Raw genomic sequence first — 144,179 nt, forward strand, 5'->3', positions numbered from 1 at the left:
CCATGAGTTCCAGGGTGCGCGCGAGCGCGCGTGCCTGCTGCTCGGCGGGTGACCCTGCTCTCGGGTAGCCGGTGGCGATCACGGGCACGAGAGCCAGCACGGGATTTGTGTGTGTAAACACACAAATCCTGTTCTGTCAGGGGAGAGGAGACGTATCATTTGTTCCTACTAAGTAGAAACAGCGATATGTCTCCTCCTCTAGTCAGTCCTATCCCCATACAGTTAGAAACACTAACTAGGGAACACAGTTAACTCCTTGATCGCCCCCTAGTGTACGATCTGTCCACTGCAATGTCGCAGTACCGCTAAAAATCGCAGATCACCGCCATTACTAGTAAAAAATAATAATAATAAAAATGCCATAAAAATGCCATAAATCTTTCCTGTAGTTGTAGACGCTCTAACTTTTGCGCAAACCACTCATGTAGAAGAATATATATCGGCCTAAACTGATGAAGAAATTCGTTTTTTTAAAAACATTTTGGGGATATTTATTGCAGCAAAAAGTAAAAAATATTGTTTGTTTTTTTTTTCAAAATTGTCACTCTTTTTTGTTTATAGCGCAAAAAATAAAAACCACAGAGGTGATCAAATACCACCAAAAGAAAGCTCCATTTGTGGGAAAAAAAGGACGCAAATTTCGTTGGGGTGCAACGTCACACGACCGCGCAATTTTCAGTTAAAACGAGGCAGTGTTCGAATTGTAAAAAGTGCTCTGGTCAGGAAGGGGGTGAAATCTTTCAGGGGCTGAAGCGGTTAAAATGACAAGGCTGGCACAGTGTTTTAAATATGGAATTGTAATAAATTGTTACTTAAACATTCGATTTTATGACAATGGTCAGTCATAGACATTGATCTTGTGCTTGTTCTTATGCAGTTAAACCCCTATAGGGCCACAGCCACAATAAACTGAGAATTTAAAGCCAAACCCAACAAAAATAATTTATATTACAGTTTACCAGTCCATAGATTTGGTGGCTGCATTGGTTTTCTTTTTCTCAGACTTTTTTTTACTTTATTTTCACCTGGTGATCCTACCATTAATACACTTCCTGTTCTAGGGAGACAACATTCACTGTACTGTATTTATGGAGCAGAAGGCCTCCCCTCTTCCCTATAATCGGGGGGGGGGGGGGTTGTTCTGCACTCCAAAGAGAGAACTATAAACAGTGATAAGTGATAACATTCAAAAGTGCACAGGAAGTTGTACCGTCAACCAGACATGTTGTGGAATCGGAGGAGATAACGTGTTATTTATTATTGGCCTTGGAATTATTGCTTTGACCCAAGTCCAGACCAGGAACAGAAGGAGGAGGAGTTCTTGGACCAAAAATTGGTTGCTTTATTAATCGTGACCAATTATGTCATATGCCTTTGCTGCGGGAGCTCCAGGAGAATAATCCAGATGATTTTCGGAATTATCTCTGGATGATGGACCCCTGCTTTCCCCAACTCTTGGCATTGCTGACCCAATATAATAAGAAGCAGGACACATGCATGAGGCTTTTATTTTTTTTTTTGGTTGAATAATAATGATTTGATTTGGTATATTTTCTATATTTTTGGATGCATAGAATGCACTTTTTGGTTAAGTTCTATTGGCAGATAGCGTGTCTAATTTTATTTGTTTTCTTTTTTTAATGCACAATAAAATGATTGTGTAGAATAATACTTGGCTGTGTGTTTTACTTCCAATGACAGTTTGGGAGTCAGCAGTTACATTTAAAAAAATACAATGTAAAATTAACAAGGGACACCAACATAGTTGTATCTTTGATCTTAAAAACTACGGGATAATGGTGTTGTGGTAACTTGCACCAAAAAAAATAAAAATAAATAACAAACATAATAATATTATTCTTGATATCACTAGAAAAAAAAAGCCTTTGAAAATTAGTTTGCAATAACTCCATCAGTATCACCAGCAAAGCAGCTTCATTATTATCTCATTAAAGAAGAAGAGAATTGTGCGCTGCATTTCGAGATTTTTTATAATTTGTTGCGTCACGAATGTTAATTCTCCATTACGAACGCTAGTTTACAAGACCGACCGCTTCTGGCTCATCCTTGCTTCCGAGCATGCGTGTTTGCACTTTGGACTTTTGTCCGACGGACTTGTGTACACACGCTCGGAAAATCCGACAACAGACATTTGTCCGCGGAAAATTTGAAAACCTGCCATCCAACATTTGTCCGCGGAAAATCCGACAACAATTGTCCGATGGAGCGCACACACGGTCGGATTTACCACCAACAGTCTGTCATCACATAATTCCAGTTGGAAAATCAAATCATGTGTACGCAGTTTTAGACTAAAACTAAATCTAAATTTGCTGCCAAAATTAACACTGCACGTAACGCATGTGTGCAGAGGAAAAAGAAAGTGGTATTTCATTATTTAATGTCCACACACATATGCGTCCGTAGGCGGCCGAGGTTTCTGTGCTGAGTACGTACTCACAGCGTGCTCCCACCACATTGACCAAACTGTCGTGGACATTGGTCTCATGATCGGGCAGTCTTTCCCACCCCCCTAGGTGTGCACACCCTGTTAAAGGACATCGGGGTGATAACAGACCAAAAGACCAGTAGGATGCAAAAAAGAGAACTTTTTTTGTGGTGACCAGCTGGAAAGTATATTAGGGGAATTTTATTATTTATTAATATTTATTATTCATATCACACAAAGAACTGCCGTGGGACTTTCCGGGATACTATCTAAACTATCCAACAAAGATATCATAAAATCGAATGTTTTAGTAACAATTCATTACAATTTCATATTTAAAACACTGTGCCAGCCTTGTCATTTAAATATGGAATTATAAAGAATTATTAATCAATTATTTAGATGTTATGACATCTGTGTGGGATAGTCTTGATAGTATCTGGAAAGTCCCATGGTAGTTCTTTGTGTGATTTGTATATTTTTGTGTGCAAGGGATGTAGGGACTCCCCATAAGGCACACTGAGTATTATGTTGGTACATACACATACTGAGGGAAGGTGGGTGGGTGGGGGATTTAGTGGCCTTTAGAAACGTTCAGGGCTTTTTTTCAGTGGTAACATGGGGGGACGCAGTTCTGGCACCTCCAGTACTGAATGTATGTAATGGCAAGGGGTGTGGGGTGTCCTGGAGATTCTGATGATGCTGGGGATCTATTGTCACTGGTAGGGATCTCTTTTTGTGTGAGGTCTATTGTTGCTGGTGGGGGATATATTGTTGCTTGGGGGTCTTATGTTGTTGGTAGGGATCTACTGTTGAGGGAGAGGTTTATTGTTGCTGGCTGCAGGAGGGTCTATTGATGCTGGTGATGCTGGCTGTTGGGAGATCTGTGTTTGCTGCTGGGGGAGTCCAATGTTGCTGGGGACGATCTTTAGTTGCTGGGGTGGTATTTTGTTGTGGGTGGTCCATTGTTGCTGTGTGTGGGGGGGGGGGTCTATTGTTGTGTGGTGGGGGAAACTATTACTGCTGGTGTGGGGTCTTTTGTTGCTGGGGTGGGGTTTATTGTTGCTGCAGGGTATCTATTGTTGCTGGGGGACCTATTGTTGCTGGGGTGGGGTCAATTGTTGCTTGGGATTGGGAATCTATTGTTGTGTGGGGGGATCTAGTGTTGCTGGGGTGGTGGGCTATTGTTGCTGGGGGGATCTAATTTACTGCTTTTCTAGTTATCATCACCAAATTCCATACGAATTAATTAGCACCACAAAACGATACTTGTTCTGCATTCTCCAAAAGGAGGCGGTACTGAGAGGTGGGTAGGGGGTGCAACCAAGGGATGATGCTCAAAGGAGGGTAGGGGGCGGAGACAGGAAGGATCTCAGAAAGGGGGTAGTTCCTGCACCTATTCCCTGAGAAAAAAAGCCCTGGAAATGTTGGGCTTCTGATGTGTTGCTGTAGCTTTAAGGAGGATGGGACTTCCTCCATGTAAGCCTGCTCTCTACTTGTGTCATTGCTTTACATGCCTCATTGTTGGGAACTCAGAAAGTCTTGACTTAGGTGCCTTGACGCGGGAGTGTGACTTTGTCTTTGCAGATATATGCAACTAAAATTTCTATTTCTAAACAGATTGAGTATTTATTATGATGTCTATCTGGAGAGTATAAAAGAGGTTCCCACCCAAAAAACACTTTTAAGCATACCTTCCAACAGTCCCAGATTGTGTGGGACTGTCCCACAATTTGACCCCACTCCTACCATGTACAGAGTACCACAAAGGTTTTGCTCCTGTAAACTATGTCAACAGTCTGCTCATATGCAACTCACTGTAGGATTAGCATATGAATAAAATGGGCACTGAATGACATGACCAGCGGAGGAGAGCAAAAAAATGCCAAGAAATTATTTAAGTATATAAACAGTAAAAAAGAAAGGACAGGCCATATTGGCCCCATAAAGAATGAGGAAGGACATCTGGTTACAAAGGATGGGGAGATGGCGAAGGTATTGAATTTATTCTTCTCCTCAGTCTTCACAAAGGAATCGGGGGGCTTCAGTAACCAAAACTGCAGTGTTTGTCCTCATGACACATCAAAGGAAGCACCTTCATGGTTAACAGAGGACAGAATTAGAAATAGACTTGGGAAACTTAACATTAATAAATCACCAGGACCAGATGGCTTGCACCTGAGGGTACTTAGGGAACTCAGTCAAGTAATTGTTCCTAATTTTTACTGACAGTCTACTCACTGGAATGGTACCAGGTGATTGGAGAAAAGCCAATGTAGCACCAATATTTAAAAAAGGGCCAAAATACATCCCTGGGAATTACAGACCAGTTAGCCTAACATCAATAGTATGCAAACTCTTGGAGGGGATTACAGGGGACTATATACAAGATTTTAGTAATGAGAACGGTATCATTAGCGGTAATCAGCATGGATTCATGAAGAATCGTTCTTGCCAAAGCAATCTATTAACCTTCTATGAGGAGGTGAGCTGCCATCTAGATAAAGGAAGGCCCGTAGACGTGGTGTATCTGGATTTTGCAAAAGCATTTGACACAGTTCCCCATAAACGTTTACTGTACGAACTAAGGCCTGTTGGCATGGACCATAGGGTGAGTACATGGATTGAAAACTGGCTACAAGGGCGTGTTCAGAAGGTGGTGATAAATGGGGAATACTCGGAATGGTCAGAGGTGGGTAGTGGGGTTCCCCAGGGGTCTGTGCTGGGACCAATCCTATTTAATTTGTTTATAAACGACCTGGAGGATGGGATAAACAGTTCAATCTCTGTATTTGCGGACAATACTAAGCTAAGCAGGGCAATAACTTCTCCGCAGGATGTGGAAACCTTGTAAAAAGATCTGAACAAATGAATGGGGTGGGCAACTACATGGCAAATGAGGTTCAATGTAGAAAAATGTAAAATAATGCATTTGGGTGGCAAAAATATGAATGCAATCTATACACTGGGGGGGGACCTCTGGGGGAATCTAGGATGGAAAAGGACCTGGGGGTCCTAGTAGATGATAGGCTCAGCAATGCCAAGCAATGCCAAGCTGCTGCTAACAAAGCAAACAGAATATTTATTAAAAAGGGGATGAACTCCAGAGATAAAACAATAATTCTCCCGCTCTACAAGACTCTGGTCCGGCCGCACCTGGAGTATGCTGTCCAGTTCTGGGCACCAGTCCTCAGGAGGGATGTACTGGAAATGGAACGAGTACAAAGAAGGGCAACAAAGCTAATAAAGGGTCTGGAGGATCTTAGTTATGAGGAAAGGTTGTGAGCTCTGAACTTATTCTCTCTGGAGAAGAGACGCTTGAGAGGGGATATGATTTCAATTTATAAATACCGTACTGGTGACCCCACAATAGAAATAAAACTTTTTCGCAGAAGGGAGTTTAAAAAAGGACACGTAGCCACTCACTAAAATTAGAAGAAAAGAGGTTTAACCTTAAACCGTGTAGAGGGTTCTTTACTGTTATGCCCCGTACACACGATCGGACATTGATCAGACATTCCGACCACAAAATCCGTCTGATTTTTTCCAACAGATTTTGTGCCAAACTTGTCTTGGATACACACGGTTGCACAAAGTTGTCGGAAAATCCGATTGTTCTGAAACACGTATGTCGGGACTATAAACGGGGCAGTAGCCAATAGCTTTTGTCTCTTAATTTATTCTGAGCATGCGTGGCACTTTGTGCGTCGGATTTGTCTACACACGATCTGAATTTAAACGATCGGATTTTGTTGTCGGAAAATTTTATAGCCTGCTCTCAAACTTTTTGTGTCGGAAATTCCGATGAAAAAAGTCAGATGGAGCCCACACACGGTCGGAATTTCCGACAACACAATCCGATCGCACTTTTTCCGTCTGAAAATCCAACCGTGTGTACAGGGCATTAGAACGGCAAAGATGTGCAACTCCCTTCCACAGGCGGTGGTCTCAGCGGGGAGCATCGATAGTTTAAAAATTAGATAAGCACCTGAACAACCACAACGTACAGGGATATACTGTACAATGTAATACTGACACATAATCACACACATAGGTTGGACTTGATGGACTTGTGTCTTTTTTCAACCTCACCTACTATGTAACTATGAACAGCAATTTTTAAGTCTTGCCACATATTTTCAATTGGATTTAGGTCTGGACTTTGGGCCATTCTAACACATGAATATGCTTTGATCTAAACCATTCCATTGTAGCTCTGGCTGTATGTTTAGGGTCGTTGTCCTGCTGGAAGGTGAACCTCCACCCCAGTCTCAAGTCTTTTGCAGACTTTAACAGGTTTTCTTCTAAGATTGCCCTGTATTTGCCTCCATCCATCTTCCCTTGCTTTCAGGCCAAAAAGTTAAAGTTTGGTCTCATTTGACCAGAGCACCTTCCACATGTTTGCTGTGTCCCCCTCATGACTTCTCACAAACTGCAAATGGGACTTCTTAGGACTTTCTTTCACCAATGTCTTTCTTCTTGTCACTCTTCCATAAAGGGCAGATTTGTGGAGAACACGACTAATAGTTGTCCTGTGGACAGATTCTCCCATCTGAGCTGTGGATCTCTGCAGCTCCTCCAGAGTTACCATGGACCTCTTGGCTCTTCTCTGATGAATGCTCTCCTTGCCCGGCCTGTCAGTTTAGGTGGACGGCCATGTCTTGGTAGGTCTGCAGTTGTGCCATACTCTTTCCATTTTCGGATGATGGATTGAACAGAGCTCCGTGAGATGTTCTAAAGCTTGGGATATTTTTTCATAACCAAACCCTGCTTTATACTTCTCCACAACTTTATCCCTGACCTCTCTGGTGTGTTCCTTGGCCTTCATGTTGCTGTTTGTTCACTAAGGTTCTCTAACAAACCTCGGAGGGCTTCACAGAACAGCTGTATTTATACTTAGATTAACTTACACACAGTTGGACTCTATTTACTAATTAGGTAACTTCTGAAGGCAGTTGGTTCCACTAGATTTTAGTTAGGGGTATCGGAGTAAAGGGGGGCTGACTACAAATGTACGCCACACTTTTCACATATTTATTTGTAAACAAAATTGAAAAACATTTATCATTTTCCTTCCACTTCACAACTATGTGCCACTTTGTGTTGGTCTATCACATACTATCCCAATAAAATACATTTACATTTTTGGTTGTAACATGACAAAATGTGGAAAATTTCAATGGGTATAAATACTTTTTCAAGGCACTGTATATATAGCAATTCACAACTAGAGAGTAGGCCTACCCGGAAGGCATCCCTATCCTTCCTAAATAGGAACTTCACTCCCACCCCACCTCATTCCCCTTTTTTCGAGTAATCCAAAAAAATTACATATTTGTGTTCCCAGTGATCCCTTGGGTCCTGCTCCAACATCTGTGGTGTCATCAGGGGGCCAACTGTGTCTTCAAAGATCTTTCGGCCAATCTCTTGATGTCAGGCATGCGCTGTGGTGCACCATAAGGGAGCAAGCTAATACCAGGGCAAGAAAGCTGGTCCCTCCCTGATGATGGGCAGAGTGCATGCATAGTAAAATAATCCGTGGCCTCCTGGGATGCATGATGTGGGTATCCCTGGAAACTGCGGGCAAGAGAAACTTCATTCACGCCCAGAAAACAATCAAGGAAGTTGGGGAAAGAATTCCCTCCAAAAATTTTGTGGTGGGAGGGGAGTAGTGGGTTGAGTTGTTAAAAGAAGCTCAGATGTCACGCTTCAAGGCAGCTGAAGACCAATGCAAAAAAGTAAATAGAGTGAGTATCATATTTGCTTTGTTGGAAGGTGTGCTGAGGAATTTTTGGGAATCATCCATAATATTATAAATACCGTACTAATATTGAGTAGGCCCACCCTTTTCCCGCCAAAACAGCCCTGATCCATCAAGGCATGGACACCATTAGACTTTAAGGTTAACCAGATTCCCAGCACTAGAAGAACCAGTGAGGACCTTTGCTCATATTTCCAAGCGAAGGGGAAATGTTAGATATACTGTTGCAGTTCGGCATGCGCAAGTGCATGCAAGATCCTGCATGTGCATACATGCATGTGTGCATACCGACTGGTCTGTTATCAGGGACGATGCTTGACTATTTCGCAACCTTTGCAAGACTAACACAACCCCCACCCCATACTACTCCTCCCGCCCGGCCCAGTCCAGCAGGGGGGTAGCGATAGTCTTGCCTAGGGCGCAAATGACTACAACTACCAGCTTACCCACTTGAAGAGTGGACATCACCAGCCAGGCACTTCAGCACTCGTGCCACTCTTTGCCTTCACATTCTCTGTCTCCATTTCCAGGAGTGTTGGGCGGGAGGTTCAAGGGAGACCTCCACAACATTCCAGTCCACCAGGTATGTGATATAGAGAAAACATCACACTGCCTCCGCTGGCCTTTCTTCTTCCCATCCTGGGGCCATCTCTTCTCCAAGTTAAGTTATGCACACGCACCCAGCCATCCACATGGCAACTAGATTCATCAGAACAGGCCACCTTTTTCCATAGCTCTGTGGTCCAGTTCTGAAGCTCATGCGCCCAATGTAGGCACTTTTGGCTGTGGACATGTGTCAACATGGGCACCCTTACCAGTTCACAGGTATGCAGCCCCATACACAAAAAAAAATGCAAGGCACTGTGTGTTCTGACACCTTTCTATCAGAACCAGCATTAACTTTGAGTTATAATAGCTCTTCTATTGGATCAGAATTTTCCTTATGTGCATCAGTGAGCCTTGGCCGCCCATCACCCTGTCACCAGTTCTCCTTCCTCGGACCACTTTTGGACGGTCCTGACCACTGCAGACTAAGAACATCCCACAAGAGCTGCAGTTTTGGAGTTGTTCTGACCCAGTCGTCTGGCCATTACAATTTGGCCCTGGTCAAAGTCGCTCGAATCCTTACGCTTGCCCATTTTTTCCTGCTTTGAACACATCAACTTAAGGGGCAACATGTTCACTTGCTGCCTAATATATTCCACCCACTTTCAGGCAGTGCCAGGACAATATCATCCAGTGCCCAGGTCAAAGATGCCAAATTGTGTCCCCCCCCCCTTCATTATAGCAAATTGTGTCCCCCCTTCATTATGGCAAATTGTGCCCCCCCCTTCATTATGTGCAAGCTTCTGATGAGGAGGGGGAGAGAGAGCACAGCCTGCACCTCCTCCCAGGTCTCTCCTCCTCTCCTTGTCACTTCCAGCGCTTGGCTGACAGAAGTAGTGATGCTGCTGGCACTACTCAGCCTTATAGTAGAAGAAAATTGCGGGACCCTCAGCCCTACAATACACGCTGCGCCCAGGGCACCCATCCCCTCTGCCCACCCCTTGTCCCTGCCCTGGTCTCAGCTGCCTTTGTAACAGGATAAGCAAAGTTTTTCACTTTACCTGTCAGTGGTCATAATATATAAATAGATAGATAGATAGATAGATAGATAGATAGATAGATAGATAGATAGATAGATAGATAGATAGATAGATAGATATTTTATTGTTTTATTGATAGGCAGGTAGATCAATAGATGATTGAATGATCAATAGATATCTATTAATAATAGATAGATAGATTGATAAATAGATATTTTATTCATTAGATGATTGAAAGATCGATATATATATAGATAGATAGATAGATAGATAGATAGATAGATATGTTATTGTTTTATAGATAGATAGATAGATAGATAGATAGACAGAAAAAAACACACACACATACAAAATAAATATTATAAATATAAAAATAAATTTATATAAAAATATATTAATTAACACACATACACACATTATAAAATTACAGTTATAATTATATACATACAGTATATATATATATATATATATATATATATATATATATATATATATATATATATATATGATGTATATACTGTATGTATATAATTATAATTGTAATTTTAGAATGTGTGTTAATTAATATATTTATACTATTTATTTTAATTATATAAATTTAATTAGCTAAATTAGATAATTGGTCTTAATGTCATAGTTGATCAGTGTATGTGTGTATGAAATTATAATTTTATGTTTGTGTGTGTTTATTATTATAATTATACTATTTATTTTAATAATTTGATGTTGCTATATATTACATAATAAAATGTATAATGATTATAATTCATTATAATTAAAACAATAAATAATTATATTAATATTGTGTGCGTGTATTGATAAAAATAATGTGGTTTTCCTAATTAATTGTTCTTTTTTTTTTTTTTTTTTTTTTGCAATTGAGCTTGATTTGCCATAAAACCTCAACAAAGTAACTCTCATCAAATTGCAATAAAAAAGAAAAAAAAAAAGAATTGCATGAAAAAAAATGCATTAGTACCTCTAGAGGGAGCCCAAAAGCTGCGGCTGGAGCAGCACCATTGTATTTGTACATGTAAATGGAATATCGGGCACTATTGTCTCCGACGCGCTGTACTACTCAGAGTAGTTTAAATGCATCGAGTCACGCTGTTACGGAATTGAAGTTTCAGTTAAATGAATAACCACCAGCAGGCTCATAGGGGGAGATTTTTTTTTTTTTTTTTTTTGTAAAATTTGCCAGTCTTTGAAAAATATTTACCAGCCCCAAAAAAAATTTTTTTTTTTTGTTTTCAATTAAAGGGCGAGTTCATCCAGTTCTTTAAACTTAGTATTTGGTATTACTGAGTTGCTTTAAAAAAACATTATTAAACCCAAAACCAAAAATGTAATATATTGTAGCTTACCAATCATTAGATGTGGTGGCTGCATTAGTTTTACATTTTTAGGCTCCCCCCCCCCTCTGTTTTCACCTGGTTGATCTGGCCAGTAACACCCCTCCTGTATTAAAGTGCCTTTACTCTGTATGAAAGAGCACAGGGGGCACCTTTGGGCAGCAGCATTGTCAGTCTGGGGGGGGGGGAGTGTAAAGTGGGATATACACTATAAGAAAATGAGGAGATCGATCGACCGGTTTTCCTCGATGTTTCACAGCAAGTTGTAACCGAGGATAGAAATAATATACGAAAATTCTCGTACAACAAAGGCTTTCTTTTGCTATTTGTTGTTTCTGATCATGTTCGCTCTTTCCTATCTGATATTTCTTTTACGAAAACCGTACGAAAGCGGTACACCTTAAACAAAAATCGTTTGTTCTGTTCACATACAAGAAAAATTTTGGAGTTTGTCCCTTCGGAAATTTTCGTTTGGAAAGTCGGAATCGGATGTCGAAAGTTGTCTACACGCTATACAAAAATCGAACGATCGGGCCTCGTACGGAATCTATCGTTTGATTTTCTCATAGTGTGTACGAGGCTTTAGATGTATTAGCAGATTGAAATACATACTTTATAATGAGTGACAGCAACCTTGGAATAAAGGCTTTACATAAAATAAATTAAAGCTGATCATTGTAAGCACCCCTGCCAGTGGTAAATTGTTTGTCTCATCTCTGCAACTGCAACATCTGCAAGATAGCTTGTTCTTTTAAAAAACAACAGACTTGGCCAGATCACCAGGTGAAAATAAAGGAAAGAAAGTCTGAAAAAAGAAAACAAATTCAGCCATCACATCTAAGAATTGGTAAGCCGCTTTAAGATCAGTAGTACATTATTGTATTTAGCATTGTACTCTTATCCTATGTGTAATATTATACCATTATGCTGTATTTTTATACTATAATTTATATTATTATTACTATTATATTCCTATTTTTTATACCATTATTTATATTATTATTACTATTATATTACTATTGTTTACACTAATATTTTTATACTATTATTTATATTTTTATTACTATTATGTCACTATTATTTATACTATTATTTTTATAATATTATTTATATTATTATTACTATTATATTACTATTATTTATATTATTATTACTATTATATTACTATTATTTATACTATTATTTTTGTACTATTATTTATATTATTATTACTATTATTATACAGTTATTTATACTATATATATACTATTTTTTTATACTATTATTTATATTATAATTACTATTATATTACTATTATTTATATTATTATTACTATTATATTACTATCAATTTGATACTATTATTTATATTATTATTACTATTATATTACCATTATTTACGCAATTATTTTAATACTATTATTTATATTATTATTACTATTATATTACTATTATTTATACTATTTTTTGTACTATTATTTATATTATTATTAATATTATATACTATTATTAATATAATTATTTTTATAATATTATTTATATTAATATTACTATTATATTACTATCATTTATACTATTATTTATATTATTATTACTATTATATAACTATTATTTATACTATTATTTTTGTACTATTATTTATATTATTATTACTATTATATTACTGTTATTTATACTATTATTTTTGTCCTGTTATTTATAATATTATTACTATTATATTACTATTAATTTGATACTATTATTTGTGTACTGTTATTTATATTATTATTACTATTATATTACTATTATTTATATTAATATTACTATTATATTACTATTATTTTTATACTATTATTTATATTATAATTACTATTATATTACTATTATTTATATTATTATTACTATTGTATTACTATCAATTTGATACTATTATTTATATTATTATTACTATTATATTACCATTATTTACACAATTATTTTTATACTATTATTTATATTATTATTACTATTATATCACTATTATTTATACTATTTTTTGTACTGTTATGTATATTATTCTTACATTACTATTATTTATATTATTATTACTATTATATTACTATTATTTTTATTCTATTATTTATATTATTATTGCTACTATATTACAGTTATTTATACTATTATTTTGTACTGTTATTTATATTATTATTACTATTATGTTACTATTATTTCTAAACTATTATTCTGTGCAGATCGGTCACACTAGTGGTGTAAGGGTTGGCAGATCCACTAAGCAGAGCAAATCAGGAAATGGGCAGAACTCTGGGAGTGTCCCAGGAGGCTCCACCCACTACAGACTGCCTGCAGAAAACAACAGGAAGGGGGCGGAGACAAGACCAGTCCTCCTGCACAAGCAGAGAGAGCAGCAGTGTCCGGTCTTTATTACAGGAAGTCTCACACTGGATTACGGCACAGATCTAGAAGAAATACACAAAGCTCGCCAGGGGGGTCTATATATATTTAAAAAATTGCTGCAAGAATGTCTCAAGCATTTGCACAGCTGTCAAGAATAATTCCTGTAATTTGCCTAAAATGTTCCTATGATGGTCAGCTCCATCTAGTGGCCATAATGTGGTAATATTCTGAAATATCTTAAGCTAATACTGCATTATGGCCACTAGAGGGTGCCAAAAGTCATAGGAAAAAAATGTATTGGGCATTATGTGTGACAGCTGTGCGAACGCTTGAGACAATCGCGCAGCAATTTTTTTAATTTTCATATTCAGTATTTTTTTTTCATATTTATATACAGGGTTGGTACACCCAGCTATTTAGTCCTTGCTATAGGACGGGAACCCCATATTTTGTCTTTAAGCAATTTTTTAAAAAAAATTGAACGAGAATTTAGCTTTGATGAAAACTGCCGGTTTAGAAACATTGAAGAAAATAAAATGACACAATAAATCTTATAATGAGATTTTATCAGTTGGATTTGGATTTACCTTCATTTTAGCAATCATATTTCATCCTGCCAGAGTTCCCCTTTAAATCAGTTGGAACGAGGCGGACTACATTGAACAAACATGACATGTGAACGGCAGCTGCCGCTTAACTTTCATTTCATTCTGCCAATCTCCCACTTCCCCGACGCCCGTGTCACTCCGTCACGGCAACAAGTACAAATGTACCAAGCCTGGAAAGCGCTTATGTAAATCAGGGGAGCCGGCAAACAAAGCGCGCTTTAAACTTTAAAGAGAACCTAATGGATAGACAATGGAGGTGAAATGCAAAAATCCCGGGAAATGTCTTATAATAGACGGGAGGGGCGGTAAATAATACATGAGGCGCGTATGTTTTGCGGCGGGTCGTGTTTGCATGCTTGAATATTTATAAATAGGAAAATGCAGAATAGTCACTTGTTGGGGACAATGGAGAACAGGGATCTCGCTGTGTGGAAATCAAGGTGTTCCCGCAGTAAAAAAAACAGATAGGAAATGTATTTTTAATGATTACACGAGTACCGCGTTCCCGCGCTTATCATTACATGGAGCTGACAAGTTGGTGGTTTAGTACGGGGTCATTTAAAATTGATTTTAGCAGAGACAAAATTTTGTAGATCAAATAAAAGTTTAACCAGAAATTCTCTTCATGGGGTCTGATTCTGGTTTTCTTCTGCGCCTATACTATAGTGTATTATATTATACTTTACTACCTATACTATGCTATACTAGACTGACTATACTTATTACACTATACTATTTCATACTAAACTATACTATACTAACTATACTATACTATATTGTAATATACTATATTATACTATATATATATACTATACTAACTATACTATATTGTAGTATGTATGTATACTATACTATTCTATATTGTAATATACTATATTATACTATATTATGCTATATATACTATACTATACTAACTACCGTATACTATATTGTAGTATGTATGTATACTATACTATATTGTAATATACTTTGTAATATACTATATATACTATACTATACTATACTAACTATACTATATTGAACTATACTGTATTGCAATATGCTATTTCATACTAAACTATACTACACTTACTATACTATATTGTACTATGCTATGTATACTATACTCTTCTATTTTGTAATATACTGCCTATATTATACTATATTACACCATACTGTTCCATACTAAACTATACTATGCTATACTATACTGTACTAACTATGCTATATTATACTACACTATATTGTACTATGCTATGTATACTATACTATACTATTCTATATTGTAATATACTAACTATACTATACTATACTATACTATACTATATTACACTATAGTATTCCATACTAAACTATATTATGCTATAATATACTATACCGTATTATACTATATTACACTATATTATACTGTACTATACTATACTATCATTCATTATACGCTACTGTTTTCTATACTGTACTATACAATATTATACTGTTCTATATTATACTACATTATACAGTACTATACTGTATAATACTATACTATTCTATACTGTACTATACATTATTATACTATTATATACTATACTATATTACAGTATAGTATACTATTTGATTCCATACTATACTTTGTATTATACTATCCTATACTGTAATATACTAAACTACACTACACTATACCATACTATACTATTCTATTCTATACTATACCATACTATTCTATTCTATAATATATTATTCTATACTATAGTATTCTATGCTATACTTTATTATTATCTTAGAGGAAGTTAATCCAGTTTATTGCGACAACAGAAACATTAATCAGAAGTGGGATGCACGCACCAGGCTTTTTTTTCTCAGAGAATAGGTGCAGGAACTCACCCCCCCTTCCCCCCACCCCACTCACCAATATGTGTGCTGTGTCATAGGGTGGGTGTGGCCAAATTTTAATAACAGTGGGTGGGTGGGTCTTAAAGGGGCATTGTAACCACTGAATCCCACTGTCCACAAGTCACCTCTGCCCCCCCCCTCCCCCATCCTAAGCTCACCTATGTACACCTGTCCAAAGCTCACTTCTGCACCCCACTATACACAACTTACCACTGCCCCCCTGCCCACAACTCACTGCTGCACCCCATTCATAACTTACCCCTGCACCTCTGTTAACAACTGTCCACAGCTCACCTCTGTGCCCCCTTCCCAACTTATATCTGCACCACACCTTTTCGCAACTAACCTCTGTACCCCTGTCCACATCTCACCTCTGCATCGCCCCCATTCACAACTCACCTCTGCTTCCCCCATTCACAACTCACCTCTGCATTCCCCATCCACAACTCACCTCTGCACCCCCCATTCACAACTCACCTCTGTATCCCCCCAACCACAACTCACCTCTGCATCCCCCCCATACACAACTCACCTCTGCATCGCCCCCATCCACAACTCACCTTTGCATCCCTCCCATCCACAACTCACCTCTGCATCCCCCCCATACACAACTCACCTTTGCATCCCCCACCATCCACAACTCACCTCTGCATCCCTCCCATCCACAACTCACCTCTGCATCCCCCCCATACACAACTCACCTTTGCATCCCTCCCATCCACAACTCACCTCTGCATCCCCCCCATACACAACTCACCTTTGCATCCCCCACCATCCACAACTCACCTCTGCATCCCCCCCATACACAACTCACCTCTGCACCCCCCTATCCACAACTCACCTCTGTATCCCCCCCATCCAAAACTCACCTCTGCACCCCCCATTCACAACTCACCTCTGCATCCCCCCATCCACAACTCACCTCTGTACCCCCCCATCCACAACTCACCTCTGTATCCCCCCCATACACAACTCACCTTTGCATCCCCCCCATACACAACTCACCTTTGCATCCCCCACCATCCACAACTCACCTCTGCATCCCCCCATCCACAACTCACCTCTGCATCCCCCCATTTACAACTCACCTCTGCATCCCCCCATCCACAACTCACCTCTGTACCCCCCCATCCACAACTCACCTCTGCACCCCCCCATTTACAACTCACCTCTGCATCCCCCCATCCACAACTCACCTCTGTACCCCCCCATCCACAACTCACCTCTGTATCCCCCCAACCACAACTCACCTCTGCACCCCCCATCCACAACTCACCTCTGCATCCCCCCATCCACAACTCACCTCTGCACCCCCCATCCACAACTCACCTCTGCATCCCCCCATCCACAACTCACCTCTGCACCCCCCATCCACAACTCACCTCTGCATCCCCCCAATTTACAACTCACCTCTGTATCCCCCATCCACAACTCACCTCTGCATCCCCCACCATCCACAACTCACCTCTGCACCCCCCCATCCACAACTCACCTCTGTATCCCCCCCATCCAAAACTCACCTCTGCACCCCCCATTCACAACTCACCTCTGCATCCCCCCATCCACAACTCACCTCTGCATCCCCCCATCCACAACTCACCTCTGCACCCCCCCACCCACAACTCGCCTCTGTACCCCTGTCCACAACTCACCTCTGTATCCCCCCATCCAAAACTCACCTCTGCACCCCCCATTCACAACTCACCTCTGCATCCCCCCATCCACAACTCACCTCTGCACCCCCCCATCCACAACTCACCTCTGCACCCCCCCCATCCACAACTCACCTCTGCATCCCCCCATCCACAACTCACCTCTGCACCCCCCCACCCACAACTCGCCTCTGTACCCCTGTCCACAACTCACCTCTGCATCCCCCCCATCCAAAACTCATCTCTGCACCCCCTGTCTGCAACTCACTTCTGCACCCCCCACCCATTTGCAACTTACCTCTTTAACTCAATATCTGTAGTTCACCCCTGCACCCCCCACCCATATGCAACTCACTTCTGCACCCCCTCATTAACCTGTTCAGAGCTCACCTCTGCACTCCCTAACCGCAGCTCACTTCCACGCACCTTCCACCCTGTCCACAGCTCACCTCTGCAACACCACAGCCCCCCAACAACTAAGCTCTGCAGCCCTCTTGCACAGCCCCCTACTTCTGCACCCCTCCTCAACTCTGACCTTTGCACCCCCACAGACCTTTGCACACAACCCATCCCCCTTTCCCACCCTCCCTCCACTGCCTTGCTTACCTCAGCAAAAAATACAAAGGCTTGTTTTACTCACACAGTGCACTCTCACTTGCGGCTTTGTCTCTCCCCATTTGCTAGAAGTAGGATCATCAGGAGAGGTGATCAGCATCAAGCAGCTCAGCACACAATGCCCCTCTCTCGCCCACTTTTGCTGACCAGGCCTTTTCTGGCACTTTTTGTTTACAAGTTTAAATCAGTATTTTTTTTGCCATAAAATGACTTATAACCCCCAAACATTATACATTTTTTTAGCAGAAACCCTAGGGAATAAAATGGTGATTGTTACAATTTTTTATGTCACACAGTATTTGCACAACAATTTTTTCAAACGCAATTTTTTTGGGAAAAAATACACTTTAATGAATTAAAGATAAACAAAACACAATCTATAGCCCATTTTTTTTGTAAGATATGAAAGATGACGTTACGCCGAGTAATTATATACCTAATATGTAATGCTTTAAAATTGCGCACGCTCGTGGAATGGCGAAAAACTACGATACTTAAAAATCCCCATACATTTGTTACAGGTTACCTCTTTAGAGTTACAGAGGAGGTCTAGAATTATTGCTCTCGCTCTACTGATCGCAGCAATACCTCACATGTGTGGTGCAAACACAGTTTACATATGCGTGAGTGAACTACGTATGCGTTTGCTTCTGCGAGGGAGTACGGAGGGATGGGGGCACTTTAAAAAAAAAGAGAAAAATTCTTATTTATTTAATTTTAAGACTATCCCTTTATTTATTTATTTATTGTATTGCTTTTATTTCTATCATAAGGAATGTAAACATCCCTTGTAATGGAAAGAAGAGATGGCAGGTCCTCTTTATGGAGAGATCTGGGGTCAAAAAGACCTCAGATCTCTCCTTATCTTACCTTTACCTTTAAAAGCAAAAGAACAAAAAAAAATGTTTTTAAATATTGTGCTCAGTTTGAAGCTGTGGAGCTTGGTGTAAATGGAGCTGGATTAAGTGGGAGTTAAAAACAAGTGTTAGAGTATACAAGTCTTGCTGTCTGTTGGTGTGTGTTGCTGTCTGTTGGTGTGTGTTGCTGTCTGTTGGTGTGTGTTTGCTGTCTGTTGGTGTTTGCTGGGTTGCATTTTGGGGACTTTTCCTTTTAGTTTTTAATTTGCCTTTTGCTGTCACTTTTTAAATAGCTTTTTTTTTTTTTTTTTTTTTTTTTTTCTTGTTTCATCAGTCTATCAATTAAGGGGTGTGGTTAATTGCTCACAGGTGCCTATTTAACTTGTTGTAGGACTCAGTCTGAGCGTGCTCAGTTTGAAGCTGTGGAGCTTGGTGTAAGTGGAGCTGGATTAAGTGGGAGTTAAAAACAAGTGTTAGAGTATACAAGTCTTGCTGTCTGTTGGTGTGTGTTGCTGTCTGTTGGTGTGTGTTGCTGTCTGTTGGTGTGTGTTTGCTGTCTGTTGGTGTTTGCTGGGTTGCATTTTGGGGACTTTTCCTTTTAGTTTTTAATTTGCCTTTTGCTGTCACTTTTTAAATAGTTTTTTTTTTTTGGTTTTTTTTTTTGTTTTTTTTTCTTGTTTCATCAGTCTATCAATTAAGGGGTGTGGTTAATTGCTCACAGGTGCCTATTTAACTTGTTGTAGGACTCAGTCTGAGCGTGCTCAGTTTGAAGCTGTGGAGCTTGGTGTAAGTGGAGCTGGATTAAGTGGGAGTTAAAAACAAGTGTTAGAGTATACAAGTCTTGCTGTCTGTTGGTGTGTGTTGCTGTCTGTTGGTGTGTGTTGCTGTCTCTTGGTGTGTGTTTGCTGTCTGTTGGTGTTTGCTGGGTTGCATTTTGGGGACTTTTCCTTTTAGTTTTTAATTTGCCTTTTGCTGTCACTTTTTAAATAGTTTTTTTTTGTTTTTTTTTGTTTTTTTTTCTTGTTTCATCAGTCTATCAATTAAGGGGTGTGGTTAATTGCTCACAGGTGCCTATTTAACTTGTTGTAGGACTCAGTCTGAGCGTGCTCAGTTTGAAGCTGTGGAGCTTGGTGTAAGTGGAGCTGGATTAAGTGGGAGTTAAAAACAAGAGTTTAAAACAGGAGGTTATAACAGGGGTCATAGTACCTGTGTAGTGTGAGTATCTGAGTGTTGTCTGAGTAGTGTGTGTGGATCGTTAATACTTGTGTATTGTGTACCTGTGTATTGTCTTGTCGTGTACCTGTGTATTGTCTTGAGTATTAGTGCCAGGAAGCTAGTTGTTAGGTAATTTGGACAGGGTAAAATCCCCAAATCCTCACCAAATTTAATAGGTACGATGCCCGGCGGGTGTGGAGAGGCGACTCTTTGTACATCTTGCCGCATGTATGCGTTCCTTGATCATCCGATCGAGGGCGAATACTGCTGTGCAAAATGTAAGCACATTGTTTCCCTGGAAGCCCAGGTTCTGAATCTGGGGAAGCAACTGTCAGCACTGAGAAGTCCCTCCATACTAAAGGTGAGCCAGGAACGTACACGGCAGGTGCCGGCAGGGGCCAGCACAGAGGCGGGTGGAGACAAAGAGGTGCAGGCACTAGCAAAGAGTAGATGGGTGACAGTCAGGAGGGGTAGAGGGGGAAGTGCCAGGGAGGCCGATCCAGGACTGGAGCATCCCAATAAGTACGCTCCATTGAGTGACACTGGTGTAACCAGTCAGGGACCAGCACTGCTGGAGATGAGGGACTCTCCTAGCTGCCAGGGGAAGAACTCCTCCAGTGAGAGTGGGGGGGCAGCAAAGGTAAAGGAAAGACAGATTCTGGTGGTAGGGGACTCAATTCTTAGAAGGACAGAGAGGGCAATCTGTAACCAAGACCTGAAGCGCCGAACAGTATGTTGTCTACCGGGCGCTCGGGTTCGGCACATCACGGATCTTGTGGACAGATTACTGGGAGGGGCTGGGGAAGACCCGGCTGTCATGGTGCACGTTGGCACCAATGACAAAGTCAGAGGCAGATGGAGTGTCCTAAAGAACGATTTTAGGGACTTAGGAGCTAAATTGAGGAAAAGGACCTCCAAGGTAGTGTTCTCAGGAATACTACCGGTACATCGAGCCACACCAGAGAGGCAGAGGGAGATTAGGGAAGTAAACAAGTGGCTGAAGAGCTGGTGTAGTAAGGAGGGGTTTGGGTTCCTGGAGGACTGGGCCGACTTCTCAGTCGGTAACCCGTACTATAGAAGGGACGGACTGCACCTAAATGAGGAGGGTGCAGATCTGCTGGGAATGAAGATGGCCAAAAAGTTAGAGGGGTTTTTAAACTAGGCGATGGGGGGGAGGGTCCAGAGACAGTGATAGCCAGCGCGGAAGATATTCCAGAGGGTAGTATTGGGGGCATTAGTGGTAGGTTAACCAAAGCACAAAAACACAAGGTGAGTATAGTAGCAAGTCCAAGTTGCAATCTTGAAACACCCAATACGAGGACAATATGCGACCGGTCTAAACTATGTGGCATGTTCACCAATGCCAGGAGCATGGCGGACAAGATGGGTGAACTAGAGATACTATTGTACAAGGAGGATTTGGATTTTGTGGGAATTTCAGAGACCTGGTTCAACAGCTCTCATGATTGGCTGGCAAACATTCAAGGGTATACCCTATACCGCAAGGACAGAGAGGGTAAAAAAGGGGGAGGGGTATGCCTATATATCAAGAATAATGTACAAGTGAATGTGAGAGATGACATCACTGAGGGGGCTAGGGAGGAGGTGGAATCTTTATGGGTAGAGCTCCAAAGGGATGAAGCTAAGGGGAAAATAATACTGGGAGTATGCTATAGGCCCCCTAACCTGAGGGAGGAAGTGGAGACGGATCTCCTATCACAAATTGGATTAGCAGCAAGGATGGGAAGTGTTATCATAATGGGGGATTTTAATTATCCAGACATAGACTGGGCGGAGGTAACCACGCATTCATTTAAGGCTCGCCCGTTCCTTAGTGTCTTGCAGGACAATTTTATGGGTCAGATGGTAGACGCACCAACTAGAAATAAAACATTACTAGATCTACTGATTACCAACAATACAGACCTGATAACAGATGTGGAAATACGGGGCAATTTAGGTAATAGCGATCACAGGTCAATTAGTTTCAGTATAAATCACACAAATAGGAGACATGAAGGGAACACAAAGACACTGAATTTCAAAAGAGCCAACTTCCCTAAACTACAAACCTTGCTAAAAGGCATAAATTGGGATAAAATATTAGGAACAAAGAATACGGAGGAGAGATGGGTTTGCTTTAAGAGCATATTAAATAAGGGCATTAGCCAATGTATCCCATTGGGTAATAAATTTAAAAGAGCGAACAAACATCCTGGATGGCTTAACTCCAATGTAAAAATGCATATAAAAGCAAAGGAGAAGGCCTTCAAAAAATACAGGGTTGAGGGATCATCCACAGCATTCAGAATTTATAAAGAATGCAATAAGAAATGTAAGGGTGCAATTAGGATGGCTAAGATAGAACATGAAAGACACATAGCGGAGGAGAGCAAAAAAAATCCCAAGAAATTCTTTAAGTATGTAAACAGTAAAAAAGGGAGGACAGACCATAATGGCCCCATAAAGAATGAGGAAGGACATCTGGTTACAAAGGATGGGGAGATGGCAAAGGTATTGAATTTATTCTTCTCCTCAGTCTTCACGAGTGAATCGGGGGGCTTCAGTAACCAAAACTGCAGTGTTTATCCTCATGACACAACACAGGAAGCACCTACATGGTTAACAGAGGACGGAATTAAAATTAGACTTGAGAAACTTAACATTAATAAATCACTGGGACCAGATGGCTTGCATCCGAGGGTACTTAGGGAACTCAGTCAGGTGATTGCCAGACCGTTGTTCCTAATTTTTACAGACAGTCTATTGACTGGAATGGTACCAGCTGATTGGAGAAAAGCCAATGTAGCACCAATATTTTAAAAGGGCCCAAAAAACATCCCTGGGAATTACAGACCAGTTAGCCTAACATCAATAGTATGTAAACTCTTGGAGGGGATGATAAGGGACTATATACAAGATTTTAGTAATAAGAATGATATCATTAGCAGTAATCAGCATGGATTCATGAAGAATCGTTCTTGCCAAACCAATCTATTAACCTTCTATGAGGAGGTGAGTTGCCATCTAGATAAAGGAAGGCCCGTAGACGTGGTGTATCTGGATTTTGCAAAAGCATTTGACACAGTTCCCCATAAACGTTTACTGTACAAAATAAGGTGCGTTGGCATGGACCATAGGGTGAGTACATGGATTGAAAACTGGCTACAAGGGCGTGTTCAGAGGGTGGTGATAAATGGGGAGTACTCAGAATGGTCAGGGGTGGGTAGTGGGGTTCCCCAGGGTTCTGTGCTGGGACCAATCCTATTTAATTTGTTCATAAACGATCTGGAGGATGGGATAAACAGTTCAATCTCTGTATTTGCAGACGATACTAAGCTAAGCAGGGCAATAACTTCTCCGCAGGATGTGGAAATCTTGCAAAAAGACCTGAACAAATTAATGGGGTGGGCGACTACATGGCAAATGAGGTTCAATGTAGAAAAATGTAAAATAATGCATTTGGGTGGCAAAAATATGAATGCAATCTATACACTGGGGGGAGAACCTCTGGGGGAATCTAGGATGGAAAAGGACCTGGGGGTCCTAGTGGATGATAGGCTCAGCAATGGCATGCAATGCCAAGCTGCTGCTAATAAAGCAAACAGAATATTGGCATGCATTAAAAGGGGGATCAACTGCAGAGATAAAACGATAATTCTCCCGCTCTACAAGACTCTGGTCCGCCCGCACCTGGAGTATGCTGTCCAGTTCTGGGCACCAGTCCTCAGGAGGGACGTACTGGAAATGGAGCGAGTACAAAGAAGGGCAACAAAGCTAATAAAGGGTCTGGAGGATCTTAGTTATGAGGAAAGGTTGCGAGCACTGAACTTATTCTCTCTGGAGAAGAGACGCTTGAAAGGGGATATGATTTCAATTTACAAATACTGTACTGGTGACCCCACAATAGGGATAAAACTTTTTCGCAGAAGAGAGTTTAATAAGACTCGTGGCCACTCATTACAATTAGAAGAAAAGAGGTTTAACCTTAAACTACGTAGAGGGTTCTTTACTGTAAGAGCGGCAAGGATGTGGAATTCCCTTCCACAGGCGGTGGTCTCAGCGGGGAGCATTAATAGCTTCAAGAAACTATTAGATAATCACCTGAATGACCGCAATATACAGGGATATGTAATGTAATACTGACACATAATCACACACATAGGTTGGACTTGATGGACTTGTGTCTTTTTTCAACCTCACCTACTATGTGCTTTAAAAGAAAAAAAAAATGTTTACTTCTGACCTAGACTGCCCTAGAATTCACGTCGCTCTGGTTCTCCAAGGCCATAGAGGCGACCAAAGACGACCTGGTCTCTGTTCGCCTCTGTGACCAGCCTGCCCCACCACTGGATCGTTTCTCGGGTGCCAGGAGTTTTAACTCATCCTTCAACAATCCAAAAAAATCCCCAAAAATTTTGGTTTGAGATGGCCTTTAGCCCTCACAGATGATATGCCCCATGGAACTCATCACGTGTAAAGGCTTCATAGAGGCTCCACCCTCCTGTAATGACATACTGATCCATTCTATAGGTAAGTAGTCATTACATTACGTCTTTATTTGTACAGTTCATTCCATGCAGTCTGCTGCCACAATGCAATAATAAAAGCAACAGCAGCACAAATAGAACAATACAAATGAAGTCAGACGCGCAGTAATTAAGCTAATCTTGATTTATTGCGGTGTCATTGCTTCATAGCACGGTTTTAATCAGCCGGGGCCGGGGAGACTTAAAGCATAATTTGTGAAATTGCCAAAAAATGTCACGGCTGCTTAATTACACACATTTATTAACAATGTTTATATGTATAATGTAATTTTCGGCTTCCATTTTTTTTTTAACATAACTGTATGATGTAATTGTTTCTGTTTATTTTGTTCGGATAAAACAAGCCATGGTAAAATAATTAAAATCATGGCATAGTTGAAAAGAGAATGCAATATACGTAGGTATAGGTAATGTAAAGAGTGCATTGGGGAGCACAGTGGCTTAGTGGTTAGCTGTACCACTGAGGTCCTCAGTTCAAATCCTAGTCGGGATACTATCTGCATGGGGTTTGCATGTTGCCCTCAGTTTAAGTTCCAGTCAGGACACTATTGGCATGGAGATGCATTTCTCCTTTTGCATGCATGGATTTCCTTAGTGTATTCCAGTTTCCTTCTATACTTCAAAGACATGCTGGTAGGAAGATTGGCCCAGCTATAGTTGAATAAGATAGGGACCTCAGATTGTAAGCTTCTTTAGGGCAGGGGCTGATGTGAATTTACAATGTGAAGAGTGCTGTGCAAATTGTTGGCGCTATATAAATACCTATAATCAATATTCTGTTGAGGTAGGCAAACTGTTCTTCTCCATTTGCCAATTATTGTCCCTGCTATATGTACTGTATATGAGATAGGGAGCTTAGAATATAAGCTCCTTCATGGTAGGGACTGATTTTAATGTACAATATGTAGAGTGCTGCGTAAATTGTTGGCACCATATAAATACCGGTACTTATAATCATTATTCTGCTGAAGTAGGCAAACTGCCCACATTCTCCTCGATTTGCCAACCTTTGGCCCTACTATATATATATCAATATCTATATAGATATTGATATAGATATAGATATATATATCTATAGATATAGATATTTATGTGATAGGGACCTTAGATTATAAGTTCCATCAGAGCAGGGATTGATGTAAATGTACAGTATGTAAATACGTCGAGTGCTGCATCAATTGTTGGTGCTATATAAAGACCTATAATCAATATTTGGCTTAAGTATCCAAACTGCGTGCCCGCATTCTCCACCATTTTCTGACTATTGGCCCTGCTGTACGTATATGAGTTAGAGACATAAGGTTGTAAGCTTCTTCATGGCAGGGACTGATGTGAATGTACAATATGTAGAGTGCTGCATCAATTGTTGGTGCCATATAAATACTTATAATAATTATTCTGCTGAAGTAGGCAAACTGTTTGCCCGCATTCTCCTCCATTTGCCAACCTATGGCCCTACTATAAGTATATGAGATAGGGATCTTAGATCGTAAGCTCCTTCAGGCCAGGGGCTGATGTGAATGCACAATATATAGAGTACTACACAAATTGTTGATGATATATCAATACCTTTAAACAATATTATGCTGAAGTAGGCAAATTGTGTGCCCTCATTCTCCTCCATTTGCCGACTATTGGTCCTGCTATATGTATATGAGCTAGAGACCTTAGGTGGTAAACTCCTTAGGGCATGGACTGATGTAAATTTACAATATGTAGAGTGCTGCGTAAATTGTTGGCACTTTATAAATACCTATTATCGATATTCTGCTGAAGTAGGAAAACTGTGTGCCCGCATTCTCCTCCATTTGCTGACTATTGACCCTGCTATAACTATATAAGTTGACCTTAGATTGTAAACTCCTTCAGGGCAGGCACTGATGTGAATGTACAATATATATAGTGCGCTGCATTATTTGTTGGCACCATATAAATACTTATAACCATTGTTCTGCTGAAGTAGGCAAACTGTTTGCCTGCATTTTCCTCCATTTGCCAACCAATGGCCCTACTATATGTATATAACTTAGGGATCTTAGACCATAAGTGCCTTCAGGGAAGGGACTGATGTAAATTTACAATATGTAGAATGCTGCTTTGATTGTTGGCACCATATAAATACCGGTAAACAATATTATGCTGAAAAAGGCAAGTTGTGTGCTTGCATGCTCCTCCATTTGCCAACTATTTTTTTTGCTATATGTATACGAGCTAAAAAACCCTAGATGATAAGCTCCTTCTGAGCATGGACTGCTGTGAATTTACAATATGTAGAGTGCTGTGTAAATTGTTGGCACTATATAAATACCTACAATCGATATTCTGCTGAAGTAGGAAAACTGTAGGCCTGCATTCTCCTCCATTTGCTGACTATTGTCCCTGCTATATGTATATAAGTTAGGGACCTTAGATTGTAAGCTCCTTCAGGGCAGGGACTGAGGTGAATGCACAATATATAGAGTGTTGTAATTCCCTCAAAAACCACTAGCTGTCCTCATAGCCAGGAGTCAGAGAAGACTCAGGAGTCAGTAGGGTTAGGTGCCAGTCCTGCCCCCGCTAGAAGAAGGGACACCCCGGGTAAGCGTATATTAGGAAGGCTATCAGGGAAATAGGCGCATTCCCAGGCGCAATCGTGCAGGGATCGCAAACCGGTGTAGGCAGAGGCAAACTGGAGCAAATCAACACACAAGTACGCGCAGCGCCGTGAACAGGCAAATGCACATGCACGGCGGCACACGCACAGTGTGATAGTGGCACCACTGCCTATTTAAACACACTGCTGACAATGGTGCACTGCTGGTTTATCATCAGCTTCCCTTTGTGTACTTGTGCCTTGTATATCCTGCTGATCAGATTTCCTGTGTACCGACACGGCTTGCCTTGACCAGGGCCGGTGTCTTATCGAATTCAGTCCCCTATCATATAGTGTCCTCCCTGTACTGCGCAGGCGCAGTACGGAGGACAAAAGAGACGCCGAAAGTCTCCGAAGTTCAACAGCTGATCGTCAGCTGTACACGGCGCCTGCGCATTTATTCTTACCCTATGTCCAGGATCATTCCCTACTATCCAAGTGGACATAGAGTTAGAATAAATATTTGCCGAGCGCAGCGAGGCCGTGCCCGAAGCGTGGCGAGCGAAGCGAGCCCGCGAGGGGCCCTCTTACACTGCCATCGTGTACAGCTGATGGTCAGCTGATCAACTTCGGGCATTTTCGGCATCTCCTGCTCCTCCGTACTGCGCAGGCGCTGCGCCTGCGCAGTACGAGGCGGACACTATTTGATACGAGGACACTATATGGCAGAACACCGGTCCTGGCCAGGGTGCACGGGGTGCAGTGCACCCGGGCACCACAGAGGTGGGGGCGCTGAAGCGCCAGAGTGCTCCCCTCCCTCCTCCTCCTCTCCATGTCTGTAGGTGGCTCTTTTTGCCAGTCACCGCAGCCGCCGTCGCTGTGTCTCTTGCCGAAGCCCAGCCATCCCCCCCTCCCTCCTCCTGTCAGAGGAGGAGAGCAGAACCAGCCACAGATCGTAGCGGCTGTGTCTCTGTGTGCAGAGAGACCAGCCGCGCAGTGACATCACAGGGGGGGCGGTCCGTTCCCGACGTGTTCCAGCTCTCCTCCTCCTGTGTAACTCCTGCCTGCTGCCCAAGCCTGACACGCTCTGCTCTCCACCCGGGCGGCGCAGCTGCACATCGTCCTCTCCTCTCCAGCTGCCGCCCGGGTGTTTTTTAATTAGCTCAATGGAGGGGGGGCTGCTTTGTCAGGGGTCTATACTAATGGAGGGGGGGTCTATTCTAATGAAGGGGAGGGTTGTCCTGGGGGGTCTATTCTAATGAAGGGGAGGGTTGTCCTGGGGGGGTCTATTCTAATGAAGGGGGGTTTGTCCTGGGGGGGTCTATACTAATGAAGGGGGGGTTGTCCTGGGGGGTCTATACTAATGGAGGGGGGTGGTTTGTTCTGGGGGGTCTGTACTAATGTAGGGGGGTGGTTTGTCCCGGGGGGTCTGTACTAATGGAGGGGGGGTGGTTTGTTCTGGGGGGGTCTGTACTAATGTAGGGGGGTGGTTTGTCCTGGGGGGTTCTGTACTAATGGAGAGGGGGTGGTTTGTTCTGGGGGGTCTGTACTAATGGAGGGGGGGTGGTTTGTTTTAGAGGGGTCTGTACTAATGGAGGGGGGTGGTTTGTTTTGGGGGGTCTGTACTAATGGAGTCGGATGGTTCTGTACTAATGGAGGGGGGTGGTTTGTCCTGAGGGGGGTCTGCACTAATGGAGGGGGGTGGTTTGTTCAGGAGGGGTCTGTACTAATGGAGGAGGGGTGGTTCTGTACTAATGTAGGGGGGTGGTTTGTTCTGGGGGGTCTGTACTTATGGAGGGGGGGTGGGTTGTCCTGAGGGGGGTCTGTACTAATGGAGGGGTGGTTGGTTTGTCCTGAGGGGGGTCTGTACTAATGGAGGGGTGGTTGGTTTGTCCTGAGGGGGGTCTATAATGATGGGGGTCTGCACTGACGGAGGGGGGTCTATACTTAGTGGAGGGGGATCTGTACTGAGGGGCGACTATAGTTGGTGGAGGGGCGGTGATACCATGTTTTACCACACTGGGTGACACCCCTCTCCCTCTCCTTTTCGCGCGCGCTGCTGTACTAGTGAGAGGCGCACTATGTTTCTTCCCCCGCCTTCATATCGGCCAGGGAAGAAAAAAAAAAAGGAGCAAAGAGGAGGATTGTGGGACATGTAGTCCCGAGGACTGGCAGCCCCACTGTAACACGGAAACTGCAGCCCACACAGCATGCTCAGCTGAATGGGAGAGAGAGCCAGGAGTCCGGGAAAGCTTTCAGGGAAGTACACCCAGGACTCCAGAGGGAGAGGACAGTGCTGAGGGAACACCATCAGAGAGAGAACCCTGCTGACCTGTGCCACCAGAGGGAAAGCCACACAGCCTGGCGCCATCCCTGGCGGAGAAAGGAATGGAGTCATTGTCAGAATACAGATGTGGGTGCTACTCAGCGGACTCGCCACGGGCAATTCAGTGTGAGCTGACTCCTGATCAGAGGAACCATTGTTGCTGTATCGCTGGTTCAGGTGAGAGGGACGATCACCCATTATCTACTAATGTTCATAGGAACTGCAGTCTCTTATCATCTCCTGTACTATGTCTGCAGTCTCTGATCATCTCCTGTATCATGTCTGCAGTCTCTGACCATCTCTTGTATCATGTCGGCATTCTCTGACTGTCTCCTATACTATGTCTGCAGTCTCTGACCATCTCCTGTATTATATCTCCAGTCTCTGACCATCTCCTGTAGTATGTCTGCAGTCTCTGACCATCTCCTGTACTATGATTGCAGTCTCTGACCGTCTCTTGTATCATGTCTACAGTCTCTGACCGTCTCCTGTACTATGTCTGGGGGCTCTTTCTAACAGACAGCCCTCTGTGTGTGCATCAGAGAGACTCCCCTCCAGGTCTCATTAGTGTACTCTCTTCCTGTATTTTCTTTATTGTTAAAAGATCATGGGAAGATCCTAGGGTAATGAAGACTTCTTAGGGGAGCATCTCTGTGTTTGAGTCGTTGCCATAGTAACATTTGTAAAGGGGAGGAGTTGGTAAGATGACCACACCCACGTGGGGGCGCCAGAAATATTTCTGCACCCAGGCGTCTGTGACCCTAGGATCGGCCCTGGCCTTGACCTGCTCTTCTTGATCTCCCAGCTTGACCTTTTGGCTTGTATCCTGACCTTGTTCCTGCTTGATCCCAGCCTGGCTTACGGATTCTGCCTTTAACTGTCTCCTGTGCAAAGACCCGGCTGACTCCTGTTACACTTATCTTGGACTGTCTTACTATGAATGACTCCTGGCTCCCGACTCAGCTATCTGGTCTGCTCCACTGGTCCGCATCATCTGAATTTTCCAAGCACGCCTGCCTTGCAGTATACCTTGCCTGTTCCAGCAAGTTCCTGGCAACCAGCTCCCGCAATCAGGCAACCTGCTTCTGTGGGCACCACACCCCCTGTGTCACCTTCAGGGGTGTGCTGCACTCGGCCGCAAAGGGAGCCCTCCTAGCATCTCGGCCTCCTACCAAGTTCCTGACAGTGTAAACCAGTCATGTCAGAGGCCAACGGAGGTGTCTCCCCGCTAGAAGCCTTATGTCAACAAGTCATGGCCCTCACCTCGCCATCCAAAGACTCCAGAAAGGATACTTCCAATTAGAGGGCCGTCTGCAACACCTGTCAGTGACACCTGCTTCCACAGACCAAGGCCCATCCTCAGTCATCTCTCCTGCTGTCGCTCCTGCCCAAGAACGCTTCATGGCCACTCCTAAGGTTGGTGGTACCCCCAGCAGAACCACAAGTGCCAACACCGGAACGATTTTCTGGAGATCGAAAGAAATTTAGATCCTTTAAAAATGCCTGTCTCTTGTACCTGGCTCTGCAACCACTGACTTTTTCTATTGAAACAGTGAAAGTAGGGTTCATCATTTCCTTACTAACAGATGAACCTCAAGCATGGGCCCATGGCTTATTGGAGCAGAAGAGTCCTATCATTAACCCTGTGTACCTGTTTTTGGAAACCTTGGCACATTAATATGACGACCCCAGAGGGTGGTCACTGCTGAAGCTACTCTGCATACTCTAGAGCAGTGTTGGCGCCCTGTGGAAGATTACACATTTAAATTCTGCAAGTGGTCCGCAGACACAGGGTGGAATGAGGCAGCCTTGAGATATCAGTATTGGCTGGGGTTGTCTGAACCCCTCAATGATGAGTTGACCAGAGTGAAAACCCCCTCATATCTAGAAGGCCTCATCCAACTGGCCATTCAGCTAGACAGACGCTTACGGGACTGCCGGTCTGAATGTGCTCAAACCTTTTGTCCCACCTGGATGCTGCCTAAAGCTCCACCTACATCGGCACCCATGCATACTATCTTACCTGTACATGAAGCAGAACCCATGCAGATTGGCTTAGTCCTTCCAGCATTGACTCCAGATGAGAGACTTCGTCGTCGCCAGGCAAACCTTTGCCTGTATTGCGGGGGAACTGGACATTTCATACGCAGCAGCACCATAAAGCCTAGTAAGTCAACCCCTGCACTCCAGTCTACTTTCAGGTTTCCAGATCTTCCCTGACTCATATTGTTCTCCCTGTCTCATTACGGGTAGGGGGAAAGGAAGTTCAGCTTCAGGCGATACTTCACTCTGGGACATGTAGCTGTTTCTTGGATCTGACCTTGGCAAAAAGTCTCGCTATTCCTCTCCATCGCAAAAGACTGACAGTCCATCTGGCTGATGGCTTAATGCCTAGTTCCAGGCCTGTCACACAAGAAAAAGCACTTACCTTTACCTCCACCGACTCAGGTCACCAGGAATTTATACGTTTTGATGTCCTGAGCTCCCCTATATTCCCTGTCACCCTGGGAATCCCATGGCTACAGGAGCACAACCCTCAGATTGATTGGTCCAAAAAGGAAGTACTCTTCTCTTCTTTCTACTGCTGGCAGCATTGCCTTGTTCTTGAATCCAAAGACTTTACTAGCTGCCTGAAAGTACTACCAACACCCAGTGTGGACCACAATATATCCGCAGCCTACTGAGAATTCCTAGACGTCTTCAACAAAAAGAAGGCAGATGCCCTTCCTCCACACTGTCCCTATGACTGTCCCATTGAGCTACTCCCAAGGGCTGAGATACCTTTCGGCTGCATATTTCCCCTTTCCGAAACTGAACTTGAGACACTGTGGCAGTATATTGATAAAAACATAGAAAAAGGATTTATCCACCCTTCCTCCTCTCCTGACGGTGCCGGCATTTTCTTTGTTGAAAAGAAGGATAAGATATTAAGACCATGTGTGGTCTACAGGGAACTAAATAAAATCACCCTTAAGAACCACTATCCACTCCCCCTGGTCCCTGAACTCTTCCAGAGGTTCCGTACGGCTCATATCTTCACTAAACTAGATCTACACTGAGCCTACAATCTTGTCCACATTCGGAAGGGGAAAAACAGCGTTTAGAACAAGGTTCGGACATTTTGAATACCTAGTAATGTTATTTGGATTGTGCAACGCTCCAGCCACATTCTAACACTTTATAAATTACATTTTTCGGGAGTATCTAGACCCCTTTGTCATCATCTATCTTGACGATATTCTCATATTCTCAGCTACCCTGGAGCTTCACAGAACGCATGTAAAAAAGGTGCTGTGCATCCTCAGAACGCACGGATTGTATGTTAAGGCCAAAAAATGGGTGTGCTGCACTCTGCGGGGGTGTGCTGCACTTGGCCGCAAGGGGAGCCCTCCCAGCATCTCGGCCTTCTACCAAGTTCCTGACAAAGGCAGAGGGTTTCCTGAATAGGTGGCCATGAGGTGAGTGATTACAGGTTTCTCAGTGAGTGGACCAGAGAAGAACAACATGTAGGCAGTTGGGTCTTAATTGTTTAGCTTCCCCTTTGAGGACAGTGGAAGAACAGAGGGGAGATCCAACATTTTTGAGTTGCCAACAGAACTGGAAAAGAGGGGAAATTGTCCATTGGGAAACACGTGCTTCTATGACCACTGTTTAACAGGGTTTACACCATCCTCATACGCTATCCAAAAAATAATTTTTCAGATGTTTGGATTTAGATACTTTAAAGCTGATCTCAAGCCTTCCCTTCAGTCTTGAACAGGTGTAAGGGCTCCTCTCCTGTACTGGAATAGCTTATTCTGATTTCATTGAACATTGTGAGCTTCTCACCAGGGGGGGCAAACATTTGTGCTGGGGCTGAGAGGATTTGAAGGGGGCAAAGGAACAGAATTTGTACTAGGAGAGGTGATTTAGCCAGGGGAGAGAAGAATTTGTGTGGGGGGGGGCAATTTGGGGCTAAGAGGGGGGATTTTGGGGGGGGGGATTTCCGCTTGTCAAGTTGCCAAGAGAAGAGCTTTGTGCTAGGAGGAGCATGGGGTGGGATTTGTGCTAGAAGGAGAGATTTTGGGGAGCAATTTTTGCTACTTTTGGGGCACAGAATTTATGCTAGGCTGGAGGATTTTGGGGCAGACTTGTGCTGGGAGGTAGGAGTTGGATGGGGGAGGAGTTGTGATAGGAGAGGGGGGGTTTGGCAGTGGGGGAGGGAATGTGTGCTAGGAAGGGGGATTGGGGGGGATGTGTGCTAGAAGGGGGGATTTGTGCTAATAGAGGCATTTAGGGAGAGGGCAGCAATTTGGTGCTGGCGGGATTTTTGGGGAGAGGATTTCTGCTAGTAGAGGGGATGGAGGGGGGAGATTTTTGCTAGGAGGGGAGATTGGGGGCGATTTGTGCTAGAAGGGGGATTTTGGGGAGGAATTTGTGCTAAGCAGGGGGAATTGTGCTAAGAGAGGGATTTGGGGAGAGGGCAGCAATTTGGTGCCGGGGGGATTTTGGGGGAGAGGATTTGTGCTAGTAGAGGAGGGGATGGGGGGGGGGATTTGTGCTAGGAGGGGAGATTGAGGGTGATTTGTGCTAGAAGGGGAGATTTTGGGGAGGAATTTGTGCTAAGAAGGGGTATTTAGGGGGCACAGGATTTAAGCTAGGCAGTGGGATTTGTGCTGATAGGGAGGAATTGGGTGGGGAAAGGATTTGTGCTGGGGGGGGGGGATTTGGGGGAGAGAATTTGCGTTAGGTGGGGTGATTATTTTGGGGGGGAATTTGTGATAAGAAGGGGGAATTAGGGGTGGGGGGATGTTGAGCTGGAAGAGGAGATTGGGAGGGCAAAGATTTGTGCTGGAAAGGGGAATTTTGTGCATTTTTCTTTGGGGAGAATTTTGGCTTGCAGGGGGACGTTATGATTGGGGGGAGTGACTATGCAGGTTAGTGCTGGATTTTTTTTTTGAGGGGGGGGGGGGACATTTTTGTTGAGGCATGATGCTCCCACATTGCAGTGGGGGAATGGAGTTTCTCATCTTCACCCTGGACACTAGATGACCTTGTCCCGACACTGTATCTAAGGACTGGTAAGCTCAAATATATTACATTTTTTGGGGGGTTTTATACATTGTGGGGTTGATTTACGAAAACTGGACAGTGAAAAATCGTGTGCAGCTGTGCATAGAAACCAATCAGCTTCCAATTTTTTTTTTTTTTTTTTTTGTCAAAGCTGAAGCTAGAAGCTGATTGGCTACCTATCCAGTTTTAGTAAATCAACCCCAGTAGGTTACTTGACCCCCTGGTCCAACTTTTACTGGAAGGGGTTGAACCCTATGGGTAAAGGTTGTCTCTATTTACGTCTAGACACCCACTCCTTCTGGACACCAGTTTTCGAAAATAAAAGTAGCCACAAAAACTCTTTAAAATACCGCGCCGTTGTTCTTACGGTAACACGCGGTTAAGGGTTCGCTTTGCATTCTGCAGTCCACGAATTTATATTAAAACAAGGCGGTTCATTAATTCTTAGTATGAGGGCTGTTCACAGGATGAGTTTATGAAACCATTAAATTTCATCGTGCTCATACCCCGTCTTACAATCCATAAGAATACACGGCATGGTGGACGTTTGCCAAACCATCTGTGCCAGAGCCCGAGATCTCAATCCAATTTATTAAACCTGATTCATAATCAAACGCTGAAGCTAAATTCGACATTCCTTGTAAAATCTGACCTATAAAAACTTTATTGGCCCTTTTTTATTTTTAGGAGTGCATTCCTGTACAGAACGCTTAAAAAAAAAAAAAAAAAAATTGCAGAATTGTATTACAATAGCTCGAAAACGCGTACTTTGCACATGATTCTTGAATCCATCTCGGCATGCAAATAGACCACACAGCTCGAGCGGTTTCAGCGGCATTGGAGAGTAAGTAAAGACGCAACGGTGATAGAATGGAAAACGGAATGATGAACGGCTTCATGTGAAAGCAATCAGTTAACCAATAAAGCAAACCAACTACCAAATGAGCTCAAACATTAAAGTCAACTCCAACCAACATTTACTCTCATATACAATTGCTAGACAAGCCGTGTTGTAATTTAACCACTTCAATACCGGGCACTGTCACCCCCCCCTTGCTGCCCAGGCCAATTTTCAGCTTTCACCGCTGTCACATTTTGAATGACAATTGCGTGGTCATGCAACGCTGTATCCAAATGAAATTTCAATCATTATTTTGAGACAGCGCGAGCTTTCTTTTAGTGGTTTGTAATCACCACTGGGTTTTTATTTTTTCCTAAACAAACGAAAAAAGCCAGAAAATGTTGAAAAAAAAAGTTTTTCCTTGTTTCTGTTATAAATTTGGCAAATAAGTAATTTTTCTTTTTCACTTAAGTGTGCTAATGAGACTGCACTGATGAGGCTGCACTGATTAAGTTGAACTGATGTGCACCGATGAGGCTGCACTGTTGGGCACTGATGAGGCTGCACTGATGGGCACTGATAGGCTGCACTGATGGGCACTGATGACACTGCACTGATGGTCACTGATGCTAAGTGCACTTATGGATACTAATGAGGTGGCACTTATGGGCCCTGATAAGCTGCACTAATGGGCACTGATGAGGCAGGACTGATGGGCACTGATAGGTGGCACTGATGGGAACTGTTAGGTTGCACTGATGGGCACTGATTGACACTTATAGGGCTGCGCTGATCATCAGGGCACCGTCCTGATTATCAATGTAAATGTGCCCTGTCAGACTTGCCAGTTACCAACTCTCCTTTCCTCACGCTGTGACAGCGCGTGAGGAAAGGAATGCCGATAACCAGCAAGTTTGTTTACATGGGATCAGTCCGCTGTGATTGGCCCTTTTCCTTAATCTGTGATCAGCTGTGCTCATTGGTACCGATCACTGACTCTATCCATTCATAATTGAAACATAGTAAACATGGTACTATGCTTCAGTTTGTGAATGAACGGGAAGCGTCTGTACAGAGCTATTCCTGCCCATTCATTCTGTGCAGCTGAGTTTGCAGGGAAGGAGATTGCGGGCCGTGTCCTCAATCTCCTTTTCTCTGACTCAAAGTTGGAACATCAGAGGTCTGTTTAGACCCCTGATATCTTATCAAAGCCCCCCCAACGGGGCTCCTAAACAAATTGTAAAAAATAATTGAAAAAATAATATTGTATAAAAAATTTGAGAAAAGGGGTAAAAAAATAAAATAAAATAACAAAAAAAAATCTGACACCAGTGGTGGAACTACCAGGGTCATAAAGGTTGCATTTGCCACTGGACCCTGGCATTCCACCACTGGGCTCAGAGGAAAGGGCCCCGGCCAGGAATCAGGGGGGGCCCTTCATAGTTTCTTGGACCGGAGCCCTGAAGGTTCTAGTTAAGCCACTGGTCTGTTTTTTTTTTCCACTTTCCAGCTTCTGCAGCAGGATCTTTTTACCCCAGAAACCCTTTTATCTAACCATCCCAGATTCGAGGTGTCAAGGTATATGCCTTCAACCAACTTTATCTTTTCCAGAAAAAAAAATGACGTTGCTTTTGGAGGCTCAATGTCACTTTTCTTTCTAATGGATTCCATGTTGTTCTATGGCCAACTGGGAGATATAATCCCTCCATCATGTTTTGGATTTTTCCCCAGAGCCCTCTTCTAGCTGAACGTACCCTTAACTCCCAAGAGGTTCCCAAAATGTGGGCAATTGTAGGAGATGCCCAAACCACCAACTCCTCTAAATTCAAAAATGAAATGGCCTTGTGGGTTGTAGTATAAACTTTTCAAGCTTAACCTTTTATATAAATTTACATTTATGGTATGATTTCTGTTAGTGCACACTCTTGATGGTACAATATTTTTTAAGATGTGGCTACGTTGTTGGTGGCAATAACCATTTTTTATGAAATCAGTGATGATTTAATCTTAAAAGTCATCTTACCCGCAAACCCAAATTTAAACAAGTTTTTGTCTAAGTTCCATTTTATATTGGCATGGTTTGGCATGAAATCTTCTGAAGAAGCAATAAATGCTGATATATGGGAGAATTTTCTCTCGAGGTGCCATATCCTGTGTTATTCAACCCAATTTCATTTTTATGACTGGAAGTCTTTTACTCACTTTAGTATTTGGGCTTCAAGGAATAATATTTGAGCTGGGTATTATTATATTTTATAAAGTATTGGGAGAGTGCTAGCTGATATCCAACAGTTGAATGAAAGCGTTTAAAGATATGGGAGGCTAACTACGGGTCACTGATCATTTTATTGATAACTAGGTAACACTCTCTCTCTCTCTCTCTCTCTCTCTCTCTCTCTCTATATATATATATATATATATATATATATATATATATATATATAGTGCCTTGCAAAAGTATTCACCCCCTTGGCATTTTTTGTGTTTTGTTGCCTCACAACCTGGAATTAACACGGATTTTTTTGCCCATTCCTCCTTGAAAAACTGCTCCAGCTCCTTCAAGTTGGATGGTTTGCGCTTGTGAACAGCAATCTTTAAGTCTGAGTACAGATTTTCTATTGGATTGAGGTCTTTGCTTTGACTAGGCCATTCCAACACATTTACATGTTTCCCCTTAAACCACTCAAGTGTTGCTTTAGCAGTGTGTTTGGGGTCATTGTCCTGCTGGAAGGTGAACCTCCGTCCTACCCTCAATTACACACAGAGTGGTAAAGGTTTTGCTCAAGAATATCCCTGTATTTAGCACCATCCATCTTTCCCTCAACCCTGACCAGTTTCCCAGTCCGGACTGCTGAAAAACATCCCCACATAATGCTGCCACCACCATGTTTCACAGTGGGGATGGTGTTCTTTGGGTGATGTGATGTGTTGGGTTGGCGCCAGACATAGCTTTTTCTTTGATGGCCAAAAAGTTCAATTTTAGTCTCATCAGACCAGAGCACCTTCCTCCATACATTTTGGGAGTCTCCCACATGTCTTTTTTGCAAACTCAAAATGTGCCATTTTGTTTTTTTGCTGAAAGTAATGGCTTTCTTCTGGCCACTCTGCCATAAAGCCCAACTCTATGGAGCGTACGGCTTATTGTCGTCCTATGTACAAATACTCCAGTCTCTGCTGTGGAACTCTGCAGCTCCTCCAGGGTTACCTTAGGTCTCTGTGCTGCCTCTCTGATTAATGCCCTCCTTGCCCGGTCCGTGAGTTTTGGTGTGCGGCCGTCTCTTGGCAGGTTTGCAGTTGTGCCATGTTCTTTCCATTTGGTTATGATAGATTTGATGGTGCTCCTAGGGATCAGCTAAGATTTGGATATTTTTTTATAACCTAACCCTGACTTGTACTTCTCAACAACATTGTCCCTTACTTGTTTGGAGAGTTCCTTGGTCTTCATGGCAGTGTTTGGTTAGTGGTGCCTCTTGCTTAGGTGTTGCAGCCTCTGGGGCCTTTCACAAAGGTGTGTCTATGTAATGACAGATCATGTGACACTTAGATTGCACACAGGTGGACATCATTTCACTAATTATGTGACTTCTGAAGGTAATTGGTTGCACCAGAGCTTTTTATGGGTTTCATAACAAAGGTGGTGAATACATACACACATGACAATTATCATTTTTTTATTTCTGAATAGTATGTATATATTTTTCTATTTTTACTTCACCAACTTAGACTATTGTGTTCTGATCCATCACATATAATTCAGATTAAAAAAAACATTGAACTAAGGGCTGTAATGTAACAAAATAGGTAAAAAGCCAAGGGGGGTGAATACCTTTGCAAGGCACTGTATATATATATATATATATATATATATATATATATATATATATATATATATATATATATTTAGGTAACTGCTTTATATTTTTAACCACTTGGCTTCTGGAAGATTCCCCCTCCCCCCTCAGGACCAGGCCATTTTCTTGCGATACGGCACTGCGTTACTTTAACTGACAATTGCGTGCTCATGCAACGCTGTACCCAAATAAAATATATGACTTTTTTTCCCCACAAATAGAGATTTCTTTTGGTGGTATTTGATCACCTCTGCGGTTTTTATTTTTTTGCGCTATAAACAAAAAAAAAGAGACCGGGAACTTGAAAAAAATATGTATATATTTTTGACTTTGTTCTATAAAACATATCCAATAAAAAAATGTAAAAAAATCTAGTTTCTTCATAAATGTATACCAATATGTATTCTGCTACACATTTTTGGTAAAAAAAATCTCAATAAGCGTATATTGATTGGTTTGCGCAAAAGTTATAGCGTCTACAAACTATGGTATATATACTGGCGTTTTTATTTATTTATTTATTTATACTAGTAATGGCGACAATCAACGACTTATAGCGGGACTGCGATATTGAGGTGGACAATCGGACACTAACTGCCACTTTTGACTCTTTGTGGGAACCAGTGACACTAATAGTGATCAGTGCTAAAAATATGCACTGTCACTGTACTAATGACACTGGCTGAGAAGGGGTTAAACATCTAGGGCGATCAAAGGGTTAAATGCGTGCCTGGCCAGTGTTTTTGTGTACACTGTGTGGAGCTTTCACTAAGGGGCGTGAGGGATTTTCTTTCCCTGCTTAGCAGGGAAAGAAAATCCATCACTTTCCCCCAGTCAGGAAGGAGCTCTATCTTGTTTACATATTAGAAAGGAAATTGCCCCAACGTGGACTTTATAGGCAGGTTGGGGGAGTGTGAAAGAGTATTGCAAAGGTATAAAATATAACAAAGTTTATTCGTCACATAAAGTAAAAACAATTCCCAAAGGAGGGACAGTAAAATACATAGAAGCATAGCATGATGATATAAATAAATGCAAAAATACACAACAAGCACCCAATTCGTGAGGTGGGCTGTGGCACCGAGCCGGCCAAGATGGAGTAATGGCCCAACAGGCTTCAAGGTATAGCAAAAATGAAGTTGTGACCTGTCCACACTAATAAATGCACTGATATGTCTCCATCCCAATAATTGAAAACTCAAAAGAAAGAGGGGATAGTAGCGGGACTTTGCGTGAGACATGTCAATGAGTATAAAGATTAATTTATTCAGGATCAAATCAAGTTGACCTGAAACATGTATTGCACCTATGGTTCGTAAAATGATGTAATTTATATATAAAGCCTGGGATACCATAAACTCAAAGGATTTTCAAGGTGTAAATGGTACAAAGAGGTTTATTGAAATTCACGTAAGACATACAAAAAATATATATCATACATATTGATATATTGATTAAATTCAGTGCAACAATCCCTACAATCCCTACCCCCGCTGCATATTGATTAAATTCAGTGCAATTTCCCTCCCTAAATTCTATCCCCCTTTTTCTATGAGAAATATGATTTTTCTATTGTGCTATTCGTACTTATTAAATTCTAGCTGGGAGGTGATACCGGCGTCCTTCTTGTCCCAGTTTCCGGGGTTTGCAATGCGCCCAGTTTACAACCTGTGACCCATCCTATACCTTGATGGGGACAGGCCGCGACCTTGGCGCATCGGCGTCACGCTTCCACGCTCCCGCATGCGGCGCCTTTGGACGCCGCAGTGCGGGAGCCAGTGGTGTTCTCCATCTCGGGCATTGGCGGCATGGGGAGGTCACCGTAATTAGTTGTATCACGGAGGGAGCCCCCCCTCCCCCTTTCCTAAGCCGTCATCACGCCCCTACATGACGTTGGCGTGAGCACGCCCCCGACCCGCGGCATATAGCTGCTACCTCGGACCGGCTCACTCCATGCATCGCCATGGCGGGGAAACGACCAGTACGCTCTGCACTTGCACTATTATGTAACCATTTCCTTCCTTTACATTCCTATTTCAGTCCCACATTATCCTGATTCATTCTCTCATGCATGCACATCTTCCTTCCCTCACACTCATCATTAGTTTCTATTTCCATAATACCACCCATGACCCATTATACTCCCAACTGTTCTTGATTAATTCACAAATGAACACTCATCCCTTCTTTGATGTGCAGTCTTCGCTGAGACATCCATTCCCACACACACACACATTCACTCTTATCCCCCTTCCTTTCCACTTTTACACAGTTTCCTTCTTTCTTACAGCTTTTCCCCTGCTCGGCGACCTGGTTGGTCTACTCCCGCCTGGTGGTGTTGTTTTTGGGGTGCTCCAATCTTTTTGGCAGCTGTGGCCCGGGGGCTGGGGGTTTGGTGCTCTGCCTCAACCCCGGGTGAGACTTTGATGACCCAGACCACTTACATATCGTAGCACATTGGTTGTCACTGACCAATGAACTATTTGTGAGTATTATTGAAACTTACGTTTCCTCTGTACTTACCTTCTACCTATCCATAACTGATTGTACACTAATAGATGTTTTATTGTTTCAACTTGTAGTTAATTGGCACCTGACTCCTGATGATTGGTTGAAAGCCAAGAAACGCGTTGAGTTACGAACTTATGGATGCACATACTGTCTTAGTATATAATTACAATAGTTATTTTTTCTGTACATGCACTTACTACATGAATTATGTCTATTGTTTGCTTGCCTGTATATGCCTAACTATGTTGTATGATATATATTTTTTGTATGTCTTACGTGAATTTCAATAAACCTCTTTGTACCATTTACACCTGGAAAATCCTTTGAGATTATGGTATCCCAAGCTTTATATATAAATTACATCATTTTACGAACCATAGGTGCAATACATGTTTCAGGTCAACTTGATTTGATCCTGATAATAGTGTGGCCTCTATGGTAAAATAATGAGGTAAGCAAAATTACATGTACCGTCATCCAGGAATGAATAAATAAGCAAAATTGGGAGCCTGATCCCCAGTCAGGCGACCAAGAAGATGGGGGCGTATTGGACTATTGTGGTACAATACACAAAACAATATAGAGAATATACCAATAATATAAAAAGTGTAGTCAATTTTATTGATGCAAAGGACAAATCATAGGTAATACATTACAGCGAAATAAAAAATGAATAAAGTTTACAAAACAATGGGGTCATGAGTTTGCAGTGGGACATTATTATCTGTATACATTGGGTGGATAACACACCCGGCATCTATGACGAGTGGGAGCGATTGGTGAGCTATTGGAGTGGATATGGCTAATGGCTTGCCCTCCACTTCTCTGGCCCCAATTACCCCACCCTTCATTTTTAATTTACCCCCATCGGCCTCTTTCATTATATATTATTACCTACGTTATATCATTACCTTCTCTACAATTATCCCTGATGCAACCCTCCATGACAGACGCCCATTAGGTCGGCTAGACACGAATTATTGGCTACCCGCCTTATTTTCCACATGGTTTACCCAATCTTGTGGTTGTTGTCCCTGGCCCTCCGTTACTTATACACATATTTATTATGTAGTTGGGTTAAAATGGGTCTATGCCATGTTGGTGACCAGCATCAGTGTCCTAGGGTATTATTAATCCCTAATTTACCTTCTTTATGTCCTATTATGTCATTTATAATCATTTTTATAATTCCATTATGCTCTTCTACTGTCTGTATTATCAATTGTTTACAAGTGCTTTTTACTGGGACCTTCTGCTTACCCCCTCTATGTTCCTGACCTGAAGCCGGTGCGTGGCCCTCCCCCTATGCTTCTCTGCGGCGACTCGGTGAGTTCCCTGGCGGAGGGGTCGGTCTCTGACTTAGGGCCGCCCCCCCTCTTGCACTTGTCCTGGTAGGGACTTTGTCCCTGTCTGCCTAAGGGTAAGTGCGCATGTGCGTGTGCGCGATCCCCTCGCGCGCGCGCTGTGTGGGACCTCTGACCTTGTGACGTCATGCGCCGGCGCCGTCCGGCGTGTGGTTAGCGTCACTTGGTTGGGAGCTACATATAGCAGGCTTTCCCTTTTTGTTGACGGTCGGCTCTTGGTCCCGGGGATCGTGCATCTTGGCCACAATTTTGTAAGTCAGAGAGGATTTTTTATCCCAATTTCTACTCCAGTCCTGTACCCCTGGGCATCAGCAGTGGTTATATCCTAACCTTGCCTTCCCCTCCAGATACTCCAGGCACGGGCGAATACGCTGTAATATGCCTCCGCCTGTTACCCGTTTTGCATACTACCTCTCTTTTGGCCTGGCACGATACCGGCTCCGTTCAGAGTGCCTCGTCTGGCACCCCCATATGTTTACACCAGCACCAGGTATTATTGCCCTTATTTTAAACCCCACATTTGCCTCCCTTCCCACTCACCGTTACCCCCCTTGGTTTTCCCTTCTTCCCTTCCCTTTAAAAACGGCCGTTTTTTCAGGAGCAGCGATTTTAATAATGATTAAAGTGAAACAATAAAAGTGTAATATTCCTTTAAATTTTGTACCTGGGGGGTGTCTATAGTATGCCTGTAAAGGGGCGCATGTTTCCGGTGTTTAGAACAGTCTGACAGCAGGGGGGAGGGTCGGGATCTGGGGGTCCCCTTGTTAAAGGGGGCTTCCAGGTTCCGATAAGCCCCCCGCCCGCAGACCCCCACAACCACCGGGCAAGGGTTGTGGGGATGAGGCCCTTGTCCCCATCAACATGGGGACAAGGTGTTTTGGGGGGCTACCCCAAAGCACCCTCCTAATGGTGAGGGCATGTGGCCTGGTACGGTTCAGGGGGGGCACTCTCTCGTCCCTCCTCTTTTCCTGCAGCTTGCCAGGTTGCGTGCTCGGATAAAGGTCTGGTATGGATTTTTGGGGGGACCCCACGCCATTTTTTTTATTTTGGCGCGGGGTTCCCCTTAAAATCCATACCAGACCTGAAGGGTCTGGTATAGATTTTGAGGGGGACCCCACGCCATTTTTTTTTTTTTATTTTGGCCGGGGTTCCCCTTAATATCCATACCAGACCTGAGGGGCCTGGTATGGAATTTAGGAGGACCCCCCACGTCATTTTTTTTTTAAATTTTGGTTCGGGGTTCCCCTGTGGGGAATTCCCATGCCGTTTTTATCAATGAACTTTTATGTGTATTGTCGGACCGGCAATTCATTAATAGCCGCGAGTAGTTTTAAATGACTTTTTTTCCTTTGAAATGTCATTTTGCTGTCAGACTGTTCTAAACACGGGAAACATGCGCCTATTTACAGGCATACTATAGACACCCCCCAGGTACGAAATTTAAAGAAATATTACACTTTTATTGTTTCACTTTAAGCATTATTAAAATCTCCCGATCTGCTCCCGAAAAAACGGCCATTTTTTAAACTTTTTCTGCATTGATCCATGTCCCCTGGGGCAGGACCCGGGTCCCCAAACCCTTTTTATGACAATAACTTGCATATAAACCTTTAAAATTAGCACTTTTGATTTCTCCCATAGACTTTTAAAGGGTGTTCTGCCGCTTTCAAATTTGCTGCGAACACCCCAAATTGTTCGCTGTTCGGCGAACTGGCAAACAGCCGATGTTCCAGTCGAACATGAGTTTGACTCAAACTCGAAGCTCATCCCTAGTCTCCAGTACGGTATTTGTACATCACTATCATATCTCCTCTCAAGCGTCTCTTCTCCAGAGAGAATAAGTTCAACATTTGTAATCTTTCCCCATAGCTGAGATCCTCCAGTCCTTTAATTAGCTTTGTGCCCTTCTCTGAACTCTTTCCAGCTCCAGTACATCCTTCTTGAGGACTGGTGCCCAGAACTGGACAGCATACTCCAGGTGCGGCCAGACCAGAGTCTTTTAGAGCGGGAGAATTATCGTTTTATCTCTGGAGTGAATCCCCTTTTTAATGCATGCGGATAATCTGTTGGCTTTGTTAGCAGCAGCTTGGCATTGCATGCCCTTGTTGAGCCTATCATCTACTAGGACCCCCAGGTCCTTTTCCATCCTGGATTCCCCTAGAGCTTTTCCCCCTAGCGGGTAACTTGCGTTCATATTTTTAGCACCCAAATGCATTACTTTATATTTTTCAACAATAAACCTCATTTGCCATGTAGTTGCCCACCCCATTATTTTATTTAGGTCTTCTTGTAAGACTTCTACATCCTGCGCAGAAGTTATGGCCCTGCTTAGCTTTGTATCATCCGCAAATACTGAGGTTGAGCTATTTATCCCATCCTCTATATCATTTATGAATAAATTAAACAGAATTGGTCTCAGGACAGATCCTTGGGTGACCCCGCTTGCCACACCGGACCATTCTGAGTATTCGCTATTTATCACCACCCATTGGACCCGCCTCTGTAGCCAGTTTTCAATCCAGGTACTTACCCTATGGTCCAGACCTCAGTTTGTACAGTAAACGTTTATGGGGAACTGTAGTAAATGCCTTCACAAAATCGAGATACGCCACGTCTACAGGCCTTTATCCAGATGGCAACTCACTTCCTGGTAGAACGATAGTAGATTGGTCTGGCAAGAAGGATCCTTCATGAATCCATTCTGATTACTGCTAATAATACTATTTTCATTAGCAAATTCTTGAATATAATCCCTTATTATCCCCTCCAATAGCTTACAGACTATTGATGTTAGGCTGACTGGCCTGTGGTTTCCAGGCATATATCGCCGCCCTTTTTTAAATATTGGTACCATGTTGGCTTTTCTCCAATCAGCTGGTATCATTCCCGTCGGTAAACTGTCCATAAAAATTAGGAACAACAGTCTAGCTATCACCTGACTGAGTATCTTAAGGACCCTCAGGTGTAAAAGCCATCTGGTCCTGGTGACTTATTTGTGTTAAGTTTTTCAAGTCTATTTCTGATACTGGCTTCTGTTAGCCACGAGGGTGCTTTCTGTGACGTGTTAATAAAGTGGTTGTAAAGCCAGAAGGTTTTTTTATCTTAATGCATTCTATGCATTATGATAAAAAGCCTTCTGTGTGCAGCATCCCCCCTCAGCACCCCGAATACTTACCTGAGCCCCATCTCAATCCAGCAATGTTGTACGAGAGACTCGGCTGTCCAGGACTCCCCATCCTCATGGGCTGAAACAGCAGCGAAGCGCCATTGGCTCGTCCTGCTGTCAGTCAAAGTCAGTGAGCTAATGAGGAGAGAGAGGGGGGCCAGGTCGCAGCTCCGCGTCCGAATGGACACAGGGAGCTGCGGCTTGCTGTGGGGGCACTCAACAGGAGTAAGGGACCAGGAGCACCGAAGAGGGACCCCAGAAGACGAGGATCTGGACTGCACAGAGCATGTAAGCATAACATATTTGTTATTTTAGTATCACATTACAGTCTAGGTTACTACAGTATTTTTCTTTTTTTTTTCCTTTTTCCTTCGTGAAAACTGAGGAGAAGAATGCATTTAAAACTTTTGCTTTCGCTTTGTCTTTAGTGACCAAATTCCCTTCACCATCCTTTATGGGGCCAATATGCTCTGGCCTCACTCTTTCTTACTGTTAATATATTTTTAAAAATTCTTGGAATTTTTTTTACTCTCCTCCGCTATGTGCCTTTCGAACAGAACAGAATAAAACAGAATAGAAAATAAAGAAATAGAATAGAAAATAACAGATTAGAATAGTTTAAAATAGAATAAAATAGAACAAATCCATCCATCTTCCGAAATTCGAATTTTGAAAACGAATCATTCTAACATAACAAATATGACGAAACAAGATTATTAGCCTAACAAACTAATCCGAAACGAAACACATTTTTCCATCGTGCAGATCTCTAGTTGCTACCGGTTTAGCCCACAAAGGGAATAGATTGCATTCAGGTGGGGCTCATGAGTAAACTATGGCTACTTAGGCTTGGACTCGAGGAGGACACACTGATGGTTTGGGCTCAGGCTTGTGTGTGGAGTAACAGACAGGTGGCCGGATAAAGAATGGGGCATGAGAGGGTACCAAATCACACTGATAACACAACTAAAAGTCTAAAAAGTCCAGGAAGTATACGTATGCGGCATTAGTGGCAGCTCCCTTGAGTCTCTGCCCTTGCAAGGATTATTTCCATAAGAAATTATAGAAATAAAGACTTACTAGCATCCTGGCTATGCATTACACAGCTCTATCTGCTACAGTCCCAACCTCCCTTTTGGACTGGTTGGTTGAGCCTCTAGTCTACAGTTTGTTCACACAGTCTCGATCCGGCCACCTGGAAGAAAAACAAGGTGGGCCCAAAACTAAGTGCAGCAGAAGATGCAATGAATGGTATATTTTTAATTAAAATCAGCGAAATGGCTACTCACACTAATATAAAGATCAATAGGCATATCACAGTATAATACTGTGGTCACTCAGAAGGTCCCCGGTGGATGGTGGTGTGTAGATGTTAACTCGAGAGGAGAGGAACAACCGTCCGGACATCCGTCTTGTCGTCTCTGAACCAGCATGGAACAAACTCGGAGTTGCATCGGAAGTGACGTCAGAACATGGAGATAACGTTTCAAAGCATCCGCTTCTTCATCAGACCTAAATGGCTATTGATCTTGAAATCCTGGTTCAGAGATGACAAGATGGATGTCCGGCCAATTGTTCCTCTCGTGTTAACATCTACACACCACCATCCACCGGGGACCCGCTGAGTTACCACAGTATCATACTTTTATATGCCTATTGATCTTTATATTGGTGTGAGTAGCCATTTGGCTGATTTTAATTAGATATACCATTCGTTGCATCTTCTGCTGCACTTCGTTTTTTGCCCACCTTGTTTTTCCTCCAGGTGGCCGGATCGAGACTGTGTGAACAGACTCTGGGCTAGAGGCTCAACCAACCAGTCCAAAAGGGAGGCCGGGACTGTAGCAGTAGAGCTGTGTTAATGCATAGCCAGGAGACTCATAAGTCTTTTTTTCTATAATTTCTATGATAAAAATCCTTGCAAGGGTAGGATTTTGCATCCTTCTTCTTTTTGTAATGAATACAAATAGGCAGGAAGCCCTACAATGCACCTTTGCAAGTTGATTGAGTCCTCTCTGTTTGAAGCTGACCCATTACAACATACAAGCAGGCGGTTTCCAACAGCATCATGACAGTTAAAACCTCCTGTGAATAACTAACAAGACATTTAGTTTGTTCAACTTTCAACACAGCCAAAATATTTTTGAGGCACCAGGGCGGCTTTCCTTCCAGCATATGCTCTAGGAAAAACTCACGGAAAGCGTACCAGCGCAAACGCCAAACACATTGTGCCCTAAATGTCCCATGACCGAGAACACTTTCAGGGGAACATTAACACAACACATTTTGGTAAAACAATCCGCTATATTTAATCTCTTTAAGGCATTTTATATGTCCCATGACCAATTGTTGCCAGCACTCCAAAGACACATCAGAATGCTTTGGTTCATTCTATACTTCTTCAGCTTTTATAGTAGGTAGCGTTCCGGTGGCTGTGAAAATCGCGATTCAATGCCGTGGAGTAAACCGGCAGACACCGTAACACATTATGATCCATATTGAGATATGCATGCAGTTATAAAAATTATGGTTCATTTGGTGGCTGGCAAATTGTCCCAGGATAGCTCATCTTAAATATGTTGCCTTATGTACTATAAACAGATAAATTGCTTACCAATTTTTTTCTTTCTTAAAAACCGATGAGGGCACTGTAGTTCCGTTAAGCAAGTTTGGTATTCTATAGATATCAGCAGCTCTTTGGCTGACTATGGCAACCTACTGCAAATTTTTGCCTCAATTTTGTTATTTAGATACGTGCCTCAGTGATGGTTGATTAGAATAGGAGCCCAAAATTGCAAAGACACCTTGTTGATGTGTAAATACGCCATATATTTGCATGAATAGACAACCAAGTCCTTTGTTTCTTGTGTTATTTTTGCAGTAGTAGAGTTTTGTAACATGTTAGCCACAAGTTGAAAGTGATACCCCATACTAGAGAACTTAAGCTTTTAAAGATGCAAGCTTGTAGGACCCATTAGGACCCTTCTTCGGACCCTTCTTCAGCCCTGAAGAAGGTACCTGAAGAGTCCAGAAAGCATGCATCTTTAATAGCTCAAGCTATGCTGACATGGGTATTGCTCAAAAGTGCTAGAAAAAATCCAAACTTTTTGCATCTGTGTTATTTTAAAATGGTCTTAAAAACTATGCACCCCCATTCTCTTACTGTAGCTAGTTGGCCAATTTGTTGGAGAGTTTGTTGAATAAATCCGATAGCAAACACTCTTTGGATTCCACAAGAACCCTTTACAGAAAGATGCCCTGCATTGAATTTTCACAAGAGATGTAACTAAGAATGGCTGGTAATATCTTAGATGGTTGAGAGTGATAATAAGTACATTGATGGTTACAATAGTTTCTACTAGACGAGACAATATTTCTGAATATACTCTACTACTGATCAGTATTTGTCTTCTACTCAGAGCCCCCATAGAAATCTATACTCCAGGTCTACTGGTGCTATGCACTTCCTATATTTGCCCACCTGTTGAAATTCAATAGTGGTGTCATGGAAGCCTAGTTGGAAGCAATGGACTTCTGAGAGCACCAGAGAATGTCACTCAAGTGAGCTTGGAGCTACACAGCATGATGGGTAAAACAACTGGTCGGATGTTTGTTGATGGCACCATTCTGGAGATTTTGTGGAGAAGTTCTCAGGTGATGCATGTCATGCTTTCCTGTGAAGTGAAGGATGTTTGCAGAGTGGCACCCTCTAAAGCCGACCTGGACAAGGTAACCAATAAAATGAGAAGAATGAAGGCTGCCCATGTGACCTTCTGGCTTTAATACTATGAAACGTAAACATGGAATAAGCATGCAGATCGAGACTAATGATGTTTCTGTAACATTCCTCACCCATGTACTTGCTGAAATCAGTAGGTCAATAAAATAACCAGGCAAATCCAGAATTGTTAAGCTGAAATTTATGTATGGCAATCTTTACAATCTTTTTGTAAATATTTTATTCTATCTTTTCATGTGACAACACTGAAGAAATGACACTTTGCTACAATGTAAAGTAGTGAGTGTACAGCTTGTATAACAGTGTAAATTTGCTGTCCCCTCAAAATAACTCAACCCACATACATTAATGTCTAAACCGCTGGCAACAAAAGTGAGTACACCCCTAAGTGAAAATGTCCAAATTGGGCCCAAAGTGTCAATATCACAGAGCTGGTGGATGTAAGAGACCTTGTGCTCCTCCACCTTCTGTTTGAGAATGCCCCACAGATGCTCAATAGGGTTTAGGTCTGGAGACATGCTTGGCCAGTCCATCACCTTTTCCCCTTAGCTTCTTTAGCAAGGCAGTGGTCGTCTTGGAGGTGTGTTTGGAGTCGTTATCATGTTGGAATACTGCCCTGCGGCCCAGACTCCGAAGGGAGGGGATTATGCTCTGCTTCAGTATGTCACAGTACATGTTGGCATTCATGGTTCCCTCAATGAACTGTAGCTCCCCAGTGCCAGCAGCACTCATGCAGCCCCAGACCATGACACTCCCAACACCATGCTTGACTGTAGACAAGACACACTTGTCTTTGTACTCCTCACCTGGTTGCCGCCACACACGCTTAACACCATCTGAACCAAATAAGTTTATCTTGGTCTCGTCAGATCACAGGACATGGTTCCAGTAATCCATGTCCTTAGTCTGCTTGTCTTCAGCAAACTGTTTACAGGCTATCTTGTGCATCATCTTTAGAAGAGGCTTCCTTCTGGGACGACAGCCATGCAGATAAATTTGATGCAGTGTGCGGCGTATGGTCTGAGCACTGACAGGCTGACCCACCCACCCCTTCAAACTCTGCAGCAATGCTGGCAGCACTCATACGTCTATTTCCCATAGACAACCTCTGGATATGACGCTGAGCACGTGCACTCAACTTCTTTGGTCACGGTGAGGCCTGTTCTGAGTGGAACCTGTCCTGTTAAACCGCTGTATGGTCTTGGCCACCATGCTGGAGCTCAGTTTCAGGGTCTTGGCAATTTTCTTATAGCCTATGCCATCTTTATGTAGAGCAACAATAATTTTTTTCAGATCCTCAGAGTTCTTTGCCATGAAATGCCATGTTGAACTTCCAGTGGCCAGTATGAGAGAGTGAGAGCAATAACGCCTAATTTAACACACCTGCTCCCCATTCACACCTGAGACCTTGTAACACTAATGAGTCAAATGACACCAAGGAAATGGCTAATTGGGCACAATTTGGACATTTTCACTTAGGGGTGTACTCACTTTTGTTGCTAGCGGTTTCGACATTAATGACTGTGTGTTGAGTTATTTTGAAGGCACAGCAAATTGTCATTTCTTCAGGGCTGTCACATGAAAAGATATAATAAAATATTTACAAAAATGTCAGGGGTGTACTCACTTTTGTGAGATATTGTACATTGGTCCAGCTTGGACCAATGTATGTATGTACATGCTATATAACTATGGGACCCTTGTGGAAGCTGGAAATCACTGTAGTAGGCACCACTACTACAGTGATCTCCACTATCATCAGGGCCCCATGCTGGCTGGCTGCCCTGCTGGATTGTGAAAACATTAGGTGGCTTGCTTGGAATGGGCACCATTCAGGGAACGCTCCACCTCCACAAGTTGGAGAGGCAGGACAGTGATGTCACAATTTCCACATCGTTCACTTAGAGAACGCTTTGCATTCATTGAGAGGATGCAAAGTGTTCCCTGAATGGCACCTGTGCAGAGTGAGAAACCTCTTGTATTCAATAAGCACCAGGTCAGCCACTCGGTACAGGACCATGGAAACTAGCGCTGCCCACTACAGTGATTTCCAGCTTCCACTGGGATGACACATGCATGCTTACATTGGTCCAAGCTGGACCAATGTAGCTTTGCCAGCATTGCCATACCTTCAGCTTTAAAGATGTCACCAGAGGAAGAGGTAGTGATAAATCACCCAAGGGAAACCAAATGACTGGGAATGGGAATTCCACCTTACATTATTTTTTTAATTATTATTATTATTATTATTATAATACACGATTTATATAGCTCGAACGGTTTGCACAGTGCTTTACAATCTAAAGGGAGACAGTACAGTTACAATACAACAAAATATAAAAGTGTTAAGAGGGTCCTGCTCATAAGTGCTTACATTCTAATAGGGTGGGGCAAGTGGTACAAAATATGAGGGATGAGCTGATAGGAACAGATAAAAGTTCAGTTAGTCGGAGGCATAATAGGCTTCCCTGAAAAGATGGGTTTTCAGAGATTGCCTAAAGGTGGACAGAGTAGGAAATAGCTGGACAGATTGAGGTAGAGAGTTCCAGAGGATGGGAGAGGCTCTGGAGAAGTCCTGGAGACGAGCATGGGATGAGGTGCTGAGGAAGCTAGAGAGCAGGAGGTCTTGGGAGGACCAGAGAGGACTGTTTGGGTGATATTTGGAGACAAGATTGGTGACGTAGTTTGGGGCAGTGAATGGCTTTGATCATTGTTAGCATTTAGTGCTGGGCAATTGGAAGCCAGTGGAGGACTTGACAGAGAGGGGTGGCAGACACTGTGTGGCTGGTAAGGTAGATGAGTCTGGCAGCAGCATTCATGATAAACTGAAGAGAGGATAGCCTATGGAGATGTAAGCCTATGAGAAGGGATTTGCAATAGTCAAGGAAAGATTGGGGAGATTTCCTCTGGTTGTTGTGTCTTAAAGATGGGAGTGAATTCTCCACAGGGGGGTCAGAAGCAACCTTATAGGGATTTTGATCCTTCCAAAACTTAAAAAAAAGGTTGACTCTCTTGTACAAACTTTGAGAACTAATTTGAAAGCATTTTTTCAGGTTTTTTGGGGTAAAATCAGTTTGTCCAAAATACAAAGAGGTAGTGACCATGGTTTTGTGAATGCTCTGTGACGTCAGATATAATTGAGCAACTCTCTCTTTATTGGTGCACTTGGTTTGGCTTTGGGATGTTTACTTGCTCTGGGTTGGCTTGATGGGTCAAATACTGCAACAAATGAACCAATCCACTCATCGCTGGTGTAGCCAGTTTAGATATCAGTGGAGCTTAGAAAAATTCTTCTAACTCTGGTTATAGTCGGGGAATGTCAAACCTAATTTCACATAACCTACGCCTGAGCCAATACAAATTTATGTTTGCATTTTACGTTATACGATGATGTCTAGAATATTGCTTTTCTTTGACTACTTTCCATAACTTTTCCACTACACTTAATGGAACTTTAACAATTTTTTTGCTCTTGAATGTCATGCTTAAGCATTTTATTTCTTGACTTCTAGCAGATTGCCCTTGACATTACCGAAGTTCTCCATATATTGAACTGACATAGCGGCATGGGTAGAGTCTGATCTGATCTGAAAATATTGAGGCCTGGTTTACATTACCGGGGAAAAAAAATATCTCCATTTAATTCTTTTTACAGTCGTCTTCTCTACTGATACTGAAAGGCGAGCTTAGCTACAGATATCTACAGTTCTATTCAGAAGCGCATTAAGGTTATCCACCAAGCCAGAGCTTCTGTCTCCCCATTACCGCCATGTAAAAAGCTGTTTATTTTTGTTTTATTGTGCTATAAAAGACCCAGTAAACATACATTGCATTATTGTATCCTTCGGATTCCACCATGTACAGGAATAAAGGTCTGCTCTCTTTGTTGGTCTGTTAATAGTGTCTTCCTTTGTTCTTCTTGCACTTCATCTGCGGGTTATGGCCTTCATAAGGTCTGCAGATGTCGGAGAAGGAATATGACGCACCTAATAAATGAAAACAGACTGCAGAGAGAATGCAGCCATTCCGAGTGGTGCTGAGGCACCTGGATCCCTGGGCTGAATTGTTCAAGTTGTCTTCTCTACCTATTGGTCTATCTAATTACCCCATGAACCTCCAATGGTGGCCATATATTTCACAATCTGCTTGTACTATCTACTTTAGAACAACCATTTAGTGTAAGGGCCTGCCTGATTGGATACAAATTAAATGGACTGTTAAAGTAGAACTAAAGGCAACCCTTCTAAGGTTTTTTGTAAACAATGAGTCAAGAAACTTAATTATATACTTTAAAGAGAAAAAATTACGTATAAGCACAGAGGTACGCCTCAAAAGTTTGATAAAATATGGTCATGGTGGATAGAACCTAGTAACGAACTTTATGACGGTTTATCTAGTAGAGATGAGTAAAGGCAATGGAGATAGCTGGGAGTAAGGAGATGATGGTCCCAGGGGGCTAGGCGCTGAGGTAGAAGGAAGTGGAATAGATGAGAAGAAGAAGAAGATATTAATATACAAAAGAAAGATAAACTGAAGTTGCAGGGAGGATGCTTCCATAGTTTGACGACTGATATTAAGGGAGCTTAATTTAATTTGATTAGCAGACTGTATTTATGCTCCCATTATGCTTTGGTTATTATATGATAAGTGAATTTGATACGAGAGGTGCAAGGTTTGTTTGGTTTATGTTTTTGTTTTGTTATTTTCATTTCCTTTTTTTCTTTTTGTGTTTTTTTGTTTTCATTTTTTTATATCATTTAACTTCAGATATTTAATGAATTTATTTGATATGTTATCTGTTTGTATGTATGATTATAAAGATAAAAAAAATGATATGATAAAAAAAAAAAGTTTTTTTATTATCTGTGTTCCATTTAGACATGGGCAATTCATTTCAGTCTGAGTGTCCCCCTTCTGAACTATACCAGGCCACATGCCCTCAACATGTACCTCTGCCCCAAAGTACCCACTCCATGTTGAGGGCATGTGGTGTGGTATGGTTCAGGATGAAAGGGGGGGAGGTGGGCCCTCGCTCGTGCCCCCCTTTCCTGGCCTGCTGGACAGTGTGCTTTGATAAGGGTCTGGTATTGATTTTGGGGGGGACCCCACGCCGTTGTAGAGTTCCCATTAAAATCCAGAACCGAAGAGCCTGGCATGGATTTTCTATTGTTGTCATTCTTTTGTTTACATTTCAGCTCTCAGCGGGGAAGCCCGCTGACAGCTGATGAGTCATCGGTTGTTAAGGACGTGGCGGCCCGCTTCCTGGCCTGCTCCTTAACAATCAGCTATTCCCAGAAACTTTGTACTTGGGAATTTTAATCGAAAGGTTTATGTCTTTCAGTTTACGGTATATTGATGTCGCATGTATCCTCCTTGGTTATTTGTCTACAAACATTTTCTGTAAATGCTGCTTTTGCATATGAATAAAAGAAATTATTTGAAAAAAAAAAAATTGAATTAAAAAAAAATAAAAACATTCTTCTATTCTTCACACAGAATTCTAATTGGTCAATCATTTTTCGACCGATCCAAATTCGAATTGTTCTGAAAATTTCAAATTCGTTGGAAAATTAATAAATGAAACAAAACGAAATGAAACTAAACTAAACGAATTCTGAAACGAATCAACGAAATGAAATTAGTAACATAACAAATCTATCCGAAACAAAATGAGTCTTTCCGTTCTGCACATGTCTAGTTCCATTTGGGAGATTTCCATTGACGTCCTGTGCTATAGACAAACCCAGAATTGAGAGGAGATCCCTCCAAAGTGAGGGAATCCCTGGTTGTCACCAGAACTAGTGTTCCCATTGGAAGATTTCCCCTCTACTCCTGCCCATAACTAAAAGTAAATTTTTTTTTTTTTCAATTTTGGACACAACAAGGAAGGGTTATAGCCCTTCTAAGACTTTTTTTTTGTTATCTGTGTCCTGTTTGGGAGATTTCCCTTCCTGTCCTGTGCTGTAGTCAAAACAGGAAGTGGTGAGAAAATCCCTCCAAAGTGAGGAAATCCCGGGTTGTCACCAGAACCAGTGTTCCCATGGTAAGATTCCCCCTCTATTTCTTTTCAGAACTAAACTTTTAGTTTCAGATAGATTGGAAAGGGATTAGACCACCCCAGTCAGGTTTTTATTGCTGTCTGTGCCCCGTTAGGGAAATTCACCGTTTCTGTTTGTCCTGATGACCATTATTACTTGAGAGAATTCCCAAGTTTTGTGTTGTCACCAGAACTTCCAAAGGGGAAGTTACTAGTTCTGGTGATACCCTGGGATTTCCCTCACTTTGAAGGGATTTTCTCACGTCCTGTTTAGGCTATGGGACAGTAAGTGAAGGGAAATCTACCCAATGGCAGACAGAAAGGAAAACAACTGACAGGGGTTAGAAACCCTCCCTTAAAAAAAAAAGTTTATTTCTACTTGAAGTTTACCAACAATTTTTCGTTCTTCTGGAATTCCTCTTTAAATAGAATGGGCCACCTTGAAATAGGTAGGCTACACTAAACAAACTAGGCAGCCAAAAAAGTAGTTGCCGCCTAACCCCTTACTGCCCAGCCCCAGCATCCCTTTACCTGGGTCTTCACACCGAGGGGCGGGAAGGACTACCCTATCACATGATCACTGTAATTGGTTGTCACAGCGTCACATGACTGGGAGCCAGTCCCGCTGGTTCCCGCTTTTTACTAGAGAATGGAAGCTGTCTTTGACAGCTTGGTCTCTGTGCTGGGAGCAGGGTCGTCTTTAATAAAGGGCAAAAGGGGCAGTTGCCCCTCGAGCCCACACTGCCCGCAAATAGTTGACAAGTGAATTTGGGAGGGCCCAAGAAAAATTTTGCCCAGGGTCCAATTAATAATAAAGACAGCCCTGGCTGGGAGCGTGCAATGAGTGCACTCTGAGCATGGCTGTCCATGGATGCATATGTGCATCATGTGGGTGTTAAAGCCCACACTATTTCCCGGTTAGGAAGCCTGTGCTCTGTAGTTGACCATTGGCGACCGTCCGCTCTAAAAAGGCTAACTCATTCTGTCATACTAAGCACCTAGTTACAATATCTGCACACTGTCCCAGCTTTGATGCAGCCAGTGGAACCAGAACTTTTGACCTGCTTGTATCTTCTAATTCAGGGGCCTACAAGCCAAGCAGCTAGCATTTTCAAAACATGAGCCATTCCCCTAAAGTACAGGTATTTTAAGAATGGCCTCAGCCATTTCATCCGCACTGATTTATTGATTACATGTATTTGTATAGCACTGCTCCAAGCACCCATCCAACCCGCTCCGGCGACCTACTACTCTCAGGTGCCGAAGTGCCCATCCTAGCCTACTGTGCAAAGTGTGACTCAGAGATCCTAAGCTGCCTATGTACTAAATCATTAGATGGAAAGCGGCCTTTGCCTAGGTTCCATATGATCTCTATGGCTAAGACCTTTGGGCATGGCAAAATGCGTCAGTGGGCAAGGCTTAGGAGGAGCCTGGGCTGAGGTCGCTTTCCATCTACGACCTTAGTACATAGGCTGCTTAGGTGTGCGGCAGCTCCGTGTCAAACATACAAATTACGCGACGTTTTAAATTTCGTACATTTAGAGCAAGGGAGCTTACAATTTAAGGTCCATGTCTCACATACATACAGATACTAGGGCCAGTTTAGGCAGCAGCCATTAACCTACCAGAATGTTATTAAACCCCTGCAAACACAGGGAGAACATGCAAACTCCATGCAGGTAGTGTCCTGGTTGGAACTTGAGTAAATCATAAGTGCTAATAAATCTTAAAGAATCCGCACTAGGTCAAAAAAGTGATATACAAACAAGCAGCCAATTCAGGGAGGGCCCGTCCATTAAGGGCGCATTGGACGTCACCCCCCCCTGTCCATCGCCGCCTCCCCTATTCATGCGTCCGGCCCCTTTCAGGACACCAGCACATGAATTCCAATGTAGAGGGGCTGCCAGAGGCTCTAATAGGCTTCAATATAGGGGGGCTCGGGTCGCAGAGAGTGCGCTCCGAGCCCACCCAGGTGTGTTACAACAGTGAATCAATATTCGCTGTTGTAACACTGATCCTCCTCCCCGCCAATCAGAAAGCTGGTTTTGACACTGGTCACCTGATTGGCTGAAAAAACAGGCGATCCTATTGGACGCTTAGGAGGAGGAGCCGCACGGCGCAAGCTGCCGTGATGCAGAGAGGACACAGAGGCCGCTGCATGCTTCCCATAGGAGCCCACAATACGCTGACCATAGGAGCCCACAACCCACCTATAGGACCCCGCAACCCGGCCGCTGCCCGTAGGAGCCCGCCTGCAATCAATGAGGTAGAGCACGGTGCCACCGACAGACCGTCCAACTGGAGGGGTGGTAGTTTGCCCCCCCCCCCAAAAAAAAAAAAAACACCAGCTGCCACTGAGCTACTTATCCAACTGTGATACCATCTATGAACAGTAATATAAAAAGTAAAAAGCAGCACTTAAACATCAAAAGGCATATAAAGTGCAAAAAATCTAAAAGTTATGCAAATACATATATTAACACATAAATTCATGTATCCACAATACATTTTCAAGTGAAAAATATTTTTTTGAGACTACACTTATATAGGAAAGTCCACACAATATATATAAGGAATGTGAAAAAGTGCCAATTGGAATGAATGATGAGATCCACCACCAAACACCAACAATCAGCATACGCCTCTTACCAGATTTAGGATAACCCATGGAAAACCAGCATCAGAGGCAGACAATGGCTGCACGGAAGATGTTCCAGATTCAGCAAAGGATAAAAGAACAAACAAACATAGTGAAGCCTGTTTAAACCTTCCTTCTTTTATTTAAAAGTATTAAAAGCACCTTGAGATAACTTGTATACATGCAAAACAGAAGCAAATCCCAGCATAAAGTCAGCTCGTAAGCATGCAAAGCTGCGAGTGTCGGCACAGTGTGCGTGATGTTGTCAGTAGCAGCCAAATCCGATGCGTTTTGTCAACCGTGACGTCCTCTTAGGGGCAGGCTGAACGTCATAAGTGCTACCACTATGCCATCATGCTGCATTGATAAATATCTACATATAGGATAACGTGGCAAAGTCGCAAACCTTGACCAAAGAAAATCATAAAAGTTTTAATCAGCAACAACACACCATGATAATCCTGATTTGAAGTTTCGGCTAGTGTGTATGAGTTGGTGAGAATAAATTATACAGGACGACAAAGAATTGTTTTAGGCTTGGTTCACACCTACAGGTACGACCGAGCGTGCATGTCCAGTGCATTCCTGCCTGTTATGTATAGGGCAGCCCATTCTTTTCAATTGGCTGCCCTAGGTGCAAGAACCCCATAAGGAAGTATTTGACTCTTTTCCAAAAATAAGCTGCATAGGCATGTGCATTTCGTTTCGTTCCGAATCGAAATTCGGACAAATTTTTCATTATTCGGAAATTCGGATGCATCCGAATTTCCGAATGACAAAAGTAAAGAATTTAAACGAATCCGAAAAAAAACGAACGAATTCGAATCGAATTCGAAAACATATTCGAATTGAATTCGAAAACATATTCGAATCGAATTCGAAAACATATTCGAAAACATAATCAAATTAAAAAAAAATAGAAAACGTTTTTCTAAAAAAAACAATAAGGTAGAATATAAAATAATAAAGCAATAGAATATGTATATATATATATATATATATATATATATATATATATATATATATATATATATATGTTTTTTTATGCTTTTCTTTTCTATTATTTTCTATTCTATAATAGTATTTTCAATTCAAATTCAAATTCATTCTATACGAAATTCGAATTTCAGAACATGGCTTCTGAAGTTTGAATTTCGTATAGAATGAATTCAAATTTGAATAGAAAAGATTAGAACAGAAAATAATAGAAAAGTATAGACTATAAAAACAATAGAACAGAATAGAAGAAAATATAATATATATATTATATTTTCTTCTATTCTGTTCTATTGTTTTTCTAATCTATTCTTTTCTATTCTTTTCTATTCTATTCTAATCTTTTACATTCAAATTTGATTTCGGTCTATATGACATTCGAATTTTGGAAGATGTATATATATATATATATATCATTTTCTATTCTGTTTCATTGTTTTTCTATGCTATTCTTTTCTATTCTATTCTAAACTTTTCTATTCGAATTTGAATTCATTCTATACGAAATTCGAATTTCGGAAGATGGCTTCTGAAAGTGGAATTTCGTATAGAATGAATTCGAATTTGAATAGAAAAGATTAGAATAGAAAATAATAGACTAGACAAACAATAGAACAGAACAGAATAAAATATAATATATATAATTTATTCTATTCTGTTCTATATGTGTGTGTGTGTGTATATGTATAATATATATATATGTATATGTATAATATATATATATATATATATATATATATATATATATATATAAAACCATCTTCCGAAATTTGAATTTCTTATAAAATGAATTCGAATTTGAATAGAAAAGATTAGAACAGAGTAGAAGAGAAAAGACTAGAAAAACAATAGAACAGAATACAAAAAATTATATATATTATATTTTATTCTGTTCTATTGTTTGTCTAGTCTATTATTTTCTATTCTAATCTTTTCTATTCAAATTCGAATTCATTCTATACGAAATTCCACTTTCAGAAGCCATCTTCCGAAATTCGAATTTCGTATAGAATGAATTCAAATTCGAATAGAAAAGTTTAGAATAGAATAGAAAAGAATAGCATAGAAAAACAATGAAACAGAATAGAAAATTTTATATATATATATATATATATATATATATATATATATATATATATATATATATATATATATATATATAAAACATCTTCCAAAATTCGAATTTCATATAGACCGAAATCAAATTTGAATATAAAAGATTAGAATAGAATAGAAAATAATAGAAAAGAATAGACTAGAAAAACAATAGAACAGAATAGAAGAAAATATAATATATAATATATATATATATATATATTATATTTTCTTCTATTCTGTTCTATTGTTTTTCTAGTCTATTCTTTTCTATTATTTTCTGTTCTAATTCGAATTCATTCTATAAGAAATTCAAACTTCAGAAGCCATGTTCCGAAATTCGAATTTCGTATAGAATGAATTTGAATTGAAAAGACTATTATAGAATATAAAATAATAGAAAAGAAAAGCATAAAAAAAAATAGAAGAGAATAATACAAAAAAATGACCGTATTTATCGGCGTATAACACGCACTGGTGTATAACACGCACCCCAAGTTTAGGAGGGAATTTTAAGGAAAAAAAAACTTTTAGGAGGGAAGTGTAAGGGAAAAAAACTTACATTTAAATGCCCATCATTGCAGCCTTCTCAGTGCAGCCTTGCCCCAGTGCAGCCATGTCAGTGCAGCCTTGTCAGTGCAGCCTTGTCAGTGCAGCCTTGTCAGTGCAGCCTTCCCAGTGTCCATTGCAGCCTTATCCCAGTGCAGCCTTGCCCCAGTGCAGCCTTGCAGCTCGCAGTTTGAAAATCCTGTGATCCCCTGCGATCCTGAGCTTCAAAATCGCCGACCACGATTTGAAAATGGTGCCGCCGGCGCCAAAATACACAGAGCCGGTCCTCTCGTTCACTTTCGGCTCCACTCGTAGTCCCGCCCAGGATGGGCGTGACTGTGAGCGGAGCTATCCGAACCTAGCCGAGTACACTCGGCTAGGTTCGGGCGGCACTCGAGTGAAGCCGAAAGTGGCCGAGAAGAGCCGAGGACCGGCTCTGTGTATTTCGGCACCATTTTCAAATCGCGGTCGGCGATTTTGAAGATCTGTCAGCTCAGGATCGCAAGCGATCGGCGTATAACACGCACCCATGATTTTCCCCTGATTTTAAGGGGAAAAAAGTGCGTGTTATATGCCGATAAATACGGTATATATATTTATATATTTATTTATTTATTTATTTTTTTTTCTATGCTGGTCTATTGTTTTTCTATTCTTTTCTATTCTTTTCTATTTTATTCTAATCTTTTCTATTTGAATGCAAAATCATTCTATACGAAATTTGAATTTCCGAAAATGGTTATACAGAAACAGAATGAAATAGAATGAAATCGAATTCTAATAGAAAAGACTAGAACAGAAAAACAATAGAACAGAATAGAAAAAAAAAAATATATATATATATATATATATATATATATATATATATATATATATATATACACACACATCTTCCGAAATTGGAATTTGGTACAGAATGAATTCAAATAGAAAAGATTAGAATAGAACAGAAAATAATATAAAAGAATAGCATAGAAAAACAATAGAACAGAATAGAAAAAAATATAAAATATTCTATTCTAATCTTTTCTATTCGAATTCATTCTGTACCAAATTCCAATTTCGGAAGATGGTTTTATTTATTTTTATATATATATAAAATATTTCTTTCTATTCTGTTCTATTGTTTTTCTATTCTATTCTTTTCTATTAGAATTTGATTTCATTCTATTTCTATATAACTATTTTCTGAAATTCGAATTTTGTATAGAATGAATTTGAATTCAAATAGAAAAGATCAGAATATAATAGAAAATAATAGAAAAACAATAGAACAGAATAGAAAAAATATTTTATATATATATATATATATATATATATATATATATATATATATATATATATATATATATATATATATATAACCATCTCCAAAATTTGAATTTCGTATAAAATTAATTTGAATAGAAAAGATTAAAATAGAGTAGAAAGAATAGACTAGAAAAACAATAGAACAGAATAGAATAAGATATAATATATATATTATATTTTATTCTGTTCTGTTCTATTGTTTTTCTAGTCTATTCTTTTCTATTCAAATTCAAATTCATTCTATACGAAATTCTAATTTTAGAAGCCATCTTCCGAAATTCGAATTTCGCATAGAATTAATTCAAATTCGAATAGAAAAGTTTAGAATAGAATAGAAAAGAATAGCATAGAAAAACAATGGAACAGAATAGAAAAAAAATATAATATATATATTTAACCATCTTCCAAAATTGGAATTTGGTACAGAATGAATTCGAATTCAAATAGAAAAGCTTAGAATACAATATATTATATTTTTTTCTATTCTGATCTATTGTTTTTCTATGCTATTCTTTTATACTTTCTATTCTATCCTAATCTTTTCTATTGGAATTCGATTTCATTCTATACGAATTTCAAATTTCGCAAAATGGTTATATATAGTTTACTTTTTCAAATTCAGTTATTGTTTTTTTCGAATTTTATAGTTTTTTTCGAATGTGGTAGAAATTTTTCGAATTTGACAGTTTTTTTCGAATGTGGTAGAATTTTTTCGAATTTAATATTTTTTTCAAATGTAGTAACATTTTTTTTTGAATTTGATAGTTTTTTTCGAATGTGGTAGAATTTTTTCGAATTTGACAGTTTTTTTCGAATGTGGTAGAATTTTTTCAAATTTGACAGTTTTTTTCGAATGTGGTAGAATTTTTTCGAATTTGATAGTTTTTTTCGAATGTGGTAGAATTTTTTCGAATTTGATAGTTTTTTTCGAATGTGGTAGAATTTTTTCGAATTTGATAGTTTTTTTCGAATGTGTTAGAATTTTTTCGAATTTGATAGTTTTTTTCGAATGTGGTAGAATTTTTTCGAATTTGATAGTTTTTTTCTAATGTGGTAGAATTTTTTCGAATTTGATATTTTTTTTCGAATGTGGTAGAATTTTTTCGAATTTGATAGTTTTTTTCGAATATGGTCGAATTTTTTCGAATGCGGTCGAATTTTTTCGAATGCGGTCGAATTTTTTCGAATTCGAATACGAAACGAAACGAATTCCGAAAACGAATGTAATGAATGCAACGAATTTAACTAAACGAATTAAGTTAAATAACGAATCGAAACGAAACTAAACTAAACGAATTTTTTCATCCTGCACATGTCTAGCATGGGGTTTGGTGTGCACAATAATGCACATTTGTGCAGATACCCGGGGGGGGAGATGCCATTAAAAATTTTTTCTGGCACCGTCACATCTGCTACATGCAGGGCCCCTGATAAGGAAGTACAGTCAGCCCTCCTGTACCCATCTGGTCCCATCAGTTGAAAAGAGGGGCCCGGTCACCTGCTAAGCAGGAGGGCCAGCTATACTGCCTTACTGCAGACATGACCCTCTTCTGCCTCCCCCTGCAGCACTGCCAGCTTCTCCTCCACTCCCTCCCTCCAGTTGTGCTGCAGGGGGTATCAGTTCTCGCACCTACGCCCCCATCCCCCTGCTTTCCAGGCCCCCCCCTGCGCCCCTTTTCCCCGCAGCATTTCTGGCTTCCCTCCTCTCCTCTCCCACTGGCAGCTGCTGGGGGCACACAAGGGGATGTTTCAGAATAGAGAGAGGGGGAAGGGGCCAGTAAATATGTTATATAATAATGGTTTTAGTGTATTTTTAGCGAAAATATAATTTGATATTTTTCTGGGGGTGGGAGCGGGGTACTGTCAGATAGGCAGTATGGGGCGTGTTTCTGTGCGTGTCCAACAAGCAGTAGTGTGAAGCTACCCTAACATCTATAAGCAAATTATCAGAAAATGTATGGTGTAATGGAGCTTTAAATAATAAAAACAAAAACATTAAAATAAATAAAATAAAGTCCACCTAGTAAATCATGCCGGGGAAATAAAAGGTGTTGGGGAGGCGGAGATGTGTAGAATTTCCCCCTCAATCACAGAACACATTAACGTCTATAATGAGTATGTTGGAGACTCCTTGGCTGGACAGGTGGTAATTGTTGTTTCCTTTTTATGTCACATTGTTTCTATTTAATATTTCTTTTTCTCCTGAAACAAAAAAACAAATACTAAGAGCGAGGGATCGTGACAAATTACAGAGAAGTCCGACCGCATGTCCCGCAGTGTGGAAGTCTTGAAGTGATTCTGATGGACATCCAGCCTGGTTCTGGTAAAGCGATAAGTAATTTATGTTATTGGGAGTTCAGCACAGAAGTTCCCCTGGGGTGCCAAAAATAGCTAAAAATCCCGAAGTCCTCCTATATGTCACTAAAGCTCAAAGTATCCCTTATGCCGCGTACACACGGGCGGACTTTTCGACCGGACTGGTCCAACGGACTTCCGACGGACTTTTGAACGAACGGACTTGCCTACACACGATCACACCAAAGTCCGACGGATACGTACGTGGTGACGTACACCGGACTAAAATAAGGAAGTTGATAGCCAGTAGCCAATAGCTGCCCTAGCGTGGGTTTTCATCCGTCGGACTAGCATACAGACGAGCAGATTTTTCGACCGGAATCGAGTCCGTCGGACAGATTTGAAACATGATCCAAATCTAAAGTCCGTCAGATTTTTGACCGAAAAAGTCCGCTGCAGGTCCGATGGAGCCCACACACGGTCGGATTGTCCGCCGGATTCGGTCCGTCGGACCAGTCCGGTCGAAAAGGCCGCCCGTGTGTACGTGGCATTAGGCTCACTATACATGATTGTACAACCTCCGTCAGATCTACCAAAAGTTATGTAAGGGCCATTTTGATTAGATAAAAATGGATTGGATAGAATAGGTAGGTCCTTAGGTTACATAGAATTGGTAAATCTAAAGTTGGATAAAAAAAATGTTTATGGTCAGATTGTAACATGTATAGTGATCCTTACACTAAATTACCCCCTAACACCTAATGCACCTGTGCTGTCCTGAAGTCAAACACTTACCCCTCCTGTAACCGAAAACCTAATGCTCAAACCTCCCATACCTGACCACCTAACATTTAACCCTCTACTACCTTAACCCTAAGGTACCTGAATATCTAACACTTAACCCTCCCATACCTGAACCCCTAACACTTAACACTCCCATACCTGGACCCCTAACACTTAACCCTCCCATACCTGGACCCCTAACACATAACCCTCCCATACCTGGACCCCTAATACTTAACCCTCCCATACCTGGACCCCTAACACATAACCCTCCCATACCTGGACCCCTAACACATAACCCTCCCATACCTGGACCCCTAAAACATAACCCTCCCATACCTGGACCCCTAACACTTAACACTCCCATACCTGGACCCCTAACACTTAACCCTCCCATACCTGGACCCCTAACACATAACCCTCCCATACCTGGACCCCTAACACTTAACCCTCCCATACCTGGACCCCTAACACTTAACCCTCCCATACCTGGACCCCTAACACATAACCCTCCCATACCTGGACCCCTAACACTTAACCCTCCCATACCTGGACCCCTAACACTTAACCCTCCCATACCTGGACCCCTAACACTTAACCCTCCCATACCTGGACCCCTAACACTTAACCCTCCCATACCTGGACCCCTAACACATAACCCTCCCATACCTGGACCCCTAACACTTAACCCTCCTATACCTGGACCCCTAACACTCAACCCTCCCATACCTGGACTCCTAACACTTAACCCTCCCATACCTGGACCCCTAACACATAACCCTCCCATACCTGGACCCCTAACACATAACCCTCCCATACCTGGACCCCTAAAACATAACCCTCCCATACCTGGACCCCTAACACTTAACACTCCCATACCTGGACCCCTAACACTTAACCCTCCCATACCTGGACCCCTAACACATAACCCTCCCATACCTGGACCCCTAACACTTAACCCTCCCATACCTGGACCCCTAACACATAACCCTCCCATACCTGGACCCCTAACACTTAACCCTCCCATACCTGGACCCCTAACACTTAACCCTCCCATACCTGGACCCCTAACACTTAACCCTCCCATACCTGGACCCCTAACACATAACCCTCCCATACCTGGACCCCTAACACTTAACCCTCCTATACCTGGACCCCTAACACTCAACCCTCCCATACCTGGACTCCTAACACTTAACCCTTTCATACCTGGACCCCTAACACTTAACCCTCCCATACCTGGACCCCTAACACATAACTCTCCCATACCTGGACCCCAGACACTTAACCCTCCCATATCTGGACCCAAGGTCATCCAGCAACCAGGGCAAAGATGCCAAACTGCCCCCCCCCCCATTCATGATGTGCAAGCTTAGGGGATCCTACGCCCAGCAGTCTCTCACTTGTCAAAATCACTGTGCAGCTCAGTTTTAACAATGGGCACATGCTTGTGTTGATAGCTTTCTCCCCCATTCCTGGCTCTCCTGGATACTTCTCCACTCGTAGGTGCGGGCTGTGCTCTCTCCCCCCCTACTCCTTCCTGTGTGTCTGTGAACACCGCCGCCTGCTTGTTAATACAGGAGTGCTGCACTGTCAGGTAGGAGGAGGGGTAGTGAACACAGCCAGCAGCCCTGCACTATGTCCCGGCTTTCTCCTCTCCTTTCTACTCCTAGTGCTAGGGCTGACAGGAGTAGTGATACCATTGTCACTACTCCTGCAGCCTTGTAACAGAAGGAAAGTGACGCCATGCCTACAGTAAGCCATTGCACCCAGGGCAGCCGTCTCTCCTGCCTACCCCTTATCCTGGCCCTGCCTGGACCCCTAATGCTTAACATTCCCATACTTTGACCACTAACACGATACCCCTGTACCCCCTGACACTTCACCCTCCATTACCTCTACCCCATAACACTAAACCTTCATGCACCTACACCCCAAACACTTTACCTTTCCCTTGCCTGTACCCTCCCATACCTACACCCCTTAATACCTCAACCTTCCATACTTGCACCCCTTAATACTTAACCCTCCCATACCTGTACATCTTAATACTTAACCCTCCCATACCTGTACCCCTTAATACGTCACCCTCCCTTACCTGTACCCCTTAACACTTCACTCTACCAACCTTGTACCCCTTAACACTTCATCCTCCCATACCTCTACCCCATAACACTAAACTTTTACTGCACCTAAACCCCAAACACTTTACCTTTCCCTTGCACATACCCTTAATGCTTTACCTAAACCTAAAAAAGAGCACTTAACCTCATCCAAAACCTGTCTTTTAAAGTGACCCTGTCACTACAATGCTGAAATGAAACTAAAGGCAACCCATAAAACAAGATACTTTACACTAAACTTTTTCAGATGCCCATGTTGTTAAGTCTCTCTGATCCCCAGCTGATGCAGGTGCCTGACGCTTCTGGGTGTGTTGAATGCCTGCTTCCCCCTGCCTCATGCTGTGGTTGTTCCTGCCAGGAGCGGAGCTGGGAGGGGGAACCCCAGCTCATGGTGGTCACTTTGAAATTAACTATAACACTTAACCTGACCCTAACACTTAAGGGAAATGCAAGATGTTTTTTTCCTTTCCTTGCTTCATTATAATTAGGGAATTAAAAATGAAGAAGTAACTTTTTTGTTTAATTCAAACTTTATTTAAAGAGTTTTCTTTTACAAATACAATTAGATACCTGGAAATGACAAACGGATAAATTAAACATTTCATCTCTAAAGGAATTTTTACTGCACGATAATACACAAAACTGCATCGAAGCATCCCCATGATTACGCTCCAAGAGGGCAGGGCGAAACACATCGGGGGCGTGGCCTGGCTGGAGCCCAGGCTGAAGCTGCCATTCATCTCACTTCATGCACATGGGTCTGCTTCATGATGTGCGGCTTATGGATCTTTTCCTTTGACATTGCATCCAAGAACACTTATGGCAAAGAACAGCACAGTTAGGTTAAATGATGAGTAGCTAACTTTTTGCTCAGTGCATATTAATATTAATCAGTCTTACATGCAAGCAGGAGGTAGAAATCTAGCTTGTTTTTTCACATAATGGCATAATTACTTTTCATTTATGCAGACAGAAGCTCATGATCTACAGAACTAGGACGTCCATCAGAACAATGACCCCTCCTGTCTTCAACTCAGTCTGAGGTTTCAATTGGTCAAAGGGAGTTGCAAAGCATACTGGTGTGCTGTCTCTTTAGATAACCAATAGTGCTCTGGAAATCCTTTGTCACGTAGTGAAGGTTTATGTGCAAGATAGCATATAAATAGTGACCAAAAATCGGATTTAAAACAGTTCAAAAACAGCTAAAATAAAATTGTCTGAAACCCATTATACGTTCTCTTTAACTCCAATCACCAAGCACTAGTGTTGTCAGAGAGTTGGGAGCGTAGGGAGGTTAGTCACTTGGTTCAGAAGTTCCAGGGATTCCTCCTGACTGCAGGTGGCAAACTGTGTTTTTGGGGCAATGAAGGAAGGGTGAGTCTGTGATGGGGAGAGGCTGGTGATAGAGTGAGCCTGTTGCTTTGGTCTGCATGGTGAAAGCATAGGTCCACTTTAAGAGATATATACGCACTTTAACATGGTCCCCCTTCCCCATTATCAATAGTCTTTCTTCTTGACTAGATTTCATGTGCTGATACTATGATGGGTAACTGGCATAACAGACTGGACATGGGTGCATGCACTGAGTTGTAAATGGAGACTGTCCTTATTCTCTATCATGACTGGGCTGGAGGCCATGCTGAAATGACTGAATCGGTATCTAGTCATCGGTAGGTGGCCACATGGGCAGTGGGGAAGAAGTCACTTCCAATGATTTGAGCCCAATAATGGTTAGTGATGGTGAAACCCCTTTAGGGGTTGGGCTGCTAAATTTCGGATATCAACTGTGTGGTCGTTTCAGCGAGAAGACTTGAGTGAGAGGAAAGGAGCACCCGGAGTCCAGAAAAATGCAACTCTTGGTGTAGGGTTTTATAAAACATTTGTATTGAGAGGGTAAAACATGTACGTACATCAGGCCAACGTGTTTCGGGGTAATGGGCTCCATCTTCTTCAGGGCTGTTAGTGCATACTTATGGGTTGGGGTATGTTCTGGAGTGATCTTTCGTTTCTAGCTTTCAATAGGCAGAGTGCCGGCTCCTGATTCTCTATCGGGACTTTATTGCTGTCTGTATCCCACTGACAGCCGTCACATCCTGACTCACTGGGAGTCACCAGGACAGGAAGTGAGGGATAATCTCCCCAAAACCCAAAGAGATTTAAGTTTCTAAGGCCCAACAGAGATTCTCACCTTTTCTATTCCAATGTTCTGGCTGGAGTTCCACTTCAATGAATTCAAGGGTCACAAAAAATTCAACAAATATCTTGCGGTTCATCATACGGCGCAAAGAATACCCTGCCACAAAGTATTTTCCTCATGTTGCATCTCAGAAAAATGATCTGGAAAAACTTCTGATAAAATCTGACCTTTGGGTCCTGGTGAAATGGTTTAATTTCAAACAGAAGTGTATCAGCTACACATCTCCAGCGACAGTCCGCTGACAAACAAACCTCTCTGCACTACATTCACCCCATCCTGTTTAAAGAGAAATCCCAGCCTACAGCTTGCTACATTCAAATCATATATGATATTCACTTATTATGTTCAGGATATAATATATATATACTGTATATATATTATATATACAGTATCTAACAAAAGTGAGTACACCCCTCACATTTTTGTAAATATTTTCTTCTATCTTTTCATGTGACAACACTGAAGAAATGACACTTTGCTACAATGTAAAGTAGTGAGTGTACAGCTTGTATAACAGTGTAAATTTGTTGTCCCCTCAAAATAACTCAACACACAGCCATTAATGTCTAAACCGCTGGCAGCAAAAGTGAGTACACCCCTAAGTGAAAATGTCCAAATTGGGCCCAATTAGCCATTTTCCCTTCCCGGTGTCATGTGACTCGTTAGTGTTACAAGGTCTCAGGTGTGAATGGGGAGCAGGTGTGTTAAATTTGGTATTATCGCTCTCACTCTCTCATACTGGTCACTGGAAGTTCAACATGGCACCTCATGGCAAAGAACTCTCTGAGAATCTGAAAAAAAGAATTGCTTATCTACATTATTATTATTATACAAGATTTATATAGCGCCAACAGTTTACGCAGCGCTTTACAATGTATAAGGGGGACAACACAATTACAGTACAGTTCAATACAAAAAAGTACAGGAGGGCCCTGCTCGTAGAGCTTACATTCTAAAGGGAGGGGGTGGTGGTACAAAAGGTAATAGCTGCAAAGAATGATTTGATGGGGGTGGCTCGGGGACAGTTATGTGGGTGTGGGATAGGCTTCCCTGAATAAATGAGTTTTCAGGGATCTCCTAAAGGTGGACAGGGTAGGGGCTGATCGGATATACTGGGGTAGGGAATTCCAGAGGATGGGAGAGGCTCTGGAGAAATCCTGAAGGCAAGCATGGGAGGAGGTAACAAGGGAGCTAGAGAGCAGGAGGTCCTGGGAGGAGCGGAGGGGACGACTTGGGAGATATCTGCAGATGAGGTTGGTGATGTAGATGGGGGCGATGTTGTGAATGGCCTTGTATGTTATGGTTAGCATTTTGAATTTTATACGGTGGGGTAGGGGAAGCCAGTGAAGGGATTGGCAGAGAGGAGCAGCAGTCACGGATCGATTAGTGAGGTGTATTAGTCTAGCAGCAGCATTCATAATAGACTGAAGGGGGGATAGCCTGCTTAAGGGTAGGCCATTAAGGAGAGAGTTATAGTAGTCAAGGCGGGAAATAATCAAGGAGTGAATAAGTTGCTTTGTGGTGTCGTTAGTCAGGAAGGGTCGAATTCTGGAGATGTTGCGGAGGTTAAGGCGGCAGGATTTAGCCAGTGATTGGATATGGGGGCTGAAGGAGAGGTCAGAGTCAAGGATTACACCCAGGACCCTGGCATGTGTGGAGGGACCAATGGTTGTGTTGTTGATATTAATGGTGAAGTCACAGGAGGGGGACCGTGAAGGAGGAAATATAACAAGCTCAGTTTTAGAAAGATTAAGTTTGAGGAAGTGGTGTGACATCCATACCGATATGTAATTCAGCAAGTTTGAGATCCGTGAGGAGATAGTGGGGGTGAGTTGAGGAGTGGAGAGATAGATCTGAGTGTCATCGGCATAGAGGTGGTATTGGAAGCCATGGGAGGTTATCAACTGGCCCAGGGAAGAGGTATAGAGTGAGAATAGGAGAGGCCCAAGGACGGAGCCTTGGGGTACCCCAACAGAAAGAGGAAGGGGAGCGGAGGAGATGGAGTTGTAAGTGACACTGAAAGTGCGCTGAGATAGGTAGGAGGAGAACCAGGATAATGCAGAATCACGGAGGCCAAGGGAGTGTAATTTGCTGAGGAGCAGCAGGTGGTCAATTAAACTAATTGCATATGTCTAGTTGGGGTATAAAGACATCAGCATGGAGTTAAGTGGTGTGAAGACATACAGTAAATTGTAGATGTGTCTTGCCATTCTGAAAACTGTTTAGTGCGGGTCTCACCGCTCACAGACCTCAGCAGTTGGTTGTTTTAACAACCCTGCGCAAGAAGTGAGGAGTAGAAACTTTTAGCTCCCTCTTTACTGCCAGCCTTCTTGCGTACCAGCCAGATATCATTTTACGGTAAAGGCCAGAAGCGGTATTGGGGAGGTGAATGGAAAAACGCGATTAGTGGTGCAATATTGCGGAATATCAAAGCACTTTCTAAGGCTCGATGATCCTGGTGGGGCTGCTCTTGACAGATAAGCTCACCTAACCTTGACACCCAAAATCAAAGTCAAGAAAGGAAAAGATGCCAAGAAGAACATAAGATGAAAAAAGTCCAAGCAACTTTTAAATGCTCATCAAGTAATTGAATAAAACAGCTGTTTTATTAAACTCTTTGACAAACCAATAACATTTCTTTGAACTTTTGGTTTGAAGCTCCTCATGGCATCTTTTCTTGCTGGATCATTTTATTGTTGGCAGATACGGAATAAAACCCAATTGGCTTTTATAGGCTTTTGCTGTCTTCACAGTCACTGCTCTTGGTAATATAGAATTAGCTGGGCTATGCTCTTTTAGGTCTTTAAATAAACAGGTTGGACGTTAGCGGTCGCTGGGGTATTCTGAACAATGTGTGTGTGGGAACACGGGCTAAAATAAACATATTTAATTCTTGATTTGCAGTGATCCCTGACTCCTCGATGGCTCTTGGGATGGATTGCTTGGAGATCCTAAATTACTTAGCGTTGCCCTTTCACCTCCCCTAGGAGCATTGCTGAAAGAAACAACGTCAAAAGCAAAGCGGCACCTTAGGATCAATGATTCTGTAGCCCCGCTCCATTCCGTCATCACCAGCATGACTTTTGTCAGGCCCAGCGCAAAAAAAAAACGCATGTCATGTGAAAGCATTTGGTTCCTGGAGATTAGAAAATTTAAATATATGCATTATTATTACAGTTATTTGTTGCTTATGTTATAAAAAAAGGAAACCTGTCATGGGAGGAACATGGAGTATGCTATGACCTGTCCTTCAGAAAAAATTATATTTGTCTGGTAAGTCCCCTTGAGTTAGAGACCCAGAACAAGGGTGCCCCTAAGGACATACAACTTATCATGTCATCTTCCAGGTCAGTTATTATTGCAGGTAGTGACTGGGCATTATCATTCTAAGTTATTAAAGGTTTTCATTTGTGTACTTACAGTACATGGTTTTATTTAATGTGAACATAGCATCAGGTATATTTTTTATGTTGAGTACTAGGGATGAGCTCGGGTTTGGTCTGAACCTGGAAGGCAACTGTCATTGCTGAGCCAATGAGCTGGCATTGACCATGGGTCCATATTAGGTCAAAGATATCATGAGCACCCTTGCCCCTTTGTGTACGCCCAGCTGCAGGGTGGAGAATCCACCGGCCGCAGTTCATAGGTCCGGAACTGACAATTACCCCCCCCCAGTTCGGCCAAACAAACCCAAGGTCATCCCTGTTAAAGCGATTGAAAAGGCTGTTATATGGTTCCTATTTTTTCGTGCATAGTTGAGTCGCTTAGCCTTGTTTCCACATCCTATGCACAAAATCATAGGAACTGGAGTGCAGAAAAATGGCAGCAGGTGCTCTGGACTGATGAGTCAAAAATTAAAATCTTTGGCTTGGCAGGAGGCAGTTTGTTCGTGAAAGGCTTGAGAGCGATACAATGATGAGTGTTTACAGGAAACATGGAAGCATGGTGGAGGTTCCTTGCAAGTTTTGGGCTGCATTTGTGCAAGAGGAGTTGGAGATTTGGTCAGGATCAATGGCGTCCTCAATGCTGAGAAATACAGGCAGATACTTACCCATCGTGTCATACCATCTGGGAGCTGTGTGATTGGCCCCAAATGTATTCTGCATCAGGACAATGGCCCCAAACATAGAGCCAATGTCCTTAAGAACTATCTTTAGTGTAAAAAAAGAGTCCTGGAAGTGTTGGGTTGGCCCCCACAGAGCCCTGATCTCAACATCATGGAGTCTGTTTGGGAATACATAAACGGACAGAAGGATTTGAGGCTGCCTACATTCACAGAAGATCTGTGGTTAGCTCTCCAAGATGTTTGGAACAACCTACATGCCGAGTCCCCTCAAAAACTGTGTTCAAGTGTACCTGCCTAAAACTTTTGCATAGTACTGGTACTGTGTGTATATATATATATATATATATATATATATATATATATATATATATATATATATATATATATATATATATATATATATATATATATATATTATTGTTTGATATTTTGGAAGGATGAAAAAAAAAATGTGGCCATTGAAAGCCATTTTACTAAACACCTACCTAGATGCTAAGAAAAGTTTTGCTAACTGTACGTTTCTGTACAATCCCCCCTTACATTATTAGGCTGCAAACCTTAAATACAAATAAGGCCGTGTTTAAGCCACAGCATATTTCAAGCGCGGCATTTGTTGACACATTCACATGCACTCCACAGTTCAATCATTATTTTTGCAGTTTTTTAGGAATCAAGTGTAACCTGAATAGTTTGGCTGTTCTGTTTATATAATATCGGTTTTTCAGCTTGCTGACCCCGTAGAGTAGGGTTAAGTTTGAGATAGAGGTATTTGCAGACATTTCCAGGTAAGAGTCACGGGATAAGCCCAGGCTGAGCTCCGTGTAAAATAAATGACACTAGCACAGCACATCTGTGTCTGGCCTCCCTTCAGGTTCAACTCCTTTTTTTTTTTTTTTTCCTTTTTAACGCCCCGGTTTGTGGTTGCTCATGTCATCGGGTTTCAGGAAACCAAATCCGTAGACTAGGGATCGGATGAGTTGCTAATGTTTGAAAAAACGCAAAAAAACATGTCTCAGACTCTGATTTTATAGCCCCCATTGAAGTAGGGACTTGTGATTGCAACCTGATCTGCCTCCCTATAAGATGTTTCCAAGAATTGGCAGCCTGATAGAAAATCCAGGCGAGATTCGGAAAGATACAACCAGGACGGGCCTTTATTAGGCCAGTAAATAGAGTTTAGGTTTATGGGAGGTTTCAAGCCATAGGCCTGTGATTCATCGTTGGAAGAGTGATTCACAATCTCATCATCCTCTACGGAGTTGAGAAGAAGATGAATGGTATATTTGTAAGAGTCGATGACCGGAGAATGGTCGGAAGTAAAAATGAGGTGTAACCTTTTTTCATGGAAGAAGTTGCCGGATAAGAACTAGACTTCCTTCCTCACTCACAAAGATTTTTTTTGGTTGGAAACTCTTGGACTTCTTTAAAGCTCTAACTCTAGCTTAAGTGGGCACCACCACCTTTGCAGTACCCCCTCCCCCCTCCCACTGTCAGGAATGGGTTCACCTGCTGGTAGCACTGTGGCTCCCATACTTGTAGGTTGTAGTTCCGTGGTCCACCAGCAAGTGTCTCCCAGCAGCCATCAGCTATTAGTAATTACCGTATTTATCGGCGTATAACACTCACCCCAATTTAGGAGGGAATTTTAAGGAAAAAAAACTTTTAGGAGGGAAGTTGAAGGGAAAAAAACTTACATTTAAATGCCCATCATTGCAGCCTTCTCAGTGCAGCCTTCTCAGTGCAGCCATGTCAGTGCAGCCTTGTCAGTGCAGCCTTCCCCAGTGCAGCCTTCCCCAGTGCAGCCTTGTCAGTGCAGCCTTCCCCAGTGCAGCCATGTCAGTGCAGCCATGTCAGTGCAGCCTTGTCAGTGCAGCCTTCCCCAGTGCAGCCTTCCCCAGTGCAGCCTTGTCAGTGCAGCCTTCCCCAGTGCAGCATTGTCAGTGCAGCCTTGTCAGTGCAGCCTTGTCAGTGCAGCCTTCCCCAGTGCAGCCTTCCCCAGTGCAGCATTGTCAGTGCAGCCTTGTCAGTGCAGACTTGTCAGTGCAGCCTTCCCCAGTGCAGCCTCCCCCAGTGCAGCATTGTCAGTGCAGCCTTCCCCAGTGCAGCCTTGCCCCAGTGCAGCCTTGTTAGTGCAGCCTTGTCAGTGCAGCCTTCCCCAGTGATCCCCCGCCATCCTGGGCTTCAAAATCGCCGACCGCGATTTGAAAATGGCGCCGCCAGTGCCGAAATACACAGAGCCGGTCCTCGACTCTTCTCAGCGGCTCTCGTTCACTTTCGGCTCCACTCGTAGTCCCGCCCGGGATAGGAGTGACTGTGAGCGGAGCTATCCGAACCTAGCCGAGTACACTCGGCTAGGTTCGGGCACCGTCGAGTGAAGCCGAAAGTGGCCGAGAAGAGGCGAGGACCGGCTCTGTGTATTTCGGCGCCGGCGGCGCCATTTTCAAATCGCGGTCAGCGATTTTTTAGATCTGTCAGCGGGGGATCGCAGGGGATCGGCGTATAACACGCACCCGCGATTTTCCCCTGATTTTAAGGGGAAAAAAGTGCGTGTTATACGCCGATAAATACGGTAGTCATCACCTGAGGCTGGTTGCTGGGAGGATATTTAGACCTTCCTGTGCTACTCCCCCTTGCCTTGCTGTTCTGCCCATATGCCCTTGACCTGTGAAATTTGTAACTGTAGTTTTACTCCTGCTCCTTGTCCTGTTCCTGTTCCTCGCCTGCCTGCTTGTTCCTGCTCCCGTCTACTCTCTCCCCATCCTGGCTTGCTTCCTGCTCCCTCTGCCTGATCTCCCATGTATAACCCTGGATCTGACATTCCTACTGTCTGTATATAAGTATTTAGTCGGTTTAGGTAGTTTGTTCATTGCTAGCCATGTCTCTCATTAGATTCTCCGTTTTTGGTTCATGGGGTATTGGTATATTGCTGGTGCGTTTATATTATTACCTATTTATTGTATCTTAATAAATCACATTATTTTATACTATACTTGCGCCTGGTGTTCTCTGTGTAAATCCACAAATTTCTGGTCATGCCTGTTTCATAGGATACCAGCATTCGGTATCCGCAACACCCAGTTTTTTTCAAAATATTTTGTATACATACCTCTTTTCCAAGGGTCTTCTGGCTGGTCAAGTGACTCACAGGGTCCACCCTCTCTTGTTGTCCAGTGATGGGCAGAACTCAATAATGGTGAGAGTAACCCCACCGTAATGATCTCCGAGCTGTTCTATGAAGCATTGTGCAGGGCTCTATGACGTTGCACCCCCAGGAGGCAGGTGCATGACATCCAGGAGTCAACAAAAATTGGTTGGCGTCTTTTGGCTTGGAAGAGGACTGGACTGAACCACAGAACTGTGAATCTACGGGTGACGGCATTAGGGGAAAAGTGAGCATTGTGGCAAAAGTTGCTTTTGTTGTTTTACACAATAATGGGTAATAAACTTTGTTGTGTACTTATAGATAAATTATGGAACAGTTAGAATAAATGTGTTTTTGGTGTGTGGGTCTCCATTGGGAAGATTGATCATCTCTATTTGGTCCAGAGACCATTGGTATGTGGACAGAGATTAATGGAAGATTGGTGGAAAATTTGACAACTGCCGCCAGAGCAGAAGGTGAGAAGAAATCTTCATGTGTTCAAGTGACAGCTGTCCAAATGGGCCTGATATGGACTGCTGCTCATTTTTTACTGGGCATTATCCTGAAGGTCACACATACTACAGTATGTAGGTAAAGTGCCCCTCCCTACAGCACCTGGCAATATACTTTAGTTGACACTGTTGAGTTAAATGATCTCCTTCCCCACTGTGCCTTTGTAGTTTTGGCTGCAACATCATCCAGCCAGGAAGAGCAGGGCGGGACCAAGAACATATACAAAGGTAAGTAGTGTGCACTGACACCCAGTGCTGTTGGAGCTTTCACAGTCCCACCAACAACAATGATGGAACATTATTCCTCCCACTGACACCAATGATAGGGCACTATTTCTCCTACTGACACCAATGAGAGGGCACTATTTCTCTTACTGACACCAATGATGGGGCACTGTTCCTCCCACTGATGACAATGATGGGGCACTATTCCTCCCACTGACACCAACAATGAAGCACTGTTCCTCCCACTGATGCCAATGATTGGAGCACTATTACTCCACCTGATGTCAGCAATGGGGCACTATCCTTCCCACTGATACCAATGATGGGACACTATTCCTCCCACTGATACCAATGATGGTGCACATATACTTCCACTAATGCCAACAATAGCACACTTTTCCTCCCACTGACACCAACAATAGAGCACTATTCCTCCTACTGATACCAATAATAGGGAACTATGTCTCCCACTGACACCAATGCAATGGGACACCATTCCTTCCACTGATACCAACAATAGGACACTATGGGGTGGATTTACTGCAAAGCTTCATTTTGTAACGAATACCCAACCACATGCAAGGAAAATACAAGAACAGAATTTTTGCTTGCACATGATTGGATGATGAAAGTCAGCGAAGCTTCATCTCATTTACTAAGCTCTGGAGCAACTGCACTTGAAAAGTGCAGTGCACAGTCTATTTGACTTTAGCAAATCAACCCATCTCCCACTGACACCAACAATGGAGCATCATTACTCCCACCAGTACCAACAATGGGGTATTATTTACTTCCACTGGCCACTGGTCATAGCCTGGCCTCCCAACAGTCTGAAGAACAGGGAACTTGACCTTTGTTTAAAACATTAGAGGACCCCTAAAAACAGAGGGCCAGTGACACCGGGAATATGATCAGCTCAGCCCACTAGAAGACTCTCTATGTAAATTTATAAAGAATGCTCTCAAGATTGGGTTTCAGGGAAGTTTAGTTCCCAACAATGCCCTGGCTGTCCCAATGGACTGGTGGTGGACAGGGAACCTGCCCTCGGGGTGAAGGACAGTAGCAAAGACCCGGTGTGGCAGCAAATCCTTATTCCACCTAAGGCTATAAACTTTTTTTTGGATAGCGCTCCATTTCATCTTGTTAGGTACAACTGGGATTAATTAGTGGAAGCCACTGAACAAATTATTTGTTTTCACTTAACCCTCTTGACCTTGAAAAGACATTTGTATATAGTGAGTTATTTTTACCCATAATCCCAGAGCACATGCTGAATATTTGGGTTCTTCTGATTGCACTTTCATACTTTTCATCTCATTCGTACATGCGTCGAGGTTAAGAGTATTTTTGTTATGAATTGCTGAGCACTTAAGTGTTTTCGTTTGCGTCTAATATGTCGCTTTCTGAGTTCTTTCATCGCCTTGCCGAATGTGAAGATGTGTAGGAATTCGGTGCGGTTAAAACACCCGGGCCAGAACCTCTTCTTAAAATAATAATAGCGCACAATATTCTGAAAGCAAGACCTTTTGTTTCAAAGCCATAAAGTTGAGTCTTTGTGGCTTTTTTTAAAAAAGAAATATTTTTGTTAGTTTCAAGTAACAGTTTCAGGTATAGAACAATTAATAACTGTACAAACAAAGTAGAAACAGCAAAGGCATACATGTTTACTAAATTTAAAAATAAATACCTAATGCCAGAGAAAAAAAAAAACCTAAAGAGTTTTTATTCGCAGCTCTTCGCCATAGTGAAATTCTCCAAAAATGCAAGTTAAGTCAAGGAATTGAATTTTAATGAATTTTTAAAAATTATTTTATACATCATTGTCAAAGTTCACTTAGTGAGGCTCGTGTTGACATTTGGCTATATGGATACACATTTGAAAAAAAAAAATTGGAGGGTGTGTAAGGAGACGAAAAATCAACATTTTCAGTAAAATATGTAGAAAATTATTAGAGAATCCAATTTGGGCTTTGTATTCCAAATACATTTACAGTTACGTGTCCTTGAAAAGATTTTGGGTTAAATTAGTAAAGCAAAGAACATGAGCAAAGGCATATAACCTATGGTACGCTGTCACTGCAGGCTGCATGGATGTCCATGCACATAGCAATTGTAATTCCTGAGCCCAGTGTGGGGACAAGGTCATCTACAGCCCAGAGCAAACATAACTAACTACACACCCCCAGATTTATGACCATTATGTTATCCCACTGCCCCCACCCAAGAAAATAAAGCTCTAATCTGCATGCTTGCCCCCTTAGCAAATATCCCCCCAACTCCTAGTACAGATCCACCCCCTCCTGAAATCTTTGCCCCCCCCCCCAATTCCTCCCAAGGATTGGAAGCCAACCTCACCAATGCTTTGTTGGTTGAATAGGCATAAGTTCCCACAGACACACTCCAAAAGCTTTTACAAAACCTTCTCAGAAGAGTGGAGGTTGTTATGGTCGCAAGAGTAATAAGGTGGCAACTGCATTTAATTTCAGAACATTGTTCTCTTCCAACCTTATGGTAACATTTTGGGGAAGGCCCTTTTCTGTTCCTGAATGTGGACCCATTCATAAAGTCAGCTCCATGAAGACACGGTTTGACAAATTTGATGTGGAGGAACATGAGTGGCCTGCACGGAGCCCTAACCTCAACCCTATTGAACACCTTTGAGATAAATTGGAAAATGACCTCAACAATGCCGTTTTGGCTGAATGGGCACAAAGTACCACAGACACAGGCCAAAATCTTGTGTAAAGCATTTTCATAGGAGTGAAGGCCGTTATGATCACAAAAATGTTGGGTGGTGGGGTGGCAATTTTAGACAATTATGCTCTTCCAACCTTGTAGTAACAGATTGGTGAAGGCCCTTTTTCGTTCCAGCGTTAATGTGCCCCCTGTGCACAAAGCCAGCTCCATGAAGACATGGTATAAAGAGTTTGTTGTTAAGGAACCTGAGTGTCCTGCACAGAGCCCTGGCCTCAACCCTACTGAACACCTTTTTGGATAAATTGGAAGCCAACCTCACCAAAGATTTTTAGGCGGAATAAGCACAAATTCCCACAGACACACTCCAAAAGGTTTTTCAAAACCTTCTCAGGAGAGTGGAGGTTGTTATGGTCGCAAAGGTGGTGGGGTGGCAACTGCATTTAATTTGAGAAAATTATTCCCTTCCAACCTTTTGGTAATAGTTTGGGGAAGGTTCTTTTTTGTTCCTGCATGACTGTGCAGGAAGTGAAGTTTGGTGTAGAGGAACACAGAGCCCTGACCTCAACCCTATTGAACACAGACACACTCCAAAAGTTTTTAAAAAACCTTCTCAGAAGACTGGAGGTTGTCATGGTCGCAAAAGTGGAGGGGTGGAAACTGCATTTTTTTAGACAATTTTTCTCTTGCAACCTTATGGTAACAGTTTGGGGAAGATAAATCATTCATAAAGTCAGCTCCATAAAGACTTGTTTTGTTAAGTTTGGTGCTGAGGAACATGAGTGGCATGTGCAGAGCCCGGACCTCCATCTTTAAAGAGGATGGTCAGGGGTTGGTAGTGGGGTTCCCCAGGGTTCTGTGCTGAGACCAATCCTATTTATTTTTGTTCATAAACGACCTGGAGGATGGGATAAACAGTTCAATCTCTGTATTTGCGGACAATACTAAGCTAAGCAGGGCAATAACTTCTCCGCAGGATGTGGAAACCTTGCAAAAAGATCTGAACAAATTAATGGGGTGGCCAACTACATGGCAAATGAGGTTCAATGTAGAAAATGTAAAATAATGCATTTGGGTGGCAAAAATATGAATGCAATCTATACACTGGGGGGAGAACCTCTGGGGAAATCTAGGATGGAAAAGGACCTGGGGGTCCTAGTAGATGATAGGCTCAGCAATGGCATGCAATGCCAAGCTGCTGCTAACAAAGCAGACAGAATATTGGCATTAAAAAGGTGATCAACTCCAGAGATAAAACGATAATTCTCCCGCTCTACAAGACTCTGGTCCGGCCGCACCTGGAGTATGCTGTCAAGTTCTGGGCACCAGTCCTCATGAAAGATGTACTGGAAATGGAGCGAGTACAAAGAAGGGCAACAAAGCTAATAAAGGGTCTGGAGGATATTAGTTATGAGGAAAGGTTGCGAGCTCTGAACTTATTCTCTCTGGAGAAGAGACGCTTGAGAGGGGATATGATTTCAAATTATAAATACTCTACAGGTGACCCCACAATAGGGATAAAACTTTTTCGCGGAAGGGAGTTTAATAAGACTCATGGCCACTCATTAAAATTAGAAGAAAAGAGGTTTAACCTTAAACTACGTAGAGGGTTCTTTACTGTAAGAGCATCAAGGATGTGGAATTCCCTTCCACAGTGGGTGGTCTCAGCGGGGGGGCACAGATAGTTTCAAAAAAATATTATATAAGCACCTAAACGACCGCAACATACAGGGATATACAATGTAATACTGACATATAATCACACACATAGGTTGGACTTGATGGACTTGTGTCTTTTTTCAACCTCACCTACTATGTAACTAGGTAACCCTACTGAACACCTTTGGGTTAAATTAAAAGCTGACCTCAAGAATGCTCTTTTGGCTGAATGGGCACAAATTCCCATAGGCACACTCCAAAACCCTTCTCAGAAGTGTGGGGGGCTGTTGTGATCACAAAGGTGGTGGGAGTTGGGGTGGCAACTGTATAGGTTTTGAATAAGATGTCCAACAAGCTTATATAGGTGAGATGGTCAGGTGACCACAGCTTTCGGCTTTCAGTGTTTGGGAGGCATTCAAAGCATAGAACAGTTTCCTACTCAGACCGGCGAGACCCCTGCGCTTGAGTTTCTAGGTCTGCACCACTTCCATTGCAGCAATGTGAGGGTCCTACTTTTTTGCCTTAAACTTCTCTTTCAATCGATATGTGGTTAAAACAGATTTCTTGCATTGAAAATCTTCCAGGCAAACTCAGGGTTTATAAACTATGAAATTCTCCTTCCTCCTGTACATTACATCAGCACAGTGTTTTTCATTGGCAGCTCTAATAATTTGTTGAAATAAAAAGTGCACTTTCAATAACAGGACAAGTATGCCGGCATTTCAATAAAAAAGAAAAACGATACAGAGTGAAACAAATGTACAAGCCGTGGCTCATTTTCCAGCTTGTTGAGCAGATGCCAAAAAAATGAAATGGAAACATTTGTAAAGTCGGAGAGAGCCTTTAAGTGTTGCATGTAGGCAGTTCAGTGTCATCTTAAAAGGGGAACTCCAACCTTAATATACCTTTGACAGAAGTGTCATTTAAAGAGAATGCATTATATATATATATAGATATATATCTACAGTATATATAGATAGATATCTATCTATCTATATCTATATATATATATCTATATCTATATACTGAATATATATCTATATATATAGATATAAACTGTATCTCTCTCTCTCTCTCCCTCTCTCTCCCTCTCTCTCTCTCTCTCTCTCTCTCTCTCTCTCTCTCTCTCTCTGTATATATATATATATATATATATATTTTATTTTTTTTTCATAAAAATATTGATTAAAGATATATAACCTTATAAATGAATTGTAATTTTTTTTTTTTTTTTTTTGTTTTTTTTTTTTTTTAAAGACATAAAGTTTCTAAATCTCTATGCACAGGGAAGCAGACCTTTCCATTACATATGCAGGCTTTGTTTATTGCTTAGTAGTGAACGCGTCTTGCTCATTCTCTTATCTCACCTTAATGCCCCGTACACACGGTCGGACTTTCCGACGGAATATGTGCGATCGGAGCTTGTTGCCGGAAATTCCGACCGTGTGTGGGCTCCATCGGACTTTTTCCATCGGAATTTCCGACACACAAAGTTTGAGAGCAGGCTATCAAATTTTCTGACAACAAAATCCGATCCTTTAAATTCTGATCGTGTGTAGACAAATCCGACGGACAAAGTGCCACGCATGCTCAGAATAAATTAAGAGGCGAAAGCTATTGGCTACTGCTCCGTCTATAGTCCCGATGTACGTGTTTTACGTCACCGTGTTCAGAACGATCGGATTTTCCGACAACTTTGTGTGACCGTGTGTATGCAAGACAAGTTTGTTGTCGGAATGTCCGATCGATGTCCGATCGTGTGTACGGGGCATAAGTCTACCAGACAGGGTCTGTCTAAAAAAAAAAAAAAAAAAAATTAAAATGAAATTGAATTATTGAAAATAAAATAATAATACTAATAAAAAAAAAGTAAAATATAAACTCTCTGCCATCTTTAATGATGTAAAACAGCCACAACATTCTTGATAGGCACAGTACATGGGCTTTTCATGTAGGATCTCAGAAGAAGCACATTTTTAATTTGTGGCAACCGAGATGGACTTTTTTTTTTTTGCTTAAAATAATAATGTGATATTATATTTCTAACATATCACCCCATTGTGCCTTTAAATGGCAAAGCTCTTTAAAGTTAGGCTGGACTACTGTTAGGTAATCTGATGTAAGGGGGGCTTTAATGGTGACCCCCCGATGTAAGGGGGGGGGGTCTGATGGGGACTCTAATGTAAAGGAGGCTCTGATGAGGACCCTGTTGTAAGGGGGTGTTGATGTGGACCCTGATTTAAGGGGTGGACTTTAAGGGGGAGGGGCTCTGAAGTAAGGGGGTTTTGACGTTGGCCCTGATATAAGGGGAGCTTTCATGAAAGGACGGCTCTGATGGTGACCCCTGAAGTAAGGGGGGGCTTAATGGGGACTCTGATGTACGGGGGGGGGTGCTAATATGGACCCTATTTTAAGGGGGACTTTAACGGTGACCCTGATGTAAGGGGAACTCTGAAGGAAGGTTGCTCTGATGAGGATCCTGATGTAAGGGGAGCTCCCATGTAAAGAGGGCTCTAATGGTGACCCTGATGTAATGGGGGGGGGGGGGGGGGGGGCTTGGTGGGGACTCTGAAGAAAGAGGTGTGTGGACCCTAATTTAATTTTAAAGGGGACCCTGATTTAAGGGGGGGGGATTTGAAGGGGGGACTCTAAAGTTAGGGGGTTTTGGTGGGGACCCTGATGTAAGGGGACCTTTCATGAAAGGAGAGCTCTGATGGTGACCCCTGATGTAAGGGGGGGGACTTGTTGAGAACTGTGACACTATTTTAAGGGGGACTTTAGAGGTGACCCTGATTTTAGGGAGACTCTGAAGGAATGTTGCTCTAATAAGGACCCTGATGTAAGGGGAGCTCTGATGGGGACCCTGATGTAAGGGGAGCTCCCATGTAAAGAGGGCTCTAATGTTGACCCCGATGTAAGAAGGGTTTTTTGATAGGGACTCTGATGTAATGGGTCTTTAAAGGGAGGGTGAGGGAGACTCTGATGGTGAACCTGATGTAGGGGGGGGGGGGCGCTTTTATGGGGACTCCGATAAAAGGGGAGCTCTGATGGGGACTCTGATGTAAGGGGGACTCTGATGGGGACCCTGATCTAAGGGTTAATTCTGAGGTGTGTGTGTGTGTGTGGGGGGGGGGTCTCTAAAGGGGGCCCTGATGTGAGGGGGACTCTGATGGTGAACCTGATGTAGGGGGGGCTTTTTTGGGGAGTCCGAGAAAAGTGGAGCTCTGATAGGGCCTCTGATGTAAGGGGGGCTCTGATGGGGACCCTGATCTAAGGGTGGACTCTGAGGTGTATGTGTGTGTGTGGGGGGGGGCTCTAAGGGGGACCCTGATGTAAAAGGGGGGCTCTGATTTAAGGAGAGCGCTGATGGGGACCCTGATGTAAGGAAATCTGTGATTGACTCTGGTGGGGACACTGATGAAGCAAGACTTTGTTTTGTTCTACTGAAGTTCTTTACATATTCATTCAAATATTTTTCAATGATAAAATATATAATGTAGCCCTTGCACTAAAAAGTTTGAAGACCTCTGAGCTAGACTAAATATATATATATATATATATATATAGTCTGTATACTGAGTTTGAGACATTTAGAAAGACCAACCAGTCTTAGATATCCTTCTTCTAAATCATGACAAGTAAAACACGGGTTTATTTGCTGTTGCCAAGCCATATGTTCAATAAAAGCTTCTGAATTCCGTCCCTTCGCTCATTTAAAATATCTCCAGTCCATAATTTCATCATGCACAAGCTGAGATGTCATCAGATATTTGAAATTGTGAGTGATTATGTGAAATATATAAAGAATTTTACATATTAAGCCAACCACATGTCATAATAACCAAACTGTTCACGTCACTTCTAATGTGATGCCAAATTTGTACTCCCAGCCCTGCCCCCCCCCCACGCCTCTTCTAACTTTCTGCGGCTATTGCGAAGATGGAAGGAGCTCAGATACTGGCGAAATTCTCCAAAATTCATGCTGTATACCAACCTAGAAAGGTTTTTTTTCTTTTTAAGTACAAATTGTATTTTAATGGCATGCACTAAAATCTTAAGAGATAAGAAGTGAAAGTCAGAAAATGAATACATCTTTCACCATTTCCCAAAGGCTAGTTGGCTGAAATAAGAAATACGTAAGTCGCAGACATCTATCTGACAAACATTTGACCGGAACATGTAAAAGCTTAGACATCAAAAATCGTCAGATGTGGAAGCAGATTCCAGCTGTCCCAGAAAATCCTTTGGCCCAGCTTCAGCTTTTGAAGGAAACCAGTAAAGAGAGAAACATATAGGCTTCTATTGCTGACCCCTCTCTCTCTCTGAAAACGCTGGTTGTCTCAATCCAGCCAATGTAATAAATGGATATTTATTCAATACATTATCTGTGTATCAAATGCATTTTCGTCTTAAATTTAAATACATATCCAGTTATTGCATCTGCTGGACCAAGGGTCTTGGGCCCAAACACGCAATAAACTGTCACCGTCACATGAAAGCGAGTTAGACCTGCAGGGGGACCAGCCTTTTTAAATAACCACTTCGGTCCCGGAAGGATTTACCCCCTTCCTGACCAGAGCACTTTTTGTGATTCGGCACTGCGTCGCTTTGACTGACAATTGCGCGGTCGTGCGGCGTTGCACCCAAACAAAATTGAGGTCCTTTTTTTCCCCCCACAAATAGAGCTTTCTTTTGGTGGTATTTGATCACCTCTGCGGTTTTTATTTTTTTGCGCTATAAACATAAAAAGAGCGACAATTTTGAAAAAAAAAAAGCAATATTTTTTACATTTTGCTATAATAAATATCCCCAAGAAATATATTAAAAAAAAGGGATTTCGTTCTCAGTTTAAGCAGATATGTATTCTTCTACATATTTTTGGTTAAAAAAAAAACGCAATAAGCGTATATTGATTGCTTTGCGCAAAAGTTATAGCGTCTACAAAATAGGGGATAGATTCATGGCATTTTTATTATTAATTTTATTTTTATTAATAATGGCGGCGATCTGTGATTTTTATCATGAATGCGACATTATAGCAGACACATCGGACACTTTTGACACCACTGTGGGACCATTGTCATGTATACAGCGATCAGAGCTATAAAAATGCACTGATTACTGTGTAAATGTCACTGGCATGGAAGGGGTTAAACACTAGGGGGGCGATCAAGGGGTTAAGTGTGTCCTAGGGAGTGATTCTAACTGTGGGGGGGGGGGATGGGCTTCCACTGACATGACAGCAATCACTTCCCCTGATCACAGGGAGCAGTGGATCCCTGTCATGTCACAAGGCAAAACAGGAAAATGCCTTGTTTACATAGGCATCTCCCTGTTCTTCCGCTCCGTGACACGATCGCGGACATTGAGTCAGCGGGACCGGCGGGCACGATCACAGAGCATGCGGCGGGCGCACAATGCCCCGTCTTAAAGGGGATGTACCCATTTGCCCAGCCGTTCCATTGTGCCAACGTACATCGTCGTGCGCTGGTCGGCTAGTGGTTAAGGGGTATGACTTTACTACTGCTTTAATTTTTTTTTTAAACAATACATTTTTATTCATGTATAATAGGTAATGATACAATTTGTCATATACAATATCCAAAAATGTTAGAGATAACTATAATGTAATGAAAGATTGGTATGGGGGTTAATCAGTTCCTGGTGTCCCGGGCAAGCCTACCCCTAATGGGTTCAAACTGTAGGCTTGATATGGACCTCAAGTTAAACCAAACCTATAGTTATAGTTAAGTCCATTAAGACTTAAAATAGGGAAGGAAAAATCGAAGAGAGGAAAACAACAACTATAATGATAGGCTACTCCAAAAATATACTCAAATGATTGATCAGAGTATTTCAAACTGACGATCAAGGTTACAAGTTACATTCCTTTAAAGTGGAGTTCCACCCAAAAGTGGAACTTCCCCTTTAAGCACTCCTCGCCCCCTTACATGCCACATTTGGCATGTCATTTTTTTTTTGGGGGGGGGGGGTGGGTGCCTAGTTTTGAGTGGGACTTCCTGTCCCACTTCCTGCTTCTGACTACGGGCCACCTAGGCGACTCCTCCTCTCCCCCTAGGCGGCCCCTCCCTCTCGGCAATCTTCTGGGACACGTCACAGGTCCCAGGAGATTGCCTGTCCACTCGGAGAGCGCAGCGTGACTCGCGCATGCGCAGTGCATGCCTGGCCGTGAAGCCGCAAGCTGTCACGGCCGGGTGCCCACAGTTTCAATGGAATAAGTACAAGTAATGGAAATAAATATAAAGAAGAAGAGAGAAAGAATAAAGAGTAAGTACAAGTAATAATGAAAGGAAGTTAAAAAGAGAGAGAATGAGAATGAGTAGCAAGTACTAGTAATATAGAGATAGATAAAGAAGAATGAGGAGAGAAAGAGAATGAAGAGTAAGTACAAGTGGTAGAGAAATAGATGAAAAAGAGAGAAAAGGAACGAGGAGTATGTACAAATAAGAGAGAGATAGAATCAGAGAGACAGAGAAAGAACAGGGATTAAATACAAGTATTGCAGAGAGGGAGAAGGAGATAGTGATAGATGAAGTATGAGAAGCAGGGCCGGACTGGAAAGAAAAACCAGCCCTGGAAATAATTGTTATACCAGCCCCATAGCATTATTATACCAGCCCAACAGCATAACGTCATAGAGGCTGTGCGGACATGGTACAGGAGATGTCAGAGGTTGTGCGGACATGGTATATAAGGCAGTCATAGGCTGTGCGGACATGTCAGAGGCTGTGCGGACATGGTACAGGAGGTGGTCATAGGCTGTGCGGACATGTTATAGGAGGTGGTCATAGCCTGTGCGGACATGGTACAGGAGGTGGTCATAGGCTGTGCGGACATGTTATAGGAGGTGGTCATAGCCTGTGCGGACATGGTACAGGAGGTGGTCATAGGCTGTGCAGACATGTTATAGGAGGTGGTCATAGCCTGTGCGGACATGGTACAGGAGGTGGTCATGGGCTGTGCGGACATGTTATAGGAGGTGGTCATAGCCTGTGCGGACATGGTATAGGAGGTGGTCATAGGCTGTGTGGACATGGTACAGGAGGTGGTCATAGGCTGTGCAGACATGGTATAGAATGTGGTCATGGGCGTGTTTGGACATGGTACAGGAGATGTCAGAGGCTGTGTGGACATGGTACAGGAGGTGGTCATAGGCTGTGCAGACATGGTACAGGAGATGTCAGAGGATGTGCGGACATGGTACAGGAGATATCAGAGGATGTGCGGACATGGTACAGGAGATGTCAGAGGATGTGCAGACATGGCACAGGAGGTGGTCATAGGCTGTGTGGACATGGTACAGGAGGTGGTCATAGGCTGTGTGGACATGGTACAGGAGATGTCAGTGGCTGTGAGGACGAGGTACAGGAGATGTCAGAGGCTGTGTGGACATGGTACAGGAGGTGGTCATAGGCTGTGTGGACATGGTACAGGAGGTGGTCATAGGCTGTGCGGACATGGTACATGAGATGTCAGAGGCTGTGTGGACATGGTACAGGAGGTGGTCATAGGCTGTGCAGACATGGTACAGGAGATGTCAGAGGATGTGCGGACATGGTACAGGAGATATCAGAGGATGTGCGGACATTGTACAGGAGATGTCAGAGGATGTGCAGACATGGCACAGGAGGTGGTCATAGGCTGTGTGGACATGGTACAGGAGGTGGTCATAGGCTGTGTGGACATGGTACAGGAGATGTCAGTGGCTGTGAGGACGAGGTACAGGAGATGTCAGAGGCTGTGTGGACATGGTACAGGAGGTGGTCATAGGCTGTGTGGACATGGTACAGGAGGTGGTCATAGGCTGTGTGGACATGGTACAGGAGGTGGTCATAGGCTGTGCGGACATGGTACAGGAGATGTCAGAGGATGTGCAGACATGGTACAGGAGATGTCAGAAGCTGTGTGAACATGGTACATGAGATGTCAGAGGCTGTGTGGACATGGTACATGAGATGTCATGGGCTGTGTGGACATGGTACAGGAGATGGTCACAGGCTGTGCAAACATGGTACAAGAGAGTAACAGAAGATGGTCAGAGGCTGTTCTGGTCTTGCCCGGCCGGGATGTGAAGAGGGGCACACCACCTCCGACACAGAGACAAGAGCCTTACATAAAAGAATGGCGGTGCCCGGCGCCATTATGTCACTGCCCTTGTGGCCGCCTGCCCAAAAATGGCCAAGCGTGTACGGGCTTTCCCGAGCTCGGCTAGCTTTGAAGCGGCACAAGTGCAGTTGACATGTCGGCCCGCAGCCATATTTTTTATGAGCACCGCTGCCCATGATGGGCATTTACGGGCAGCCCTAAAATAGTCTGAAATTTACAGGCTGCCCGAAAAATTAACCGGCGGTTGGCAAAACTGGGCCGACAGCTGGCGGTCACAGACACAGCACAAAGTGGCCCCAAGGAAGGCGGCCTACCGGGGGAAAGAAAAAGAAAAAGAAAAAAGAAACACACATGAAAAGAGAGAGTGAGAAGTAAATATAAGAAGTAGAGAGAGAGAGAAGTGAGGAGTGAGTACAAGTGAATGAAAGAGAAGAAGGGGATAAAGAAAAAGAGACAAAAGTGGTAAGAATGAAGAGTAAGTACCATTGGCGTGCGCAGCCTATTGCATTAGGGTGTGCACACCAAAGCTTAAACACACACACACTATCTATATATATATATATATGGCAGTAGAGCAGTAGATAGTGTCAGTAGGGGGGCAGGGATTTTTTTTTATTTTTTTATTATTATAACTTTTTTACAATTGTATTATTTTTTCCAATAATTTATTATTATTATTATTATTATTATATATTTTTTTTACAATTTATTAGGAGCCCCATTGAGGGACTTTGGTGAAATATCAAGGGTCTGAACAGCCACACTTTTGAGACAGAGAAAGGGACTGAGGACAGAGATTTCCCAGTCCCTTTCTTTCTCTGCAGCCAAGCAGTAGGGGGAATCTGCGCAGCACAGTGTGATTAGGGGGTGCCCAGGCACACCTGGCACACCCTGTGCGCACGCCTATGGTAAGTACAAGTAATGGAGAGATAGATAAGGAAGGAGAGAAAGAGAGTTAGATGATGATGATGAAAGTACAAGAAATGCAAAGAAAGATAAAGAAGGAGAGAGAATTGTGTGAATTTTTCTCCTCAAATGAAAATCATAAACATTTACTTGCATTACAGAAATAACATCCTCAGTTTCTCTGGGATTCTAAATTTGAATCACTTCTGTAATTTACCCTAAACAGTTAAGGTTTAAATTTGTCCTTTTTCCAGAATGTGTAACTACGCTGTCATATCCCATTCCTCCATTCCATTTCCTCTTACACATCATATAAAATGACTAAGTTCAGGTTAGAAAATAAAAGGCATCTGATGTGATGGGTTGATAGAGACAACAGAAACTGGCACGTGGTTAATTGTTATTATTTTTTTTATTATTAGCACATGAATCCTACAGAGCCTAAAATAACTCATAAAATGACAGAGTAATTATTGACAATTTGTAGAATTCAATGTTTCAAAAAAGATAAATGAACTATAATTTAAGCATAAACATGCTTTTAGTGTAAAAAAACAAACAAAAAAAAAAACAGAAAAACATTTCCATACCAAATTTTACTCTTCATGTCTTATGCCGCGTACACACGAGCGGACTTTCTATCCTACTTGGTCCGGCACACTTTCCGACGGACTTTGTCCGCCAGGTGCGCCGGACTTTAAAACGGACGGACTTGCCCACACACGCCGGGACTTTCCGGCGGGCTAAGTCCGCCCGTCTTTCCGACGGACTTTCGCCGGAGTTCCGGCGGACTTTCAGAATGAACGGACTTGCCCACACACGGACAAGTCCGTTCATTTTGAACGTGACTCAGGTGCGACGGGACTAGAAAAGGATGTCAATCTTGCCGCTTTTATCGGCGAGATTGACACCTTGCTAGCCCCGTCGCGGGGCATACCAGGCCCTTAGGTCTGGTATGGATTATAAAGGGGAACCCCGCTACGCCGAAAAAACGGCGTGGGGTCCCCCTAAAATCCATACCAGACCCCGATCCGAGCACGCAGCCTGGCCGGTCAGGAAAGGGGGTGGGGACGAGCGAGCGCCCCCCCCCTCCTGAACCGTACCAGGCCGCATGCCCTCAACATGGGGGGTGGGTGCTTTGGGGGAGGGGGGCGCCCTGCGCCCCCCCCCCCAAAGCACCTTGTCCCCATGTTGATGAGGACAAGGGCCTCTTCCCGACAACCCTGGCCGTTGGTTGTCGGGGTCTGCGGGCGGGGGCTTATCGGAATCTGGGAGCCCCCTTTAATAAGGGGGGCCCCCAGATCCCGGCCCCCCACCCTATGTAAATGAGTATGGGGTACATGGTACCCCTACCCATTTACCTAGGAAAAAAGTGTAAGTAATAAAACACACTACACAGGTTTTTAAAATATTTTATTAAACAGCTCCGGGGGGGATCTTCCTCCGGCTTCGGGGGTCTTCTTCCGGCTTCGGGGGTCCCTCCGCTTCATCTTCTCCCGGCGTCCGGTTGGTTCTTCTCCGCTCTCCGGCCTCTTCTCCCGGTGTCGCAGGTCTTCGGCCGGCCCCTCCGCTCTCTTCATGTAGCTCTATTGCGAGCGGAGGTCCGGACTTCTGGGCTTCTTGGCTTCTTGGCTTCTTGGCTTCTCTTCTCTTCTCTTCTCTTCCCCCAGATGTTGACACGACGCTCTCTCCGGCTGGACTGGTCTCTGAGGGCTGCGTTGTGACTTATATAGGCGGAGACCCCGCCCCCATATGATGTCACAGTCCCTGGGCATGCTGGGACTGTGACGTTTTAGGGGGCGTGGTCGACCACGCCCCCTAAAACGTCACAGTCCCAGCATGCCCAGGGACTGTGACATCATATGGGGGCGGGGTCTCCGCCTATATAAGTCACAACGCAGCCCTCAGAGACCAGTCCAGCCGGAGAGAGCGTCGTGTCAACATCTGGGGGAAGAGAAGAGAAGAGAAGCCAAGAAGCCAAGAAGCCAAGAAGCCCAGAAGTCCGGACCTCCGCTCGCAATAGAGCTACATGAAGAGAGCGGAGGGGCCGGCCGAAGACCTGCGACACCGGGAGAAGAGGCCGGAGAGCGGAGAAGAACCAACCGGACGCCGGGAGAAGATGAAGCGGAGGGACCCCCGAAGCCGGAAGAAGACCCCCGAAGCCGGAGGAAGATCCCCCCCGGAGCTGTTTAATAAAATATTTTAAAAACCTGTGTAGTGTGTTTTATTACTTACACTTTTTTCCTAGGTAAATGGGTAGGGGTACCATGTACCCCATACTCATTTACATAGGGTGGGGGGCCGGGATCTGGGGGCCCCCTTATTAAAGGGGGCTCCCAGATTCCGATAAGCCCCCGCCCGCAGACCCCGACAACCAACGGCCAGGGTTGTCGGGAAGAGGCCCTTGTCCTCATCAACATGGGGACAAGGTGCTTTGGGGGGGGGGGGGGCGCAGGGCGCCCCCCTCCCCCAAAGCACCCACCCCCCATGTTGAGGGCATGCGGCCTGGTACGGTTCAGGAGGGGGGGGGCGCTCGCTCGTCCCCACCCCCTTTCCTGACCGGCCAGGCTGCGTGCTCGGATCGGGGTCTGGTATGGATTTTAGGGGGACCCCACGCCGTTTTTTCGGCGTAGCGGGGTTCCCCTTTATAATCCATACCAGACCTAAGGGCCTGGTATGCCCCGCGCTCGCCGCAATAGGAAGATTTGTTTTTCCTATTGCAGCGAGCGCGAGATGCAATACCATCCCCTCGTGTCGTATTTGGTCTGTCGGACCAGCCTACACACGAGCGGGCTTTCCGTCGGACCAGCACACACACGAGCGGACTTTCCGCCCGAAACTGAGTCCGACGGAAAGATTTCAAACATGTTTAAAATCTAGGTCCGGCGGGCTTTTGGGAAGAAGTCCGCCGGAAAAGTCCGCCGCCGCCCACACACGGGCGGATTGTCCGGCACACTCTGGTCCGCCGGACCAAGTATGCCGGAAAGTCCGACCGTGTGTACGCGGCATTAGTGTTTGTTGTGGCTGAATGTCACAATGGTGGCAGGAAGATTGGCCCTTGACTGATGTCTTAATAATTTGTTAAAATAAAAAGTGCATTTCAAAAACAGGGGACAAACGCAGGTTTTTCGGTAACAAAAAAAAAATATATATAAAAAAAAAAAAAAAAACACTACTTGCTCAGAATTTTATACCTCACATTTTCCTAAAACAAACAAACTGAACCCAGGTACATTTGGCTCATCCCTAGTCGCACTCGCAACTTTATTGTTGGGGCACCTATTCATGAAACCCTCATTTTTTACATTCTTTTTAAGTAGCGGCAGCATTTCCTGTTGAGGAAACTTGTCACGTGATCTGGCCAGCGACAAAAAAGGTATTTCACCGACGCCGTGACAGACTAGTGTATTGTTGTCACATCCCTTATGTAATTAGAGAAGAAGAACCCCCTTCGTTGGGACTTTTTAGGCAGCAGCCACACGTAAATGGATTAGAAAATATATTTATTATATGTACATAAAATCGTTCGATCATAAATGATTATTAGTTAAAAAGACATATCCAAACATATTACAAAAAACCACAAGAAAGACAAAAAACACACAACAGGTTACATGGTTTGCATGACATAAAAAAATGTGTTATGCCCTGTACACACAGTCGGATTTTCCGACGGAAAATGTGTGATAGGACCTTGTTGTCGGAAATTCCGACCGTGTGTAGGCTCCATCACACATTTTCCATCGGATTTTCCGACACACAAGGTTTGAGAGCAGGATATAAAATTTTCCGACAACAAAATCCGTTGTCGGAAATTCCGATCGTGTGTACACAAATCCGACGGACAAAGTGCCACGCATGCTCATAATAAATAAAGAGATGAAAGCTATTGGCCACTGCCCCGTTTATAGTCCCGATGTACGTGTTTTACGTCACCGCGTTCAGAACGATCGGATTTTCTGACAACTTTGTGTGACCGTGTGTGTGCAAGACAAGTTTGAGCCAACATCCGTCGGAAAAAATCCTAGGATTTTGTTGTCGGAATGTCCGATCAATGCAGTAAGAAGGGTCGCTGGTTCGAATCCCAACCACGACACTACCTGCCTGGAGTTTGCATGTTCTCCCTGTGCCTGCGTGGGTTTCCTCAGGGCACTCCGGTTTCCTCCCACACTCCAAAGACATGCTGGTAGGTTAATTGGATCCTGTCTAAATTGTCCCTAGTATGTATGAATGTGAGTTAGGGACCTTAGATTGTAAGCTCCTTGAGGGTAGGGACTGATGTGAATGTACAATGTATATGTAAAGCACTGCGTAAATTGACAGCGCTATATAAGTACCTGAAATAATAATAATAATAATGTCCGACCATGTGTACGGGGCATTACTCTCTGGTACAAAGTGGTCTCCAGTACCCAGCACGTTTCTGGTTCAAGCACCTTCGTCAGGGTTATTTGATAAGAGTATATACAGTCATAGTTTTGTCTTACTAAAAAAAGAAAAGAAAACATATCATAGCAAAAGTACATGGATATTCACAGCCGTGGGAAACGAGTGGACAACAGTTACTGTAAGCGACACCTACCATGCAAAATGTTCCATCATGCAACTTAAACAGATAAACAAGGCACTATCAGCGGGGGTGCCGATAGGCGCCCACCAGGAGCACCAGTATCACACGGAAGTGTCAGAAAGAAAAGCTCGCCTATTTTCGTTTGCCAACTGCTGTATGAACAGAAACAAAAAACAAAAACATAAAACAAACAGCAGAAGGGGAAAAGAGAGAAAAATTAGATATAGGTGGAAACCATCATGAGGAAACCATGAAAAAATATATGATACGCAACAAGATCTGGCCAGCGTGTGTTGGGGGACCGGTCTCCTCAACAACCTCCACTGCCAGCTATGAGGGACTGTCATGCCTTCAGCCTATAAAGAAAAAAATAATATCTTCTGGACTTGCAATATCAACATTGCCCACTAGATGCCACTCTTAACAAAAGACTATTGATGGGTAGCGTTTTATGGTTAATAAACATTTCCTGTCATATCACTAGGAACTAGCCCACTTCCTATTACAACTCTTTCATCTTTTCCTTGAGGACAGACTGCATGGAGCTAAGCCTGCACTACATGTTTAGAGGAAATCCCAACCCTTCTAAGGCAGCATCGCTGGTATGCTAAAGACTGTTTATTTGTATACCTAGTAGACATTTGTTATGCTCATGTAATTCTTATATATGTTCATTTGTCTGTTTATTCCTAGTTTCACCATATCATACACACGTGTGTACATCCTATTCTGATATGGCCACCACCTGTTCATTGTAATAAAGATCCAAAGTTACAGACAGTCTGGTTATTGTAGGATTCAAGGTTTAAACTGTATGTTGAGCTACATACACGCCAGGGGCAAACGTGCAGTGAGAACAGAACAGGGACACATCTACGTCATGTGTCCTGCAGTCAACTCCTCCCAGTGCCGCTGGAAGCCAAGAAATGGAGTGCGGGCAGATGATGTCACCTGGACTTCAGCGAGGATTTTTTATGAACAGAAGAGAGATAAGTAAGGGCAACACAGTGTACTAGTGGTTAGCACTTCTACCTTGCACCACTGGGGTCCTTGGTTTTTATTCTGGAACAATGAATTTTCTTAGAGGATTGGCAACCAAGTGCCAACTTTCCTTCTATGGTTTCTACATTGTGCTGATTGACATGAGCCTTCGCTGTGCACCAGTGTCCTGACTTAGACTAATTGGGTGGAGGAGGTACAGTGCTTCTCAGTGTCCTTGGTATGAATCCCAATCAGTACATAAAAGCAAAACACCTTGTGATAGTGTGTAAAATAGTCAATAAACTCATACAATAATATGGTACTAAATCAATCTAATACAAATGTGAAATAAGGGATAGTGCAAACTAAAAAGTGTCAGGATAACGAAACACCAAAAAAATACAATAAAACTGTATTTTTATTGCATGAACCCCAATCAGGGAACTACCTTCATGGAGTTTCCATGTTCTCCCTGTGCTTGTGTGAATTTCCTCCCACATTCTCCCATATAGCCATCCTAAACCAGGGTTCTGTGGTATCCTAGGGTTCCTCCAGATGTTGCTAAGGCTTTCTTGAGCCGTAGCCAATAGACACCCCCCCCCCCCCCCCCATCAGATGGTAGCAGCATAGTTCTAGGTCCAACACCACTTTGGCGGAGTCAGTGGCATGACACCAATAATTTAAGCTGCCTGCAAAGGTGGCATTCTGACCACCACTACAAGAGGGACATTCTTCCCACGGACCTCCAATGAATTAATTTTAGCAGGGGTTCCCTGAGACCTTAAAATTATTTTAAGGGTTCCCATGATGTTAAAAGGTTGAGAAAAGCTGCTAGGTTTGTTTGCTCCTGTCTGAATTGGCGCTAGTATATGAGACAGGGACCTCAGATTGTAAGCTCCTCGAGAACAGGACTTCTGTCAAATATGTGTTTTATAAGTTGTTAGTGTTTAAAAAATATCTTTAATAAGAACATAAGAGGGATAAATAAGGTCAGCACAGTGGCCTAGTGGTTAGCACTCCTACATTGCAGCATTTGGGTCCTTGGTTTGAATGCCAATCAGGATACTACCTGCATGGAAATTGAATGTTCTGCCTGTGCTTGCATGGATGCTCCAAATCAGTAATTTCCAAATTACCATAGGGTCCCTCTAGGGGTCCCTTGAACTGTGGCTAATTGACCTCCCATATGATGGTGCCAGCATAGTTCTTGGTCCAGCACCACTTTGGCAGGGGAAAATGTTCTAACGCCTTTTCCAACCAGAGTTCTTTGTTACCCTACGGTTACTTTAGGGGTTCCATGGGCTGTGGCTAATAGACTTCCCATATGATGATGCCAGCATAGTTCTGGGTCCAACACCACTTTGGCAGGGGTAAATGTTCTAAATGCCTCTTCCTACTAGAGTTATGCAGTACCCTAGGGTTCATTTAAGGGGGGTCCAGGGGCTGTGGCTAATTGACTTCCTATTTGATAATGCCAGCATAGTTCTGGGTCCAACACCACTTTGGCAGGGGTTAAAGTTCTTAAACCATTCTCAACCTTTGGTACCCTAATCTTTGGTACCCTAGGGTACCTCTAGGGAATCCTTGAGTTGTGGCTAATTGACCTCCCATATGATGGTGGCAGAATAATCCTGGGTCCAACACCATTTTGGCAGGGGTAAATGGTCTAAAGCTATTCTTAACCAGAGTTCGGTGGCACCTCTAGGGCAGTGATGGCAAACCTTGGCACCCCAGATGTTTCGGAACTACATTTTCCATGATGCTCATGCACTCTGCATTGCAGTTGAGCATCATGTGAAATGTAGTTCCGAAACATCTGTGGTGCAAAGGTTTACCATCACTGCTCTACGGGATCCTTGAGTTGTGGCTAATTGACCTCCCATATGATGGTGGCAGCATAGTTCTGGGACCAACACCATTTTAGCAGGGGTAAATAATCTAAAGCCATTCTCAACCAGAGTTCTGTAGTACCCTAGGGTTCCTCTAGGGGCTCCTTAACCTGTGGCTAGTTGACCTCCCATATGATGGCGTCAGCATAGTTCTGGGTCCAACACCACTTTGGCAGGGGTTCCCTGAGACCTAAAAAACTATTTTAAGGTTTCCTTTTATGTAAAAAGGATGAGAAAGACTGCTCTAAACACATACTGCTAGGTTAGTTAGTCTCAATCAGCGCTAGTATGATGTGTGCAGGGGCGGACTGACGGGGCCCCTGGGCAATAGGAGATGATGGGGTCCCCAGGCAATCAGAGATTATGGGGCCACACAGTATACAATCACACAGTATACACATACATATACACACAGTATACGCAGACATGTTTCTATTGGCTGAGAAGGTACTGGAGAGGTGGGGCAGCTATAATCTCGGGATTTTTAGACCAAAAGGATGTCGGTAAGGGACATTTCAGAGACAGATGTAAAAAAAAAACACAGATGTTTACATACTGTCCCTGGTTTTACTGAGGCTGACAACCCTGATGGGGCCCCCTAGTGGCCCAGGGCCCTCAGGCAGTGCCCGAGTGGCTCAATGGTCAGTCCGCCCCTGGATGTGTGTTATCAACCTTAGATTGTAAGCTCCTGGAGGGCAGCAACTGATGCCAAATATGTAAAGCGCTGTGGTGCTTATTAAATGCCTATAATAAGTAAAAGAATCATTTAAAAAAACAGGGAACGGCTGGGGGATGGAGGAACCAATTACATCTCTAGAATCAAACTTTGCTGGAGTTGGACTTTTAGCTTTAAAGGTGTTGTTTGCATATTTCTCAGCATTTCTCAATTTTGCATATTTTTTTTCCTGCAGGCTGAATGATGAAGGAGCTTCTGTTTCAGATGTCCCACTTTGCAGCGAGATTTAATGGATTAGCTAAGATGATGTGAAAAATGGGGCACCTGATTTATTACCTGCAATGTCTCATTTTTGCCGACTGCAGCAATTCTCATCAAACACATGGGCTTCCACTGCTGTCTAAAGCCTGCTTGGAATAAGTGCTGTTTTGTGTTCTTAGTTATGCCCCGAAGGCACAAGCAGTGCACCCTTCTCAGCTGTTTCTGTCCAGGCATTTTAAAGAGGAAGTTTAATTTTATACTATAAAAAAATAAAAAATAAAAAAAAGGGAGAGAGAGAGAGAAAACGGTACTTAATTATCTGGCTGTGAAACAGCAGTGCCCTTTCTTAATTTTAGTAGCTAATAAAATTGTGTTCCTGCATTTAATGTCTTGTGCTTCGAAGGCAATCCAAGTTTGGCTATTTGAATAGAATATTTTATGAACTGTTATACACTGCACTATGGTTTTTAGAGTGCGGCTAGGACATATTTTACGGAAGATTTACGGGTGTTTTTTATTTAAAACAATATATTAAAGGGAGAGGAGGACGTAATTCTCGGCAAATTTTTAGTATTAAAACAAAACTGATGTGGAGCAAGAACGCCTAATTTAGCATTTTTTCCACTCCCGAGATCCTATAAAGAATAGTTTTTTTTTCCTTTTTCTTCAACAGCTTCTCACACCTGGATCGTTAATTTAATGTGTCTTCTGCCAAGACGCAAATTATGGTTTCGGATTGAGGACTATTTGGTTTTTAATGGCTGTGTGAAAAGTAACCAGTTCTTTTTTCAGTAAGCAGACAGGAAGTGCCTTGTATTGTGTATACATGAGATATATATATATATATATATATATATATATATATATATAAAATATATATATATATATATATATATATATATATATATATATATATATATATATATATATATATACATCAAAGTTCGAATCCAAGCAAAACTTTTGTTGTACAAAAGTAACCCCAGATGGTGTTAACAAAAAAAAAAGCTACGTAATCTGCAAAACTCACCTCCTCTCTGGTGCTTCCCCCCAGTAACTCTTCCCCAGTGGTGGCTGGTGGGTCTTTTTTTTTCGGGGGGGGTAAACAACCAACCCCCCCGGTTGGCTGGTGGCGGCACTGCACTTGCTGTCTGCCGGTCAAGCCAGCACTTACCCCATCTAGGTGGTGGGTGGCGGGCTGCAGTTAGCAGCTCCGGTGTCCTCCAGCACGGTGGACCCCATCTAAGTGGCGGTTGGCGGACAGCGGCTCCGGTGTCCTCTCCTCCAGCAGGGCGTTTTCCGATGTGCGTCTCCTCCTCTTAGGCGCGAAAATCGCCTGATGTTTTGGCCAATCGGGAAAAATGGTCTTACAACCAGCTTCCTGATTGGCGGGGAGGAGATTTAGCATTAAAATATTGAATATTCATTCGCTATCGTCACACAACTGGGTGAGGTCATGGCGCAGTGCTCTGCTACCCCGAGCCCACCCTTTTTTTAAGCCTATAAGAGCCTCTGGCTCTAATCACGTTCTTTAAAAAAAAAAACATATTCCCCCCATTGGAATCCATAGTCCGGCTTCCTGTATGTAGATCAGGGGGCAGGATGCATGGATGGAGGGGCGGCGCCCCCTTATGGACAGGCCACCACTGCTCTTCCCCCAGCTTTATTTAACCTGGAAGACTGAGGACATACTGTGAGTGCAGGGCACCATGGGTGTAGGGCATCCCTATGGGCCCTACGCTCACTGTGTAATGTTGTGTAATGTCATCACATGCTGTTTTTTATCCTTGCATGTGATTGGGTATTATTTGCAAAAGTGAAGCTTTACCTCATTGGCTAAGCTCTGGAGCAACTGTGCACTTGCAAAGCTCACAGTCCATTTTCCTTTAATAAATCAACCCCAAAGTCTGAACTGCCTTCTGGGAAAGTCCCATGGCCTTTGACTTGAAGATGCCTCATTCTATTTGGTGGACATTTGACCGTAAACTGCCCCTGAGAAAGTTTAAATTTCCAGCTGGAATTATTTTGCTGTCAGCCAGTCAATCTTCACTCTGTCCTCAACCATGGCCACCAGGCATTAGAAATACCAGTCAAATTGGTCATGAATTGAGTAATATAGAGTTGCTTTGCTTTCGTTAAGCCTATGCTTTGCTTGCAAAAGGGCCTATGATGACTTCAAAACATGGTCTTGAGGTACCTGAAAGTTTTTACAGAAAGGCATAGTTTTCCATGAAGCTGAAAGTAATACCCCACTGCCTTCTGAGAAAGTCCCATGGTCTTTGACTTGGAGATGCCTCATTCTGTTTGATGGACATTTGGTCATAAACTGCCTCAGAGAAAGTTAGAATCTCCAGTTGGAAGCATTTTGCTGTCAGTCAGTCAATCTTCATTTTGTCCTTAACCATGGCCACAAGGCATTATAAATACCTGTCAAACTGGTAACGAATTGAGTAATGTAGAGTTGCGTTACCTTCGTCAAGTTATGTTTTGCTTGCAAAAGGGCCTATGATGACTTCAAAACATGACCTGGAGATACCTGAAAGTTTTTACAGAAAGGCATAGTCTTCCACGAAGCTGAAAGAAATACCCCAGTGCCTTCTGGGAAAGTCCCATGGCCTTTGACTTGGAGATGCCTCATTCTATTTGGTGGACATTTGGCCATAACCTGCCCCTGAGAAAGTTGGAAACTCCAGTTGGAATTATTTTGCTGCCAGACAGTCAATCTTCATTATGTCCTCAATCATGGCCACCAGGCATTAGAAATACACAATCCCTCTCGCCTTCTTATCAGTAACAGCAGTAACTTATACATTGTAACCTTCTCAAAATACCTTGAAGTCTGTCCAATGGTATACACCAGTCAATCCATACATTGAAAAAACCTCAGAGGAAGTAAAAAAAATGTCTCCTTAATCATGAATATGAATATTTACTTCCCAACCACAAAAGTAATATAATTATACTGCATATCAACCTTAATATTTAGGATTTGTCAGAAAAACGGTACGCCGGAGCTGTCATGATCTTGGAAATTAAAACATTATGAGCTGTACATCTCCGCATACAAAGAAACCGCAGAGGCACGCTGTGCTTTTATATCTTTAAAATGAAATTAACTTAAATATATTATTTCAATGCATAGATGATTCATTGTGATAGAAAAGGGGGGGAAATGCTAACAGTTCACCGCAAGAGTTTGGTGAAATTCCAAAACTTTTCTCTCTTTTTCTTTATTTTCCCCGGTGATTGTCATTATTGTTCTAAAGAGTTGTTTTGAAGTACAGATCGAATACATTTGCAGAGTTCAAGCGCAATTACCCCATTGGACGTGACAGAAATTGTACAACCAGTCAGAAAAAATGAAATCTTACATAAAGTTGGACTGGTAGGAATGTTAGAAGAGAATGGAGAGGAAACCCTTATGCCGCGTACACACGAGCGGACTTTACGGCGGACTTTGCCCGGCGGACTGGATTTCGTCGGACAATTCGATGTGTGTGGGCTCCAGCGGACTTTGTTTTCTCAAAAGTTGGACGGACTTAGATTTTAAACTTGTTTAAAATGTATCCGTTGAAATCGAGTCCGGTCGAAAAGTCCGCTCGTCTGTATGCTAGTTCGACGGACAAAAAGGCACGCTAGGGCAGCTATTGGCTACTGGCTATGAACTTCCTTGTTTTAGTCCGGTCGTACGTCATCACGTACGAATTCGACGGACTTTGGTGGATTGTGTGTAGGCAAGTCCGTTCATTCACAAAGTCCGTCGGAAAGTACGTCGAAAAATCCGCCGGGCAAAGTCCGCCGTAAAGTCCGACCGTGTGTACGCGGCATTAGATACAAGCTTGATAAGCTTTAGTAGAAGTCAACTGAACAGACTTAAGCCCAGTACACACGTTGAGATTATCGGACGAATAATGCATGCTAGTCTCCAGATCGAAAATGATGAGGTTACTAAAGTATGAAAGTTCTCAGTGATGTAACGTGTTGTATTGTATTTGTGTTGTATTTTCGGACGAAAACTATACTGATTGTATGATAATCGTAAGATCTGGTATCGTACGAAAAACATTTTTGTGTTTGTCCCTTTGGAAAATTTCGGATGAAAGCTGTACTAATGATCAGATTATCATACGATCGCTTCAAACGCAATATGTTTTGTACAATTTTCTGAACCATCTTGAAGTCTATAATCTCACTTTGTGAAGATTTGCACACTTTTACTTTCTTGACTTCATTGACACGTAGGTCACTATGCACTGTGGCAAGGCACTGCTGTGTCACACATTTCACAGAGACCGCCTTCTGAACTACAGAGGTGCTGAGAGGAGGAGCTTCAAGAGGCGGAGTCAGTGCAGGAATCACAGCTTGCAGGCAGCAAGGTACCATGGGATATGTAGTCCTTAGAAATGGAGGAGAAGCTGCAAAGCATGCTGGGAATCCAGGAAGTTGTGGAAAGACGGCCAGCGGACAGGCAGCACTCACAACATGAAAGGAGATTTCAAGTAAGCTTATATTACATTGTCAAATACTGTATAACTATTGTTTGTACTGGTATTACAGTGCTGATGTTATAAAATGAAAGTGTATTCTGTGACCATAGAACTCCTTTAATGATTTATTAATGATTAATATGGAGCTTCATTCATCTGTGTCTTTTGTATCTGCCTGGAGCTCATCTTTAAAGCTAGTTTATGTTCTAAAAATCAAAGATATAAAAAGTGTGATGTCCCACTGAACATTTACAGGACAATCTAAGCAAAAAAGACCTACCTTTCCTTGCCAGGCTGCCCCTGGTGGCTGATCACATGACCAGTGCAGAGACATTGGCCACCTGTTCTCTGCTGAAAAGGAGGATCATTGCTATGATAGAGCTGCTGAATGGTAGCTTTGTCTTAATATTTGTTCCCTTGATTTATATCGACCCTCCTCCAATAAACATTAGCTATCCTGCCTCTGAGGTAGCTTCTTCTCAAAATTCTTCTATCTGGGCTCTGCTTCTTCAATGCATGCACACCTCATTCAACATCCCTACGGAAAGGCCATCTAACGATGGAATGAAAGATAGGCAGCCTGTAGATTGGGGGATGTCAATAAAATGATGGAGCAGATTTTTTGACATCCCTCATTTCACTATTTTGACCATTTCAAAGTTTCAAAAGCACTACCAGATTTTGGCCTTGCCCAGAATATTTAGCATGATCTCCAAATGTCACGGTTTAGTCTGCAGTTTTCTGCTTGTGAAATTCTTACCTCCTTGCTGCAGTGGTTCTGCTGACCTGTGGTTCTATTCACAAGTGCTGCTAGCTTCTGTGTTCACCTATGGGCATCGCCAGCTACAGTATCTCACAAAAGTGAGAACAGACCTCACATTTTTGTAATATTTTCTTCTATCTTTTCATGTGGCAACACTGAAGAAATGACACTTTGCTACAATGTAAAGTAGTGAGTGTACAGCTTGTATAACAGTGTAAACTTGCTGTCCCCTCAAAATAACTCAACACAAAGCCATTAATATTTAAACCACTAGAAACAAAAGTGAGTACACCCCTAAGTGAAAATGTCCAAATTGGGCCCAAAGTGTCAATATTTTGTGTGGCCACCATTATTTTCCAGCACTGTCTTAACCCTCTTGGGCATGGAGTTCACCAGAGCTTCACAGGTTACCACTGGAGTCCTCTTCCACTCCTCCATGACGACATCACAGAGCTGGTGGATGTTAGAGATCTTGTACTCCTCCACCTTCCATTTGAGGATGTCCCACAGATGCTCAGGGTTTAGGTCTGGAGACATGCTTAGCCAGTCCATCACCCTTACCCCCTGCTTCTTTAGCAAGGCAGTGGTTGTCTTGGAGGTGTGTTTGGGGTCGTTATCATGTTGGAACACTGTCCTATGGGCCAGTCTTAGAGGGGAGGGGATAATGCTCTGCTTCAGTATGTCACAGTACATGTTCCCTCAATGAACTGTAGCTCCCCAGTGCTGGCAGCACTCATGCAGCCCCAGACCATGACACTCCCACCACCATGCTTGACTGTAGGCAAGACCCACATGTCTTTGTACTCCTCACCTGGTTGCCGCCACACACACTTGACACAATCTGAACCAAATAAGTTTATCTTGGTCTCATCAGACCACAGGACATGGTTCCAGTAATCCATGTCCTTAGTCTGCTTGTTGTCAGCAAACTGTTTGCAGGCTTTCTTGTGCATCATCTTTAGAAGAGGCTTCCTTCTGGGACGACAGCCATGCAGACCAATTTGATGCAGTGTGCGGCGTATGGTCTGAGCACTGACAGGCTGACCCCCCACCCCTTCAACCTCTGCATGCTGGCAGCACTCATACATCTAATTCCCAAAGACAACCTCTGGATATGACGCTGAGCACGTGTACTCAACTTCTTTAGTCGACCATGGCGAGGCCTGTTCTGAGTGGAACCTGTCCTCTTAAACCGCTGCATGGTCTTGGCCACCATGCTGCAACTCAGTTTCAGGGTCTTGGCAATCTTCTTATAGCCTAGGCCATCTTTATGTAGAGCAACAATTCTTTTTTTCAGATCCTTAGAGAGTTCCTTGCCATGAGGTGCCATGTTGAACTTCCAGTGACCAGTATGAGAGAGTGAGAGCGATAGCACCAAATTTAAGGAAGAAAAAATTACAGCGCACACATGCAAAAAAGACATTTACCGCCAGCAAGGCTAGTTTAAAACACCTAAACATTTTCAAAAAACATTATCAAAAATATGGGGATTTGGTCACACCATATTGCTATATGCTGCTAAGCCCACTTACTGCGTCAAAGTACCCCATGATCAGTGGGTCCTACACTGTCCATAGACTGGGAGATATCTTGTTTGTTAGCACCAAATTTAACACACCTGCTCCCCATCCACACCTGAGACATTGTAACACTAACGAGTCACATGACACCGGGGAGGGACAATGGCTAATTGGGCCCAATTTGGACATTTTCACTTAGGGGTGTACTCACTTTTGTTGCCAGCTGTTTAGACATTAATGGCTGTGTGTTGAGTTATTTTGAGGGGACAGCAAATTTACACTGTTATACAAGCTGTACACTCACTGCTTTACATTGTAGCAAAGTGTCATTTCTTCAGTGTTGTCACATGAAAAGATAGAAGAAAATATTTACAAAAATGTGAGGGGTGTACTTACTTTTGTGAGATACTGTATACTGTGGATTTATATCCCTTTCCTTCTATCACTTCCTGGTTCGCCTCCCAGTTTAGCTGTTATATATATAGGCATACTAAGTGCAGCTCGTAATGCTTGAGCAACTTCCTACTTTCCTGAGTATTACTTGTATTCTGTATCAGATTTCCAGTGTACAGACCCCGGATTTGTCTACTGTTTTTGCCTGAAGGCCACGTGCCATAACCTCGGCTTGTTTCTCGGATTTTCTGTAAAAATGTAGAGAATGACCACCACTTCAGGTGAGTCTCCACTGTTCCCAATGCCTCTGCACACCGATGGGCGCTGGCCCTGTACGCCACAAGAATCTCAATGTGAAGAAGGTCTGGTGGGCCACACTTCTATAAATCACCTTTATTGATGCAGAAAATTCACAACAGCAATCCACAATGTACAAATGAGGGGTATAGCATACAGCTAACGCATTTCACTCCATTCTTGGCGCTTATTCATAGCTCCTTATGGGTTGTTCGGTATGGATCTGGTAGTATCTTAGACAGGTATTGGGTGGACGGGGGTAACTTAAAGGGTAACAATGCTAAAGTATAGGTATCCTATTGCTAATGCTTTGCCCTGCATGGCCAGCGCATGGGTTCACTTAAAGTGGGATAGAGAATAGATTTGTTTTAGCTGTATCAAAGTACACACTGCACATCGCACACTATAGAAGGGTATTAATGTTGTCAGTTAGCCTCTATTTGCTCTGCAGTTGAGATAGCTTAGCAAGCAGATGCTTTGCGTTAACTGTTCCTTAGTGACGGAGATGGGGCTGTTACGCCTAGTGCCTCTGGCGGCCGAAGCACCGGCAACCAAGGATGGAGGTATCATCAATTCCATCAATCAATGGGGCAGAAAGAGTGCTTTTCACGGCTGTGTTTGCTCTGCTTCGCTCTATGTAATCATCTAATTGATAGACATCAAGAGATTGAGGAACTCTTCAATTTGCTCAGTTTTATGACACCGGCTTAGAGATACAAGTCTGTCAAGTATTTCCCTAATGCAAGAGCTAATGCAATTTAAACCTTTATTGCTGTGCTAATCCTGAACTGTGCAATCACTGGAACTGAACTCAGTACCCGAAACTCAAAAACAAAAATGTAATATATTACAGCTTACCAGTGCTTAGAGGTGGTGGCTGCTTTCGTTTTCTATTTGCCTTTATTGCTACCTGGTGATCCTACCACTAACACACTTCCTGTCCTAAGGTATCTACACTCCCTTCTCCACTATATCTATGGACCTATGGTTGTCACCCAGGATGGATTTCAAACATGACTGCCTTTGTTCATCTCCATACATGGGGAACTGATGGGATTAGTAAACGAAATCTCTCTAAACCTGAGCTATTAATATTCCCCCCCGCCCGTGCCCCCCTCCATGACTTTTCCATCAAAATCAACAATGCAACTATCAGTCCCTCCCCTCACACCAGGGTACTCGGTGTAATCCTAGACTCTGACTTGTCATTTCAGCCTCAAATCCAATCGTTGTCAAAAGTTTGTAGAATTCACCTCCGTAACATCTCTAAAATTCGCCCTTTTTTAACAAATGAAACCACCGAGCTCCTCATTCACTCCCTTGTTATCTCTCGCCTTGACTATTGCAACTCCCTTCTCATTGGCCTACCTCTCTGTAGGCTATCCCCTCTTCAGTCTATCATGAATGCTGCTGCCAGACTTATCCACCTTACCAACCGCTCAGTGTCTGCCAACCCTCTCCTCCAATCCCTACACTGGCTCCCAATCACCCAGCTAATTAAATTCAAAACACTAACCACAACATACAAAGCCATTCACAACTCTGCCCCGAGCTACATCACCAATCTTGTCTCCAAATATCACCCAAATCGACCTCTCCGCTCTTCTCAAGACCTCCTGCTTTCAAGCTCTCTCGCCTCCTCCTCCCATGCTCGTCTCCAGGATTTCTCCAGAGCCTCTCCCATCCTCTGGAACTCGCTACCTCCATCTATCCGGCTATCCCCTACTCTTGCTACCTTCAGGCGATCTCTGAAAACTCATCTCTTCAGGGAAGCCTATCACGTCTCCAACTAATCTCCTACCACTTCCACCAGCTCATTCCCCACAGATACAACCTTTTGTACCACCTGCCCCACTCTATTAGATTGTAAGCTCTTCTGAGCAGGGCCCTCTTAATCCTCTTGTATTTTATTGTATTATAACTGTATTGTCTCCCTTTTATATTGTAAAGCGCTGCATAAACTGTTGGCGCTATATAAATCCTGAAGAATAATAATAATAATAATAATAATTAGTAGTTTACAGAAAGAGCATATGATTGCTTGTTCTTTCTGTTAAGCTCATAAGAAGTGACAAAGACACATCATTCCTGGCACAATCAGTAGGTTTTCTCTGTACTTGAAGAAAATGTTCTTAGCCTAAAAAAGGAAAACAAATCCAACCATCACATCTAATGACCCTTAGGCTGCAATATATAACATTTTTGTTTTAGGATTTAGTTATCCTTGAAAGGAAATCTTTCACTTTCCCATTCAGAGTGGCCATCGTTTTAGGCGCTCCGGACCACATATCCAGGATTTTACCTATTGCGACCAGAGAGAGGCAGCAGCCTGGAACCCCCAACCAGGTCTTCATGCAGTACACTGCTGTTTTTATGGGTTTACCTCCTCTAGGGAGCACACATCACCCCTTCGCCTCAATTCCCATTGGAATTACACTAAAACCGATACTCATCCTTAGCGGGTCAGCTAAGACAATATTGTCACCAATTAAAAAGCGCTAATACATGAGCCCTACTATATCTAGACTAATACCAAAATTACATCATGCAATAGGAGGGGAGGTTAAAAAGTATAAAGAGTCTTTGGTTCCACACTTGCTTAATGCGGTAAAAAAATGTATACCAAAAAAGTGGCAGAGGGTAGAAACCCCATCAATATGGGACTGGGTCAACGAAGTGGAAGGTATTCGCCTGATGGAGGAAGAGAACTATGGGATAGAGGGTGATACAATGGGAGGGAATAATATCTGGCAGTGTTGGAATGAATTTAAAAAACAGTGGAGTATTTCCGAGGGACTGAAAATTAGATTTAATTAAAGAGAACAAAGTTGGCCAGGGGTGCACAGATGATGGGGGGGGGGAGTGGGAGGTAGTGGTGGTGGGGTGGAGTTTGGGGATATATAATGGGCTAAGGTAGAGGTAATGAGATAAAGGTTAAGTCCCTGAGTCTGAATCTTATACATTTCCTCTTCTTACGTATTTTTACCTTCTTTTGATAATAAATGTTTTGGATACTTCTCAATTAAGCTACAATGATGTGAAAAGTTGAAGGGACGTGGATGACACTGATAAGGTGGATTAAGTCTCTTATAAGATTCACTGAGGTAGCAAAAAAAAAAAAAAAGACTAATACCAAAGATCAGGAGGAAAAATGGACTTGAAAAGAAAATGAGTTTCCCAAGGGTGACACCAAAGGTAATTGTAGCAAAAGGTGTCTCCAGCTTTCAATTAACTGCAGAGATCTGCTGTTTTCTGTAGTTGACCGGTATATGTCATTAAATATGCATTCGTTGAAGATGATTAACATCCTATTGGCTTATTCAGTCAAGTTTGAAGCTGGATCAATGTACACAACCAAAGGTAAAAATTTCCGTTTGTGTTGTGTCAAGTGTCCATAGTATAGGTGTTTATCAAAATGTATACGGTCTCATGTAGATGACAATTAGACTGATATCACTACAGCGGAATCATCAATAGCAGAATATGTAGCACTTGACTCATCTGTTGGCTCCAAAGTATGAATCGTATCCACCGATAAACAATGTCTTAAACCTGCTGCATACATCAAAACGGGAATGTAATTGAACAATATTGGCCCGTGTATGGGCGTCTTACCCCGATTGTATCGCAGTTACAGGTCTCTGTGTGTCCAGGATGGATTTCCAGATTCAATCTGCTGAGACGTCCTTTGGATCAGTTGATGATTTTGGGCTGTAGTTTTGATTCGGTTACTGTCCGCAATTGTAGACGTTGTATCATAAAAAGATCATGCCTAAAACTGCTGGTTTTTATGGAGAGGATTCAATCATCCAAGGCATAGTGCAGGACACATGCAGAGATAGTGTCTGTGGAGAACGGCTTGGATAGTCCAAATAGCCTCCAGGTGGATATCAAGTGAATGTCAAATGAGCCGTTTAATCAGTCCAAACCTCCAGCCTGAATGGTAGGCAATTCTGCCTTATCGCTCGGACTTGGGGGTCATCGAGATATGTGGGGGCATGTTAGCGCTACCCTCCGTCTAAGCGTTTTGTACTTCACCAATAAAGCTTCTAATAAATAATTCATATACCGTGGCTGATCTCCCTTGATTGTTTCTTAGGGTTACATTTTAACCCTCCCCCCCCCCCTTTATGTCCTAGGCTGCACGCTGGGAGATATACCACCCTAAGGGCGAATTGGTGGGTCAGTTTACCTCTATGGTTCACTAACCAATAATGTAGGATTCCTTTTTTGCCTTTAATAGTCTGACCATAGAAACAGCAGCCTGGGATCCCAACCAGATCTACATACATTGCTGTTTTTAGGGGTTTACCTCCTCCAGGGAGCACACATCAACCCCCTTCCCCCCAATTCCCATTGGAATTACACCAAAACTAATACTCATCCTTAGTGGTTCAGCACTGCCACAAATCTAAAAGTTTCTCTTGAAGGACTAGATATCCAGGATGTTACCTCTTACTGAACGATCTCCTTATCACAACCAGAGACAGCAGCCTGGGACCCCAACCAGGTCTACATACATTGCAGTTTTTCTGGGTTTACCTTCTCCAGGGAGCATACACCACCTCCTCCCCCCAATACATATTGGATTTACACTAAAACTAGTCAACCTTACTGGTTCAGCACTGCCAAAAATCTAAAAGTTACTCTTGAAGGACCAGATATCCAGGATGTTACCTTCAAGTGAACGATCTCCCTATCATGACCAGAGAGGCAGCAGCCTGGGACCCCAACCAGCACACACCATCCCTCCCTTCAACCCTTGTTGGAATTACACTAAAATGCATTCTCATCCTTACCGGGCCAGCACTACGACAAATCCACCACTTTCTCTTGAAGGACCACCCCCCACCCTGCTGACACTTGCCTTCACCACACTTACCTGCGTTCACCTGTTGGAGCGCAGAGTCTTATTCTTGTGTAAGTTGTGTGTTAATCAGTATCAATGGAGGAAATCAAAAGATGAAACATAAATCCATCATTTGCTGCTCAGTAGTATCTGTTTAAAGAAAAAGAAGAAACTTGACACTGTAGAGCTAAGAACTTCCAGAAAAGCTGAACTGGAATCCTCAAGTCAAAGTGGCAACTGTACAATCCGGACTGGACGATATACAGTAGATGGTGTTGCCCTTTTAAGACTGGGGAATCTCCCAACTGTAGAAAACAAATAAAACCAAAGCCTTGCTCTGAGGAAGGGGGCAAGTCCCTCGAAACGCATCAGCTGGTGCCAGGACATCTATTTAAACAAGAGGTCCATCGAAAGGCTGACCTTAGGGTTTTTGGACAATTTACAACGTTGGCATTTATTTTCCCTTTGTGAGTATAAAGTGTATCTGATCTTATACATCTTTTAATAAAATGCTGTGGATAATGCACTAGGCGTTGCGCCCTTTTTGTTTTTTGTGTTTTGTTCAGTAGTATCTGTGCTTTCTGCAATATCATGCTGACTGACCCAAGGTAAACAAAGTCCACTTTACAAGACACAGAATTATCTTATAATTCACCTATTTGTGTTTACCGGAAGGCAAGTTGTTATTGAATTATGACACACCTTATGATAGTTAAGTTCAGGCTTGCAGTGGGCATGTCTGCTGGTGGGCAAGAGGGGGAGGTGCTTAGGTAGCCAGTCTCCAAAGGAAGAGGGTTATGCTCTGCTTCAGTATGTCACAGTACATGTTGGCATTCATGGTTCCCTCAATGAACTGTAGCTCCCCAGTGCCGGCAGCACTCATGCAGCCCCGGACCATGACACTCCCACCACCATGCTTGACTGTAGACAAGACACACTTGTCTTTGTACTCCTCACCTGGTTGCCGCCACACACGCTTGTCACCATCTGAACCAAATAAAATTTTCTTGGTCTCATCTGACCACCGGACATGGTTCCAGTAATCCATGTCCTTAGTCTGCTTGTCTTTAGCAAACTGTTTGCGGGCTTTCTTGTGCATTATCTTTAGAAGTGGCTTCCTTCTGGGACAACAGCCATGCAGACCAATTTGATGCAGTGTGCGGTGTATGGTCTGAGCACTGACAGGCTGACCCCCCACCCCTTAAACCTCTGCAGCAATGCTGGCAGCACTCATACGTGTATTTCATAAAGACAACCTCTGGTTATGATGCTGAGCACGTGCACTCAGCTTTTTTGGCGAGGCCTGTTCTGAGTGGAACCTGTCCGGTAAACCGCTGTATGGTCTTGGCCACCGTGCTGCAGCTCAATTTCAGGTTCTTGGCAATCTACTTATAGCCTAGGCCATCTTTATGTAGAGCAACAATTCTTTTTTTCAGATCCTCAGAGTTCTTTGCCATGAGGGGCCATGTTGAACTTCCAGTGATCAGTATGAGAGAGTGAGAGTGATAACACCAAATTTAACACACCTGCTCCCCATTCACAGCTGAGACCTTGTAACACTAATGAGTCACATGACACCGGGGAGGAAAAATGGCTAATTGTGCCCAATTTGGACATTTTCACTTAGGGGTGTACTGACTTTTGTTGCCAGTGGTTTAGACATTAATGGCTGTGTGTTGCGTTATTTTGAGGGGGACAGCAAATTTACACTGTTATACAAGCTGTACACTCACTACTTTACATTGTAGCAAAGTGTCATTTCTTCAGTGTTGTCACATGAAAAGATAGAAGAAAATATTTACAAAAATGTGAGGGGTGTACTCACTTTTGTGAGATGCTGTACAGTAACTAAATGTAGGTGGTGCCTCAAGGTGGTTGGTGGGTAGTGGAACAGCAGAAGATGCAGCCCCATAGAGAGCTGGCAGTTACAACAACATGTGAGTGAACCTAGAGTTTGGTTATACGCCCCCCGTCAGGGCAGAGGTTGGACTATTCCATATGGAAACCCTCTGGCACTCCTTAGTTGGGAACACTATCTATCAGCAAGTTGATGCAATGTGTGGACGTGGGTCTCTCTGGGAGAATTAGTTGTTTGCAACCTTCCCATAGTATGTACAGCAGAAGTGACTTTGAAGTAATAGATTCCTGGGATGTTGTTGGATGTTACAGGAAGCGTACAGGAAAGCAATTATTTTGTTATGTATTTCTTGCCTTGACAGTTGTCATTTGCCCAGAAGGGGAAGGTTCTGTGTGCGGTGGCAAATGGTCAGAATCTGGTAAAGATCATGGGCTTGATAGTCAGACTGTAATCTCACTAGGACAGTCTGGGCCTTGCCTAGAGTTCCCAAGGGGGTGATGTCTCCATGTCCATCTTTAAAGTAGCGGGAACTCTGTGGAGCGATATGCAAAAGATTACAGTGACTCTTTACTTAGTGCCCAAAGATGAAGAGGCTGTAAAAAATGGTTAATGGCAGTAAGAGATAACCCTTGTGTGTCTCACTTTGTTACATATGGCGTCGTCTACAAACAGGATCAAGAGCCTCCTTTGGATAAAGACAGCACCGAGGAAGGGTGATGCCCTTTAGGCTGCTGGGCACCAATCTGCATGTGAGGGCAAGAAGCACAGGGACCAACTGATCATGGTGCTTAGGGGTAGACCCAAGGCAAAAAGGGAAAATTAAATTTGGACCTGGGCCTCCATTTCCACCCTGTTGAGGGCCTGGCTTTCTGCCATTATGGCCATTATGGCAGGATGGAGGCGTTGCTACCTTTGTGCCTGGGTTGAGGCTATGGAGGAGATGACTTTTTGGGCCGTGGAGGCTACCATCACTTTTAATTTCAGCTTCTCTCCGATTGGGACAAGCCAGGTGAAGGGTATGGATGGAAGTATCTGGGTCTGTTTTAGAGATGTGAGGCCTGAGAGGAGAGGAGACTCCCTGTGTGGAGGAACAGGTTGTGGTCCCTTGCCCTGCGCCTTCTTCCTGAGAGGGCTGTGGGACAATTTCCCTTGTGGTACCTTTGTTGAGTTGTCTCAAGGGACAACTAACTTTACTACTGAGGTTGGGGTCTTGTCACAATCCCACACTCGATGTGAGCGGCTCCCACTGAGTGCAGAAAGGGGACAAGGGAGATGCAGTTGCCTGGGGTGTAGTGCACATTTCGACACCCCCACTGGATGATCTCCCTGCAAGTGAGAGAGGCAGAGCCACCTACAGTGTGCGGGGAGGTACTAGAGCTGGATGGGTGGAAGATGGTGGAGCTTTTAAAGAGGGAGGCAGAAGATGGGGGCAGCGGAAGGGGGGTTTCATGCAGAGGTCAGAGCTGAAGGAGGGGTGAAATTGATATGTGGATAAGGAATGCAGAAGTAAGCAGCTGTGGAAGAAGGCTGAACTCTGCACTCTGTGTGTAGTACACCCCTTAACTCTGTGCACTGTGTGTAGTACACCCCTTAACTCTGTACTCTGTGTGTAGTACATGCCTGAACTTTGCACTCTGTGTGCAGCGTACCCCTGAACCCTGCACTTTGTATGCAGCACACCGCTGAACTTTGCACTCTGTATGCAGCAAACCCCTGAACTCTGCACTTTGTATGCAGCACACCCCTAAACTCTGCAATAATGTACCCTGGAACTCTACACGTAGCACACCTCTGAACTCTGCCATACTGCACCTCAGAACTCTACACGTAGCTCACCTCTGAACTCTGCCATAGTGCACCCCGGAACTCTACACATAGCTCACCTCTGCACTCTACCATAGTGCACCCCAGAACTCTACACGTAGCACACCTCTGAACTCTGCCATAGTGCACCCCAGAACTCTACACGTAGCACACCCCTGAACTCTGCCATAGTGCACCCCGGAACCCTACATGTAGCACACCTCTAAACTCTGCCATAGTGCACCCCAGAACTCTACACGTAGCACACCCCTGAACTCTGCCATAGTGCACCCCGGAACCCTACATGTAGCACACCTCTAAACTCTGCCATAGTGCACCCCGGAACTCTACACGTAGCTCACCTCTGAACTCTGCACTGTGTGTAACAACCCCTCCCCCCCCTAAACTCTGCACTTTGTACGTATTGCACTCCTGAAATGTAACACCCCCTTAAAACCTTTCCAGTGCTATCAACCTAGCAAGCATTTTATTGGTCCAGACAACAGTGTGTCATCCACCTCATCCCAAGCACCGAAAGGACCATCAATTAGCCATTCAATTATACATGTTTAATCAACTGACGCACAAACGTCCAACCACCACCATTCTCAAGTAGTCATCACCATAAAAATACTATTTGATTCCTTAGGAAAATAACAGCGAGCGTCGCGGATGTGCCGTTTTAATTGATAACAGCCAGGGTAACGAGCGAGCTAATGCTTGTTATTTGGTGGCGAATTGATGCTAATAGCCTTCAATCCACGTTAATAATTTCAGTCAGTTTGTGTGTTTAACCTGCATGGCTGCATTAAGTGGATATAAATTGGGCCTTGAGCTGTTTATGACATCCAGCTTTTAGAGCCGCTTCCAGGGTGTAATGTAAAGGGTGGTATATCCAGGGTAGTTCATTCAGACATCACAGATGCTAAAATACATATTAGTATTTATTTAATAGCATATATAGAGTCACATGTCATATCCTTTCAGAATAACTGCCTTCCGCTGAGAAAGAGAAATTACCTTTTAGTTACATGGATACATAGATAGATCAAATTAAGACATATGTCCATCAAGCTTAGCCTTTAAAGTGGAAAGGATTGTGTATTTTATGGAGAGTATATATTAAATTAATAATCATTTTTATATGATTTTAGTGTTTTTTTTAACCTTGCGCTTTCCTATTTTGTCATTGTATTAAATATAGAGATTTACAGATTGGCCACTAGAGGGGGCTCCCAGTGATTCAGTGCAATTACTCTGTGTCTTAATAACTGTTAAGATAACAGTCACAGAGGAAGCACACTGTTTGACTGTCCCTGTGTACAGTGCCTTGAAAATGTATTCAAAGCCCTTGAAATTTTCCACAACCAAACACTGAAATGTGTTTTATTGGGATTTTATGTGATAGGCCAACACAAAGTGGCACATAATCGTGAAGTGAAAGGAAAATGATAAATGGTTTTTAAAATTTTTTACAAATAAATATATGAAAAGTGTTGGGGGGGCATTTGTATGGCGCCCCCCTGAGTCAATACTTTGTAGAACCCCCTTTCTCTGCAATTACAGCTGCAAGTCTTTTTGGGGATGTCTCTACCAGCTTTGCACATCTAGAGAGGGACATTTTTGCCCATTCTTCTTTGCAAAATATCTCAAGCTCTGTCAGATTGGATGGAGAGCGTCTGTGAACAGCAATTTTCAAGTCTTGCCACAGATTCTCAATTGGATTTAGGTCTTGACTGTGACTGGGCCATTCTAACACATGAATATGCTTTGATTTAAACCATTCCATTGTAGCTCTGGCTGTATGTTTAGGGTCGTTGTCCTGCTGGAAGGTGAACCTCCGCCCCAGTCTCACGTCTTTTGCAGACTCTAACAGGTTTTCTTCTACGATTGTCTTGCACAGATGCTGAAAGTATGGTCAATAATTCCAATGTGTGAAGGGAGCGGGCCGGGTGAAACCAGGAGTGTTTTTATTGAAAATTTTTTGCAATGACACAAACACATGACCTTCAGTCTGATAGATAGGGTAGCAACTACTATACATAATACTACACATATATATCTATAATAACATTCTCATATACAGCAATAACGTCCTCACAGAAAATAATAAACAATTGCACATGTGCTGGTATGTTATTTAATCACACAGCAGCCTTTACTGATCACAGGGAAGTAAATTAAATCAATTCCGCCCTGTTTATAGCCTTAAATCTGCTCCCTCTTACCTGCAATGACACAAACACATGACCTTCAGTCTGATAGACAGGGTAGCGACTGCTATTCTGTTCCCACCAGAAACAAAGGTCTGTCTTTTTGGTTCCCCCTGCTACTTTAGCAGTGGTTCCATTAGAATGTGCTCTCTGTCATTCAGGCTTTTAACTCTATGCTGTCATCTACTGGTGATTAATTAGAAATGCCATGAATTTTAATTTCTCTATTAACAGAACTATAATCCCTTTTTTATGGGGTACCTGATTTTGACATCCCTTACAATTGCCCTGTGTTTGGCTCCATCCATCTTCCCATAAACTCTGACCAGCTTCCCTGTCCCTGCTGAAGAAAAGCATCCACACAACATGATGCTGCCACCACCATGTTTCACGGTGGGGATGGTGTGTTCAGGGTGATGTTCAGTGTTAGTTTTCCACCACACATAGCGTTTTGCTTTTAGGCCAAAAAGTTCAAGTTTGGTCTCATCTGACCAGAGCACCTTCTTCCACATGTTTGTTGTGTCCTCCACATGGCTTCTCACAAACTGCAAACAGGACTTCTTATGACTTTCTTTCACCAATGTCTTTCTTCTTGTCACTCTTCCATAAAGGTCAGATTTGTGGAGAGCACGACTAATAGTTGTCCTGTGGACAGATTCTCCCACCTGAGCTGTGGATCTCTGCAGCTCCTCCAGAGTTACCATGGACCTCTTGGCTCTTCTCTGATGAATGTTCTCCTTGCCCGGCCGGTCAGTTTAGGTGGATGGCCATGTCTTGGTAGGTTTGCAGTTGTGCCATACTCTTTCCATTTTCCGATGATGGATTGAACAGAGCTCCGTGAGATGTTCAAAGTTTGGGATATTTTTTTATGACCTAACCCTGCTTTCAACTTCACAACTTTATCCTCGACCTGTCTGGTGTGTTTCTCGGCCTTCATGATGCTGTTTGTTCACTAAGGTTCTCAACCAGCCTCTGAGGGCTTCCCAGAACAGCTGTATTCATACTGAGATTAAATTACACACAAGTGGACTCTATTTACTGATTGGGTGACTTCTGAAGGAAATTGGTTCCACTAGATTTTAGTTAGGGGTATCAGGGGCTGAATACAAATGCAGACCACACTTTTCAGATATTTATTTGTAAAAAACATTGAAGAACATTTATCATTTTCCTTCCACTTCACAATTATGTGCCAATTTGGTTTGGTAAATCCCAATAAAATACATTTACGTTTTTGGTTGTAACATGCCAAAATTTGGAAAATTTCAAGGGGTATGAATACTTTTTCAATGCACTGCTTTTATATATATATATATATATATATATATATATATATATGTGTGTATATATAAAATTATACCAAGAATCTAAATTTTGTATTTAAAACATTAGCGCGTGAACTCTAGGCAGATAAAAGACAAAAAATCACTGCAGCTGTGTAATATTTAATACATCACTACATTTATTTTTTTTAAATGCAAGCCATGTAGGTACCTGAATGTGACCTGGTATCAGCCTTTTGCAGTCCCTTTACAGCAGGGCTGGAGTTTGAGATGTAGAAGCAGCACAAGCAGCCAATCAGTTTGTGTGCTGACAATAAGCATGCTGATTGGAAGAGACAGCAACGTGACAGAGAGATAAGCTTATCACTGCTCTGCTTCTCCTTTCACTGCAAGGAGGGTTCAGGACAACCTAGGCTCAGAGGAAGTGAGTTGAATGATGCTTGTAGTCACACTGACATCTAGTGGCAGAAAAGAAGCACTGCAGGGGAAAACACTAGATTGAATGTGAATATGACAGCAAAAGCTGCTTTTTCATTAAACGTTTAACAGGCTATTGATTTTTATCTTGTTTATTTTTTTGGGTGAAAGAGAATACAGATCCCCCTCCCCCATAGACATATATAGTCCCATGCCAGCTTCCCACACTGCAGTTGCCCCCAATAACAGAGAAGGGGTTCTTACTACAGGGAAACCCTGAGCGGCCAATCAAAAGGCCCAAACACTGGCATCTGGGGGTGGGGGCTGGATGGTATCCCAATGTGTAAGCTCTGATACCAACCAACACTGGAGCTTAGACTGAGATGTTGCACTGGGGAGGGAGCATGCCTGGGTGCTGGGGGGGGGATAGGGCACCGTGCAGACAACTATCGGTGACGATAGGAGAATTAGGTGTGAAATTGTTGCAAAAAAGTTGCATATTGCAACAAATATTCTGGCCAATAAGAAAGTAACTATTTAAATGTTGCATTGCCAATATTGTTTTTTGGTCTACTGTCTCTTCAAAGCCCTGCTCCATCCCCCCAAGTGTACCCAATCCATACTACACCCATACTGCACTCTATACCGCACTTATTCAAAGCCTAAACTGTACCTATATCAAGCTCATACAGCATTATACTCAACCTTCAAAGCATCTGAACCACATCTACCTTGCACATGTGCTGAGACTATACCATGCTTTTACTGTACCTATACTGAATGCAGGTTAACTGGGACTGTTGGTAAGTGCAAAAATGCTCTTAAAGGGCCCCAACAATAGCCGGCAGACAAGCATCTCAAGGGACTGTCCCTCCTATAATAAATATTCTACAAGCCTCCTTTGTTCCCTTGCTCCCTCTGTTACCATCCTCCTTTTCTATTAAACAGTAGGGATGAGCTTCGAGTTCGAGTCAAACTCATGTTCGACTCAAACATCGGCTGTTCGCCAGTTTGCCGAACAGCGAACAATTTGGGGTGTTCGCGGCAAATTCGAAAGCCGCGGAACATCCTTTAAAAGTCTATGCATGGTATTGTCATAAAAAGTGTTTGGGGACCCGGGTCCTGCCCCAGGGTACATGTATCAATGCAAAAAGAAGTTTTAAAAACGGCTGTTTTTTCAGGAGCAGTGATTTTAATAATGCTTAAAGTGAAACAATAAAAGTGTAATATTCCTTTAAATATCGTACCTGGGGGTGTCTATAGTATGCCTGTAAAGGGGCGCATGTTTCACGTGTTTAGAACAGTCTGACAGCAAAATGACATTTCAAAGGAAAAAAAGTCATTTAAAACTACTCGCGGCTATTAATGAATTGTCAGTCCGGCAATACACATAAAAGTTCATTGATAAAAACCAGCATGGGGATTCCCCACAGGGGAGCCCCAAACCAAAATGTAAAAAAAAAATGACGTGGGGGTCCCCCTAAATTCCATACCAGGCCCTTCAGGTCTGGTATGGATATTATGGGGAACCCTGCACCAAAATTAAAAATGAAATGGCGTGGGGGTCCCCCTCAAAATCCATACCAGACCCTTCAGGTCTGGTATGGATTTTAAGGGGAACCCCATGCCAAAATTTAAAAAAAAATGGCGTGGGGTCCCCCCAAAAATCCATACCAGACCCTTATCCGAGCATGCAACCTGGCAGGCCGCAAGAAAAGAGGGGGGACGAGAGAGCGCCCCCCCCTCCTGAACCGCACCAGGCCACATGCCCTCAACATTGGGAGGGTGCTTTGAGGTAGCCCCCCAAAGCACCTTGTCCCCATGTTGATGGGGAGAAGGGCCTCATCCCCACAACCCTTGCCTGGTGGTTGTGGGGTCTGCGGGCAGGGGGCTTATGGGAATCTGGAAGCCCCCTTTAACAAGGGGACCCCCTGATCCCGCCCCCCCTGTGTGAATTGGTAAGGGGGTACAGATGTACCCCCACCATTTCACAAAAAAAGTTTAAAAAAGGTTAAAAAACACAAGAGACGTTTTTGACAAGTCCTTTATTAATTTCTTCTTCTTTCGGCTTCTTCTTCCATCTTCTTTCTTCTGGTGTGTTTTCGGTGTTCTTCTTCTTCCTCCATCTTCTTCTTCATCTTCTTCTTTTCCATCTTCTTCTTCCTCCACTCTTCTCGTCCCGCATCTTCCTCCAGGCTTCTTCTCCACTCCGTCCGCACGATCCGCCTCAGTGGGAGTCTTCAGCCATGTGACGCTTCGCTTCTTCTGACATTTCTTATATAACGGAGGGCGGGGCCATCCGGTGACCCCGCCCTCCTCTGACGCACGGGGAATTCACGGGTCAATGAACTTTTATGTGTATTGCCGGACCGACAATTCATTATAGCCGCGAGTAGTTTTAAATGACTTTTTTTCCTTTGAAATGTCATTTTGCTGTCAGACTGTTCTAAACACGGGAAACATGCGCCCCTTTACAGGCATACTATAGACACCTCCCAGGTACGAAATTTAAAGGAATATTACACTTTGTTTCACTTTAAGCATTATTAAAATCACTGCTCCCGAAAAAACAGTCGTTTTTAAAACTTTTTTTTGTATTGATACATGTCCCCTAGGGCAGGACCTGGGTCCCCAAACACTTTTTATGACAATAACTTGCATACAATTTTCGCTTCCAGCTAGGCCTGCTTAAATTTGACTATATTTACAAAAAAAAAAAATATCTAGCCCCTTATGTAGAGGGTGCTACAATTGTTAATCCATTTTATGCTTGCCTAGAGACCAACCATACTTACATAGTTGGTTGGTGAGGTTGAAAAAAGATACAAGTCCAACCTATGTGTGTGCTTTATATTTATATTACATTCTATAGTCCTATATGCTGTGATCGTTAAGGTGCTTATCTAATAGTTTTTTGCAATTATCGATGTTCCCTGCTATAACCACTACTTGTGGAAGAGAATTCCACATCCTTACAGCTGTAACAGTAAAGAACCCTCTATGCAGTTTAAGCTTAAACCGCTTCTCTTCTAATTTTAGTGAATGGCCGCGTGTCTGTTTAAATTCCCTTGCGCTGAAGAGTTTTATTCCTATTGTGGGGTCACCAGTATGGTATTTGTACATTGAAATCATATCCCCTCTCAAGCGTCTCTTCTCCAGAGAGAATAAGTTCAGTGCTTGCAGTCTTTCCCTGTAGCTGAGATCCTCCAGTCCCTTAATTAGCTTTGTTGCCCTTCTCTGGACTCTCTCCAGTTCCAGCACATCCTTCCTGAGGACTGGTGCCCAGAACTGGATGGCATACTCCAGGTGCGGCCAAACCACAGTCTTGTAGAGCAGGACAATTATACTTTTATCTCTCGAGTTAATCCCCTTTTTATTGCATGCTAATATTCTGTTGGCTTTGCTTGCAGCAGCCTGGCATTGCATGCCATTGCTGAGCCTGTCATCTACTAGGACCCCCAGGTCCTTTTCCATCCTAGATTCCCCCAGAGGTTCTCCCCCCAGTGTATAGATTGCATTCAGATTTTTGCCACCCAAATGCATTATTTTTTACATTTTTCAACATTAAACCTCATTTGCCATGTAGTTGCCCACCCCATTAATTTGTTCAGATCTTCTTGCAAGGTTTCCACATCCTGCAGAGAAGTTATTGCCCTGCTTAGCTTAGTATCGTCTGCAAATACTGAGATTGAGCTGTTTATCCCATCCTCCAGATCGTTTATGAATAAATTAAATAGGATTGGTCCCAGGACAGAACCCTGGGGGACCCCGCTTTCTACACCGGACCATTTCTGAGTACTCCCCATTTATCACCACCCTCTGGACTCTCCCCTGTAGCCAGTTTTCAATCCATGTACCCTTTGGTCCATACAAACAGACCTTAGTTTGTACAGTAAACGTCTATGGGGATCTGTATCAAATGCCTTTGCAAATCCAGATACACCCCGTCTACGGTCCTTCCTTTATCTAGATGGCAGCTCACCTTCTCATAGAAGATTAATAGATTGGTTTGGCAAGAACAATTTTTCATGAATCCATGCTGATTACGGCTAATAATATTGTTTTTATTACTAAAATCTTGTATATAGTCCCTTATCATCCCCTCCAAGAGCTTGCAAACTATTGATGTTAGGCTAACTGGTCTATAGTTTCCCAGGGATATATCTTGGCCCTTTTTTAAATATTGGTGCTACATTGGCTTTTCTCCAATCAGCTGGTACCATTCCAGTCAATAGACTGTTAGTAAAAATTAGGAACAATAGTCTGGCAATCACTTGACTGAGTTCCTTAAGGACCCTCGGGTGTAAGCCACCTGGTCCCGGTGATTTAATAATGTTACGTTTCTCAAGTCTATTTCTGTTTCAATATTTTTTATTGAAAAATTTTCAAGAATAGGATCCACAATGCAGGTGGTGCATATCAAGACATTAAGAACAGGTATAAAAAGGGGAATCAAATATTATACCACCAGCTACTTCTGAGCCAAGAGGATGCCAGATAAAGTAGGAATTCAACATAAAGAAAAGGGAGCAAACATCCATCCTACTCGGAAAACCTCCCCCCAGGGAAAAACATTAGAACCCAAACTTTGCCACCACCCACCAGCACGCCGGAATGGGCCATGAGTAAACAAAATCCGCAGCCACAATTGGTAGCAACACAACTAGATAAAAAGGGGAAATGTGAATCCAAGAAAGAAAAGGGGGGAGAGGAAATAAAAAGAAGAAAGACAAAGAAACGAAAAGGAACGAAAGAAGGGAAGAAGAATGAGACAAAGCAAAAAGAACAGGACTGTCCGAACGCCCACCCCCACCGCCCACACTCCTAAATCAGCTGGAAGTTGGAGATACCTAATCCTAGGATCCCAGACACGGACAAACTTAGCAGTTTTATCCTGTAAAATACTGACCAGCTTTTCGTTGAGCATGATCTATGTAAGTTTATTTTTCAGAACAGCTAAATCTACTACTGGTTTCTTCCAAGCAGTCGCTATAGCGGTTTTCGCTGCAAGAAACATAAAGTGGATTAAAGTTTCAATGTGCTTGGAAATATCAACAACAGGCTTGTTAAGAAGAGCCACCTTAGGGTTTTGTAACTATATTCACCATGGTCACAGAATAGATCAGGGAATGAACTCTAATCCAAAATCGGCGAACCTTGGCACGGGTCCACCATACGAGAAACATTATATCAGGTTGACCACATCCCCGAAAACACACAGAGGTACATTTTCGAGAGGCGGTCAGGCACCAGGTACCATCTAGAAAGCACCTTATATCCTCCCTCAGCCAGGGCTGTGTTCATGATACCCTTGTATGTACGAGGAGACCACTTCCACCAGTCGTGTTCTGTCTGATTATACCCTTACATTTCTTATTACATTCTTTGTAAAGTTGGAATGCTGATGATGACCCCTCAGCCTTGTATTGTTTAAAGACCTTCTCCTTTGCTTTTATATGCATTTTTACATTGGAGTTAAGCTACCCAGGACTTTTATTAGCTCTTTTAAATGTATTTCCCATTGGGATGCACTGGCCAATACCTTTATTTAATATGCTCTTAAAGCACTCCCATTTTTCCTCCGTGATCTTTGTTTAAAGACCTTCTCCTTTGCTTTTATATGCATTTTTACATTGGAGTTAAGCTACCCAGGACTTTTATTAGCTCTTTTAAATGTATTTCCCATTGGGATGCACTGGCCAATACCTTTATTTAATATGCTCTTAAAGCACTCCCATTTTTCCTCCGTGATCTTTGTTCCTAGGATTTTATCCCATTTAATATCTTCTAGCAGGGAGCGCAGTTTAGGGAAGTTGGCTCTTTTGAAATTCAGTGCCTTTGTATTACCTTTATGTTTCCTATTTGTGCGATTTATGCTGAAACAAATTTACCCGTGATCGCTGTTTCCTAAGTCGTCCCCTATTTCCACGTCTGCGATCAGGTATGTATTGTTAGTAATCAGTAGGTCTAGTAACGCATTGTTTCTTGTTGGTGCATTTACCATCTGACCCATGAAATTGGCCTGCAAGACATTTAGAAAATGGCGAGCCTTAGATCAATGCGCGGTTCCTTCCGCCAAGTCTATGTCTGGATAGTTAAAATCCCCCATTATGATGACACTTCCTATCCTTGCCACTAATCCAAACTGCGATAGGAGATCCACCTCCCCCTCCTCCCTCTGGTTAGGGGGCCTATAGCATACTCCCAGTATTACTTTCCCCTTGGTTTCCTCCCTTTGAAGCTCTACCCATAAGGATTCCACCTCCTCCCTTGCTCCATTAGTGATGTCGTCCCTCACATATACTTGTACATCATTCTTTATATACAGGCATGCCCCTCCCCCTTTTTTACCCTCTCTATCTCTGTGATATAGGGAATACCCCTCAATGGTTGACAGCCAATCATGAGAGCTGTTAAACCAAATCTCTGAAATTTACACAAAATCTAAATCCTTCTTATACAACAGTAGCTCTAGTTTTCCCATCTTGCCAGCCAGACTCCTGGCATTAGTGAACAAGCCTTGTAGTTTTTTTTGGTCACATACTATCTCTTTGGTTCTGAGGCTGCTGGGTGACAATACTGGGTGACAATATATATGAAGTTTGCCTTTACTACCTGGTTTGGTGCCAATTTTCTTTGTTCTTGAGAAGGTCGACGACCCGTGCTATCCAGCGGCTCTTATGGTGGTAGCGATACGCTCTACAGTCACATTATTACCTATCAACCTTTACAATACCATCTATACCAAGATTCCTTCCCTGCTTACCTCTACCACCTACTAGGTACTGGTAGGAAAAAAAAAAAAAGGTTAGTGGTTTTTAAGCTTTTGTGTAAGTTTCTGAACCCCATAGTAGGAGCTACATGGAGTCTGGTGCTGAGCCATTGTTCTGTGCTGGCCATTGCAGAGGACTATCCAAAATGGCCGCAGCTTGTAGGGTTGCTCTACGGAGAACGCTGACGGAACCTGTATTATTGTAAATGTGTCTAACCCGTGAACTGCCCGAAGTGCCCCAGTCCTGGGGGCTCATTAACTATCACAGGTCCCGTTTTGAATTATTTTTATTTGATTTTTTTTTTTTTTCCAATCAGCAAACTTGATGTTCAGACGGATCTGAGACAGTTCTAATGAGCTGCAATAAGTTCACTAACTGGGCTCTGTATGACGCTGAACACATCATATAAGAATCAGTTCACGGATCACTCTTTTCCCCTGTTCAGCCATCCTTTAACACCTAATAAATGGTAATGAAATCCAGGCCTTCCCAGTAACAAGCTGGTAGAGGTCCGAGCCGATGGAGGACTAGAATATCACTTCATAACAGGAGGCCAGAAAGTGGATAATTCTACCTAGACTTGGATAGATGGAGAGATAGAGAGATAGATAAAAGATAGATAGATAGATAGATAGATAGATAGATAGATAGATAGATAGATAGATGCAGTTGTGCTCAAAGGTTTGCATACCCTGGCAGAAATGGTGAAATTTTGGCATTAGTATTGAAAATATGAACGAACTTGTCAACAAACTGTCTTTTATTGAAACACTTCCTGCCAAACCGTCATTTTTCTATAGGGGGTTTCATTGTTCTGACTCCTGAGTGGACGTCATAGGATGCCCTGCAGAACAAGCCGCTCGTGCGCGCCCCTGCAGCAATCAGTGGTGCAGTGTGTCCCTTGAATACACCGCATCTCCGATCACGGTAAAGAGCCTATGACGTGGGCTCTTTATCATGTGGTCAGTTGTGTCCAATCACAGCTCATCACAGTGTCAATAGGAAGTGCCGGTTATCGACATTCCTCTCCTCACGCTGACAGCTCATTAGGAGAGAAGACCCGATAAGCGGCTTTCCTATCACTGCACTGATTATCAGTGCAGCCCCATAAGCTATGTCCACCAGTGCCCACCAGTAATGCCAATCAGTGCCCATCGGGAATGCCTGTCGTCTTTTTTTTTTTTTTTACAATAAAAATTTTCTATTTATTTATTTTCAAACATATTCACTTCTGCACAAATTCTATGTATTCAATTTCCTATTTGTAGCTTTAATCTATGTACATCCAGTATTTCAACACTAATATTTTATACCTTAACATAAAAAGGAGAAGAGAAAAAAAGAAGAAAAAAAAACCCCTCCCTCCCATACCTTGAGTTAGAGCGTATAGGATTAATCATTAAGATCCCATAAAAAAAAAAAAAAAAAAGAAGAGAGGAAAAAAAAAAATCTATCAGTGCCCATCAGTGCCACCTATCATTGCCCATCAGTGCCACCTATCATTGCCCATCAGTGCCACCTATCAGTGCCCATCAGTGCCACCTATCAGTGCCCATAAATGCTGCCCATCGGTGCCACCTATCAGTGCCCATAAATGCTGCCCATCGGTGACCATCAGTGCAACCTATCTGTGCCCATAAATGCCGCCTATCAGTGACCATAAATGCCGCCTATCAGTGCCACCTATCAGTGCCAATAAATGCCCATCAGTGCCCATCAGTGCCCTATATCAGTGCCACCTATCAGTGCCCATTAGTGCTGCATATTAGTTCCACCTCATCAATGCCACCTCATCAGTGCCACCTCAAGCTCTATTTGTCTCAAAAATAGGATAAAAAATTAGCTTGGGTAGAGTGTTGTATGACCGCGCAATTGTCATTCAAAGTGTGACAGCGCTGAAAACTGAAAATTGACCTGGGCAGGAAGGGGGGCAAGCGGTTAAATCATAATGATAGTAGAAATCTCCAAAATAGACCTGATGAAAAGTTTTCCATCCCCTGGAATGTTTAGCCTTGGTACAGACACACAAGGTGACACACACAGGATAAAATGACAATTAAAGGTTCATTTCCCACATTTGTGGCTTTTTAAGTTGCAATTAGTGTCTGTGTATAAATAGTCAATGAGTTTGTTAGCTTTCACGTGGATGCACTGAGTAGACCAGATACTGAGCCATGGGGGGGGGGGGGCAGAAAAGAACTGTCAAAAGACCTGCGTAATAAGGTAATGGAACTTTATAAAGATGGAAAAAGGATATTAAAAAAAGATATCCAAAGCCATGAATATGCCAGTCAGTACTGTTCAATCACTTATTAAGAAGTGGAAAGTTCTGGGATCTCTTGATACCAAGCCAAGGCCAGGTAGATCATGAAAGATGGCAGCCACAACCGGTGGAAGAATTGTTCAGGATACAAAGAGACACCCCCACAGGTAACCTCAGGAGAAATACAGGCTGCTCTGGAAAAAAAGACGGCGTGGTTGTTTCAAGGAGCACAATACGACAATACTTGAACAAAAATGAGCTGCGTGGGTTGCAGTTGCCAGAAAGAAGGGGGAGATTTACTAAAACTGGAGAGTGGAAAATCTGGTGCAGCTGTGCATAGAAACCAATCAGCTTTTAAAGCTTAATTGAACAAGCGGAAGATAGAAGCTGATTGGCTGACACGCAGAGCTGCACCAGATTTTGCACTGTCCAGTTTTAGTAACTCATGTCCAAGTTTTTTTTAAATTTAACAGTAAAAAAAAAAAAAAAAAAAAGCATGCCCATTGCAAAGTGTCACAAAGAGTTAACAGCCCATCGCCCGCAAGATGTCATCTGCTAAATTGCTCTTATCTTCGAGTCCCTCATACTTTCCTTTATTAAAATCAATACGGCCCATTAGTTTAGATTGTTTCCATCGCTAATAATACTCTATTGATATACGGCACGCGCTTTTTTTTTTTTTTTTTTTTCTTTTATTGAACTAAACAAATTTCCTCTTTGTGCCCCGCTGCAGCCGGAGGTCAGGCCAGCCGAGGGAACGTGCTGTTTATAAATGTGTATTTACTGCCTGTCCTCTGATTGGGAACATATCTGTTCCGCAAGCTTCAGGTGCCTTTTAAAGGTGGGGGGGGGAGATTTATGGCCGACTTCCTGCTTATTTTAGACAAAGAGCACCATTTTCAGCGAAGTAATGAATGCGCGGCGTAGGGGGAGTCAGACGCTTATTTAACAGGCATATTGTAGCCGTTTTTTTTTTTTATTTGACGGCGATTGGCAGGAGCCCTCATAATGCTCATTAGTTTTATTTGTGAAATTGTCAATTGAACACAGAGCCTATTGTATCTCATGCAGTTCCCTAGATTTCCTCTAGATGGCAGAAGCAGATTTGGTGAAACCCACTGATGGGAGCAACTGGAAGAGGAGGCGCTGGGGGGAGGGGGGGGGCCTACTAAAAGAGTAAAGAATTTTGACTTTATCGGAGCGACTTGTCATGCGATTTGACAGTTTAACCGCTTCAGCCACAGAAGATTTTACCCCCTTCCTGACCAGAGCACTTTTTGCGATCCGGCACTGTGTCGCTTTAACTGACAATTGCGCGGTCGTGCGACGTTGCACCCAAACAAAACCGACGTCCTTTTTTTTCCCACAAATAGAGCTTTCTTTTGGTGGTATTTGATCACTTCTGCGGTTTTTATTTTTTGCGCTATAAAAAAAAAGAGCGACAATTTTGAAAAAAACGCAATATTTTTTACTTTTTGCTATAATAAATATCCCCCAAAAATATAGAATTTTTTTTTTTTCCCTCAGTTTAGGCCGATATGTATTCTTATACATATTTTTGGTAAAAAAAAAAAAAAAAAAACGCAATAAGCGTATATTGATTGGTTTGCACAAAAGTTATAGCGTCTACAAAATAGGGGATAGTTTTATGGCATTTTTATTATTATTTTTTTTTTATTAGTAATGGCGGCGATCTGAGTTTTTTATCATGACTGCGACATTATGCCGGACACATCGGACAATCTTGACACTATTTTGGGACCATTGTCATTTATACAGCGATCAGTGCTATAAAAATGCACTGATTACTGTGTAAATGACACTGGCAGTGAATGGGGTTAACCACTAGGGGGTGATAAATGGGTTAAGTGTGTCCTAGGGAGTGATTTTTACTGTGGGGGGGTGGGCTATAAGTCACATGACAGCGATCACTGCTCCCGATGACAGGGAGCGGTGATCTCTGTCATGTCACGAGGCAAAACGGGGAAATGCCTTGTTTACATAGGCACTTTCGCGTTCTGAGGCTCCGTGACACGATCGCGGAGGACATCAAGTCCGCCAGTCCCGGTGGCCATGGTCACGCTGTACGCGGCGGGCGCACGCGCCTGCGATCCCCGGCTCTTAAAGGGGACGTACAGGTACGCCTATTTGCCCACCGCTGCCATTGTGCCGACGTATATCGGCGTGCGGCGGTCGGCAAGTGGTTAAACTCGCATGACAAGTCGCACCCTGTTTGTGCCTATGGAACCATTCAAATCGGTGCAGCGATTTCATGTGCGAATTGGATAGACATCACCAGGCCAGTTTTGACATTTCTCGCATATATGTAAGAATCATTTATTTTTCTAGGAAATTACTTAGAACCCCCAAACATTGTATATATATTTTAACAGAGCCCCTAAGGAATAAAATGGCGGTTGTTGCAATTTTATATGTCACATGGTATTTGCGCAGCAATTAAAAAAAAAAAAAAAAAATTTGTGTGTTTAAAAAAAAACAAAGCAGAATATTTACTTCAATTTTTTCATATAATGTGAAAGATGATGTTACGCAGAGTAATTAGATACCTAACAGGTCACGCTTTAAAATTGCGCACGCTCGTGAAATGGCAACAAACTACGATACTTAAAAATCTCCACAGGTGACGTTTTAACATTTTTTTACAGGTTACCAGTTTAAAGTTACAGAGGAGATCTGGTGCTAGAATTATTGCTCTCGCTCTAAAGTTTGCAGCGATACCTCACATGTGTGGATTGAACATCCTTTACATATGCGTTCGCTTCTACGTGCGAGCACGAGGGGATGGGGTGCTTTAAAAAATTGGGTTTTTTTATTGTTTTTTTGTTTTGTTTTGTTTTTTTACACTTTTCCTTTCAATTTTTTTTTTTTTTTTTTGTTCACTTTTATTTCTATTACAAGGAATGTAAACATCCCTTGTATTAGGAATAGGGCATGACAGGTCCTCTTTACGAAGTGATCTGGGGTCTATAAGTCCTCACATCTCTCCTCTATACTGGAAAACCTGAGATTAAAAAAAAAAGAAAAAAAACAATCTCAGGCCTTCCAACAAAAAAAAAAAAACAGCAGTGTTTACATCTGCCGGTGCTGGAAATGACGTCATAACGTCGCTTCCGGCCTTAGAGGATAGAGATGGTCCCCAGTCAGCTCTATGGTAAACCACCATTAACCATTAATGGCACCCCAAGTGTGACCCCTGTTTTTCGCACTTTCTGGGGGTGTGAGCAGAAATGCATGCCTCTGCAAGCTTTCCTGGAACACCTAGATGTGAATGCAGCCTAAGGTTGCATACACACCTAGCGCGTTTGAAATGGTTTTCACGCAAAACGCATAGGGAAACCCATTGATTTCAATGGGATGCCCATGTGCAGCAAACGATGTAAGCGCATGGAGCTTTTTGCTGCATTCCGTCCTTTACTGTGCATTTTACTGCATTTGTTACGTGCGGCAAAACATGCGTCTGCTTGCTGCGTTTGGCGTCCCATTAAAGAAGATCTCCGGGCCTATTTTATAACTACGGTGTTGCTGATTCCAATGCCATTAAGGTGAGCAAATGTTTTTTTTTTTTTAAAGCAGATTACCTTTTAGTACCGGTTTACACCAGTGCGGTTTCAAAGTCGCGTGACTTTGACATTCCTGCGCGACTTCATCGCACATTGCATATGACTTCTTTAACAGAGGTCAATGTAAGTCGTGTTGAAGTTGCCCCAAAGTAGTGCAGGAAGCTTTTTCCAAATCGGAGCAACTTCAGTCGCGCCGGTTAGGACGGTTCCATTGCCGTTGATGGGGCGCGAGTCGCATGACAAGTCGCGGCAGTGTGAACCGGGGTTCGAGGGCCATAAATATGTCCATTTCCGCTGTACCTCGCCGTGGCGAGGTACGTCATTTCCTGCCGCTCGTTGGCTCCTGGGATATTGGTGTCATCAATCCCAGGAGTCAATGGGCATCCTTGATTGACAGATTGTCATAATAACAGGGCGGGAACTTCCTCCGCCGCCGCCATTGTTATGGCAACCTGCAATACACTGAGTGTGCTGCGCTTTGTTCACAATGCGCAGACGCGAGATCGGGAGGTGCATACTGGGTACCCAGCAGCACCATTTCCCAGAAGGAAACTCAGAGCGGGCTTCAGATGCCCTCACTAAGGATAGAAGCTTACTGGATCCTGAAGGCAGAAAACTGGTGTAGTGGTTAGCACTTTCACCTTGCAGTGAAAGGGTCACTGGTTTGAATCCCAGTCACGACACAATCGGCCCTGGAGTTTGCATGTTCTCCCTGTTTCTGCGTGGGTTTCCTCCCACACAACAAAGATGTGCTGGTAGGTGAATGGATCCAGTCTAAATTGTCCCTAGTATGTATGAATGTGTGTTAGGGACCTTGGATTGTAAGCTCCTTGAGGGTAGGGACTGATGTGAATGTACAATGTACAGTATATATAAAGTGCTGCGTAATTTTACAGCGCTATATAAGTACCTGAAATAAATAAATAAGACGGCAAACTAAATAATTTGCAGCATATGCTGCAAATATTTAGATTATATACCTGTCAGAAACCATGAAATCAGGCCGAGACAGAAGTACAGTTAAATCACACTTGTTTAATAATAAAAGTAAAAAGAACAAACATAGTCAAAACATAGCCAGAGTTCAGTAACCGGAACAGGTAGTCAGCCAAGCCAGAAGTCAGGTATCAATGTAGTGGAACAGCAAGCAGGATCTGGAGCCAGAAGGGATGTCAGCAAAGCAAGTCTTGAACAGGATAGATAGATTCTGTGATGTTTGACCAGAGCTCTTCTGGACTGGACGGCTTAAGTAGGCAGGACTGACGAGCAGGATATCATCAACAGCTGAGTAACTGTGTAGAGATAGGAGCTGGCAATTAGCTGTCAGCTCAGAGAAGGAAGGGCTGAGACCAGCCCTGACAATACCCTGCGACTATAACAGGGGTTATTTAAAAAAAAAGAAAAAGGGGACAAAGCTCCACATTAATAATTAAAATGTTCCCCTGATGATGTCATATATGACGAAACACGTTGGACGGAGCCGCTGCGCATGCACGACATAGCCACAGCCCTCTTGGTTTTGGGTAAATAGACCATCCATGTGATAACATCTATCTTTGTAAATGCATTTACCCCTAATAAATACTGCTTTACCCCACTAATTTACACTATGGTGAGTGTTCCTTCCTTTTTTTCCCTGACATAAATTCTGCACGGAGCTTTACTGCATATTGATCTGTGGCATACATCAAGGTGTAATTGTCAGGCAAAATGCTTGAAGGAAGCTGGAGGTTCTGCGGAATATAAAAACAAGAGCTACTTGTCCTCTCCTAAGTGAGGGGCCTTTGAGTCTGGTGAGCCCCCCACCATTTATACACTGTGGTGGTCCCATCGCTGAAAAGATTTAAGGCTATTGGGATGCACATTCTATTTCTCTTCTCATATATTGAGAAGATTACTCAAATCATTTCTGCACTCTTTATTGGGACTTTTTTTTTTTTTTTTTAGTTCATGATTTATATGCACCTATATGCCTTTAATTAATGTTTAATTTATGGTTATGTTTTTTAACCACTTGCCGACCGCAATACGTATATATACAGCGCTGCGCATAAATGAGTACACCCCAACAGATTTGTCAGAAAATCTTTACTTTCCTTTCAGGATCAACATTTTCTATGGGACACTATACTACAAAATACTCCCAGAAAGGCCGGCCATTGATTGCAACCAAGATTTGTTAACCCCTTCCGCACCGCCGCACGCCGATATATACGTCCTAACTTTGAAGAGGAATATCGTTGTTATGGCAGCAGCTAGCTGCCATAACCCCCGATATCCTCTTCTTCGGCTGGCGGTCCGTATTCGCCGCAAGATCACTTTTATCGTCGGCGGGAGAGAGCCCCCCCCATCCCGCAGCGCTTCGGTGGCCTTAGCCGCTTACCGGAGCCATCGGCAGCGGCGGAGGCGATTGGATCCTCTTCCTTGCTGGGTATGGAGACGAGTGAGGGGGAGATCTAAACCATTGCAGGGTGGAAGCGACGTCAAAACGTTACTTCCGCCCATAGCTCTTAAAAGGAACATTTAAAAAAAAAAAAAATTTTAAATGACATACTTTTTATTTATTTATTTATTTATTTATTTATTTATTTTGCATCATAGAGTAAATATGAGGTTTTGAGGTCTTTTTGACCCCAGATCTCATGCTTTTTTCTTGCCTTAGGCGCAAAGCTAAATTTTAGACAACAAAATCCTAACTAACAAGAATTCCCCTACAGGCGAGTCTAATTATTCATTAACCACTTCAAGATTAAGCCTATTTCTGACATGTGTTGTTTACAAGTTAAAAAAATCTGTATTTTTTGCTAAATAATAAATAATTTTTGAGCAAAGACCAGAATAAAATGACGGTCGTTGCAATATTTTATGTCACACGGTATTTGTGCAGCGGTCTTTCAAGCGCAATTTTTGGGGAAAAAATACACTTCACTCAATTTTAAAAAAAAACGAAACAGTAAAGTTAGCCCAATTTTTTTTTTTTTTTTTTTTAGATATTGTGAAAGATGATGTAAATCAAGTAAATAGATACCTAACATGTTACTCTTTAAAATTGCACGCACTCGTTGAATGGCGACTACGGTACTTAATAATCTCCATAGGCAACGTTGTAAACATTTTTAACGGTTACCTGTTTGGAGTTACAGAGGAGGTCTTTTGCTAGAATTATTGCTCTCGCTCTGATGATTGCAGCAATACCTCACATGTGTGGTTTGAACACCGTTTACATTTGCGGGCGCGAGTTACGTATGTGTTTTCTTTGGTGCGCGAGCACAAGGGGTCGGGAGAGGGGGCTTTATAAAAATTTTATTTTTTTATTATTATTTTATTTTTATTTATTTACACTGTTCCTTTAAAAAAAATAATAAATTCTGTATGAGGAATCTCACTGTTACATCTCAATGTATGACAAAGTGAAATACCTACTAAATGTTATATGTGAAACTTCAATAAAAATCATTGAAAAAAAAACTAAAAAAAAAAACTTCTGACCCAAAATCCTTCCTCTGCACTTCAAAGTATTCCAAATGTCAAAATTGTCGTTTTTGAATACCTTGGATTTTTTTCAAATCGGCGCCATTGGCTGCTGGGTAAACCGGAAGTGACATTGTGACATCGCTTCCAGGTTACTACATCGGAGACCCGATCAAGCTGGGGACTCTGGCCAGCTGGCAGACTTGTCGGCTGGTCATTTGGGACTCCCGGTGGGACGCAGTGTTGCCAACCTACCAGATTGAAATTTACTGACACGACACCCACAATTTACTGGCGCAGCCAAGTTTTTACTGGCATTTCCAAAAGTTACAAAATCACAGTTTTAAGTGAAAATTTCAGCATTTAGGCTACAAATAAGTACAATATGCAATTAGCAATGACCCGCCCCCCACCGGTACTGCCCAAACACACGGTAGCAGACACATGCGCGGTTCCGAGCCAAGCGTCACAGACATATTTTTTTACTGGCAACCTTTTCCTCTTACTGGCAGGAGAAAAGTACCTGTTTTTTACTGGCTGACAGTAAAAATACGGATGGTTGACAACACTGGTGGGACGGAAGACCCGGGCGGAAGGCTGCTTGTGCTAACGGCTGAGCGGCTAATTAGCCGCAACGGTTGTTATCACATTAAAGCCGACCGTCCTCTCTGGAAACCAGTACCGGGGTGATGCCTGGCAGGTTATACCAGGCATCACCCTGGTATAACCACTTCAACAAATTGACGTACAGTATATGTACGTGATTTTGCATGAAGTGGCCTTACTTAACAAAGAAAACCCCCTCCCATGTCATGCTGTCAGCAATGGCACCACATGGAAGAGAAATGCCACAAGGCCTGAGAAAGAAATTTTTTGATCTTTTCGCAAGAAAGGTGAAGGCTACAAGAAGATCGGCAAAGCTGTACTTATCAGTCAGAATACCGGAGCAAAAGTGATACAAAAATTTAACAAAGATGGAACTGCAACCATCTCACAGAGACATCCAGGCCATCCATGGAAGTCATCACCTTGATAGGAGCGTCTTCTGATGGGAAGGGTTGAAGGTAATCGGCATGCAAGTTCACTGCAGTCAGCTAAAGAAGTAGAAAGTCAAACTGGGGTGGTTGTTTCCCGTGACACTGCAGAGGAATGGAATGCATGGTTGTCATCCATGAAGGAAGCTTCTCCTAAAGCCCATGAGCAAAATAGCCCACCAAATTTGCCAGGGCCCATGCTGAAAGAGAAGAAGACTACTGGGACTCTGTACTCTGGAGTGATGAGACCAAGATAAAGGTTTTTGGAGCTTTTGGATGGCTTCATAACTGTATGGGGTCGCAAAGGTGAGGAGTACAAAGAAAAATGCATGGTGCCTACAGTGAGACATGGTGGTGGCCGTGTCCTTCTGTGGAGCTGTATGAGTACTGCTGGTGTCGGAGAGCTGCATTTCATTGATGGTATCATGAATTCACAGATGTACTGCTCTATATTGGAAGAGAAGATGCTACCGTCACTCCATCCCCTTGGTCGTCGTGCACTTTTCCAACATGTCAATGATCGAAAACACACATCTAAGGTAGACATGTGCATGATGATAAAATTTGTTTTGTTTAGTTTAATTTTGATTCATTAATCTAATTATTTTATTTCGTTAAATTCGGTTGATTCGCTCAATTCATATTCGGAATTCGTATTTGGAGTTTTTCAAATTTCCTTCAAATTTACATATTTTCTTTGATTTGAAACATTCTGAATCGATACATTTTAAATAGGCCGAATCCAAAAACTTGAGTTTTTTTTTTTTTTTTTTTTCACACAGTGAACAAACAAAAGAAAAATCTTCATCAAATGATTTACAATTACTCTTTGAATCACCTTAACTAAAACAGCATTATTTGGAAATGGTACTCTAATAACACACACAGTCTTTGATTTCAGCAATATGTGTGCAGTTAGAATTCAACTGGAGTTCAATGAAAACTTAGATTCGAATTTCAGTCTGAATTTCCAAAATTTCGTTGCGTTATTCGGCGTGTAGCGATGGTAGATTTGCAATCTACCGCATGTAAGGTAAATTTAGTAAATTGTGCGTTAGGAAGGTTAAAAGTTCGCCTCTGTTCCAGCTCGGCTGACGTTGTGGGCGTTTCCGTGCTGACCAGTGGGTGTCGCTGTTACCACTGGTCAGGGTTGGAAAGGCATTGTGTTGAAGCGTATGGATGCTCCTCTGTCCCGGAGGCACGTTTGGTGGAGGTGGTCCTCCGAGTTGCATTCTGGGCGAGGGTATTTATGGGACAGACGCCATTTTTTGGGGTTCGTTTTACAGCCACCTGCTGGCCCTCCTGGCCGACAGGTATGCGTTAAGGAGCTACCTCGTGGTCCTCCAATCGGGAGGCCCAAAATACAACGGCGCAGGGGTGGGTCCAGAGGCTTGTCTGGAGCCTACCACCGCGGCCGAGGAATGGTCCTGAGCTGTCGGTCCTGTGTGACGAAGCTGGACAACCGAGAAGATCCCAGGGGAGGACCCGTCATGGAAGGATCACGCAGCGTGCTGGTCTAGAGAGGGGCCTGGTGACTCGGTTGGAGGACGTATCCAAAAATAACTATATAGCATAGTGTTGCCGGCTCGGCTTAAAGGTTCAGGCACTGTGACTGACTTTCACTACAGCAAATCTATACATCCTGTGGCAGAGGATTGTGCGGATTTTATTCCTAAACAAGTCTGTGGCAGAGACTTTGATTCGTGCTGCGTACTGGCTGGTAGACCGGTGAGAGAGGCCTATCCAGACGAGCAAGGAGTGTGTCCCACGAGAGGAGCGCATTTCAAATAGTATTTGAATTCTACCAGGACATTTTGTCAAGAGAACCCTTTCAGAGAATATTTGAGTTTCTTCTGCGAGTTTCCTTTCCACCTCTTTCCTGATACTTCCTAAGTCGTTTGTTTAATAAAGCATTGAAAAAGTACTCCAGTGTTGGTGCGTGTGTCGTCCAGAAGTAAACTCAACGGAACCCTAGACCCGGTGCCGGTGAAACAGAGGGAAGCAGACTGAAGGTAACAGACCCGCTTAAACCAGCAGCTCCGCAGTGAGTTAGTGCTACAGGCGCATTCGGTAAAAATTTGTTCAAATTGGAATTCGGGTATTCGGATCTCCGAATAACGAAAAATTTGTCCAAATGTTAATTCAGAACAAAACAAACCGCACATGTCTAATCTGAGGCCACTGTTGCATTTCTGAAGAACTGGGTGAAAGTGATTCAGCGGCCAAGTATGTCTCCTGATATGAACCCAATTGGGGAACACCTATGGGAAATTCTGAAGAGACAAGCATCACCCTGCATCCAGCATTCTGGCTCTAAAAGAGGTCGTTCTTGAAGAATGGAAAAAGATCGATGTTGCAAAATGTCGCCATATTGTTCATTCCATGCCTTGAAGACTTGGTGCTGCCCTTACAAATCATGGAGGTCATACAAAATACTAGATGGAGGAGTTTTTGTTGTGGGGTGTTTTCATTTTTTTGCATCAACTAATTTGAGTAAAACTGAAGATTTTGTAATCTAAGTTATATTATTAACCCCTTACTTTCATGTAATGAGCTAATCAAATGTTCTATAAAACTCAGTTTTGTCAAAATGTTGGAAATTGTTCTTATGTTCAAAAGAGGTGAACACATCTATGCTGAGCACTGCATACGTTGCGGTTTGCAAGTGGTTTACCGGGGTTGTTTTATGACTGAAGCTATCACCCATAACACCAGTATTTTTTTCTTGTGTGGGCAACATTTAGACGCTTTGAAGAAACTGAGCTTCAGGGGAGCACTGGAAAAGTAAGTTTAGGTCAAGAGCCAAGATATGGTGGGGTGGGCAGGAGGGTAGTTGCCCAAGATGCACCAGCGGGGGGGGCGGGGCAGTGGCACCCTGTCACTGCATGCACACTTCAGATCAGTGGTTGGTGACCAGTGGGCAACATTTAGACTCCTTGAAGGAACTGAGCTTCAGGGGAGCACTGAAAAGGTAACTATAAGTCCAGAGTCGGGACAAGGGGTGGGCAAGAGGGAAGTTACCCCAATGGGGGGCTTGGGGGGGGTTTCTGTCACTGCAAGTATAAGTCCAGAGCTGGGAAAAGGGGTGATCAGGAGATGCGGGGGGGGGTTGTCACTGCATGCACATTTCAGATCAGTGGTCGTGATCTGTGGGCAACATTTAGACTCCTTGAAGGAACTGAGCTTCAGGGAAGCACTGAAAAGGTAAGTATAAGTCCAGAGTCGGGAAAACGGGTGGGGAAGAGGGCAGTTGCCCCAGATGCACCGCTGCGGGGGGGGGGGGTTCTGTCACTGCAAGTATAAGTCCAGAGCCGGGACAAGGGGGGGATTAGGAGACAAATCAGCGGGCAGGGCCTGCCACTGCATGCACATTTCAGATCCGTGGTTGGTGACCTGTGGGCAACATTTAGACTCCTTGAAGGAACTAACATGCAGGGAAGAACTGAAAGGGTAAGTGTAAGACCGGAGCCGGGACAAGCAATGGGCAGGAGGGCAATTGCCCCAGATGCAGCAGTGATGGGGGGTGCCCTTTCACTTCATGCACACTCCAGATCAGTGGTTGGTGACCTGTGGGCAACTTCAAGACTCTTTGAAGGAACTGATCTTCGGGGGGAGCACTGGAAAGGTAAGTATGACCATGCTCCCTCTTCACCCCATTCGCCCACGGCTGACGCAAAAACTCACTGTGCGTGTGCAACCACCTTCTAGCTGCTAGAAGAGAACCTGTCACTTTAAGTGAAATAAGCACTTGAAAAGGTTTGGCTTTGAAACATTTTGTAACAATCGCTGTGAAGTATGTGACAAAATCTACAAACACCTTATTTTTAGCGTAGGACGTCTTTGAGGTGTGAATGTTATGAGGCTTTGCTTAAGCAAACGTCTGATTCCTAGAAGTCCGCTTATCATCGATCACAGGTTCGCGCTTTCCCATTATTTACCGCCATGAATGGCTCTGCTCTGTATTACAGGGTTTGTCGAATTTTCCATGTCATACACAATGTAACGTATTGCCTTCATACAATGGCCGTCTTCATGTTTGTGTTGGCTGGCCGGCCCCCACAATAGGACCTATAACTTATTACAGCTGACACTTGTGAATCGGGGATTTTTCGCAGCCTTCTAGTGTGTGCAACTGCAAACAATTCCTGGAAGGCCGAGCTGTCGCCTCCGTCTCGTATTTTCAGACTCTCCTTTACACTCCGAGGGAAACAAACTCTTTACAACTCCTTCAACCCCCTCCATGGCTGCTGGACCAGAGGCAGGATGGGGGGATTCAATCTGCCCAATATACATACAACGTTACATAGTTACATAGTTAGTCTGGTTGAAAAAAAGACACATAGTCCATCCACTTCAATCAATAAAAAGGTTGAAGTGGATGGACTATGTGTCTTTTTTTCAACCAGACTAACTATGTAACTATGTAATGTTGTATGTAAAAACACATCTTTTATTTTTTGTTTTTAACTTTAACCACTTCAACCCCGGAAGATTTGGCTGCTCAACGACCGGGCCATTTTTTGCGAGACGGCACTGCGTCGCTTTAACTGACAATTGCGTGGTCGTGCGATGCTGCACCCAAACAAAATTGACATCCTTCTTTTCCCACAAATAGAGCTTTCGTTTGGTGGTATTTGATCACCTCTGCGGTTTTTATTGTTGGCGCTATAAACAAAAGAAGAGCGACAATTTTGAAAAAAACACAATATCTTTTACTTTTTGCTATAATAAATATGCCAAATGTAAAAAAGAAAAAAACAATTTTCTTTCCCTCAGTTTAGGCCAATATGTATTCTACATATTTTTGGTAAAAAAAAAATCGCAATAAGCGTATATTGATTGGTTTGCGCAAAAGTTATAGCGTCTACAAAATAGGGGATAGATTTATGGCATTTTTATTATTATTATTATTATTTTTTTTTTTTACTAGTAATGGGAGCCAACCTGATGCAGTATACCTGCGGCAGCTGGTCCGGAAGCGGTTAACCACTTGATGAACGGGCCTTTTCCTATTATTTACTCATTCAAATTAGTATTTTTTGCTAGAAAATAGCTTAGAACCCCCAAACATTATATATATATATATATATAGATCTATATATATCTATATATATATAGATCTATATATATATAGATCTATATATATAGATCTATATATATCTATATATATAGATCTATATATATATCTAGATATATCTAGATATAGATATATATATATATCTATATCTATATCTAGATATAGATATAGATATATATCTATATCTATATATATCTATATCTATATCTATATCTATATATAGATATAGATATATATAGATATAGATATATATCTATATATATCTATATCTATAGATATAAATCTATAGATAGATAGATAGATAGATAGATAGATAGATAGATAGATAGATAGATAGATAGATAGATAGATAGATAGATAGATAGATAGATAGATAGATAGATAGATAGATTTTTTTTTACCAGAGACCCTAGAGAATAAAATGGTGGTATTTTATGTCACACTGTATTTTCGCAGCAGTGTTTCAAACGCTATTTTTTTTTGGGGGGGGGGGGGGGACACTTCAATAAATTTGAAAAAAAAAAGAATAAAATGGTGGTTGTTGCAATATTTTATGTCACACTGTATTTTCGCAGCGTTTTTTCAAATGCAATTTTTTTTGGGGAAAAAAAACACACTTCAATAAATAAAAAAAAAAAAAAAAAAAAACCACAATAGTTAACCTAACTTTTTTTGTATAATATGAAAGATGATATTACGCCGAGTAAATAGATACCTAACATGTCACGCTGTAAAATTGTGCACGCTTGTGGAACGGCGCCAAACTACGGTACCTAAAAATCTCCATAGGTGATGCTTTAAAAAAGATTTTTACAGGTTACCTGTTTAGAGTTACAGGGGAGGTCTAGTGCTAAATATACAAATGTGGGTAAAAATGAACCCAAAGTGAGGATTGTGTAGCTCGCTGACTCAGCAGTTAGGTGTGGTCTATGCCAATGAGAAACTGAGCGAAAGAAAAAGGCAGCAGCCGGAAATAACAGACTGCAAAAGTAGGCAAAAATATGACCAGGCAGCGTAATCAAATCAAATTTTAATAAAATATAAAATATTTATTAATTAAATTAAAACGGTACGGAAAACATCCGTGTGGATATATCAATACCTTCCAAAAGAAAAAAACAAAAAACAACGTATATAACACATACATAAATATTAGTTCTAGAGGTCTAGTGCTAGAATTATTGCTCTCGCCCTAACGTTCGCGACGATACCTCACATGTGTGGTTTGAACACTTTACATATGCAGGCGCGGCTTACGTATGCGTTCACTTCTGCGCACGAGCATGGAGGGATGGGGGCACTTTAAGAAAAAAAATCTTTTTTATTTTACTTTTTATTTTTGCACTGTTTTTTTTTTTTTTTTTTTATTATTCACTTTTAAAAGGGATGTAAACATCCCTTGTAATAGAAATATGCATGACAGGTCCTCTTCATTGAGAGATCTGGGGTCAAAAATTCCTCAGATCTATCATTTAACTTTAAAAGCAAAAGCAAAACATTTTTTGGGACATTTTGATTTAAAAAAAAAAAAAAAATTTGCTTATGCCCGAGAACCAGAAGTGACATCAAAAGTCTCTCCGGTCCTCCAAGGGGATAGAGACGAGTGGGGGGCCATCTAGCGTTTTGACCACCGTCCGCAAAATGCGGCAAAAACGCAGTGTGATTTTGCTGTGATTTTGCCACATTTTGCGTTTTCCCTTGGCTGGCAGTCACAGTAGGCTATGTGTGAATGAAGCCTTCATTCTTGGTGGCATAGATTCTACAAGGTGTTGGAAACGTTCTTCAGAGATTTTGCTCCATACTGACATGATAGCATCACACAGTTGCTGCAGATTTGTCGGCTGCACATCCATGATGCCAATCTCCCGTTCCACCACATTCCAAAGATGCTCTATTGGATGAGATGTGGTGAGTGTGGAGGCCATTGGAGTACAGGGACCTCACTGTCCAGTGGTGAGATGATTGGAGCTTTGTGACATGGAGCATTATCCTGCTGGAAGGAGCCATCAGAAGATGAGGACACTGTAGTCATAAAGGGATGGACATGGTCAGCAACAATACTCAGGTAGGCCGTGGTGTTTAAATGATGCTTCTTC

Source organism: Aquarana catesbeiana, linkage group LG10 (assembly GCF_042186555.1).
Source record: "Aquarana catesbeiana isolate 2022-GZ linkage group LG10, ASM4218655v1, whole genome shotgun sequence".
Taxonomy (NCBI): Eukaryota; Metazoa; Chordata; class Amphibia; order Anura; family Ranidae; genus Aquarana; species Aquarana catesbeiana.